This window comes from Artibeus jamaicensis, unplaced genomic scaffold (assembly GCF_021234435.1).
Source record: "Artibeus jamaicensis isolate MK-2021 breed Jamaican fruit bat unplaced genomic scaffold, CSHL_Jam_final contig_588, whole genome shotgun sequence".
Taxonomy (NCBI): Eukaryota; Metazoa; Chordata; class Mammalia; order Chiroptera; family Phyllostomidae; genus Artibeus; species Artibeus jamaicensis.
In genome coordinates, this window is record NW_026521895.1 from 3306920 (window position 1) to 3451098 (window position 144179).

A 144179-nucleotide genomic window follows, 5' to 3' on the forward strand; every position below is an offset into this window, starting at 1 on the left:
TATTTTTGGAATCTCAAATCCTGTGAAGTTACCTAATTGAGTTTATATAAATATGACATGTTTAGTAGCATAAACATTTATTTAGAAAATACACTTATTCATTATAAGTGTAATGTTTTTGGCTACATCTGATGTCTTTTAAAAAGGGGGGGGACAGGCTGACACAAACTATCAATTAGTACAACAGCTGGCATAGAGTAGGCATTGGAATATGTTTAGCAATTGAAAAACACTCAAAATGAGAACTTGAACACTGGACTGGTCTCTTCAAAGCAATCCAAATATTCTTAAACTACATGTAATACACATTCAAGCAATCCATTATTCAACACGTTCTTTCTTTTCTTTGTTGTTCAAGTATAGTTTTCTGTCTTTTACTCCCATCCCAACCCACCCCCAGTGCTCTCCACCTCCCTCCCATTTCTAGCCCCCTTATTTTTTGTCCATGTGTCCCTTATACTAGTTACTGTAAATCCCTCAACTTTCTTATGCTTTGTATTGCACTGCTTGAAGCATAAAACTTTGCATTGTATTTCTATAAGCATAACAATTAGTCTAATAGCTTACTGTAAAAGTAACAATGAAGCATGTAATAATGACTATATATAAAAGATTACATATTTATAAATAGTCTTATTCTAATAATTTTCTTATAATGATTGAATGCTAAAGGCAAAGTCACTGAAAAACTTATCTATTATCCTCTCCTTAGCATTCAGCGGTAAGTACAAAAGTTCCACTACCTTTAAAAAATTATAAAAAGTTTTGGTATAAAGAAGAGGCCAAAGTGATTTTTCAATTTAGTAATGGAATGAAGGCTTTTTACTTGATCCAAACAAGGAATGGCTTATTCACAATATGGGAATTAAATATGACAAAATATAACAACAGAAACTAATTTCTAATATTTTAAAGAATATTTACCTTAACTACTAAAATGATCAAGTATAATAGAAAATTGTATATAAGGCTTTCAGATGTTCTCACACCAATAAGTTTAAAAACTGTTTAGAAACAATTCATATAAAAATAACCAAAGACCATTAACAATAGATGCATAATAGGCAAATTTCTGGTTTTCCTTGGTATTGAAAGCAATAGAAAACAAACTTGAAATACATGGCATTTAGATGGAAATATTTAAGAAATACATACACATAATCATAAAAATCTATAGCATTATTCCTTTCTAACACAAACATCAGTAAGAATTGTGCACTGGTTATAACAATGAATGGGAAAAAAAATAATACCAACCATGTGACATAGTAACAGTGCAGTAAACAACTTACAGATTTCTCTGATATGCCCTGATTATACAGATTAATCTAAAAGACAAAAATCACACTAATGGACCATCCTTAAAACCAGAAAACATTTCTCAATATGAACATCTATGCTTCAGTTTAAACCATGAATATCCTAAATGATTATTTATACTACCTTTTCCCTAAGGCCACGTCTATGCATAAAGTGAAATGAGGAGTTGAAATACTGTTTTTAATCGTAGCCAAACCAATCTGGCTTCCTCCTCCCCACCCCTCCACACCTAAAAAGTGTATGAGTGCTCATCAGCTTAATTACCAATGTAAGGGAAATTAATTAAAACTACAAATAACCAGAAAATAGTTTAAATTAAAATTTTTGTTTGTAATGGTATAATGTCTTTTTAAATTTTATAAAATTAGGTAGGTTAAGAAATAATTTATCAACACATTTGAAATAAAAGCTATATGGCAAGATTGAGGTTTATATTAGATATTCACATTTTTGATAATAATAGGTCCTTTAATTACTTTCAGTAATCTAAATTTAATACAAGACAAAGAAGTGCCTCCTTTAATGTTCTTTAAAAATTGAAAGTGAAACTTTAATTGCTGGGTGTGTTAGTAAGTATAACAAAGAAAATTACACTAGGATTATGTTTTCGTTTTTCTTTGGTATTAGGAGATATATTATCAATACCACATCAAACCTATTATTTTTCTTTAAAAATATAGATAACTTAAGAATATTTATTGGGGAGAATGTGAATATGATAATGATAGCTGATATCTGCTCTGTATCAAAAAATGTGGTTATAATTAAGTAATTTATCTCTCATATGATATACATTGGTGGAAAACCCATTTATATGTGATAATAGATTTAGAGACATTAGACTTTTCCAATTCCTTCTTTTTCAAGAGAATATATAAATATAGAAACATGACTATGGGGACATGACTATGGAGACATAATCTTCAAAATGTTATTATATGATTTCCAGTTCCTTTTAGGTGACATTAATATATGTTAATGTTCTTTGACTTTTAGAAACAGTAATAAAGTTTAAAAAAAGGAAAGAATTTATAGAATATACTGAAATACATTAGTTAATTCTGCATCGTGAGATCAGAATGGGTTTTTCATTCTACTTGTATTTCTTTCTACTACATATTTCTACATTGCCTATATAATAACAGATACCTTTCAAGAGCAAAAGAGTTTACAGTAATGCAATGGTATGAGCTTGCTTATCATACATACAACCATTGCAATAATAAATAACTGTCAAATAGCCAAACCTACCACATAATAACCCACAGAGATCATTCACATATCTGAAACAATTAAGGATCAGACATGAAAAAAAAATCCTGTGATAAAGCCAAGGCTTTAAAGAAGACTTTTAAAAATATTTTCAACTATATTTTATCCACCTCAGAAGTGTTTTTAAGACTATGGAATGTACACAGATTGTAGAATATTTGTGCAGTTCTGCTTTTTAGGTAATACTTTCCATTAGGCTTAATCTAATTGCAGTGTGGGTCTATTTTAATACAAATCGGTAATCTAAAAAAATTTTGTTTTTTAAGTTTAGCAACCAATTTAGTCCCATCCTAGAAAAGGATACATGTAACACATATCCCAGAATATATGCTGTTGACTTATATAACAGGATTTATCAATTAGCTTTCCTATTTAATGCTTTAAAAGAAAACAATAATTTGAAAATTGCAGAAAGCTAGCAAAAAGTCATTGTAGCATCCTATTGCTAATTCAAATTTACAAAACAGTGAATACAAGTTTTTTTATATATATATATACCATGCTACTATACTTGAAGAAAGTCTGTACAGTCATTTAAAAAGTGATTACATTGAAGGTTATGAAGCATGCATACTAACAAAATAGAAAAATATCAACTTTGGTACAAAATTTTTTAGCTTAAATGGCCAAAATATTCCTTTATGTTCACATCAACAATTTTACTGAACTAAGAAGCCGACAAGTATGTTCAACAGTGATGATGGACAGATTTTTGAAATAAAAGTATTCATAGCAGCTTTTAAAGAAGTATCTCTTTTTCAAAACATCTTAATGTTCAATGTAATGAGAACTTTCTTCCTTTTCTAGTCGTAGAGTGTTTCTTATGGCAAAGTCCATTTTTTCTTGAAATTCTTTATATGTCTCGGTAATTGGAAGAGCTAAACAGTTATTACACTTGTTTCCAACAGGAAAATCTATATGAAGGCACTCAACTGAAGGAGTGGGCTTAAATCCTGCAGGTGGAATGGAATTGCAACCAGTTGCAAAAACAAGAATGTCTTCCATTGTTGTCGCAGATTTACCATCTGAAAGGTTTAACAAGAAGAGAAAAAAAAGAAAAATAAATTCAGTACATATTAAATACCATCATAGACTCTTCCCCAACTCAACTGGGAATGCTGAAAGCCAGAGACTGCCACATTTATATTGGGCAAACTAAGTCACTAAGTCAAATGTAGTAACAGGAAAACAGCACATTCAATAAATATTTATTTGAATCTCAAAGTAGAACTCACCAAATCACTTAGTTGAACTACCCATTTTATATTTGAATGCCTTCTCTAATATAAAATTACCATAGAGTTCAAGAGTTTCAGTGGGTAATGAAACTCCATCTTTTTGGAATATGATGCTAAAAACAATTTTAAACTTCTAGAGCATCACTATTTGATAAACTAGTTCAGCGATTTTTAAGCTTTTTCATCTCATTGCAACGCATAAACTAATCCATTATTAAAAGTTTGCAATACACCAAAAATACATATTTTTTGCCAATCTGACAAAAAATTAGGTATAATTTTGATTCATTCACGCTGGACAGCTATTGTTTTGGCTGTTACCATTTTTTAATTTGACAATCTAAGGGAAAAGAGGTCTGTGCCCCTGACTAAATAGTCAGGGACTGCATGTTTTAAGAACTCGTGCGCATACCCGTGTGCTTCTTTAGGCATACCAGTTAAAAAGTGCTGAGTTCAACAAATGCAGAGAAAAACTAAATGGTGCAAAACAATAAGAAAAAACAACTAGCTAAAAGAAGATTCAAATAAAAGTTAATTTTTTCCACTCTATTAAAGGTTTTCACATGACTAATGCTCAATGAAATATACCACTCACTATCATAGCCCTATCCAATGGATGAAGAATAATTCAATTTAATTTAAGTATGAAAAAGATGAAATAGACAATTAGCTTTTAGACTATTCTATGCAGTAGCAACCATTCACATATTTAAAATACCTAGGAAGAATGCCTTTTACCTCAAATTATACACAGGAAAACTTGACTCTGTAACCTCTCCTTGGCACTTTCAACGCAGTCATATAAACTTGTTTTTAAATGTTTTATAAATATGAAGTTAGCTAATGAAAAGTTCTTATTATCAAAAACAAAAACTCAAAGAAATAAACTAATATCCTGAAACAGACATTCTAAAACAGATGAAAATTAAACATCCACATACCCTCAACAGCCTGTAAGTAACTGTTCCAAAAGCCCAAAGCCTGTGCATCCGATAATGTGTGTACCGTAAAAAGGTCACTAAGGACTTTGGCTGTAAGTCTCTCAGGTTTATGACAAAAGATGCTATAAAATGCTTCCGGATAAGTCTGAATTTTCTCCAAAACACCAAGAGTTTTCAGACCCTGCTTAAAACTTAAGAGAAGAAAAGTAATGAGCAAACATTCACGCATGTGTTTGGTATTAATAAAGAATTAACATTTCTAGCTAATTTACCACCACATATATAGAGAAGTGAGGAAAAAGATAAATTATAGATATACTATATGTGCTATGATACTTTTAAATCAATAACAAGCAAACATTTTAATATAAAATGAAAATTTTATATGTCTACATTATCTGGCTGTATAGTTTTAAAATTAAGCTAACAATTTTTAAAAGAAGAAAAACGTAGACATCATTTTCCTCGTGAAGTATTTCATCAAAGCTATTTAGTATAAAAATGCAGCTGCCTAGAGACTGCAGATTACAAACTGTAGCTACATAAAAATTTAAAACTTATGTATGGCTAAAAATAAGGAAACAAAGTGGGAAAATATTTATAATATGCATGACAAAACTAATTTCTAAATACACACACACAAAAATCATTTTTCTAAAAGAACAATCCAATAGGAAATGTGCAGAATGTACAATTAATACAAGTAACAAATTACTTTTTAAAAATGTACATTCTCACTGGTAAGAAAAGCATGAAATTGGTATCAGACTGGCTAGGCCCTATCTGTGGCTCCGGACCTCCTATCACACAGGTACCCTGCCACCCCGATTCATCTCCCTCCCTGGCTCTTCCTCAAGAGTACATAAATGTGCTCATCTTTCCATCTTTGAATAAGGAAAAAAAATCCAGTTAATTCCACCTGTTTTCCTTCATTATAGCCTACCCGAAAGACATCTCTACATTCACTGTCTCCATTTCTTCATTTCCATCTACCTTTCCTCCACTTTTGTCTACATCTCAGGAAAAACTGCCCTATGTTTCTGAATGCTCTTCCTCTTTGGCACCAGTCTCCTAGTTTTCTTCTTTTTCTCTGACCATACCTTCTCAGTATCTTACAAAAAGCTTTTTTCTTTACTTTGCCTTAAATGTTGTTGTTTGTCCCTCATGGATCTGTAACAAAGCCAGTTTCTCTCATGACCGCATTTAGCAGGTATAGGCTCATCACTATAAAATCTATTCTCTCCTGCCCAGAAATATATCCAACTGAGTACTGGGTACCACTTATCCCAACCACTTTATTATATCCAAAAGACAGCTATTCCTTACTACCAAAATCTGACCCATAAGAAACAGTAGATGCTTCTGTTTCATCTATCAAATTACACAGCTAAATCTGAAAGTCAATCTTAACTTCTCTCTCTTCCATTCCTAATTACCAAGTCCTAAGAATTCCTTTTTCTGAAATTCCTTTTATATGTTATACAAGGTAAATAAATCTCCAAGTTCATCTTCCATCCTATAGCCACAGGTATGTGCCAGAAATAAACCCAATACTGTCGTTCATCCTGAGGTGCGTGCCCCCCCCCCAAAGATATTTCCACATCCTAGTCCCTGGGACAGGTGAATGTGGCATTATTAGGAGAAACAGTTTAAGCAGATATAATTAAGGATCTTGAGATCGTCCTGTCTAGATTATACGTTCTGGCCCTAAATCCAATGACAAGTATCTTTTATAAGAGACACACAGACATGAAAGTCCATGTGATACAGATTCAAAGAACTGGAGTTATACAACCATAAGCCCACAGAAGCTGGGAGTGGCAAAGAACAGACTGTCTTCCTAAATTCTCAGAAAGAGTGTAGCCCTGCCAGCACTGGGATTTGGACTTTAAGTCTCCACAACTCTGGGAGAATAAATTTCAGTTGTTTTAAGCCACTCGGTTTGTGATAATTTTTTTACAGCAGCCACAGAAAATCGATATACACGCTTGTCCATGAAACAAAGTCCAAACTCCTTACCATGGCTTCCAAGACCCTACAGAGTCCCGCCCTTGTGTTTCTTTCTTATTTTTAACATTCACCTGCCATTTACCTTTGAAGCAAATTTCAGCCAAACCTAAGTTCACCCTTAACATTTTTTTAAAATTAGGAAATATTTCAAGCTTACATAAAAATCCAAGGAGTAATAGAAAACCAAAAACTGTCAGTAGAATTTAAAAAATAATTAACATTTTATGTTTGCTCAGATTATTTTTATGAAACATAGTCTATTTACTCAACTAAATCCTGCCCCCTTATCACTTTCCCTTCTCTCCCTCTACAAAGGAAACTATTTGAAATTGATATTTGACTAATATCCTAAATTTTTTACTATAGTATGCATTTCATTTTCATTTCATTATATATGTATCTCCAAATAACAGCACTGCTCTGTTTTAAAACATCTATAAGTGATCAACACTGTATTAATTTCTTTGCAACTTGCATTTTGGAGTGTAATTTTTCACTTGTAACTATCACTATATTAGGAAACTATTTTGATAAGCTGTATTTTTGGCAACTGTACTGCATTTTAAAAATTATTTTTTTACTTGGTTTCAGAGAGGGAGAGGGAGAAAAGAAATCTCAATTTGCTGTTCCGCTTATTTATACATTTATTGGTTGGTTGCTTCATGTATGTGCCCTAACTGGAAGTTGAACCTGCAGCCTTGGAGTATCAGGAGGATCCTGTAATCAATCGAGCTACTTGGCCAGGACCAATTGTACTGCTTTTAAAAAATGTTTTTTGTGTGGCTCAGTGGATTGAGTGTTGGCCTGTGAACCAAAGGGTGGCTGATTCAATTCCCAGTTGGGACACATGCCTGGGCTGCAGGACAGGTCCCCAGTAGGGGAATGTAAGACACAACTACACATTGATCTTTCTCTCCCTCTCTTCCCCTCTCTCTAAAAATAAATAAAATTTTTAAAAATTAAAATAAGTTTTTATTTCTTCCGGCCAACTTTTGTATTTATTTTTTTTAATTCCAATTTACCTTCTATTTTAAGTCCCATGAAATCTTCTTTAAAAAGTTACCTCTTAAAATTTTAATAGGCATATTTAAAATATTAAGCAAATTGGTGTACAGCAGTTGCCCCTTATCCATAAGAGATATTTCCCAAGACCCCTAGTAGATGCCTGAAACTATGGATAGTAACAAACTCTAATATAGTATATTTTCTCCTGTACACACATAACCTTTCTCCTTAGTAATCAACTTCAACTCTGTGGGAAATGTGGCAGCACTGTCTTCAAGGGAAGACATAGCCTCTCCAGTAATCTTCATATTTTTTAGTCCAAACCTGTTCCTGAACCTGTGTAACCATCCCTTACTTGCAGTAAATGGCGAAGTGTCACTTGTTACAGGGATCCCTTGCTGAAGTCTTCATATAAGCTCAATGTGTCTGATGCAATGTGTTGCCATCATTCAGAATAAATTTTCTGTTCATGTCTTCCACCCACAATTCATTTCCTTTTCCATCTTAACTAAGCACTTTTTATACACTGTGGCTGTAACTTTTACCATTTGAAGTGTGACAGCAAAACTAGCATAAATTTCTTTTTCCTTCTTCACAATTTCACAGATAGAAGATCTGTTCTCACTGTAGATGTTAGCAATTTTAGCTGATTTTTAAAAAATTCCTTACTAAGGTTGAGAATGTTCAATTTTTCACATTAAGGAAGCACTTTATGGCTTCTCTTTGCCATTATTAAGTATCCAAATGGCCTGACTATAAGACTCTTAAATAGTATAATTTTCTTATGAATAGAATTACTTATATTATGACTACTACACAGAATAGCCTAATGCAATATAAATTTTGATGTGGTTATTTTAAAATTTGAAGTGCATCTCTTAATGAGATAGCTGTACACATGTGTATTTCCCCAAATAATTTATGTATCTAAAGATGGATTTTTCTGATTGCTAAGGCAGAATTCATTTATTTCTTCTTTTTTATTTTGTTTTCATAGATATGGCTAATCTAGATTTCAGAGAGGGCTTCTATATCTATATAACTGGTGTTTAAAATAAAAACTGAATGATAAATAGGATTTAGGCAGATCAACATGAAGAGGGCAAGAGAAAAACTGAAGAATAATCTCACCTGTGTAAAAGATAAGAAATCATATAGTAAAAACCAATCTTTTAAATATACATCTGAGCACATAAGAAAAGTCATATAAATGTAAGAAATAACAAGGAAACCAAAATTTTGCCAAATTCCCTAGCTGTCATATGAAATCAGAACCCTCAGTTTGCACAAACTTGGCTTTGGCATCCTGCAGGGACCCCTAACTGAAGCAAAGAAATTAACAAAGTAATTGGTTTTAGGATTCAAAGCTCTTGTAAGTACAGTGCCAGGCAAAAGCAAATAATATAGCAGCTGTGTTGAGAAATCTCTATAGCCTGGGTCAAATGGGAAGGCTAAAGACACATTGCTAAAGAAGAGGGTTTCCCAATAGAAGACAACATGAAAACACCCATTTATATCCAAGGAAGTACTGAGGATAGCAGTAGAAAAACAAATGGAATGAGATAAAGTATTAGCACAGTAATTTTATTAAAGCTAAAGCAACGGAAAAAAATGAATCAAATAACACTTCTGTGTTGAAAAATGATTACAGACTTCATTTCTGTATAATGGAATAGACACACATCTATTCTTTCTGCTAAGTACAGTAAAAACCCTGGACATTATATATAAAACAAACAGAAGAAGACTGAAAAGTGGGGAGATGATGGCAGACCAGGCGGGTATCTCAGAACCCAAGGAACACCACAGCAGAACAAAGAGGAAATCTACACATTTTTACATGAAGTAAAACTAAGAGTTTGTCACCAGCAGACCTAAAATAATGTCTATAGGAATTTTTTGAAACAGAAAGCAAATTATTAAAGGCATATTCTTAGAATATTAGGAACAAAGAAATAAATAAAACTAAAAGCATGTATGTTTCCTTCCCTTGTTTTCTAAACTATGTTTGATAAGTCAAAAATTATAGCATTTTATAATGTGTTTTACAATGTATGTGGAAGAAATATTTAGGAAATTACATTATAAACAGGAAAAGGCAAAAAGACTTAGACGTGAATCTTACAAAATGTTGACACCAGTAGACTGTTATCTTTTTAAAAACACCGTACAAAGATATACACTCAACAGCATTATGATAAAAATGGTATTAAAAAATTTAACCCAGCCCTGGCTGGCGTAGCTCAGTGGATTGAGCACGGGCCTGCGAACCAGAGTATCGCGGTTCGATTCCCGGTCAGGGCACATGCCTGGGTTGCAGGCCAGTTCCCGGCAGGGAACGCATGAGAGGCAACCACACATTGATGTTTCTCTCCCACTCTTTCTCCTTCCCTTCCCCTCTCTCGAAAAATAAATAAAGAAAATATTAAAAAAAAATTTTAACCCACAGGAAGACATGAAAGTAGAAACCAAAATGATCATGGAAATGAAAACTATTAAAGGAGCTATATAACAGTGTTATTTTAAATTGCAGTATTAAAAGTATATTGGGAATTATATGAAGCTTATAATGTCATATTTAATTTGTAAGAGTGCTAGGAAACATCCCCAATGTACATCTATAGGAAACTGGTAGAAAACAAAACAAAATATACAGTAATATACCCAAAGAACAGAGTTCCGCAGAGCTCTAACACAGAATGAGGATTATGCCTGTTCACTACCATGGAGTGACCTCCAGAATATATTGGCAAGTAAAACATGAGCAGAAAAAAAAGGGGGTGGATGGCATCTCATCTAATAAGATACATGAGGATATGTATACTCATATATTTATTTGCTATTACTGAAAAAAAAGGAAGGATAAACATTAAAAGCCACTGAAATGACTACTTCATAAAGGTATGGAAGGTAGATATGATAAAGATGAAACCTATACTTCTTTGACTACAATTTGTACCACAGAGCTGAGTTCTTTCAACACACTTTCACTAAGACCTGACATTGGAACTACCCAAATATTTTACATAACTTTTTTGAAAAATCAAATTTTAACCGAAACCACTAAAAATAAAAAATAAATGAAAGAAGTATACTCAACTAGTAGTGTAACAACACAGAAAAGAACTATTACAAATGACTTTAGAACACAGTAATTTGACAGTAACAGCTTAGAACAAAACAAAACAAAAATTTAACCTATTTTTAATCATTTGTTACTGGTAATAAGGCTGGTATTGTTATTCTAAGACTATTATTTATAAAATGTGAAATAAGTCAAGTGAGTAATTATTTCATATTCTAATTCTTCAGTGCCTTTGACAACTGGGATTCTCAACATGGGACAAAGAAAAAGTTAAACATCTGTAGTAGTGAATTGGAAGTATCAGTATAAACTCATGAGATATTTTATTTAAAAAAAAAAAAACAAAAAACACCTGCATTTGCTATTTTTGGTCCACTGAAAGGGCCTAGAAACAATGACCAACCTGGCAAAAATGATCATCCTTGGCATCAAAACTGTAGTTTTAATCTATCATTTCCCATTCAAAGAAACAAAGGTCCTTTAAGTCAGAATGACAAAATGAGACTGAAACACATTATTGTACAATACAGCAAGATAGCTATTAAGACCATTAAGGGTCAACATTAAAAAAAACAACAACACCTCAAAGAAACATACAAAGGCTTATACTGGACAAAAATGAGACAATTTTAACTCCAGTAAAGATAGTAACTGTAACAGTTTCAACACAAATATATTTAAATCTATGGATTAATGATACTGAAAAAAAAAAAAAAAAACCTGATCAGTTTTGAGATAATATGATGTCTGATAACAGCTTGAGAATAATACTGGAGTTGATAACAAGAGTATGACAGATGAACAAGACTGGCCATAGGTTAGTTGATAATTGTTAAGATAATGGTATTACATAGTATACCATTCTGCCTACTTTCATGTTTTATTTTTTTATTATTTTAAAAAAGTATGATGACATACATAAGTTTTCAAGTTTCTTTAAAGTGTTACTGGAACAAAAAGTTAGAGGACCAGTGTTCTAAGTTAAAAAGCAAGAATCACATTGACCTTGTTAATCAAAGAACACTCAGTACCTTTATTACTCAGCAGACTACAGTGCTCAATACAGGCTGTAGTTATTAAATGAGTAGAGATGAACCAGTTAGCTTACATGGTTAAGAATTTAAAAAATTTTTTTACTTATAAAAATAATTATAAATTGAGACAAGGATTACTTTTCTTATATAAGCACCATACATTTATGTAAGTTTAGAATGGTCAGAACAGTAATCATCCTTAACAGATTAATTTTAAAGCATTATTTTAAAATAACATTGAATTTTTTAAATCAAATATATATTGCATTTTAAGACAGTTAATGTAATTTGAGAGAATCTTTCACATATAAATAACTTACCTTTCGAAAGGTGCTTGCACTCTCTTAATTACATGGTAAGCAAGTATGTCTTTTGCCAGCAAGTATTTATCACTTAATGAAGTTATAAGTCTTAGACATCCAATAAACTCTAGGTAATTATAGCACTCATTCATAACTGAGTTTAAGTCCGCTATATTTGTTGCAGTATTTATCTGTAATGAAGAAGAAAATATACCCAGTTTCCCCTTTCACTTATAAATGTTATTTACATTTCAAGTGACACATTGAATAATTCAAGTGACAATTCTTGAGTATAACAAAGTGGAGTGAAAGTATATCAATTAATTATTTTTTAGAATAAATATCTGACAATTTAATAAACATGGTATATTTTTGCCTTCAAGAAACGTTGAATATAATGCCACTTTAATAAAGGCAATCACTTGTATAGAAGGCAATAACTGACATAAAACAGTTACATAGCACTAGGGATGTAAGAGAGATAACCTGAGATTTCACAAAAGAGAAAGAATTACCAGCTGACTTAGATGAATACAATCAAGAGTTTTTCAGTGAATAGCATAAACAAAGAAATACTTGACCATTTATGTCCCAGACACTTTCATGTAGATTAGCTCTTGAACAAAGTTACAGAGAAAAAAAGAAAAAAATAGGAAGCAGTCAATATTCTACTAAATGGAAAATTTCCTACTATTTCTTCTTTCCACATTACTCTTCTCCCAAGATTTACATGCTTCACTCGTTCATTTCATATCTCTGTGGAAGTCTCCAAAGGTTTTCCTAACTACCTGGTTCAAAATAGTACCTTCACACTTTGAGGGTATATATTGCCTCATCTTCTCAAACCCACCACCCAGAGTTTTAGCTGGGCACACAGCCAAACTTTCCTTGCAGCCAGATGCAGCTATATGTAACTAAGGGTATCCAATGGCATGAGAGTAGAAAACGTGTCACACATCACTGTACTCCCACTTTCTCCCTTAAGAGCAAGTTTCAGCCATGTAGATGCAGACATCGTCCTAAGTGAATATATACATGAGAGGACAGAATTCAATTCCCTGGATGACTAGGTGTATCATAACTCTACCTCAGAAATAGGAGTCATTTATGTAAAAACCAGGTAGCATTGTGTTTTGTGGGCCATATGATATTTGCCACAACTACTCAACTCTGCCACTGCAGTGGGAAACCAGTCATCGACATATAACAAATGGGTGTGTTGTGTTTCAATAAAACTTTATTTACAAAAAGTCAGCAGGCCAACTTGACTTACAGCCATAGTTTGCCAACACCTACCCCTAAAATCTAGACAACAGATTTTAGAGAAAAATAAATACCCACCATTGTTTTTGAGACACTGGTTTTCTTTTGGAATTCTTTGTTTTAGCAGGTTAGCCTAAGCTCTAACTTATTATACCCCAGCATTATCTAACTCCTTTCTCACAGTCTTTTTTATTTTTATAACATATTTTACTAAATAATAGTATAGTTGACCCTCAAACTGCACAGGTGTGAGCTGTAAGGGCTCACTTATGTGCAGATTTTTTTTCAGTAAAACTGTCTCTCTGCATCCATGGGTTTGCATCAGTAAATGCGGTGGGCTGACTGTATGCATTGTTCTTTGTCATTTTATATAAGATTTTGGCATCTGCAGAGGCAGGGAGGGAGGGAGTCCTAAAACCAATCCCCAGCAGATACCGGGGGACAGTTATAATTTTGGAGGAATAAAAAATTATATGTGGATTTTCTGACTGTGTGGTATTAGGTTCCCTTAACCCCCATGTTTTTCAAGGTCAACTATGTATTACATATTTATTTGATTATCTTCTGTTTTCCCTCTAAAAGGTAAATTTCAAAAAGGCAGGGACTTAGGTTCACTACTCTATATTCAGTGATAAAGCAGTCCTGGGTATGTAGTATTTGTTGACTAAATAAACATTTAATAAGAACAGTCTAGGAGCTCAAAGATACAGGTCTGGGAATCATTCAGAAAGGTTATGGGTGAGCAGAAGCTTTCAAATACTATAGAATGAGGACTGTTAAGACAATCCCCCCAAAATAGGTAAGTTTCAGGGACAGGAAGAAGCATTTAAAAAGACAGAAGAATTAAGAAGTAGAAGGGAGTGCAATATTAAAGAAAACAGTAAGGAGGAATTTGAAGACAGTGGTGATTGCAGAAGTGGGAGAAGATAAGGGAATCAGAAAAAAAAAAAAAGGCAAGACATTTAAATGTGAAGATCTGGATCCCTGGATTATGAACTAGCTAATAACTTGGGACAGTGATAGAGGGATCAGAGGAAGAAGTTATGAAATCCACAGGAAAGACGAAGTGAGGATAAGGTCAGATTTAACAAAATTAAGTCCAACTTCATTGCCCAAGTCACACAGCCTACAGTTTCTAATTATTTCAATCTAAACTCTGACTTGTAAGCATTTGTTTTTAACCAGTAAACTATACTGCTTTATTAATTGAGACAATGAATGGATAGAGTAGGCTTAAGTAAGAAAGAGGTTAAGGGAAAAAAAATTGAATAGCTTTTATTACCTCAATTAGCTTCCAAATCAGTAACATGTAACCAATTATACTTATATAGCATCATGATAACTAAATTGAATTTGTATATGTAACATGTGCAATACAGGGTTCAAAAAATGTCAGTGTTTTTAGTTGGGAACAGTGAGTCTCCCCACTTGTTTCCATATTGAAAAAAAATTCATCCTGGTCTTTCTGTCAACCTAGCACCTATATTTCCCTGTAGGAGGAAGTAGAAGTTTTCTGACTGGTAAAATCGCTCTCTTCAGATCCACTGCCTGCCTCCAGAAAGCATACTTTCATCTACTCTATAGCATGCAACAAGGAACCTGCCTTCCATCGTCTCTGAAAGGGGAGATAAATCCATCTTGTTCCGAGAAATGTTAGCAAGCCATTCTGAGTACAGATTGAAGTCACATTATCCAATTGGTTTTATCAAAATTAAACCAGGCATTTTAATCCCTATCTGTCTTACCTTTACATGTATCTTAACTTGTTGTGAACTCTGCTGGTAAATAAGAATACTGACAGCCCTTAACTACTCTGAAGTATTATTATTCTATTGTAGATGCATTACTTATATTCAAATATACTTAGAATGTAGTCTACATTTTATTTATTTTTAAGATTTTATCTTAGAGAGAAGGGATGGGAGGCAGAAAGTGAAGGAGAAAAACATCAATGTGAGAAACATTGATCGGGTGCCTCTTGTACACAACCCCGATCAGGACTGAACCTGCAACCTAGGCATGTGCTGCTATCTTTCACTTTCAGGATGACACCCAACCAATCGAGCCACACCATTCAGGACAAATGTAGACTAAATTTTAGTAAACATGCATAATCCTTACCCTAATTATAATCTGTGCCACATCAAAGTCCGAAACATCATCCAAAATTGGTAAGGTATTTTCTGGTCCATAAACAAGGCAGTTAAACAAAGTTTTAGAAAAGAAACCAGGTGAAGGACCACCATGAACCAAAGAAATGGCAAGCATTTTGCCAGCTTCATAGTAAAGATTCTCTGTCAGAGCTGTAGATAAATAAACATTAAATATACTTCTTTAATTGTTATAAGATAACCATCATATATAATGAACACATAATAAAAATTTTTTAAATCTAAGCATTAGATAAATGAAAATTCACAGAAGCTATGACATGTATATTTTAGATACTTAACAAAATAAACAAAAAATATTTTTTCTGAATATAAAGTAACAACATATAGTACTAAAAATACACAGAAACTCTTAAAAAATCGCCTAAATTCCCACCACTATAATAACCACTGTACATACTTTGGCATATTTGTGTCCTGTGTTTATATGAATATATACATAATTTGACTTAATTTACTATAAATTTTTTATATTATTCAAAATGATCGAATTTACAGTTAAAGAGTGCATGAAGACTAAGTTATAAATGTGCAGCAATATAAACCATCCCTTTAATTATTGGTACCCTCACTGAGTACCATTATATAATCAACATCTATTTACATATTCTTGTTTATGTATCTTTGATTATTTGATTAGGATAAATTAGGATACAGTATTAGTGGTTCAAAGGATATGAATGTTTTTAAAGTTGTTGCTATATAGTGCTAAATTATCTTCCAAAATGATACAAATTTAATCCCAATGCTATATGCTATCTTACCATATCATAGCTTTCAACATTTTTCGATTGTTATTTAAAATATTTTAGCTACTTGAAGTCAAAAGGATATCACATTTTCTTTTATTGTTTCTAAAAATTGTTCAAAGCAACTTTTTAGTAATCAACAATACTTGAAATAATTATAAAATTTCTCAACAATAACTTTATAAGCTATGTATTAGTCACATTTTACAGCAGAAGAAACTAAGATCCAGAGAGGCTATGTAATTACCATAATCTAAGGATATAAAGCTACTTAAGTGATGTGTATAAAATGAATTCAGATTTTGTGCCTTAAATTCATGTACTCTCCACTGAACCACAACTGCCTTGACTTAACACTACTGATTACTTAGAAGTTTTCTTTTTTTAAAGGGAGTTTAGAATTAAACTATGTGTACTATATATAGTACAAATGACTCTTGGTGGTTTCTGAATTATTTCAGTGACGCTTCAGGCAACGGTGAAGAAGTTCTAGTAAATATACAGGAAGAAATTCAAATGTAATGAAATAAGTCTTCCCACTTTCAAATTTCCTATTACAGCAAAAGTGGTATAGAAGCTCCTAAAAAAGAATGCTAGAATTAACAAGTGTTTTGAGATGCCTGTTTTAATCACATTAACTTCTCACTAGATGTAAAGACAGAATATTACATACATAATAAATTGCACAAAGAAAATTCTTGAAAGCAAAAGTACATTTAAAAATCTGTTACATGTGGCCCTGGCTGGTGTGGCTCAGTGGATTAGGTGCCGGCCTGTGAACCAAAGGGTCACTGGTTCAATACCCAGTCGGGGCACATGCCTGAGTTGTGGGCTAGGTTTCCAGTAAGTGCATGTAAGAGGCAACCACAAACTGATGTTTCTCTCCTTCTCTTTCTCCCTGCCTTCCCCTCTTTTTAAAAATAAATAAATAAAATCTTTTAAAAATCTGTTACATGTGGATCAGAAAATTGTTATAAAAATGCTAGGTTGTGAAGAAACATGCCAGCTGTGAATCCCAAGGATCTGAACAGAAGGGCTTAGACAATCATCCATCCCATTTGGCCACTCTATTCAAATAAAAGTAGAGCAAGTATAAATACATTTTTAAGAAGTTACAGTTAATTACGCAATCACTTCAGATAGGATACTGCTATAAAGAAATTAAGAACATTCTTAAAAACAATGCTTTACTCCAAAATTTGCTTTTAAAAATATCACTCTCCCCCCCTTTCTGTGATTCCATCAGTATTTTATTAACAAAGGAAAGTATACATTCCAACCAGCTATCAATTCATGCACTATCAATTCTAACCAACTGTCTCTTTCTTCACACAAGTGTAGTCAGTTTAATTCAATAAGAAATAATTACCTTGAGAATTTAGGGACAAGTTCTTTGACAAGGACCCTTCAAACAATGGTGAGTTCTCAAGATGGTGCATTAAAAGACTTAGAAATTCTTGCTTTGATCCAGAATGCTCAATTCCAAAATTATCATTCTCATTAACATAAACTACTTCAATTGTGTATAAAGGATTAAACTTCTGATTTCTGAATCCATTTAAGGCACTATTCCAGATGTCGGCTTTGTTGACATAGAATCTTTTAGTTTTTTTACAAATTTGAAACCCTAACTCTGTTATTATTGTTGAAATGTCTCTTCTAAATTTGTTGCCTTGCCTGTAAAACACGAGTTTAAACACAGAAATAAGGTCTCTAAAATACTTTATGTGACAGTTATACATCAAATTTTTAAAAATAATAATAAAAAAGAAGTTCTTTTCCAACTCCCACCCAAAAGCAGACAACGGCTGCCACTGGAACCCAAAACAGTTATTTGATAACCTTAGTTCAAACTTCTTGATTCTCTCTCCCTAATCTTCTACCAAATTAAAATCAACTAATGTCATAAATGATTTGAGAATGTTGATAGATAATTATTTCAAATTTGATCAGTTTAGTAGAGTCAGAAGCTCAAACTGTCACCTTCATAGCCAATGGCTACAAATTACACTTAAATGTATCTTATTTCATGTTCACTAGATCCTTTAATAATAGAGCAAATGTAGTCTCTGCTTACTATACAAGATAACTATAGTTTTAAGAAATTATATTTTAATCATAAAATAGAACTAATATTATAAGCAGAATGCACAGCCCTTTACGTTAGTACTTTTTAGACTATACCAGTAATTCTCAAAGTGTGATCCCAGATCAGCCACAGTGGCAAAAGCATCTGGAAACTTGTTAGAAATGCAAATTCTTAAGCCCCACAGCAGATAAATGGAATCAGAACCTCTCTGAGCATGAGGCCCCACCACCAGCCTTAATAAGACTTCCTGGTGACTATACAGACTAACTCAATTGCTCCCTACTTCAGTTGCTCCATCTGTACCTGGAATTAATGTACTCAAACTGATCCTGTTTGGGGCAATATCATCTTTGGATTATCTTTCCACATCAAGTATAAATTTTTCCCCTCCTAAGATACTATAATGCCCCACTGTGGGCCAGGTTTTATTTTTTCTTTCTTCTAATTCCAGTTTGGTCCTAGGAAGAGGTTAGTGTAGCTTCCACCTAATTGGCTGCCATCTTGGATCCTCCTGTTTTTTCCTTCACACAACCCCCTTTTCATTAATCCAGGTTGAGCAAAACCAAAATCTTTTGGTAGATAATCCTTCAGAAATATACCTTTTTGTAGCAACTCAATTCCTTGCTCCTGCCAGAATGGGAATACTAATGTTATTCTAGAATATGATGAAATATTAGAGCAGAAGCATGGAATCAAACTTCCCTGCTATAGTATCTTTAGAAACTTAAATATTAAAATTATTTAAAATAATGTAAACATCTTTTTGACACTAATATAGAAAAATATTTATAACAAAATTTCAGTTAATATAGTGGTACCTTAAAACAGCAATTCTTCACTTTTTGAATAGTATTCCACTTCTAACTGCAAATCTAGTTATCAAATATTTTCACAGAAATCCTCTTGTCCTGCTCTGGCCAGTGTGGCTCAGTTAGTTAGAGCATTATCACATAAACTCGGAGTATCAAACTCATTTTCACTAGGGGCCACACCAGCCCTGCAGTTGCCTTCAAAGGGCTGAAATAATTTTAGGACTGTATAAATGTAACTAATCCTTAACTGTTAAGGAGTTGAAATTACATTTGGCCATTCAAAGGCAATCATGAGGCTGATGTGGCCCCCAGCGAAAATGAGTTTGACACCTTGCCATAAACTAAAAAGCCGCAGGTTTGGTTCCAGTCAGGGCACACGCACAGATTGTGGATTCAGTCCTGGTCAGGGTATGAATAAGGCAACCCACCTATGATGTTTCTCTCCCTGTCTTTCTCCTTCCTTTCTCCTCTCTCTAGAATCAAAGAGCATGTCCTTGGGTGAGGTCTCATGTCCTTCTAAGCTTTAACTTGGTACTATTTTTAACAACTAAGTATTTCTTCATGGTTAGCTACTAATGTTACTTTTGTAGATATTTCTCCTATTGGCTACAACAAGGCTCTATAAACTTATTTTATAAGCCACATATACTTATAGTCCTAATTTTAGCTGAACAGATACCTGACACAGTATAAAGATGCAATTGTCTTATTTATATGGTTAAAAATGATTTTGGAAGTTATTCATTTTGCTGTCTTATGAAAACAGCATTAATAGAATAATACTTGTAAGTATGCCTTAAACTTCCTACACAGCTGCCATTAGACCTGAATTGATAGTAAATGCATTAAATAACAAAATAAAAAAAATTAACCCTCTCTATTAAACAATTCCTTCCTTTTTAACAAAGTAACACAATACCATGTTATTTTAATTTCAGGTATTACTCTATAACCAAATGACAGTTTGAGCACATTTTCCGGATGTGTTCCTAAGCTATCCTGAAAAACTCTATGATGAAAATATATTTTACATCATGACTCAATATAGAATACTAAAATTACCTATATACACGCTTTTATTTACAATGCAATATAATACTTTATATTCCTGTTTCACTTTTTTAAAAATGCTGGTTGCATGATTTCATGATCAAATGTTGGGTCCTGCTGTTTGAAAAACACTCTTCCAGACTACTGTGAAGACCAGCTAATATTCTAAGTGTATACAGCCATTTCCTATTTAATTTTCTCAGAGTTTTATATTTTTCTCTAATTCAAAATACACACCTCAGCAGATCTTTATGCTGGGCTCCAGGTGACTGTCTGGGTAATTTAGGTGATGATTCTTCCAACAAACAATCATTTATTCCAACATTGTTAGTGTTGGGTAATGTATGTTTTTTGGCTTTTTGGAAACCCCCTGCAGATTTAAAACCCAATGTGAGCATAACAGAAATATAAGTAGAAACTTTTTAATAATATACATTTGAATAAGAACATCTTTATTCAAAAATTACAAAATAATTACCTGAATTGTAGAGAATACCTCTACATTCCAAACATTCCCAATTTTGTTCCCATGATCGTAGTGAGGAACAGGCTAAATGTGTTCCACTAGAACCACAACACTGACAGCGCTTTATTTCCCATTTGCTAAAAAGATAAAGAGAAGCAGATGTTGATGTTTTGGTGATAACTTAGTCATATTCCAACCACCCACATTGCCACAGGTCTCACTGTCCACCTCACATACACAACCAACCCAAAGGAAGCCAAGTACATTATCTGCTTTGATATATTGCATTATTTTTCCTCAGCATTTTTTCTACTTCATTATTTATGTTTAAATCTCCTTCTCTAAATGTTCTTTTACATATAAACATATATGTGAACACACACATACACAAAGAATATCATGTGAGAAAGAATATGATTAAAGAAGAAAAAAATTTTTCTTTTATATTTGGAGAGGACTATGCTCATAGAGAAATTGCTATGCCAGTGTATCTGATATGGAAGAAGCATTCAGCAAGTATATTACTTTGGCTACATTATTATCTTTCCCATTGAAGATGAGGCATTATTTCCTATAAAAAGCTTGCTCACACATCTCAGGTACTGTGCAGCTTAACAGGACCCAGCCTCACTACCTGGTCCATCTTTGTATTCCCACTCAGCTGCCCCCACCCCATGCTGTGTGATGTGTGCCGGTACATACTCACATTTTCTGTATGGGTGGGGGTGGGATTGTTGGGCCTTGTCTTTGTCTGGTTATGAGTACACTCTCTCTCTATAAAATGGATACATCCCTGAGTGTGTAGGTGAAGGAGATATTTGGATACTCTCCCTCTGGTAAATGTGGGCAAAATTCCCTTTGTGTGAATATGGGTATGTAGCTGTATGTGTCTTGTGTGACCCAGTGACCCCTTCCCCAGATAGTTCTGCCAACTAAGGGTGAAAAGAAAGATGACACCTAACACGAGTGCTTATTATATACCCAGCCCAGTTCTCACTCTTCACATGAAAAGTTTAATCCTCACATTTTAGAAGGTAGGGAAACCAGTTATCTCCTTAAAGAAACCAAGGCATAAAGGAAGAAATAACTTGTTCAATCAAGTTTATCCTGCTAGCAAGTCTCAGAGGGAGACTTTCAACCCAGTTCACTTGCTGCCAGACCCATGCTGCTAACCATTAAACCAAGCTGCTTTCTAGCAAAACTGCCTTCCTGTCACTAGGATGAGGGGGAGAGATTACAAAGAAAGCACTTAGATAGCAGTTATCGTGTGTCCCAGGAGAACGGGCAAGGAATAGTGATCTCAAGTAGCTGCCAGAAAAAAATGGAGTTGGTACCTACTGATGGGTCAGTGGTTTATAGAAAATATTTATACATATATATAAAAGATTATTTATTATTATATATAATATATAAGCATATATTATATATAAATAAAATCAGTTAAATAAAACAGCCTAAAAAGAATTTAGAAAATATTAGTATTAATAAATGCATTACTTCTTAGAACTCTAAAGTGCTTTTATTATTTGTGTTACCTCATCTGTGCCTCAGCACAACCCTTGAGAAAGGTAATGTTACTGAACATTCAGAGACACCATATTAAGTTATATAAATGCACATTACTCAACATCTTCAAAGATCTCTCTGTCCCTATAGAATTTTTAGTCTAACAACAAAGACAAATTTAAATAATGCAATTATATTATAATAAGCATAGTGAAGGGAAAACCCAGCCCAGAATGGGAAATTAGGAGTGCTAACAGCTGCTTAGGAGAAACTTCCAAAGCTACTTAGACCTCAGCTGAGTCTTTGCAGGTAAGCCCCACTTTCCATGAGGAGCAAGGCTGCTAATATCCTGCTCTGTACCCTAAGTTTCACCTTGCCGTGTTCAAATACTTTGTATAAAAAATAAAAATATAATGAAATTCCCTACATAAGTTTCTACAAAACTGGCTTTGTTACTTTTTACTCTGCCTCTTAGAAAAGAGATTGCTGACTTCTAGTATCCAACACAGTATAGTACACACAGAAGGCACAAAATGATTGCTGATTAAGATCAGAGCCAATATCTAACAACATAACAAAAGAGTAATAAATAAATTTCAAATGCAACACACTTTGTATAGTGATCAAAAAGAAATACTGCTAGATTAATCTACTTAAATTAACCTCTAGAATAGGGCCATCCAATACAAGGACAATGCAAATCATATATGTCATTTAAATCTTTCTAGTAACCATACTTAAAAGGTGAAAGAAACAGGTGAAGTGACTTTGTTACCAAAATATTATCATTTTGTTCAACACATAATCAATATAAAATTATTAAGGTATTTTCCATTCTTTTTTCTTACTGTTATAGGCTCTCCAAAATACACCCAGTACCTCGCAATAGGACTGTGTTTGGAGATAGGGCCTTTAAAGAGCTATGAGGTCATGTAGACCCTAATCCAGTATGACTAGACAGACAGAGAAGCACAATCATGCAAATATAAAGCTAAAAGAGAGAAATGTGCAAGCAATGGACAGGGTTCAGAAGAAGTCAAATCTGTGGATACCTTTATCTTGGTCTTCTAGCCTCTAGGATTGGGAGAAAACAAATTTCTATTGTTTAAGCAACCCAGTTCGTGGCATTTTGTTATGGCAGCCCTAGCAAACTAAGATACACACTAAGTCTTCAGTGTTCAATAAAACCACATGTGCCTAGTGGCTCTATATAGGACCAGTGCAGCACTAGAAAATAGAGCTTCAGGAAAATGTACCAAGGAAATGAGTTGCAATTATGCTGCATGCAATAATCTTTCTGTAAACAGATGTAAATATACATTTAATCAATATACCTCATCTCGCTAAAACTTCAAACATCCTAAAAGCAAACACATTTTACTAACTATAATTTTGCTTACTGCTGAAGGTTTCAATAAGAACACTAATTAAGCAGAAGTGAACTTGCCGATATACCTATTAGGTACATTATAGTCTCTCCCTTCCTTGCAACGACATCTTCGTACATCACAATGCTCATAGTGCTGCAGAAGCTCTTGATAAGCATTTTCCTCTAACTCCCAAGACGCATCTCTGTAAGTGAAGTAACATATTAAATATACTTTGACCTACGATGTTACATAAAAGGATTAATAATGAACCTAAAAATAAAAACTTTTTGCATACTTAGGAACGAGGATAAACTTGTTCTTTTTAGAATTAATCATTCTCTTCAAGATATAAATCCATTAGTGTCATTTTATCCTACACTTAATTAGTCTCAGTGAATTTTCAAATGCTAAATGAAAAATTAAGCAGAAATGTTCCTAAATGTACATTTTTAACATTTTACTGCCATTTTTTAAATTTCAAGTTTACTAACATTATTTCTGGATTCTTCATATTTAAGTATTAAGAAAATTCTTCTCAGACATTTTATTTATTTATTTTTTATTGTTGACACGACTACGAGATCTCCTACTTTCCTCCCCTCTGCCTACCTCCACCCTGCCCTCACCCCCCTCCCCTGGCCTTCACCGCATTATTGGCATTATTGTCTGTGTCCATGGGCTATGCAAATGTGTTCTCCGACTAATCGCTTCACCTTCTTCTATCCAGCTCCTGCCCCACTGCTCTGAGATCTGTCAGTCTCTTCTCATACATTTAAAATCGTACCTTAATTCTCTTAACTAATACATACCATTTTGAAGCTTACAGTATTTGTGTATAAATCAATTAATACTAATCAACTAACAACTAAGGTGTTTATTAAGAGACTATAAATCAACTATCGAGACATTTAAGTCACAGTCCCTGCTCTTAAGAACTAGAAATCTGGGGAGAAGGAGGCAGTGGCAGGAGTGGCTTTACATTTCCCCGTTTGAAATGTCTGCTTGTCCATCATCACATAATCAGACATAAATGGCTATTTCCAGTTATTAAATTCTACATTTAAAATACCTTTTGTCAAAGGGCTATGTTACTTACTTTTCAGGAATATGAATTCCCATTTTCAACATCTCTTTCTGAAACATGTCACTATTATTGCATATTGTGCACCTAAAGAAAAACACTCCTGCATTTATTGCTTGAACCTATAGTAAAAAACAGAAAATATTTTTGTTCATGATAAAACCTATCATGAACTTTATAGCTAACAGAATGTGCTATTTTTCACTTAATATATTATGAAATTTTATTTTGTGTGTCAATGGTTTTCAACACTGATATCGCACTGCTAAGTTATCCCACTGCTAAAATTTGGAGTCTTTTTTCCCAGTGGTCAAAACAATTAAGCTAATGAATTGACTGTTCTTAGCTTTACTATATATCCACCCATATATTCTTCTCAAACCTTTGGTGTCTAATATAATTTATGTTCCTAAATACTATGTTGCCCACACCTCTATAACTAAAATAGTAAAAATCTTGAGTTACTTCACCTAGAAAAGATGTTTAAGTGTTACATAAAAAGCACCCTTGAAAAAAGTGGTACTTAAAAGCACCACTCTATTTCTAACTCAATCTGTTAAGTTTTCTTCCTAAGAGTGGAGAAGTATAAAACCCATTCTCACTCTTTAGCAAATCCCAGGACAGAAGCAGCAGGCAGAAGGCATGCAGGAGGAAAAAGAAAACTATGACCCTAACAAAAAAAGTAGCCAATATTTAGGAAAATAAAAATAGTAGCACACATTCATTTAACAAATATTTAACCCCTTCTATATAGGTGCCAAACACTATGCTATGTACCAAAAAATAGAAATATAAAATGACTTGGATTTTACTTCCAAAAAGAAAAAGTTTTAAGTATATACTTGGGAGAGGAAGAAGTACCTCAGTCTATATACGAGTGTGACAAAAATGTCACAGGGATGGTAAAATCAAAGCTAATTTTGGAAGAAGATACAGGGGTCTGTCAGGAAAATGGGACAGAAGACATTACAAAAGTGGAAAATTGCATATATTAAGTCTCAGTGGTGACAGAAAGTACATGTGATTAGAAAACTAGTTAACAGTATACTTAGGAATTACATGCTGGCCATACTGAACTAAGTAATGAGGCTAAACAGTAAATCAAAGCCAGCAGTGTGAAGAAATCATAGGAAATAAGGCATGCAAGAGAAATCTAGTTAAAGAAATAAAAAGTGCCTGAAGTTAATCCACATAGAAGGCGGAGAACAGCAACAACATAGGATGCCCAAAAATATATATTAGGAAGACCTGACAGAATTAGGAATGCTTTGTGCTTGGTGAAGAAAGAAGTGAATGAAGAGGAATCCAGGTTCAAACAAGTAGCAAGTGTCTCTCTCTCTCTCTCTCTCTCTCTCTCTCTCTCTCTCACACACACACACACACACACACACACACACCCCCACCCACCCACCCACCCATGTGGTGAGAAAGTAACAAGTTACTGAAATCTTTGAACCAAAGGGTCTGCAAGCAATTGTAACAGATACCAAGGTCTTAGTAAACATAAATATAATTTGAGAAAGTGTCTAGTGTGGAGGAAAAGAAAACCACAGAACATATGGAAGGTATCAACAAGACCAGAGCAATGATGGAGAAATCCAAACAAATCAAGAATAGTGACAATTCTATACATACCCAGAGTGAAAAGTTTCCATCATTTTTTTGTTAACCTATAATCTCTTCTCAAACAATCCCAATGTACCATTTGTAGTGATAAAAACAATGAAATCTGCTTAACCACATATAAACTGTACCCTCTGGATCCTTTTACAAACACTTTTTTGTAAGAATTGATAGAATCTCTAATGTTGACCCAACAAAACAGTGTCTCCATCCTGCCACTTTTCACTGAATAGTCCTAAATATAAATGTTAAAGCTCATACAAAATAACTAAAAGTAATCAGTTAAGCTTTACTACTTTGACTACTGTTAGTACTTTGAAGAATATTGAAATATAACAGGGTTTACAGTATCTCCTAACTTTAAAAAATACTTTTGTGGATCATCTGTAATCAGTAGTAATGTTTTGTTTTAGTAAACAACAATAAAAGACAATCTTTAAAAATCAGTATTAAACTTAAGTAAATGATTTGTTATTTGGCATTCTATTAATTGTAACTGTCTAACAGCTGGCACTTTCATACATGTATACTACATATTTGATGTTATTAATAACCAGTATCTTTAATTTTCAAATATCTTCTGAATAAAATAATATTAAATTGTTTAATGTCAGGTTTTATGTTACTTCATTTACTTGAAAACTTGTCATCAGGTTTGATGTACAAGAAAAAATGCCTTTAACATTTAAATATCTTAGCTTACAGTTAAATGGTCATTTCACTTATCTTGATTTTTCTAAGCTTAAATATGTAAATAACTTGGGAATTAAAATCTGCTTTTTATTCATTGTGAAATACAAACAAAATCCTCAAGTAAGTATACATTAAAAGTAGTATCTAAAGTATTAAAATATTGTACACTTCTAAAGGATAAATTTTATAGGTAAAATATGCTTCAATAAAGCTGTTTTTACAAGTTACATGTAGTGTTAGCTAAAATACACATTAACTCTTTCCAATTTTAAATTCAAATCAGCAAGCTACAAATTTTATATCAGAAAACATTTATAAAACATCTTACCTGTACACAGTCTCTATGAAACCAAGCATTCTTACAACAAGGACTTCGTAATATATTATAAGTTGGAGTAGGCTCAATAAATTCCAAACAAATGGTGCATGGAACAGAGTCTCTATAATTATTAGGTGTAATTATTTGAACAGGCCGATGGGTCCAACAAAATGATCTAAAAATGTAAATTATTTAAAAGCAACATCTAATAAATTACACAGCACAACCAGGCTAGCATTACAACTCACATTATAAGAGAAAAATTATTCACATCTCTCTAATAACTAGTGTACATTAGACTAGAACCTTAGTACTATAAATCAGTTTCAAAACCTATGACCACGGTGAATTGAACTTTCCAAATACAAACCTTTTGTGGTAAGACTTACCTCACAGAATTTCAATAACTAATATTATGTTGAGGATCCCATGTAATATTTATTGTTAGCAACAGAACATACACATCATTTTATTTAACATGGTACAAAATTAAAGGAACTTAAAATTTAAATATTAAATCATTTAACAAGTAAAATGCAAATAACTTATTCCTAACCCACTAAATTTATTTGCATTTGTATTATCGAAACTGTAGTTTTTGTACATAGTAAAAATTTATTAACTTGGTCAAGAATACAAAGACTAAAAGAAATACAACACTCATGATACCCAATTATCAAAATCCGTAAAATTTTGATGTTTAAAGCTGCATTCAGGAAACAATATTTTCAGGAGCATCCAGGGCATGATATTCATTTTTTGGACCCCACCGAATTTCTACACCTTCAATTTACTCAAAGAGAAATAAATATACTCTGTGAAAGAAAACTGTACAATTTTATCTGAAGAATAATATAAAAATCTAGAATTACACAAGGTGCAAATTTTCATAGTCTTTGAATACACATCGACAGTTCCATATTTTATTCCAGAGCTGAAAGCTGAAGGTATAAATAAGCCCATTTCAGACAGGGCGATTCTTAAGACTGAAGATATAAATGACTCCATATATATTCCCTCTCTATGTATTTACACACTATATACATAAAGTGTATAAATTCAGTGCAGCTTCGAAAAAAAATTTTAACAAAAAATTTTACCATCGGAATACCCATATCCCTTATGCACTTTTCTTTAAACATTATCTCTCATATTCAACAGTTAACTTACGCAAAATTTCCAGTGAATTGAAAAATACATTCCCTCTGAAGTCCACACGGGAAATGGTAACTTCGTTTACATCGAGGTGCAACACATCCAATTGAAGCACCATTTTTCTTGCAAACACAGCATTTCTAAAAGAAAATAAGGAAATAGGGGTCATAACATAGAAAATTTGAGCATAATGATATGACTTAGATATAAATGAATATTCCTTTTGTGGAGTCTGAAAATTATTTTCATCATACAACAGCTGTGATGATGGTGTATTAAAGAGATTTCCTGAGAAAACTGTTCTACCCAGAAACAACCTGAAGACACTAAAGATTTACTCATACAACAATTTCTGATATAGGGAACATTTGTAACCTAACATGTGAATGAGAAAGAGAAGCTTCTTTTCCTTCCTACTTGCAAAAACAAACAGAAAGGTTTATAAACATAATGGCTATACATGAAAATCTCATTCAAATCTCAATAGAAAATACATAATATTCACTAAGGAGAACAGTAAAAGAATACTAAAAACCAATCTGTAGAAAAATTGGCTAGGATTACTTTATCCTAACCAAATGAAAAAGTGTTAGATACTTATAGTAAATTAGTGAGCCCTAAAAAGACATGTTCAAGTCTTAACTCCTGGTACCAGTATGAATGATACCTTATTCGGAAATAGGGTGTTTATAAATATAAATGTGATCTCAAGATGAGATTATCCTGGATTTAGAGTGCTTTCTAAATCAAATGACTGGTGTCTTTGGAAGTGAAAGGAGAGGGAGATTTAAGGCAGAGATGCACAGAGGACCAGGCCACATGAAGATGGAAGTACAGACTTAAGTTATGCTGCCACAAAAGGAGGAATGGAAAGGTTGTCAGCAGCCACCAAAATTTTAGAGAGAAGTATGGAATGGATTTTCCCTCAGAGCTTCCAAGAAGAATCAGTTCTTCTGACAGCATGATTTGGAACTTCTGGTCTCCAGAATTGTGAGAATAAATTTCTGTTTTAAGCAACCTAGTCTGTGATAATTATTATGACACTCTAGGAAAGAAACAATACCATTGCCAATAACTGGAATACAAAAGTAGTATACAATCAGAAAGACTATTTGATGAGTCAATCATTACTAAAGTACACAGCAGTACCTAAAACACCTTGGAATCCTTGAGATGACCATTATAATTGTCACTGATGAAGAGATTCTACAGTGCTAATGCTAATCCCTCAAGCACCACCAAGTCATAACTGAATACTTTGCCAGCTGGATGCCTTCCCAGTAAAATGATATACAGAATTCTAGTTTAAGGCCACAAATGGAAACACATCTTCAGGATCAGGATATTTTCAAAGGTTCACAATACAGTATGCTCAAGAGAGAATTCATATGTTTTAAGAAAACAGGTATTTCCAAATTGTAAGGGGACTTGTAGAGGCCATCTTTCATGAGTTCACTATCATCAGGAGGTTGAGGAACTTTGAAACTAACATTCACATGTGGCCCCAAGATAAATGCCACCAATAAACTTTCCCAAGGTTTTCCCTTATGTTCTAGAGCCTCTATTTTATCATGAAGTCCTTTGCATCCTCAACATCTTAAAAAATAATTGCCTCCATTTCTTTGCCTCACCTAAAATAGGGAACACACAGAACATTATTTTAATTATCTGTTGCAGATTGTAGGCCCCTACTCTAGCTTCATATTTAATCTTCTCATTCTCTTTCATCATTTCTACTCAGACCACACAGAAACCTACAGCCCTTTCCTTGTGCATAATCTAGTAGCTATCACATAGAAGACTCACAAATTACAATTAATAAATGAGGAATTAAAAGTTTAGAATACTTATCTTGGAGAAAGCACTGAACACAAGCAGGCAATGTCACAGAAGGGCCACAAGACTTGTGGAGATCATAAATAATTGGTCTACATAGTTGTGTAATTTTTACCTCAAACAATCATTCCAAACCAGAAACTGAGGTATAAGAATGAAAAGTGAATGGCTGGATTGACTCAGGTTTGAAGAACAGCAGGGTGGAAGTACATATGTTCATAATTCTGATGGCGAGTGAGTAAAATGGCCCTAGCTGGGTGGCTCAGTTGGTTAGAGTGCCATGCTCATACACCAAGTTGTGGGTTTGATCCTCAGTCAGGGCACAAAGAATCAACAAATAAATAGCAGGATACAAAGTCAATATTCAGAAATCAAAGGCATTTTTGTAAACCAACAATGAAACATCAGAAGAAGAAATAAGGAAAAAAATCCCACTTGATATAGCAACAAGAAAAATAAAATACCTAGAAATAAACCTAACTAAGGAGGTGAAAGATCTGTATACAGAAAACTACACAAAACTGAAGAAAGAAATTAATGAAGAGACAGACAAATGGAAATATATACCATGTTCATGGATAGGAAAAATGAACATCATCAAAATATCCATACAACCCAAAGCAATTTATAGATTAAATGCAATACCTATTAAAGTACCAGTGGCATATTTCACAGATATAGAACAAACACTTCAAAAATTTATGTGGAACCATATGACCCCAAATAGCTGCAGCAATTTTGAGAAAGAAGAACAAAGTAGGAGCAATCACAATACCTGATATCAAACTGCATTACAATGCCACTGTAATCAAAACAGCCTGGTACTAGCATAAAAACAGGCACATAGACCAATGGAACAGAACTGAGAGCCCAGAAATAAACCCTAGTCTCTATGGTCAATTAATATTTGACAAAGGGGGCAGCAGCATAAAATGGAGCGAAAATAGCCTCTTTAGCAAATGGTGTTGGGAGAGCTAGACAGCTACATGCAAAAAAATGAAACTTGACCACCAACTTACACCATACACAGAAAAAAAAATTCAAGGTGGATAAAAGATTTAAATATAAGTTGTGACACCATTAAATTCATAGAAGAGAACATAGAAAAATCTCAGATATCTTATATAGCAATATTTTAACTGATTATGTCCCCTAGAGACATAAGGAAAGAATAAACAAATGGGATCTCATCAAAATTAAAAGCTTCTGCATGGCTAAAGAAAACAGCATTAAATGAAAAAAGAACCAACCATATGGGAAAACCTATTTGCCAATAATACCTCAGACAAAAGTTTGATCTCCAAAATATATCAAGAACTCACATGACTCCACTCTAAGAAGACAAGCAACCCAATTAAAAAATGGGCAAAGAATTTAAACACACTTCTCCAAGGAGGACATACAGAGGATCCAGAGACACATGAAAAGATGCTCAATATCGCTAGCTATCAGAGAGATGCAAATTAAAACCACAATGAGATACCACTTCACACCGGTCAGAATGGCCACCATAAACAAAGCAACAAACAACGAGTGCTGGTGAGGGTGTGGAGAAAAGGGAACCCTAGTGCACTGTTGGTGGGATTGCAGACTTGTACAACCACTATGAAAAACAGTATGAAATTTCCTCAGAAAACTAAAAATGGAACTGCCTTTTGACCTAGCAATTCCACTGCTAGGATTATATCCTAAGAACCCTGAAACACCAATCCAAAAGAACCTATGTACCCCAATGTTCATAGCAGCACAATTTACAATAGCCAAGCGCTGGAAGTAACCTAGGTGTCCACCAATAGATGAATGGGTCAAAAAGACTATGGTAGATTTACACAATGGAATTCCATGCAACAGAAAGAAAGAAGGAGCTCCTACCCTTTGCCACAACAGGGCTGGAACTGGAGAGCATTATGTTAAAAGCCAGGCGGTGAAAGACAAATACCACAGAATCTCACCTTTAACAGGAACCTAATTAACAAAACAAATAAGCAAGCAAAATATAACCAAAGACACTGAAATTGAGAATGGGCTGAGAGTGACCAGAGGGGACAGGGGAGAGAGTTACAGGGGAAAAGGGTGAAGGGTTTGCAGGAAGAATTATAAAGGACACTGTACAATAACAAGAGAAGGTGGAAACAGGGGAGGCTGGTGGGAAGGGTTGGGGTGCTGGGGAAAAGTGGAGGGGAAAGGCAGAAAACTGTACTTGAACAACAAAAAATGTTAAAAAAAATCAACCAATAAATGCATAAATAAGTGGACCAACAAATTGATCTCTCTCTCTCTCTCAAATAAATAAATAAAATTTTAAATTACGAGTGGGTAAAACTATGGGTTAGTTGGACTAAGATAAGGAAGTAAAATCAACATTGTCACATATATTATCCGGGGGCAGTTGAACTCCCTGTTATTTGCAAGAATACAAATGTTCTAAAATTCACCGTATTTGACAAAAGTAAGCACTGGAACATAAAATCAAAGTCTTACAAATTTCTAGTGGAGAAACAGATGAGTAAGACTTTCCTTCTATTGACAATATTTATGGTATTTACTGTAATGAGTAAAATAATTTACTTACCAGTTTGGAAGCTCTATTCACTTCTTTCCTTATATCTTCTACTAGAAAACCATAAACTCCTTCTTCTTCTTTACCTCTCTGCCAAATTCCACTTGACATCAACTATGAATATATTCTCAGTTAGAAAATAAACTCTAAAAAACTAGTTTGGAATAAATATATATCTAATATTTTAATAAAAGTAAACATAAATTTTAAGCATCTCCTAACTTTGTTATTTTTCATGATCAAAGTAAGAAGCTACTCACATTGTTTTATTTGAAAGACATTGTATATTAATAGTTCATATAACCAAGTTATATGAACTTGGCACATTTACAGGGAAACCTATTATAATTAACAAATGTTCACTTTTTTTTTAGATTTTATTTATTTATCTTTAGAGAGGAAGGGAAGGAGAGAAGGAGAGAAACATCAATGTGTGGTTGCCTCTCATGAGTCCTCTGCTGGGAACTAGCCTGCAACCCAGGCATGTGCCCTGACTGGGAATCGAACCCCGATCCTGTGGTTCACAGGCCCGTGCTCAACCCACTGAGCTATGCCAGCCAGGGCAACAAATGTTCACATTTAAAAAATCTGATTTAAGTATATTAAAGGAGCATGAAACAAGAAAAAGCATGGGACTGTGAATAAGAAACCCTGGCTTGCAAACCAGGCTCCGTGTCCAACCTTCTGGACCCCTAGGCAAGTAATTTAATGTCTGACTTTAAACCTAAAAATAAAAAAACACGGCTAGATTGCATTCTCTTAAGTCTCTTTCAGCTCTAATATTTGTTGCCATTGGTAATATTACTATACTTTTCTGTTCACAATGAAATAGAATATTGCCTAGGGTCAGTATCTTTTTGAATATATTAAATAATTCAAAAATATATTAAATAATTTTAAAACACTTCAAGTATGTGATTAAAGAGGCTTATTTCAATCAGTATAATATATCCTAAAGAAAAATAAGTGATATACATTACTTAAAAATTAACTATGAAAAAAACCACCCTAACAAATAAGGTAGTTCTCCTAATTCTACCACATAATAAGTGAAATAGCCCCAGCTGGTGTGGCTCATCACACCAGTTGCTTGGTCATCATCTCACAAACTGAAAGGTCACCAGTTTGATTCCCAGTGGGTTGCAGGTTTGGTCCTTTGGGGCATGGACAGAAGGCAACCAATTGATATTTCTCTCTCACATTGATGTTTCTCACTCTCTCTTTTTCCCTTCATTCATCTCTCTCTAAAATCAAAACTAAAATAATTTTTAATATAACTGAGATAAACTCTTAGAAAAATGAAATAAGTTTTCTTGTGTGATGCAAAATAACCCCAACTTACAAATACACCTTGAATGCCAACTTCATGTTCCCTGAAGTATTGCTACAATTACATTCTTAGACCATCTAAGAGTCTATTTAACTGACACATAAAACTGTAGTCTCAGAGAGACACCAAGGAATAAGTTAGATGTTTTCTCAAGGAAGCATCTAAAGAGTTTTAGCAATGGACACTGTGGTGGGTACAAAAATATGTCCATAAATTTGTTGATACTCCTTTTTTTACGATTTGGGACCTGATCCCTTCCCCTTAAGGGTGGGCTAGACTTAAAGACTTCGCTTTTAATAATTAGCATAAAACAAAAGTGACAGTGGTATGTGACTGTGAAGACTTGGTCATATGATCCCATATTGGTGTATCCAGTTATCCCTCTCTTTCTTTTTTATCAGTTGCTCTGGGAGATGCCAAAGTCTATGCTATGGACAACACAACAGAGGTACCCAGAAAATAAGAACTTAAGACACAAATTCAGTGAGAGGAGAAGTTGGTAGAGGGAAGGGGAAACAAATTAAAAACTAATTTTCAGTATGAAATCACTTTTTTTTTCTTTTGAGTTACCCACCATAAATTAACCTATTTCCCTTTCTACAAATATGTATTGCCTTTAGTCAGAACCCTTCTTTCCAGAGTCTCTGTGAAATAAAATGCTTTTCTTCTACTCCCTCAACCCACAAACAAGTCTTTTATGAGATTTATCACTAGCAACAATGAAAACAAGAAAGTGGTAAAAAGAATAACTTTAGAGACCAAACCATTTTTTTCAGTTAGGCCCTAAAGAGTTAGACCAAAATAAATAGGTAATAATGACAGGTCTTTATATGTGCCAAGTAATTTCAGAATCTTAGAATCTGACAAATGACAATCTTATTTTTATATATAGGCAAAATGAGATCTAGGGAAGTTAAATGATTATCAGATAACAGTCATCAACGTCTAATTCTCTTCTTTAAAACAATATCAAATTTCTGAGATTTAATTATAAATTATACTCACCAAACAATAGTAATGCACAGTGAGATTCCATTTCTCATTAGTTTTCTTTTCTCCATACTTATTAGGACAGTCATCATTTTTTCGGCAGAAAACACAAACTAACAGTGAAAAAGTAAATAGTTATGAAAATATTTTTTAAATTCAAAATAAAATCTATGAAATTAGTTCTTTCCTCAAATGATGTGTTCAATTCTTTCTGTGTGAGCAGATCACATTATATTGTTATCAGTAACTTAAAATTTCCAACACTTACACCTAAAATAACATGACTTCATATTTTATTCATTAATTTATAATGTGAATTTAATGATTAGCGTGTAGTTAAAATGGCAACTTGCAGAGTAACATCACTGAAAACAATGGATTAGGAGTTTTTAAAACTCTATTAAAGCAACAAACTGAAAAACCATCAGAACAAATTTTTCGGAAACTTTGAAATCTAACTAGAAAACTTACAACAATTAGGATGCTTAACAAAGAAACAAGTCGCTATAGAAACAAGTTGCTTTGACGAGAGCTTCATAGCATTTTAACTTACCTACCTAGTCCCCCCCACCCCGCCTCCCTGCCAATCTCCAACTAGGCAATGGCCTTAGGTATGATGGTTCATGTTCCTGGTGTGGACTGTCCAAGAGGAGGTAACATGGACTTCGTTCTCAAAGAAATGTGACCATTTTGACCTGTGTGGTGGCTGAGGTATGTGCTCAGTTGCTTGCCCTTGTTTTGCCTGCATCAGAACTTGGTCAGGGCTAGAGTCTGACCATCTGACAAAAGCATTAAAGACAAATATACCAGCTGCAGCAGCTTGAAGCAAAGGCTAACAGAGGGCAAGCAGGTGACAGAGTAAAAGCAGACTGGTGGTTCCCAGTGGCTGAGGGCAGGGGAAATGAGAAGTGACTACCTAATGGGTACAGAGTTTCCTTTGATGATTATGAAAACATTTTGGAACTCGTTGTACAACTAGTTGTAACTAAATATACTAAATGTCACCAAATTATACACTTCAAAATAGATAAAATAGTAAATTTTATATTATGTGCTTTTTACCATAATAGTAATAATTTTAGAAAGAAGTTTGAGAAGCTCAGCTCTAAACCAGAGCTGTTTTAAAGTATGGCGATCTGCTCATTCATGCTCTCCTGTGCATTGTTTCTGGCTCCTGAGGTAGTCTGGACAGAAATTGGTCCCAGAAGGGCCATACTGAACCTTCCTTATGACTAGTTTATGCCTTATTGGACTTCATCACTATCCAAGCCACATGCAGAAGAGCCTTATACACACCAAGTTTGCTGATGGAAGTATGCAAATAATGCTTCATAGCCATGAACTACTACTATAGTCAATAACACAGAGGAATTTCATAAACCTAAGGATGAGTGAAAGACTTAAGGTCAGATAATTAGTCTTGGGGAGGAGCAACAATAACAAGGACAACTTCTGGGTGCTGTTGCTATTCCACTTATTGTTCTGGATGGTGGTTATGCAGGATGATACTAATTATTACCCTGAGAAGTTTGTGATTTATTTTGGGAGCAAAGAGTTTTCATTGACTAATGAAAACTTCTGACTTGGCAGTGATGTGACGAAAGATGTGTTCAGAGAAGATAATTCTGGAAATAAAAAGCCTAGGCATTGTGTTCAAGAAAGGTGAAAGTGCCCACAGGAATCTAGAGCAACCGAGACAAAAGAGACCCACGAATGGCCAAAAAAGAAAGGAAGAAGATGGTGAATCTTAAGATGGTGCTGCTGCCAAGCCTTATTATCAATGTGTCTTGACAATAACAGCCTTATCCAAATTTCCAAGTACCTCACTTGAAAAGGTCTCAAAATAAAGCAAAATTGTTCTGTGACACTATTGGAAGTAAGAGTGACCAAAATCTTGCTATGTCCATACGAGGTCCTGTAATCTTTCATATGTATGACTGGATAAAATATGAGCTAAAGTTAATAACTATATCATTACACTACATTTCTCAAATGTATATGCAATGTTTTTTTTTAATATAATGAGATACCAGACACCTATCAGCAATGATGGGTGGAAAAAAATTGAGAATTTCATATTCTCAGTGAGCTACATATAGGTCACCAGACTACAAGCAATTCAGAGAAGCTCCAAAACCCAACATCTATATTTCCATCATCACATATACTTAAACCACTGTGATGATGCTGTCATTCTCCTTTGTCAGACTGAGGCAAGATGGCACACTCTATATAAAGCAATAAGCCTCCAACATCCCTGTTCACATCCCTTTAAAACAATGATTAAGTATCTTTTTTATAGTCCCCAGTGAATTTGAGAATTGCTTTCAGCAAGAACTCTTAATGAGAGCTGCAGGTTCTTCAGGTGGCCCATGTCAGGAACACAAACTGACACTGCATATAGTGAGCAGCAGAGCATCCACAGAGCCTCCCAGGTGCATTTCCCCAAGGCTGAAAGGATCCATCTGTACCAGCTTAAAATCCTGCCTCTCTTACTCACCAATTAGCATGTCCCTCAACCACATCAATTCCTTTCCTATGAAGTCAGATTAATATTATACACAAGTCAACAGCACTCTGAGAAATGTTCAGCTCTTTTCTTTACCTCTGAATACAGATCCCAGTCAACGTAGACTACAAACAGAACAGGAAATATAACCAACTATAAGCAATATGTAAATTAGCACTAGCCCTTAATTACTGGGCCACACAGATGCGCACTGACATTTCTGGCTTCTATGAGCAGGACCAGAGAAGAATTGGGGGGAAGACGGTGTGATGGGAAGAAACAGGCACTGCCCAAGCATGAGGTGTCCTCCCTTTCCTCTCTTCTCTTTGTCTGGCTCCTCCACAGGCTTTCAACTTTCAAGATGAATTCTCCCAAGATCACCTTAACCCAAATGTCTCACACTGCTCCTTGAATTCATAGCAACTCTAAGAGCAAAATCCTCCTCCATGATTTTCTTATAGTGCTGCTTCATTTATTGTGCATGTATGACTTTCACTACCATAAGGTCAAGAATGTGTAAGATCTTTAGGTCACCATCTACATTTCTTCCAATGCACAGTACTGGGAACGTACCAGGTTTTTAATAAATATTAGTGAGATGAATAAAACCTTAATAATAATAATAATATTAAAAAGGCAATTGTAGAGTCAGGGAGGTGTGAGTTAAGACTCAGCTCTACACTCTCACTGTAACCTTGGACAGGTCACATAAACAAACACTTTATGGCTCTGTTTCCTCTTAAAAATGAGGACAACACTACCTACCTCAAACTGTGTCTTAATGAGATTGAGATAATATATAGTAATATAATTTAAAGGGTATGGCACAAAAACAGAAACGAGTAAATGTCAGTATTATAACTATCAACCTTTCCTATCCTGCAATGTTTATGTGCACAGAAAATTTCTAATAACATACTAATAAAACAATGAGAAAATCACTAGCTGAAGAGAAAAGACTGAGGATCTCAAGGTGGAAGATCAGCACAAGATGAAGGAGCCTGAACCTCTAAATGACTGCGTGGAACAGACACTCCCTATCTGTCTCATCTCCCCTAACTAATCCACACTGGACTGTAACATGAACACATAAACTTTTATTGTGTTAAACTATTAAAACTTCAGGGTTTACCTATGACAGCAGCTTGCCTTATTTATTTTAACTAATCAAGAATAGATGTTATGTGCAGTCAGGGCACATGCCTGGGATTCAGGCCAGTTCCCCACAGAGGACGCATGAGAGGCAACCATACATTGATATTTCTCTCCCATTCTTTCTCCTTCCCTTCCCCTCTCTCGAAAATAAATAAATAAAATATTAAAAAAAAAAGAATAGATGTTATGTGTTACAAAGGTGCTATATATTTGTTAACAGGCTAGTCACAAAATAGTCCCAGAACTGGACAAACCTCCATGAGCTAAAATTTAATACTCCCCGTTATTTACCATCCTCACTCAAGTTTAATGAAATAAGCCATAAATGAAAGCCCTTTCCTCCAACCTTCTGAGTTCAGCTCCCCTGCCTTCCCCATATAAAATAATTGACCACATTAACTCCAGCAAATTGCCCTTTGTTTATTGGATATCTTACACCAGCAGCTCCCACTTTAATGTCTTCATCACCAGTGCCTATACTTTTATGTAAGTGCGCATCAAGAGAAAGAGGAATACAAGGAATTAGCTTAGGCTACAGAAGAGAAGTCCTCATGATGTATGCTTGAATGAACCTGAATATGAACCTGAACTGCTATAGACAGTGAGCCTCTGGCTTTCCATGTGTTCCCCTCTGCCCTTCACCCAATATGAAGACCATGAATGCAGGACAGACTAGGTTTCAGGCACTCATTTGATAAGTAGATTACTTTTGTTTTTATTTGTGCTTTCACTTTTTCCTACATCTTAATGTTTAAAATTCAATAAAATTGTTCTGACTTGATTATACTTAAGGTCACCTTCTACACTAGCAAATGATACTGGCTGCATGATAACAATGAAATAAACACATTCACACATATATTTATACATACAAAACTGAGTCAATCTTAGCAAAAATATTAAGTAAATAACAGAATGGGCAGTATTTGCATTTGACAAAGACATAAGATAGTCCATGAATTATTAAGTTTCAGAACTGTTAGCACAGTTGATAGGAGTCTGTAGGTAAAGCTGGGAAAGCAGAGGGAGGTTTAAGAACACAAATTTCCTTATCTAACATGATGTAGAGTCAACAGATGATCTCTATAAGTGATATGCAAAGTATAGAGTTTTAAGTGTAATACTTTGAGAGGGAATAAAAATAAATCTTAAAAAGGGTAGATTAGAGGAGAAGCAGTGGCAGAAGAGTATAAAGTAACAGTTTAAATTTCTCATTTTCTATGGTAGCAAATCAATAAATAGTTTCAATTCAATATATAAATGAAAACAACTACAAACAAAGGTCTGTATCTATTTGAGACTATTGTGATCATTCAGAGGTAATGTTTCTTATTTGTGTTCAACTTCCATGTATTGTTTAAATCATTCTCACCAGCATTTTCTTTTGTAAGAAAAATTATTTACTAAATAAAAATACCATTTTACTCAGATACAAACTACACCTGATAAGTACATATAGATAATACAAATATGGTAAATTATCTTCTTATAGCAGATTTTTGTTGAAATGAATACACACAACATTGTACTTTAGTATACAGATATATGAAGTAAGCATGAATCTGGGGATTCATTTCTATTAAGTGAGCAGAATTCTAAAGAGCTTTATTATAATGAAAAAGTAAGAGTAAAATATCTGAATATTTTAAATTATATTTGAAATATTTTAAATACAGTTACTTACCAAGAGTCTGAGAGTCACCAGGTTTATTTTCATTCATTTTACTAGGAAACATAAGAACATATAATACAGTCATCTTAATTTTAAAAGTCTCAAATTATTCATCTTAAATTTAGTCAATGCATGTTTTCAAATGTTGCATATCATTTTTTACTCTAGTATATGACTTCCTCACTTTTATACAATAAGACCAACAGTTTCCAATAAGGGTCGTAATGTCTGTGGACACTGTTAAAACTGGAGGAAATGAGTCCTAGGCAGGTAGTTTAGTTGGTTAGAGCCAAGGTTGTGGGTTCCATCCCTGGTCAGGGCACATACAAGAATCAACCAATTAATGCATAAATAAGTGGAACAATAAATCAATGTTTCTCTCTTCCTTCCTCTCTAAAATTAACAAATAATTTTTTAATTGGAAGGAATGTTTATTAGTTGTCAAAAGATTAAGATGACTACTTGTATTTAGTGTTAAGAGGCCAGAGTTTTAAGATATCCTGCAATGTACCTACCCAACAGACCTAGACAATAAAGAAGAGTCTAGTCAGGGGTGTCAAACTCATTTTTACTGGGGGCCACATCAGCCTCGTGGCTGCCTTCAAAGGGCCGAATGTAATTTTAGGACTGAATGTAACTACCTCTTAACAGTTAAGCAGGAGCTCGCCGCTGTCACCAGGTAGAAACAAGGTGTCAGGCCGAATAAAACAAGGTGGAAGGGCTGGATTCGGCCTGAAGGCCTTGTCCTTGCCAACTGTTGTCTATCTAGTTGAGCAATTTTCAACCTTTTCAACTCATGTTGAAAAGGTACACATAAACCAATGACTAAAATTCTGTGGCACACCCCAAAAATATATTTTTCCGATCTAAAAAAATAGGATTAATTTTTATTCATTCATCCTACACAGCTATTGTTGTGTTGGCTCTTATTTTTTATTTGACAATTTAAGGAAGAGGTTAGTGCCCCTGACTAAAACTGGTTAGGTATCACACATTTTAAAAATTCTTTCAGCGCACTGGTGCACCACAGCATGCTAGCTGAAGATCTCTGGTCTAGACTTTAGAATTTCCAGTTATACATTCAAGTAGATGAAACAAACAAATAAAACACAACTATTTACAATTACATCAACCTAGAACTTAAGCCCATTTTGCAGACAAAATGACTATTTCCAAACGATAACTCCTATGTAAAGTCAAGGAAATTTCTATTTTATTTTTGTTCATAGCTTTACCAAGACTTGTTCACTGGGAAAAAAACCCACCATAACCAATAGTAATGGCATTCATATTTGAGTAGTCTATACAACCATCATTCATCAGAGTATATCTGTGGCTATCTTATTTGCAGGGATTCTATATAGAATTGCAGCATGACTGCCATATCATATTCTAACGTTAGTACAGTGTTCAACCATTTACATACTGAAGACACCGATCTGCCTGTCTCCTCACTCCTCACTAGTTAATAGAATTATTAATATTTATTACTGAGATATAATTTTTCTGTCTCTAGTGCTAAAAGATCAAATAGAGAAAAAGCAATAGTATCAAATTTCACTTTTTGAAGGATATATGAACAGCCTACTTGAAATGTTATGAGATATATGTTATGAGGTATACATATGTGTTGGCTCTTGGAATTTAAGTTGAAAAGAACAGACATAATGATGCTACTAGGTACCGTAATTAAAATTTGCTTTTACAGCTGCAAAACCAATGCTCAGAGAGATCACAGAGCTTGGAAGTGACAACAGATTAATCTATAACTGAATGACTGTGCCACTTCACATGAAAATAATAAAAGAGCATAATAAATAATAACAGTATTATCACATGAAGGACAAAAAGGCCACAAAGATTACTATCAAATTTTGTCAATGCTTTCTTTTTCTTATAATTTAAAATATATATTTCACACTGATTTTTAAAAATGTTTGAATTTAAAATTGTTTTCCTCATATATCACTTTGGTGTTTTCATAAAAAGTCATAATCTAAGTCTTTTGAATCATTCTGACTCCAAGCTTCAATATATTCAGGCTCTTCCTTACAAAATCATCTGTGCCATCAAGATTGATATTTAAAGAATACATAAAACAACAAAAGTGTCCTGCATGAAGCTGGTTTTGAAATTAAGTGGGTGTAGCCTACCTTTCCCATCCCCATAACCATTATGTAGTGTTAAAGGATACTCCTTAGTATTTCCTGGATGTTTTTTTCTTTTTTAGAGGCATTTATTATACTCCATACAGGCATTTGACAACATTTATGATGTGTATACATACTCGTACAATTGCCTCGCCAAAATTGGATGAGGATCATGATATGTTTTTTTAAGTTTTATTATTAAATATATTAAGGTAACATCAGTTAATAAGATTATGTGTTTCAAGTACTATGTTGGCCAAAAAGTTCATGTGCTTTTTTTCCTCCATAATATGGCTTTAGTAGTGCTTCATTATCTTTAACTTCATTTGAAACAGTTTTGTTAGATTGTTTTGTGACAGCTGTCATAGAAATGTATATTTAAGAAAAAACTTAGTAAGAATCAGTGATTTTTTGTGTAGCCTTTTTAACACTGAAGATGAAAGAAAATGAGCAAAATTTTCAGCATATTATGCTTTACTAGTTCAAGAAAGGTAAAAACTCAACTGAAACACAAAGACTTCTGGAGTGTATGTAGAAGGTGCTGTGACTGATCAAATGAGCCAGAAGTGGTTGTGAAGCTTCCTGCTGGAAATTACTTGTGCTTCACAGTAGAGTAGACCAGTTGAAGTTGATAGCAATCAAATTGAGACATTAACTGAGAACATTATACCACACAGGAGAGAGCCAACATACTCAAAATATACAATCAATAAAATTATTGGTGAAAATAAAAAATATGTATCTTATGTTACAGAAAAAAACTAAATGGACTTTTTGGCCAACCCAATATATAATTCTTTAATACATTATCTATATATTGCATTGTCTGTTCACCACTCTAAGTCACCACATCCTTCTTTCACCCCTCTGTCATTATATACGGGGGTGCAGCAAAAGTAGGTTTACAATTGTATGTGAAACACTGTATTCTTGCATTATTATTTATTAATTATTGTATTGTTTTTCATACAAACAACTGTAAATCTAATTTGGCCACATCCTGTTGCTGCCTTTTCTGCCTCCTCCCAAAGAGCTTGTTTTTTAAACATGCTAAAAAGGGTGAAAGAGTATCAATCTTAAAAATGATGAAATACCATTAAGAGGGAGATAAAAATGCCTTTTTTATAATTCAACATCTGATAATAATTTAGCATATCATAAACCCATTCATATCTAAGAATTTACTACAGAAAATTCCATATACACATGATACCAGTACTTTAATTAGAGTAAACAGAAAATTTTTAACTTATAAATAATGTTTAGCCAGTTCCCAACAACAGGTTTATATTTGGTAGTTAATATCTCTATCTCCTAATTCCTTAACAGCTCATCTCTGTGGGTGAATTGCATCCATCTATTGTTTACTTTTAGATTTACTGCAACTTAGTATAATGATTTAGATCCACAATACAGGTAACTTCAATAAAGATATTTAAAAATCTCTCAATGGCATTAATGCAAACATTAATCACATATTACTTCACATTATACTTATTTCAATTTTGTTAATTCCTCAACTATACTGCTAAATTCCCTGAGGGTAACATCCCCATATAACTCAGCACCGTGGTAATAAGTATTTGCTGAATGTGATTGACAATCATAATACAGATATTGGTATGAGTAGGCAAGATTCTAAACTAAATTTTCATAGTAAAGAAATCATTACATCTTCTGCTATTCTTCCTCTTCCCACCGCAAGAACCCAAGGCATCTCTCTTAGAAGACAATGTGATTAAGCCCTATCTAGATTTTTATAATTACATAGGCAACTATGTTACTTTCAGAAAGGTACCTGAAGATTCTTGTTAATTATCAACCTTAGAACTCTGTACTAAAAATGTGCTTTCTCATATTTACAGATAAATATAAAAGAAAAAACCTGAACATCAATCTCACATGATACACAACAAAAGTAGCTCAACAGGATGTAGAAGACCATGCTGAAAGCCTCCAAATATCACTGGCCACAGCTAATCATAAGAATGATCTCCAGCTCTTTCTAAACAGGAATGGAAAAGGTTTTTCTATGTATGCCAATATCTAATAAGCACTGTATATGGCTTTTCAGTTATTAATACACACTATTACACCAATGGCACAAGTCTAAAAATAAGTCATCACTTTTCTAGTGATCTGATTTTCAACATAGGTGCAAAATCAATTCAATGGGAAAAAGAAGTTTTTTCAACAAATGTTGCTGAAAAACTGGATAGTCTCATGGAAAACAAGTGAACCTGGGTCCACACTTCACACCATACATAAAAATTAATTTCAAGTGGGTCATAAACCTAACTGTAAAAATTAAAACTACAAAAATTTTAAAAGAAAAAGTAATACAGCCCTGATCAGTGTGGTTCCATTGGTTGGACATTGTCCCACAAAGTGAGAGGTTGCCAGTTCAATTCCCAGTTGGGGTATGTGCCTGGGTTGCTGGTTCGGTAATTATTCGAAGTGCAAGGAAGAGGTGACTGACCAATGTTTCTCTCTTGCATCGCTGTTTATCTCCCTCACTTTCTCCCCCTTCCCCCTGTCTCTAAAAATAAATAAAGTCTTGGGGAAAAATAACACATCATATATACTTCATCAAAATAAAACCTTCTACTCATCAAAAGTTACCATTAAGAAAGTGAACATGCATGCCATAGACTCAGAGAAAATATCGGAGAAAGATGTCTGACAAAGACTTGTACTCGAAAAACAAAGAACTCCTACAACTCAATAATATAAAATAATCTAATCAAGAGATGGTCAAAAGATATGAACAGATACTTCATGTAGGAAGACATGCATGGCCAATAAACACATGAAAAGATATTCAACATCTTTGGTAATCAGAATAATAAAATTAAAGATACTATGAAAGATCACTTGATACCCACAAAAATGGCTAAGATTAAAAAGACTACCAACAACAAACACTGGAAAGGACATGAAGTAACTGAGGAACGCCAATAAATTGTTGATGGGACTATAAAATGGAACAATTATTTTGAAAATTTTGGAAGTTTCTTAAAAGTTAAATATACACCCATGCACCTAACCCTTGCTTCACAACCAGGTATTTATCCAAGAAAAATAAAAACATGTGTAGACAGGAAACTTTATACAAGAATATTCATTAGCAGCCTTCTTCACTACATTCCAAAACTGGAAACCCATAAAATCATCAACAAGAAAATAGATATAAATTGCAGTATATTGATAAAATGCAATACTACTTAGCAGTGAAATATAAAAAGTGCTGCAAGATGCAACAACGAGTTGACTCTCCCAGATATGCTGAGTGAAAGAAGCAACATACTACTATTCAGATCCAGGTTATTCCACTCACATAAAGTTCTAAGACAGACAAAACCAACCCATCGTGGAAAAACATCAAAACAATGCTTGTCTCTCAGGTGGGCAAATGACTGAAAAGCAATAAAAGGAAAATTTCTGAAATATCCTAGTTTTGCTTGAAGGATATAAGCAAGCAAATTTCCAGCAGAGATACCAGAGCTACAAATTAGAGTTTTCTAAACCCAATATTCTTTGTCTCTCTTAATTTTGTAGTTTTCAAGGAAACAACACTACAGGTCCACTTTGTAGTCAAGACCTAATAACTGACCCCTTTACACAGAGCCCTGGCTTTGCCTTTATCCTATACAAATGCTACTTCATTTAAATTTCACCTAAATGACACCAAATTGGATTTACCAAAATCCTGTAAGAAATCTGTTTTACTCTTTGGTGGGAAGCCCTGTGGTTCTTCTGGTCTGCAATGTCTCTCCATGCACAATGAGTTAATCTCAAATTAGAAGTTCTCAGGGGTGGAAATGGGAGGGAGGTGGGGAGCACGGGGGGGGGGGGGGCTGGGATGGGAGAAATAGACAAAAAACTGTACTCGAAAAATAACTAAATAAAAGTAAAAAAAAAGTTCTAAAGACATCATATAATTCATACTTTTGACTAGTTCTTTTTAGCTTTCTTTCTAATCCCTGGTGCCTGAAATAAAATCCGTTTCTAAATCCCAATTGATTACAATTTTATTTTAAACAACCATCTCCAAAACAAAACTACATCCAAAAAAGGACTATTCACATATTTTTGTTGGATTTGTATCATCTGTTTTCCTTCCAGTACATGAATTTTAAGATGCCCGAAATAGTACAAGGAAAACAATGTTATTTAAGTATATATCTCAATAACTGCCCAAGAATTAACAACAGATTTGGCATTTGAAATAATATCACTGTTTTCCCCCTGAAAAAATCATGAACAATTTAATGAAGCAATCTAGAAAGACACTGTTCCAGAGGTATTCTTGTAACAGTGATTGAAGTAAACATAATATACCAATCAGGTGTTAATTATAGAATAATAGCCTGTGCTAACAAACTCAAAGATGATTCATGTATTAAATGTTTCTGAGTACTTTATAGACATCAGCAGTTGCAGCTCCTGCTTAACCCAGGAATAACCTGGACCACAAGAAATTGGGTGAGCATCAGTGACTCATATCAGAACCAGCAGAAACGCTGCCTGCACATCCTATTCCCAGATAAGAGTGGTGAAACTGTGGATGGAGCAATCAAAGTACATGATGATGCACACAGGGGATAATACTGAAACCACCCAGGGGCAGAGTTGAGAAACTACTGATCGCCAAAAAATTCCTTAGCTCCCCTCCTCACACAGTTCCCCTATATAAACTAGCTGGGATGCCTAAGATGCTAAGATGAGCTTTGAGATGAGAGTGCCCCGTCTTCCAGGTTGCAAGCACCTGAATAAAACCACTTTCCTTTGCATTAGGCACCTGCCTCTGAAGTGACTGCTTCTGAAACAGTGGGCAGCTGGAGCTGCATTGTTATATCCTGAGTCTCTTCTGCTGCTTACTTCCACTTCGTCAGTTAGTGATATTCAAAGTTTGAATCTCCTCCCTTCAACAGATGAAGCCTGATTTCCCTTTCCTTGTTTGTGGTTGTGCTCATCAACTTGTTTCCACCAAAAGGCCTGGCAGAAATGACAATGTATAACTCATAAAAGGCATCGTGACATTCCCTTGGGTCACTTGCACTGGAAGAAGCTATTTACCATGTAATAAGGACTTATCAGATGCTCTCTAAAAGGTTAGTTGGCAAAGAACTGATATAAACACCCACAGTCCTGTGAGAAAGGTTTTAGAATTAATCCTTCAGCCCCAACCTAGCCTTCAAGATTGCAAATGGGCTGACATCTGAGAGCAACTTCCCAAAAAACCATAAGCCAGAATCACAATACTAGGCTGCTCCCAAATTTTGAACCACAGAATTGCCAGATAATATTTACTGTGTCAAGCCACACCATACTTTGGGAAGTATGACCATCCGACCATACTTTGGGGGCAGGAGATGAAGCAGGGGCAGCATCTGCTGCCAGAGACAAGCCTTGCCTCCTCAGTGGCTCACATTCCAGAGGTCGCTCACAGCCTTAGACATGGGAGACAGTTTACAGTTCCTGAAACCAGGCAGGGCGGTCCCCACACTCAACAATCTAGGAAGAGAAGGTAATTGCTTCAGCACGATAAAGATCATCAGTAAAAACCCACAACTAATATCATACTCAGTGGTAAAAGACTCAAAGTTTTCCATATAAAATCTGGAGCAAAACAACAACATCCACTCTCACCACTTGAATTCAACATTGTACCAAAAGTTCTAGCTAGCACAATTAAGAAATAAAAGGCATCCAAATTGAAAGCAAGAATAGTTCTATTTGCAGAACACATGATAGTTTGTGTAACACAGACTAATGAATTTGCAATTAAAAAAAAAACCTGTTAGAGCTTCTGAGATGTCAGCAACATGGCACACATTGAGGCTGAGCCCAGGGTCAGGGGCAGAGAAGAAGAGCAAAGGGTAGCAGCATTCTACAACCTGCTATCACTGGAGAGAGGAAATCTGTAGTCATGGGGAATGCCCACCCTATCTTCCTGTGGCCCACTTCCAGTAGTAAAATCCTCACTTAGAAGATCGTGAAAAGGCGGAAAAAACTTTCCAGCCTAAGTGGTCTGTCCTCTTGCAGTTAAACACACTAAAAATAAAAAAGCTACAGATGTGAAAACCTGCCCCCACCACGGACACCTCCCCAACCCATCCAGGTTGAGCATGGTATTGGCAGGTGGGTCAAGTCAGAACAGCTCTGTGGGTGCTTCTAGTTACAGGAACGCAGCGAAGGGAAGACTCAAGTCAGGAGACTCATAGCTCACCACTTCCACCACGGAGGTGGTGCTTTGACACTGAGGCAAGCAGGTCACAACAGAGGAGCCCACCTCCTTGAGAAATATGGGGCATTTCTACTGCAGAGGTGACTGCCCCCCAGAGATCATGGAAACCCCAGTGGTACAAATAAGAGAAAATAAAAATTTGCACTTCAGCACCACCTACTGGAAAACAACAATAAAAAAAGACCTCTAGTTATCAACCTGCTCTAAATACTGAAGAGTCAAATACTTTTAAAAATATGTATTTCATTCCTACAAATGCCTGAACAGAAATTAATCCATCAATCACAATTAATAACCAAAGGAAGAAGGGAGTTCAGACAGAAAAGAAAAAAACTCCAGAAAATAAACTTAAAGACATGAGAAACTGTGATTCGAATTGGAGAGTATTCAAGATTGCAGTTCTGAAAAAACTCAGTGAGATAGAATAAAACTCGAAAAATCAACTTAATAAGCTCTGGAAAAGAAATCAATGAGGAAAAGGAGTATTTCACCAAAGACTTTGAAACTAAAAAAAAAAAAAAAAATACATAAAACAAAATCTGGAGCTGAAGAATTCTAAGTAAATGAGATAAATGAACTATTAAGCTTAGAAAATAGAGCAGACCAGGTAGAAGAAAGAATTAGTGATAAAGAAGATAAAAATCTAGAAATGACTCAGATAAAAGAAAGAATTGAGAGTAAAAAAAAAAGAAAGAACCGTATGAGAAATGACTCCATAAGAAAGAGCAGTATTAGAATAATGGGTACATCAGAAGGAGAAGGGCACAGAGAGCTCATTTAAACATATAATAAGAACTTCCCAAACCTATGGAAAAAACAGGATCTTTAAGAAGCTAACAGAACACTTAATTGTTTCAACCCAAAAAAACCTCCTCCAAGGAACATTTTATTAAAACTGGCAAAAATTAACGACAAAGAATTCTCAAGGCAGCCAAGGAAAAGAAGATGGTAATATATAAAGGAAACTGGGTTGGCCAAAAAATCCACTTGGTTTTTTCCTGTAAAATAAAAGACAGATTTTTCATCTTCAAAAACATTATTGATTTGGATATTTTGAGTATGTTGGCTATCTCCCATATGATAGAGTGTTGACTGTTGATCAATTAATGTCTTGATTTGATTGCTATCAACTTCAATTGGTCTTTTACCTGACAGCGGAGCACTGTCCAGTGAGAAAGCTCTAGCACACAGCTTCGCAAACCACTTTTGACATGTCTGATCAGTCACAGAACCTTCTCCATACACTGTGCAAATCTTATTTGTGTGTTTCAGGTGCATTTTTATCTTTCTTGAAATAATAAAGCACAATATGCTGAAAATGTTGTATTTTCTTCAATCTTCATATTAAAACGGCTACACAAAAATTCACTGATTTTGATACATTTTTTATCTTTTAAAAGATTTTATTTATCTCTTTTTAGACAGAGGGGAAGGGAGAAATAGAGGGAGAGAAACATCAATGTGTGGTTGCCTCTCACGTGCCCCCTACTGGAAACTTGGCCTGCAACACAGGCATGGGCCCTGACTGGGAATCAAACCGGTAACCTTTTGGTTCACAGGCTGGTGCTCAATCCACAGAGCCACACCAGCCAGGGCTGGTAAATTTGTAAAAAATGTACACTAATATGACACCTGCCACAACATAACCTAACAAAATTGTTTCAAATGAAGATAAAGACAACTAAGCACTACTAGAGCCATATTATGGAAACAAACAAACTTTCTGGCCAATGGAATAAAGTAAGTACATAATACAAGAATATATTCTGTGTTTCATGTACTCACCACTGTAAACCTACTTTTGCACACCCCTGTATATGCACCCAACCTGGGAGCACAAAAATATATAAAGCAAGTACTAACAGAACTACAGGAAGAAAATGACAAAAATACTATACTAAGGGATCTAAATACCTTACACAGCAATGCTTAGATTGTCCAAACACAAAATCAGTAAGGACATATTGGTCTTATATTACAGAGTAGAATGAATGGACATAATCGATATTTAGAGTTTTTTATTCCAGAACATCAGAATATACTTTCTTCTCCAGTTCTCACAGAACATTCAAATATAGACCATATGTTGGGGCACAAAACAAGCCTCTACAAATTTAAGAAGATTGAAATCATATTCCCTGACCACAATGCTTTGAAACTGGAAATCATATACAAAAAGAAACCTGTAGAAATCATAAATATATGGAGGTTAAACAACATGCCACCAAACAACAATTCAAGTCAAAGAAGAAATAAAAGAGACAAAAAGATACATAAAGATAAATGACAATGACAACACAATGTAAAAAAATTGGGGGGATGCAGCAAAAGTGGTAATAAAAGGGAAGTTTACAGCATTAAAGGCCTAACTCAAGAGATAAGAAAAATCTCAAATAAACAACTTAACTTTTCATCTTAAAGAAATAGGAAACAAAAATGAGGCCAAGTCAGTAGAAGTAAGGAAATAAAAATTACAGCAGAATTAAACAAAAGACAGAACACAAAAACAGAAAAATGCAACAAAGAGCTAATTCTTGGGGGAGAAAAACAAGAAAACTGACAAACCTCTGGCTAGACTCATTAAGGAAAAGAGAGAAAAAACTCAAAATCAGAAACAAAAAAGAAGTTACAACACCAAAGAAATACAAATGACTATATAAGAATACTATGACAGACTATATGCCAAATTCAGTAACCTAGCAGAAATGGACCTTTTGCAACAGCATAGATGGACCTGGAGAGTATTATGCTAATTGAAGTCAGTCAGAGAAATACTAGCACCATATGATTTCATTCACATGTGGAATTTACTGAACAAACTGAACTAACAAGCAATATAGTGACAGAGAGTAGGCTGACAGCTATTGGGGGTAGGGGTGGAGGGATTAAACAAAAAAAAAAAAGGGAGAGAACACTCATGGACACCGACAACAGTGTGGTGACTGCTGGGTGGCAGTAGGGGTGACTATCAAGGGAAGTGGAGAGGGTATGGGAGGATAAATAGTAATGGACAGAAACTTGACTTGGTGTGGTAAACACACAATACAGTGTACAGATGACATGTTGTATTGTGCACCTGAAACCTGTATAATTTTGTTAACCAGTGTCACCCCAATAAACTCAAAGAAGGAGGGGAAAGGACAGGTTCTTAAATTTATAATCTTCATAGGCTTATTCATGAAGAATTGGAAGAGATTTACTGTTGATCAGATATACTGACCAAGAGTAAGGGATATACTGATCAACAGTGAGGAAATTGAAAGAGTCATCAAAAAACTCCTACAAGTAAAAATCCAGGTGGCTTCATTAGTGAATTCTACCAAACATTCAAAGAAGATTTAATACCCAACTTTCTCAAACTCTTCCCAAAACTTAAGGCAGTGGCAATGCTTCCTAATTCATTCTGTGAGGCCAATACTACCCTGGACCAAAACCGGGCAAGGAAACACACACACAAAATTACATATCAATAAGTGATGCATATAGATGCAAAAAGCCTAAATAAAATACTAATAAATTGAATACAACAACACATTAAAAAGACACAAAAATGGGTCAACATAGAACAAATGGATCGATGTAATACACCAGATTAACAAAATAAAGGATAAAAATCCTATGACTTAATCAAGAGATCCAAAAAAATCATCTGACAAGATAAAACATGCATTTATGATGAAAACACAATAAAATGGGTACAGAAGGAAAGTAACTCAACATAATAAAGGCCTATTTTGACACACCTTCAGCTAATAAGACTCAGTGGTGAAAAACTGAAAGCTTTTCCTTTAAGATTAGGAACATGACAACAATGCCCACCCTCACCACTGTTATTTAATACAGTATTGGAAATCCTGGCTAGAGTAGAGTAATCAGGCAAAAGAAAGAAAAGGCATCCATATTGAGAATTAAGAAGTAAAACTGTCACTTTCTACAGATGACATGATTCTATATATAGAAAACCGTAAAGACTCCACTAAAAAACTATTAGAAACAATAACATACAGTTGAAGACAATCAATGCAGAAAATTCATTGCATTCCTATGCACTGACCGTGCAATAGGAGAGGAAGAAATGAAGAAAAACAATTCCACTTGCAATTACAACAAAAAGAATACCTAGGAATAAATTTAACAGAGAATGTAAACATGGTATACACTGAAAACTACAAGACATTGTTGAAATAAATTGAAGACATAAAGAAATGGAAAGATATTCTGTGTTTATGGATTGGAAGGATCAATATAATTAAAATAGCCACATTACCTTAAGCAATATAGAGGTTTAATGCAATCCCCAAAGGCACAATCCCAGAGGCATTGTTCAAAGAAATAGACCCCCCAAAATCATCAAATTTGTGTGGAACTACAAAGACTCTGAATAGCTAAAGCAATCCTGAGGGGGGAAAAATCTAGGGATATCACACTCCGACTTCAAATTATACTCCAAAGCTACAATAATCTAAATAATACAATATTGGTCAAAAATAGACACGGAACAATGGAACGTAATTGAGAACCTAGAAATGAAGTCACATGTATATGGGTAAATAATTTTTAACAAATGAGACAAAAATATACAATGGAAAAAAGAAAGCCTCTACAATTAATGGTGCTGGAAAAATTGGAAAGCCACATGCAATAGTATGAATCTAGACTGTTATTTGACACCATACATGAAAATTAACTCAAAATGGATCAAAGATCTAAATATAAGACCTGAAACAATTACATATATAGAAGAAAACACCTTTACTAAACTTATGTACCTTGGTTCCAGAGGATTTTATGAATTTGACCCCAAAGGCAAGGAAAGTAAAAGCCAAAATAAATGTGCCCATTTGAACTAAAAAGTTTCTGCACAGCAAAAGAAACCATCAACGAAACAAAACAGCAACCAACCAAATGGGAGAAGAATTTGCAAACAGTACCTCCAAGAAGGGGATATCCAAAATATAGTATAAACAACTCACATAACTCAACAACACGTAAAAAACACTCCAATTAAAATACCAGCAGAAGACGTGAGCACTTTCCCCAAGAAGACAAATGGCCAACGAATATGTGAAATTATGCTCAACTTTACTAGTTTTAAGAGAAGTGCAAATCAAAACCATAATGAGATACCATCTCATACCTGTAGGAATGGCTATTATCAAGAAAATAAGAAATAATAAATGTTAGCGAGGACATGGAGAAAAAAGAAACTCTTGTACACTACTGGAAGAAATGTAAATTTGTACACCAGTATGGAAAATAATATGGAGGTTCTTCAAAAAATTAGGAACAGAGCTACCATATGACCAAGCAACCCCTCTTCTGGGTATCTACCTGAAAATTTTGAAAATGCTTATTCATAAATATATGTATTCCTATGTTCACTGCAGCATTATCTACAGTGGCCAAGACATGGAAACAACCTAAGTGTTGTTGGAGGGATGAATGGATCAAGAAGAGATGGCAATACATATATACAATAGATACTACTCAGCCATAAGAAAGGATAAAAGCCCTGGCTGGTGTGGCTCAGTTGGTTGGAGCGACATACCAAAAACTGAAAGGTCGTGGGTTCAACTCCTACTCAGGGCACAAACTTGGGTTGGCATGTTCAATCCCCAGTCAAAGCATGTACAAGAAGGCAACTGATCAATGTTTCTCTCTCTCTGCCTCCATCCCTTCTTCTCTCTCCAAAAAGCTATGAAAAAAATGTCCTCAGGTGAGGATTAAAAGAAGAAAGAAAAAGGATGAAATACTGCCATTTGTGAAAACATGGATGGATCTTGAGAGTATCATGCTAAGCAAAATAAGTCAGAAAGAAAAGGACAAGAACCATATGATTTCACTGCTATATGCTATGTAAAACAAAAAGCAAGGGTACAAACAAACTCATAGATACAGACAACAGAAGGGTAGTTACCAGAGGGGTAGTGAAGGGGAGGATGAAAAGAGTAAAGGGGGTCAAATATATGGTGACAGAGAGACTAGACTTTGAGTGATGAGCGCAATGCAGTACACAGATGATGTATTATAAAAATTCATACTTGAAACATATAATGTTATTAACCAATGTCAATCCAATAAATTTAATTTAAAAACTGTTAGATCTAAAAAATTCAGCAATATGGCAGGATCAACACACAAAAACCATTAGATTTTTATACAATGTCAAAGAACAATTCATAGAGATACTAAGAAATCAATTCCATTCATAATAGCATGAAAAAGAACAAACTATTTAGGGACAAAATACAACCAAAGAGTGGAAGAGTTGTCCAATGAAAACCACTGAACATTGCTAGAACAAACTAAAAAAACCCCCAAAATATGGAAAGATACTCTTGAAATTCATACTTGAAATACTTAATACTGTTAAGAGGGCAATAGTCCCCAAAGCAGTCTACAGATCTGATACAATGCCTATCAAAATCCAATGCCCATTTTTTGTAGAAATGGAAAACCTAACCCTGAAGTTAGGTTATAAGGAATTGCAAAGGATGCTAAATTATCCAAAACAATACAAAATAGAAAAAGTTAAAGTACTCATGCTTTCCAATCTGAAAACTTACTACAAAACTATAGTAATCAAAATATGGCAGAAGTGACATAGATATAAACATATAGATCAATAGAAAAGAAGAGTTAAAAAATAAACCCATACTTCTATGATCAATTAATTTTTTACCAGGGTGCCAAGATCACTGAATGGGGAAATAATAGTCTCCAACAAATGGTGCTGGGACAACCAGGTAGCCAAATGCAAAGGAATAAAGTAGGACCCTTACCTTGTTCTATATACAAAAATTAGCTCAAAATGGGTAAAAACATAGTAAGAGCCAAAACTATAAAAAAATTTAGAGGAAAACATAGGGTTATGTGAATCTTCATGACCCTGGGCATAGCAATGGTTTCTTATACAGGATCCAGCAGAAGTAATGCTTGAGTGTGGCTGGTAGGGTAATAATGTGGGTGTACTAATTTATAGCTTTAATTTGAACATTTCATCAAAAATGTCATATGGTATGCTTGAATGTAATATTATGATGTTATAGAATTACATGTTTATGATTTTGTAATAAAAAAGGGGAGCCATTTGTGCCAGACCCTGTATATGACACCCAAATCATAATCAAAAGAAACAGAAAGAAAAACAAATAAATTGATCTATAAATCAAGGGAGTGAAAATATAATCCACAAATATGGGAAAAAATATTAGGAAATCATATACCTGATAAGGATCTAGGATTCAGAATATATAAGAAATTCTTACATCTCAAAAACAAAAACCCTAATTTAGAAACAGACAAGGGCCTGTCTAGACATTTCTCCAAAAAAAAATTTAAATGGTCAAAGAGCACACACCAAAAATTGCTCGATGTTATTAGTCATTAAGGACATACAAATGAAAACCACAATGAGTACCACTTGATACCCACTATGACTATAAATTTTGTTTAAAAAGGGAAATAACAAGTGTTGACAAAGATATAGAAAACTGGAGCCCTCATACATTGTTAACAGAAATATAAAATGGTGCAGCTACTGTGGAAAACAGCTTGGCAATTGCTGAAGACATTCAACACAGAATTACTATACCACCCAGCAATTACACTAAATACTTAGCCAAAAGAATTAAGACAGGTGTTCAAACAAACTTGTACACAGATGTTCATAACAGACCTATTCACAATAGCTAAAAACAAAAACAAAAACAAAAACCAGCCCTGGCTGGTGTAGCTCAGTGGATTGAGCGCGGGCCTGCGAACCATGCAATCGCGGTTCGATTCCCAGTCAGGGCACATGCCTGGGTTGCAGGCCAGTTCCCAGCAGGGGACTCACGAGAGGCAACCATACATTGATGTTTCTCTCCTTCTCTCCTTCCCTTTCTCTCTAAAAACAAACAAACAAACAAGCAAACAAACAAAAAAACCCAGAAGCAACTCATTCATCCATCAACTAATAAGTTCATAAAATGCGGTATATACACACAATGGAATATTACTCAGCTATGAAAATGAATGAAGTACTGATATATGCCACAACATAGATGAACCTCAAAAACATGCTAAGTAGTTTCAAAGATAGTGGCGAGGTAGGTGGGAGCAGAGCCCAATTCCCCCTGAGCATAGGTTGAATCACCTAGCTGATTTTCTGAGGAACAGAGCGAACAGCTAACAGAATCCCAGCTCAAATGAAGTTTAGAGGCCAAAACTATAGAGGACATTGAAAAACAGGCAGTAAGGAGATTGCGTTGGGAAGGTCCCTGTGACCTGTAGGGGGACCAAGGCTGCTGGGGCACCTGGCCTGGCACCTGCCACAGGATCCCTGGAGGAAAGTAAGATCAGCAGTTCCCTCCCCTACCAAACTGAGAGGGCAGAGCGGCAGGCACCAGGAGAGACCTGGATGCCTAAGTGGCTGAGGGGAATAAAGATGAAGTGGGAGATACACACAGGGAGTGTTCACCCACTGGGACTGTGGATGCCGGCTAGGCTATTACCAGAGAAACTAGGGAGCCAGGTAACACATGGAAAAGAGAGAAGAGCTGGGCCATGTCTGACCCTGACCCAGATAGCCTCTTCTGGTTAGAAAGTTGAGCTGGATGAAAAGCTGGGAGATTGTTAAGAACGGCAGGCTTAAAGAAGAGGATTTTACTTGAATGGAAGAAAGAAAGAAAAGAAAGAAGAGAAAGAAAAGAGAAGAGAAGAGAAGAGAAGAGAAGAGAAGAGAAGAGAAGAGAAGAGAAGAGAAGAGAAGAGAAGAGAAAAGAAAAGAAAAGAAAAGAAAAGAAAAGAAAAGAAAGCTCTCAGTTGCTGTTTAAGGAACTCTCGAGCAGTGGTGGCTCTTGCCATGATTGCCCCGTGGTGCGGCTGGCTTGTGCCATGGCTGGCTTGCAAAGAGGAAGGAGGACGTAACAACCCACAAGGGCTGTTCAGAGGACAGCAGCAGGGCTTAGGGAATTAGCAGTCCCTAGAAACATTGAACTCAGTGGGGGAGCTGAACTACCCCAAAGAGACTGTGAGGGTGCATAGCACCTAGACCAGCAAAGGGGGAGAAGGCTGTATGTGAGTTACCTCTAATTAGTGCACTTCACGGACCACACAACTGGTGGATTAAAAGTGTCACCCTGGTGCAGATGGACACTTGGGGCTCTGCAGTGCAAGGAGGACTTAGGCTGGAGGCTGGGCAAACAGGGAAGGTTGTGGCCCAGACCTGGCCCCATCCTCCCAAAACCAAAGGGAGGGAAAAAAGCAAAGCCCAACCGCCCTCAGCCTGCAGCACCCAGGAAGACCAGCAGAACTTGCCTGGAGGGTTTAAAGTCAGCAGGAGGCTTTTTTTCCCCTCAAGTGAGACGGTAAAACATAGAACTGTGAAAGGTCCAGAGACAGACCCAAAGAGGGAACACAGGGCTAACCCCAACAACTGAGGCAAATTTTACTTTGCTATTCCAGAGAACTTGCATGTTAATGTTTATTTGTATCATTATTATTTTCTCATTGTTTTACGTCTTTTATTTTATTAGTATTTTTTTATTTCTCTTCTCTCTGTTTAGTTTCCTTTGTTTAATTGCATTGCATTGACTGGTTTTCCTTGTTCTCTCTTTCATACTGTATTTTAACTTTCCTTCTTCAACTTCACTCATGTACATATATACTAGTCTTGGTCGTGTACTTCCTGTTTTTGTTATTCAGATCATCTATTTTTTGTTATATTATCATTGTTTCGGTATTATTGTAAATAATTGTTCCATATAATTGTAAATACTACACAGCACCCCTCCCTGATCTTAGTCCATTTCACTATCTTCTGGAGCTTTATTACTGTTGTGGTTAACTCTATTCTCTCACATACTATGCCTATTTTCTATCCTTTACTCTCACTATATCTCATAATCTGACCTCCCACAAGAGCTCTGTATTCTGAATTAATCACACAATCCTGCCCCTGTCTAACAAAAGTCTTATCTAGTTTTCACCTTTTATAAAAAGTGGCTAGTTGGATGAAATGTCACAGTTAATGCTATACTTATCCAAAGGACCTCCTATCTATTCTCTACATGTTGGTACTTCAAATCCCACAGAACATTCTCCCACTGTCTTAATCCATTTTTGCCTTCCCCCTGCAGCTGATCACATATAAGATTAGGTGGGAGCTGTGAACACCAATATACATGCTGGAAGAGAGAACCCACCAACAAAGGAACCACCCACCAACAGGTTAAAAACCCAAGTACAACAAGAGAGCCCACACAAACAAAAGAAAGAGCAACCCTAGAGCATCCAGACAAGGAGATCAAAAAGAGACCACACCACTGAATCCCATACTTCCTACCAGAGAAGTTCACCTTACAAAGACAGCTAGCAAGGTGGAACATCAGGAAGCACAGAAACAAACAAAGAGTCACCTAAAATGGGGAGACAAAAAAGGAACATGGAATCAAAAGGAATGGAAGACTCCCCACTACAAGAGCTAAATGAAATGGAGGTAAGCAAACTATCAGATATAGATTTCAAAATAATGGTTATAAGGATGCTCAAGGAATTCACAGACAACCATAAGGAACTGAGTGAGAACTATAACAGTATGAAAAAATAAATAGAAACCATAAACAAAAACCAGGAAGAAATGAAAAATACAATTCCTGAAATAAAAAACACACTACAAAAAATTACAAGCAGGCTGGATGATGCAGAGGATCAAATTAGTGAGCTGTAAGGCAAGTGGAAAGAAATATCCAGGTAGAGCTGCTACATGAAAAAAGACTAAAAAAATATGAAGACAGCTTAAGGGAACTCCAAGATAATATGAAACACAACAACATTCGAATCATAGGAATACCAGAAGGGGAAGAAAAGGAACAAGAAACAGAAACCCTGTTTGAAAAAATAATGACAGAAAACTTTCCAAACCTGGAAGGGAAAACAATGCAAGTGTAGGAGGCCTGAAACAATGTCAGCGATGGGTGCAGCCCTGTGCTGGAAAGGGCGGGTTCCCCAGGGCAATCAGGCCTAAGAAAGAATGCATAAAATCCTGTGACACCTGCTTTGCTAATACCTTCAATTTAAATGATAAGGGTCCAAGCCTGAAATGAGTTTGTTTCCCAAAGCTTTGTAGCCCTTTAGCTATCTGGCCCTGACTCAAAATAGGCCCTCAGGGTTCTCAAAATGTTATCTATTTGATCATTACTGCCTGACAATGATTGATGGGCCTAATCTGAGAATGTGGGTCTTTGGAACTGCTAGTTCCTTACTGATTATAATGACACACTTGCAAATTATTTTTCCCAGGGTTTTGTGACAGACCAGCAAATACCAAGCTTTGTGGGATCTACAGCGCTCTAACTAAAAACAAGGAGGGAAATATAGGAGACCTTTTTGCATGGCATGGGCCCAGATAGGACCCACACCCATGGATAGGTTCTCCTGAGGGGAATCAGGCCTGCATTGGACCTAGACTGCTATGAGACATGCTTTTGCTAAAACTGCCTCACCCCGACTTGTGGCGGCAAAGGTTTACTGCAAGTCTTTAAAGTAACTTCCTAAAGTCTGTGCTAAACCTCCCCAGTATGGAGTGTAACCAGTTCAACCACTTTTCCCTTTGCATTTGCAAATATCCTTCTGTGATGTGATTAGCAGCATCCTCTCCTTTGTTATCTGTAAAAGGTAACCACCTAAAGCGAACCTGTACACAGTAAATAAGGACCATCATGTAATGTGCCCAGAAAAGCAATAAAAGCTTGTCAAGGCAAGGGCCGTGGCTTTTTTTCCCCTTGAGAGAAGCCACGCCATCCCTTTCCTTCCACAGGACTCAGTAATTCGTGTGAATTTGTCATGTCTCATCCACAACGTGGCAGATTACAGGAGCCAGGGTCCATCCACATCAAGAAAGAGCAAGCTCCTACCCTTTGCAACAGCTAGGATGGATTGGGAGAGCATTATGCTAAGTGAAATAAGCCAGGCAGTGAAGGACAAATAGCATATGATCTTACCTATAAGTGGAACCTAATCAACAAAACAAAGAAAAAAGCAAAATATAACTAGATACAGTGAAATTAAAAACATACTGACAGTAACCACAGTGGAGGTGGGACAGGATAAAGGGGGGAAAAAGTGGAAGGATTTCAGGAACATATATAAAGGATACATGGACAACACCAGAAGCGGGTAGGATCAACAGTGGAAGGTGTGGATGGCTGGGGTGGGGGGAAGTGGTAGGGGAAAATGGAGACAACTGTACTTGAACAACAATAAAGTAGGGCCCTGGCTGGTGTAGCTCAGTGGATTGAGCATGGGCCTGTGAACCAGAGTATCACGTTTCCATTCCCAGTCAGGGCACATGCCTGGGTTGCAGGCCAGTTCCCAGCAGGGGGTGCACAAGAGGCAACCATACATTGGTATTTCTCTCCCTCTCTCCTTCCCTTCCTCTCTAAAGATAAATAAATATTTTTTAAAAAGTAAAATAAACATGACTGTTTAAAGCGGGGGGAAAAAGAACATAAGTGAAACAGAGCAGATATAAAAGCTTACATATTGTAAAAATCCATTTATATGAAATATCCAGAATAGGTAAATCCACTGAGACCAAAAGCAGATTTGTGGTTTCTAGGAATGGAAATGGGGAATGTGGAGTGACTGCCTAATTGATAACAGTTTTCCTTTTCAGGAGATGAAAAGTTTTGGAACTAGATAGAAGTAATGATTGCACAACACTGTAAGTGTAAAATGTCACTGAATTGTACACTGTGAAATAGTTAATTTTATAAATGTAAATTTTTCTTCAATAAAATGTTAAATGTACACATAAAATATGATGTAACCAAGAGAAATAAAGATATATGTCCATTGTACACAATGTCCAACTTTGGTAATAGCCAAAAACTATAAACAAACTGAATGTTCATGAACACACAAATAAAACAAAAAATGGAATACTCATAAAATGGAATACATTTAACTAACACTCTTTGAACTGTACCCCTAAAGTGGGTGAATATTATTCTAAACAAATTATATTGCCAGGCAGGTGTTTAAAAGTTCACCTTCTTGAACAATGAAGATGTCTGTTTAAATTAAAAGGAAAAGCAGCATGTAAGAATCTTGTAAGTCACTACTCCATCCTAACAAGGGCTGAAAAGGCTCAATAATGAATTAACACTGCTTGAATCTGTAAGAGAGAGGTAGAAACAGGGCATACCATTTCCCCCAAGACTGAAGAGACAGTGAATACTGGGAGTCACAGACCACCTCGAGAAAGACTTACCAGCTAAAACAGCTGTGGGATCCAGTGCTGGGTTAGGAAAACCAGAACTGTAATTGATTCATTGCTGAAGGCTCAGTGCAAACAACTTTGAGATTTAAACGCTCCAGGGGGGTTCAGTCATGAGGCCCTCTCACAATATTGTGAGATTTATCACCAGGAACTTGAAAAGGATCCCACATAAATAACAGAGAAGAATTTCCTTGTGAATTTAGCAGGAGGGGAAAAGAAACCATTTTGAAATATAACAATGCACTCTGTCCTTCATAACAAGGTGCACCCACAGGAACACTAGTTAACCAGACAGAGCCTGAACTGCTCCCATATTATCAGAGCCTAAATGGCCTTGGGCAAAGGAAATACCCAACTCTAGTCCACTCTAACCATCCTGACCCACACAATGGAGGAGAAAAAAACAGAAATATTTCTAAAGTTCACAGTCCAGAAGCCTAGCCTCACAAAAAGACTGAAACCCAGTCACTGACTGGGCTACGGAACACTTCTGTACTCCCCCATACCTTACCACCACATTATTAACAGCCTACTTACAGCAATTCCTTTTACTCAGTACATCATGTTGGCTATCAAGAAAAACTTACAAGGCAAAACTAATGGCAAAAAGCACAATTTAAAAAGAGCAAACATCAGAACTAGATATGGCAGGGATGGTGGAATTCTATAAAACAAGAAATAGGAAACCACTCTGATTACTATGCTAATGGCTCTAATGGAAAAAAGTAGCAAGTATACAAGAATAGATGGGCAATATAAGCAGAGTTGGAAATCCTACAAAAGCACCAAAAGTAAATGCTAGAAAGCTCAAAAACACTGACAGAAATGAAGAATGCATTTGATGGAGCTACTAGTTCCATCAAATTACTAGTTCCATTCCAATTAATAGTTTACTACTAATAAACTGGGCAAAGTGCTACTGAGTTTGAAGATATCTTAATAGAAACTTTAAAAAACTGAAAAGACTGAAAAAGTAAAATCAGAACATTAAGCACTGTGGGAGAACTACAGAAGGTGGAATACAAGTATTTTGGAAATGCCAGAAAGAAATGAACAGAAGAAATATTTCAAGCAATAATAAATTGATTTTAGACACCAAACCGCATATCCAGGAAGTTCAGAGAACAGCAAGCAAGATAAAGGTCCCCAAACTACACCTAGGAATATAATTTCAAATTATGAAAAATCAAACATAAAAATAAAAATCCCACAAGAAGCTGGGGGATGGGGAGCCAGGGGAAACACAGAGGAACAGAGGTAGGAACTACATACAACTTCGCAGAAAACACTGCAAGAAACAAGAGAGTGAGTGAAATATTTAGTGCTAAGAGAGAAAAAAAAACAACCTAGAACTCTGTATCTTGTGAAATTATCCTTCAAAAGTGAAGAAGAAATACCTTTTCAGATGAAAATTGAGGAAACTTGTTGCCACTAGACCTGCCTTACAAGAAATGTTACAAGAAGTTCTTGAAAAAGAAGGAAAATAATATGTCAGAAATTCAGATCCACATAAAGGAAGACCATCACATAAGGAATAAGTGAAGATAAAATAAGAACTTTTATTTTTCTTATTCAAACTGATCTACCAGAAAACAATTTGTTAAAAAGAACAATAGCAAAAATAAATTTTATTATTTACTAGTTGTGAATGCATACTGCATTCTAGGGCAACCACTAAAAAAAGTCCCCCCCCAAAAAAAGTATAACTGATACCCTAAGAGAAAAAATAAATCATATGAATTGCTCAATTAAAATCACTAAAAGGCATCCCTGAACAGTGTGGCTCAGTTGGTTGGGCATCCTCCCATAAAGCAAAAGGTTGCTAGTTCAATTCTCAGTAAGGGCACATGCCTAGGCTGTGGGTTCAGTCCCCAGTTGGGGCATGTACAAGAGGCAACCAAGAGATATTTCTCTTTCACATTGATGTTTGTCTCCCTCTCTTCCCCCCTCTAAAAAATTTAAAATTAAAATTAAAAAAATCAGGAAAGGCAGACAAAATTACAACAAAACAACAGGGCAACAAGTGGAAAATGGCAGCAAATATGGTAGATATAATTCCAACTACATCAATTGTCACTTTGATGAAAATGGTCTAATGTACCAATTAAAAGACTGATTTATCAGAGTAGATAAAAAATAGAAACTGTATGTTACCGATGAGAAACTACTTTAAATATAAATTTACATTTAAAAGTAAACAGGTAGAGAAAAACATACCATGCTAATACTAATCTAAAGAAAGCAGAAAAAGCGGTATTAATTTCAGACAGAACAGACTTCAAAGTAAGAAAACTTATCTGAAATAAGGGCATTATATAATGATAAGGGGGTCAATGCTCCAAGAAGGCATAACAATACTTAAGGTGTATGTGCCTAACAAGAGTGTGTTACGTTATGAGAGGCAAAAACTGGAAGAACTGCAAACAGAAACAAATAAATCACAGTTAGAAACTTTAACAATTCTCCATCAGAAATAGATAAATCCATTGCACTGAAAGCTATGCAAAGTGAAATAAAGGAAAATGTACAGGGAACCAACGGTGAAGGGAAGGAAACCAGGGCTGAAGTCAACAGTTTGGAGCAGAAGGAAGAAACAAACATTCAACTAGAACAGAATGTATAAACAAGAATTCAAAAAAATTAGGAGAGGCTCAGGAACCTCCAGGACATCTTTAAATGTTCCAACATCCGAATTATAGGGGTACCAGAAGGGGAAGAGGAGCAGCAACAAGTGGAAAACTTATATGAACTAATAATGAAGGAGAACTTCCCTAATCTGGCAAAGGAAATAGACTGCCAGGAAGTCCAGGAAGCTCAGAGAGTCCCAAAGAAGCTGGACCCAAGGCACATCATAATTACATTACCTAATATTAAAATGAAGGGGAGAATTCTAGAAGAAGCAAGAGGTAAGGGGACAGTCACCTACAAAGGAGTTCCCATCAGACTGTCAGCTGATTTCTCAAAAGACACCTTACAGGCAAGAAGGGACTAGAAAGTATTCCAAGTCATGAAAGGCAAGGAGCTCCATCCAAGATTACTCTATCCAGCAAAAGTTTCATTTAGAATGGAAGGGCAGATGAAGTCAAGTTAAAGGAGCTCATCATCACTAAGCCATTATATGAAATATTAAAAGGACTTATCTAAGAAAAAGAATATGAAAAATATGAACAGTAAAATGACAACAAACTCACAACTATTAACAATTGGACTTAAAGAAACCTGAAAACTAATTAAGCAAACAATTAGAACAGAAACAGAATCACAGAAATGAAGATTATATGGAGAGTTATAAGTTATATAGATATTGTAAGTGGGGAACAGGATAGGGGAGAATGGGAGAAAAGGTATAGGGAATAAGAATCATAAATGGTAGGTACAAAATAGATATGGGGAGGTTAAGAATATAGTATGGGAAATGGAGAAGCCAAAGAACTGACATGTACAACCTACAGACATGAAAAGGTGGGGAAAAACTGGTGGGAGTAAGGGTACAGGGCAGAGGGGAACAAAGGGGATAAAAAAAATGGGACAACTATAATAGCATAATCAATAAAATATACTTTAAAAAAGATGTAAAAACAAGAAATTAATAAATCCAACAGGCAAATAATCATTAACGATGTAGTTGAATTCATCATCAACTAACTGGATATAATAGACTACTGCATCCAACAACAGGAGAATATACATTTTTCTCAAACTTACATGTAATATTCACCTTGACAGACCACATTTTGGGCCATAAAACAAACCTCACCAAATTTAAAAGAATAGAAATCATATAATGTCTATTCTTAGTCTACAAGGGAATTAAACTAGAAATCAATAACAGAAAGGTGGCTAGAAAATCCCCAAATGCATGAATATTAAACTTTTAAATAACACAAAGGCCAAAGAAGAAATCTCAAGAGAAAATACATGGCATTTTGAACTAAATGAGAATTAAAACACAACATATCAAAATTTGGGGGCTGCCATGAAAGCAGTGCTCAGAGGGAAACGTAGAGCACTGAATGCATATATTTAAAAAGATCCAACTATAGTATATTCTGGAAAAGGCAAAACAATGGAGACAGTAAAAAGATCAGTGCTTGTAGGAGAGGCATGAATAGGTGGAGCACAGAGGAATTTAGACCAGTAAAAATACTCTGTATGATGCCTTAATGATGGATACAAATCATTACCAGTACATATGTGGTCAAACCCCATGAATGCATAACACCGAGAGTGAACCATAATTTAAACTATGGATTTTGAGTGATTATCATGTGTCAATGTATGTTCATCAAGGGTAAGAAATGTACCACTCTAGTGCAAGATACTAATGAGTGAGTGCATATGTGGGGGTAGTATACATGGGAAATCTCTACTACCCTCTCAATTTCCTTGTGAACCTAGCATTACTCTTAAAAATAGTCTTAACTTAAAAAGGAAAAGTAGTCTTAACAACAGAAAAGGAAAAATATTAAAGTTATAAGTTCATATTGACTTACTTTATAACTAGTCCTCAGGAAACATGTTCCCCGCCCTCTTCTTCTGTATATTGGCTCCCTATGCTCACTGTTCATGTGTCTTCCTGATTCCATTGTCTTCTTAGCACATAAAAATTTTGTAGCTTGGTTGCCAATAGTCTTTTTATATCCCAATTCCAAATTCAAAAGAAATAATGTGAATGATATGGCCCACATCAGATATTCAGCTTTGATGTAAATACTTGTACTACTTAGGCTGAAAGTGGTATGTGGAACGGAAGCATCCTTAGACCAATCCCTACCCACTGGTCCTTAGAATGATTTCCCTACACGTTGGGCAGGCTTTTAAAGAAAAGTTTGTAGGTGAGGTCAGGTAACAGTCTTAACTATTAAAACTAAAAAAAAAACAAACAAACAAAAAAAAAAACCTAAAAAAAAAAAAGGCAAATCTGTTTTTCAATTCCTCAATATTTTCTTAACTTAGAATTGATGCAAAAATGAACATTCATATACAAATGAGGCTAATTTTCTAGTATAAAGTTAATTTTTAAATTATGTTTAAAACATGTATTATTCCTATAATTAAAAGAAAACTACACTAGAAGGAAATTAAACACAAAAAATAATTTTTTAACTTACTAAATTCTTTGTTGCCTCAATTTCTTCATCTTAATATGGAGATAAAATAGCTGTAAGGAGTAGTGTGAACATATGTATAAAGGATTTGGAGTTACATGAATGTTAGCGAATATTGCTCTTCATTTTTCCCCACTTGAAATGGTTTCTGAGCCAATAATTTCAATACTTATTTTTTCATATTTGTAAAATTTATAAACTATATATGACTAAAATCTCTCTACTAAACTACACAGAATTATATTCTCTCAGCATTAACAAGACACAATGTTTACTTGTTAAAATAACAAGCACTCTGAACATAAACAGTTTCAGAGTATAAGGCCCCACTGTTCTGCATCAAGAATTTGCAGATATTAGGATAAAGAAGACAAGAGCTCCCAGTCTAGGGTTATAATGTTTACAACTAAATGGCACAGTGGAAGCACTACTCCAGGGAAATCTATGAAGCTATTTGAAACTCACTGGGTAAAATTTTAAGGGGAAACAAAAATAGTCAGTGGCTAAGTCTGCATAAAGATGATGGAGAATAGATTTGAGGAAATGCAGTATGGATAAACATCACGGTTGGAAGAGGGTGGTGAAATATTATGAAGATGATGTTTGGAAAGAAAGGTTGGAACCAGATCGAGAAGGGCTTTGTAAAAAACAGCCAAGGAATTTTAATTTTATATGTAGGCAATGGGAAATCAACAGAAATTTTTATGAAGCAACATTTAAGGAGGAGAGGCTGCAGAAAGGGGCAGGGAGCATTACTTAAAAAAAAGGCATAAACTTTCTAATTAAATCTAGTTTCTAACTCTAGTTCAAATACTTGTATGAAAACAAATTACTGAACCTCTCTTAGCCTCAGTTTTATGTGAAAGTAGGACATATCAAGCTTATTTGTGAAGACTGAGATAAAGTATAATGTGGTTTGTACAATGCTTAGTAACTCGACAGGAGTATGTTATCATTTACTATGTGCCACACACTATTCTAAGATGTATGTATTGACTCATTGATTCTCACAATAATCCTACAGGGCAAGTATTATTTCCCCTCATTATACACTTGAGGGAATTAAAGCAAAAAATGTAAAATAGCTTTCTTTGGGTCACACAGCTACCAAGTGGTAGAGATGGAACTGGTTCCAGTTTCATGCCCTTAACTAATATATTATAAAGTCTCTTTAGCAAAGACCAAGTCAGTGTTTTTGAACACTGGCCAAATCTTTTCATTTTCTAGTTAAATTCAGAATTAATAAACACAGATTCCTCAACCCCATCCTCCAGACCTACCTTGCCTGATATTTGAAGTGCAGGAATCAGTACTTAACAAACCCTTCATGGTAATGTATACAAAATAAAACATGAAACTCAATGACTTAGGTAGATAGATCAAAAACTCAAAAGAAAAGAGGCCAAGTAAGGAAAAGCGACAGTAAATTGTAGACACCTATCTTTAAAAAATGTACCATTTGCCGGTGGCTTACACAAAATAAGCAGAATAGCTAGCTGCCTGTAGTCCCTAGGGAAGTGTAGCTAATGTGTTGCTACAGCCTCACACAAAATGTTTCAATTTCAATGATCATAAATAGTGAATATTTAAATCAATCCCCCCCCCTTAATAACAAACAGAAATTCATCAGCAGGAATGGGAGAGTGGGAGCAGCCAACATTGGATGAAGGAATGTCTATTCTGAATATTACTAAGTCCTACTTTCAAAGAGCTATATATACACTTATATAGTATCATTTCCTAGTGTTATAATCTTTAAAGAACCAAAAATACGTGTTTCTATAAAGCAAGGCAAAATTAGTCTGACAGTTTTCATAAAGTGAGATATAAAATTTCTATGCATTTCAAGTACTCATTTATAATTTATATTTAGGGCACACATTTAAAGTATTCCAAAAGGCACGACTTTGCTATCGGGTTAGATAGATTTTGAAATTTTAGACACTTCATCGTTAAAAATAAATAAACAAAAACACACACAACCCCCCCCCCCCAAAGAAATCCCATACTGTTAATATGAGGAGAGTATTTCCAAAATGACTCCACAATTACTCAGTCAATGAATAAAGGGAGTGAGAAGCAGATCTGTGGAACCTTATCGCTATTGTTAGCAAACTGAGACCCTTGTGAATCACCTCTACTATTATAAAGTTTAAAGGGGCAAGAGTCTCAGCTTTTTGCGGGACATGAAAAACGTCAGGCATGAAAGAAAAATATCCGGGTTTTAAATACAAAGGATACTCAGATTTCAGTTTAAATCCCCACTAGGCATTTCAAAGACTGTCACTTCCCTGAGGTCCAGCATAATAAAGGCTACTGCGGGCACTCCTCTCAGGAGGAACTCAAAGCTACACAGAGCACCTCTTCACTCCAAATCTGTCCCCAACCTTCCATTTTAAATAAAGGCAGATTCTCCGACCTGTGGTAACGCTTTAGCAATTAAATATAACGACCGTGGGAGCTTCAGGATTCAACTCGAATGGCGGAAGTGCTAAACTGGGATTGCCAGAACAAGGCTTAATCTCGGGGCTGTGGGGTCTCCAGATCCTCAACACCCTCAGAACTGACTTGCGCACGCCAACCGTCAGGAGCGCTGGCCCGGGAAACGCTCCGCAGCGCCCTGACTGCTTAAAGTCCCCACACCCGGTCCCACCACCCGACAAACCTCAAGGCTGTCCGAGGCGTCCGCTACACTCTTCCGACTCCCGAACCCGTATCCCACGAGACAGTCCGGCTTCTCTCCCTGGAACGCTCTGTTTCTTCTGGCTCCCCTGCCACTCATCAAAGCGCGGGGAAGAAGTTCCCGAATGGCCGTGTCAATTTTCAGTTCTCGCGCTGCAACAACCGCGACATCCCCAACCAACGGCCTGCGAGATTCAAAATCTCCACTTCCGCCCGTAACCCGGAAGAAGAGCTCAACCCCACCCCTGAGGGCTGAACTGGGGCGACGCGGGAATCGGGAAGGTCTGGGCGCACCGCACGTTTAATACTTCGTGGTACTACTGTGCAGGCTGTGTCCACGTCGCGTTAATTTCCTTTGTCTCGCTCCCTATTTTGATCCGTAGTGAAGTCGGAGCTCGGGGTTGGTGTTTCTGTCCGGTAACTCTTGGGAGGGCCCTATTGTTTCTGAAAAGGACAGAGCTGTTTGGAAGTTTCAGTAATTCAAGGAATGGATAGAAAGCAGTAGCGGAGCCTAGATGTTTTTATTCCTCCCCTTACCCTGGCTAAACGACAGCAACAGCACAGAGTAAAAAACAGACGCTCCCCAAATTTAGTAATGGGTTTCTCTGGGCCTCCTTAGTCCTGTCCCAGCAGAGACAGGACTTTTACCCCTTTCCATTCCCGTTTGAGGAAGATAAAAAATAAAGTGCAGTTCTGCCAAAAATTTAAAATAAGTTGTAGGAGCAGTACTGGTCTTCAATAAAATATTTGAGGATGAGTGTTAAAAAGCGACAAATCTTGGTTTTTTTTTTTTCCTTCTGATGAGAGATTTTACAAGTTGCCCGTGAGATTCTTGGGAAACAGCGTTATTTTCTTTTCCCAAGGACTGCGCGATACATTCTTTATCCAAACATCTCAAGCTTCTGAAGGAATATGTGTAAGAACTTTAAGAAAGGTCTGAACATGTTCGTAGGTTAAAGAAAAAACGAAATACTAAAGAACTAATCTCAGCGTTGGTGCCAGTTCATCCTTATGTCTAATGAGCATTGATTTACTTATACTGCTCAGTTCAAACCAAGTCATGATAGAACACTTTCTACCTCCATCAAAACTGCAATTTGAAGGATTAATGAGATATCCGGGAATTTGTTTTACAGATAATCTGACACAAGGTTTTAGAAAACTATTAATGCTGTACTATTTTTAACGGTGGAAAATAGGATAATCTGAATGTCTATCAATAAAGAAATGATTAAATAAGTTTTGACACTGCAGACACTAAAAATCAAGAAAAAGAGTATAGGTAGTCCAATGAAAAACGTTGAGCTTTAGGAAGACTATATACAATATAGTTCTTTTCAAGTCTGTGTCTGTGTATGGCACACACGTTTCTGGATGGATACATAAACTTGTAAGGAGTTATCCCTGGGAGTCAGATTGGTAAATGAGAATGGGAAGAGACTTTTTACCTTTTACATTATACCCAGTTGAATTTTTCAAATAATAAATCTGTTCTACTCTTGTAATTTAATTGTTTTTTAAAGAAGATTGTTAAAAATGCAATATGTTCAAGATACAGAGTTGGATTAAATAAATGCATAATGTTTGAATATATGTTCACTCATTCTGTCATGGACTCATTCAACAACTAGACAGTGATGGTATGGCCACACATTTTGTCATTCATGGTGTTACTGACATTATTTAATGCCCCACATTTTAAATATATTGTCCAAGTTTCTTGAAGGCAGAAACTGTCATATATTTTTCTATGTCTTTCATAATTCTTGTCATCTGCCCATTATTAAGTTTCATTCTTCACAAAAATTAAATTTGCAAGTTAACCTGTGTGCGTAAGTTAAATATACTCAAACTGCCCTTGAAAAGTCACCAAAACAATACTAAAATACTATATGTATAGTATATATTTAATTTATAATTCTTCTAGAATTTATTTTGGCATACGGTGTGCAAGGTGGAGACCTAACTTTGTATCTTCCATATAGATATCCAGTTATTGCCATTTCTTATTGATTTATAAATGAACTACCTTTTTCCTATTAAACTGAAATGCTACCTTTATAATATACTAATGTACAGGGTCCAGCACAAATAATGCTCCTTTTTTATTACCAAGTTATAAGTATGTAATTTTGTAACATAACAATAGCACACTCAAGCGCATCATATGACATTTTAGGTGAAATATTCAAGTTAAAATTATAAATTATTATACCCATATTATTTACCAGCCACATTCAAGCAGGCCATACTTCTGCCAGGTACTGTACTGTAAATCCACTTTTGCCCCAACCAATATAATGACTTTTTTATTACAACTATATAGGCAAGTTTAAACAAAATATTCCTACTGTGAGTTTTCTTTAGTCAGTACTTCTTTGGTACCCTTAATGAATTCTTTGATCTCTTCCACCAAAATGTTGGCAAAGTTATCAGCCAGCAGCCCTGCCATCAGTCAGACCAATAGATTAATGTCTCAATAGCAGGGAAGAATCCCTTAAAGTCACTGACATATTTTTTCCCATATGACTAGCTGGGTTTGACTGTGTAAATTGCTCAGGGCTGGTGTTTATTAAGTAGAATATCAGGTTATTTATACTACTTACACTGTCATTGCTTTTTTTCCCCTGGAGTGACTTGAGTATAGGCGAATTTGAATACAACCAGTATTCAAGTAATGCTACATTTCATGAACAAAGAAAATTAATACCCACTGACTAAATCAAGGAGCCTATATAAATATAAACTTAAGAACTTTCAAAAATATATTTACTAGAGGACATATTTAAATCTAACAAATCTAGTCATGAGATTGGACTTTCTAATAGCTAATATGTTTTTTAATTAAGTGAAATACATTGCTGAGTATCACACTCAATAAAAGCTGGAAAAACTGAAGAAAAAAGACAAAAAATGCTATTTAATTTTTGATAACCCCTAGTAATCTGAACTAGCAGAGAACTAAATCCATAGAAAATTTGAATCATAGCTAATGTAACCTCTCATCCCTGCTTTCCTCTTCCTATTCAGTCCATATGCAGGAGAGAACAAACTGAAACCACTCTTAGAACCAATGGTCATCAACTCACACGCAAGAGACAATACAAAGTGCTTTGGTGGACAAGTTCCTAGAATCTACTTTGAAAGGTCCTTATCACAACCCATATGATTGACAATAACAATAAAATGCCTTAAAATGTTTTTTAAAAGTATAATTGAAGAATGGAAGTGATTTCAATCATTTTCAATGTGACCATTAAGATTTTTAGAAAAAGATTATCAGAGCTGGGAGGAGATAATTTGCCTTATAAGCAAGACTTACCACAAAGCTAATGTGATCAAAGAGTAGTAGTGAAAATAAATTAGCTTAAAAAGATAAATATAGAGAGAATCCATAAAAATTCAACTATACATAGAATATTAATATATTATACAGGTGATATTTCAGTTTAATAGGAAAAGATGTTTCATTGCTAAATTAATAAGAGATGTTAATAACTGGTTATCTATATGGAACATAAAAGTTAGATCTCTATCTTGCACCATATGCCAAAATAAATTCTAGAAGGATTATAGATTAAATGTAAATGAATATAACAAAAATGTACCAGGAGAAATATTAGAAAAATAGCTGTGACTTTAGTTTAGAAGGCTTCTTAAAAAAGGAAGAAAATTTAGAATGCACAAAATAAAAGATGAATATGCCACCCCCAAATAGGCCACTTTAGCATAAACATTATTTTGAATTGAAGGCAATTGAGAAAAAAAGTAGACACAGGAAGAACCCTCCGCCCTTCCCCTACCTAACTAAAAGCAAGGCATATATTACAATTTGTGGTACCCTCCTCTTCTCTCCTGTACCAGGAGGTAGAGAACTTTCCTTACCACCAGAGATAGACATGGCACCAAGGAATCTGCATAAAAAATCTTACTAAATAACTTTATCTACCATTAATTTCCTCCATATATGTGTTTACCTTCCCACAATTTACTGCTCCTAAAAGCCCTAACCTCTTTTCCTTTGTCTAGTCACTTCACAATTTATTGCCCTTTGTTAAAATGGTATGTAAGCTCCTGATCCTAACTGTTTCTTTGGGTTTTCACTTCTTTTCTGTGGACTCCTGTTCATGTAAAATTAAAAAGAAAATGTTTATGCCTTTTTTCCTGTTAATCGTCTTTTGTCAGTTTAATTTGCAGGATTCCAAGTACTAAAATAAGAGGCTAGAGGAAAATCTTTTTCTCTCTTACAAATACATACGACTACACTAAATTTTAAAGTATTTATTTGGTAAGTTTCACCATAAAACATTGAAATAGGAATGAGAGACTGTGAAGAAATATTTATAATAATAGGATACAGGGTTAACAACTGTACTGTAAAAAATTTTTATATTTTGATTTTTTTTATCCACACCCGAGGACATGCTTACTGATTTTAGAAAGAAGGGAAGGGAGGGACAGAGAGAGGGAGAGAAACATCCTACATGCCCTGACTAGGATGGAATCTGAAACCTAGCAGTGTCCCCTGACCAGGAATCAGGACAAGGCTCCAACCAACTGAGGTACACTGTCCAGGGCTATAATTTTATTTTTTCAAAAAATTTAAAAAATGTACAAAAGAAATAAATAAGTAATTCATTAAATAGAAAATGAGAAAGGACAAATAAAAATATTCATTTCAATATCACACTACCAAAAACTAATTTTCCTTTCTTGGATTGGCAAATATTAAAATAATTATAACATCCAATACTGGTAGAGTTTTGTGGTAAAATACACATTGTCATCTGTTGGAGCATGCAGTGCTACAACTCTTTTGGAAAGTAACTTTTTAACCAAATCTCAACTTTGGAATTGTCCTATAGAAATAAACATGTTAGTGGACTTCCAGCCAAGATGGAGGTGTAGGTAGATACACTGTACCTCCTCACACAACCAAAAGAAGGACAACAACAATTTAAAAACAAAAACAAAAAAACAATCAGAACTTACAGAAAAATGAACTGTATGGAAGTCTAAAAACCAAGGAGTTAAAAAAGAAACATTCATCCAGACCAGAAGGAGGGGCAGAGACAGGCAGCGGGACGGAGAGAACTCACGGCAAGGCAGTGGCTGGAGGACCAGGGTGGTCAAGGCAGTGGCTGGTGGACTGGGCTGTCCCACATTTGCTTGTGGACAAACGGAGAGGAGCAACTGAGGACCAGGACAGACCAAGCAACACAGGGTTCCAGTGCAGGAAAATAAAGCCTCAATACCTCTGAGTGAAAAAACCTGTGGGGTTTGAGGAGGTGGGAGAAACTCCCAGGTTCACAGGAGAGTTCATTAGAGAGACCCACAGGGTCCTAGAATGTACACAAAACCACCCACCCAGGAATCAGCACCAGAAGGGCCCAATTTCCTTGTGGCTAGCAGAGGAAGTGACTAAATCCTGGCTGAGAGCTAAGAAAGTGGCACTGTTCCCTCTTGGACCCCTCTCCCACATACAGCTCCAAAACTCAGCAACGTGGCTTGCCCTACCCTGTTGAATACTTAAGGCTCCGCTCCTTACTGTGTAACAGGGGCATGGAGACAAACATTGTCCAGAAAAACTACAACTAAGCAATGAAGAGATAGCCAATCTACCAGATGCAGAATTCAAAACACTGGTAATCAGGATGCTCAGAGAAATAGTTGAGAATGGTTGCAAAATGGAGGAAAAAGTAAAGGGTATGAAAAGTGAAATAAAGAAAAATGTACAGGGAACCAACAGTGAAGGGAAGGAAACTAGAACTCAAATCAACAGTTAGGAGCAGAAGGAAGAAATAAACATTCAATCAGAACAGAATGAAGAGACAAAAACTCAAAAAAGTGAGAGGCTTAGGAACCCCTGGGACAACTTTAAACATTCCAACATCCAAAACACAGGGGTGCCATAAGGAGAAGGGGAAGAGCAAGAATTTGAAAAGTAATTGGAAAACATAATGAAAGAGAACTTCCTCAATGTGACCCAGAAAATAGACTTCCAGGAAGTCCAGGACGCTCAGAGAGTCCCAAAGAAAGTGGACCCCAGGAGGAACACACCAAGGCACATCATAATTACATTACCTAACATTAAAAATAAGGAGAGAATCCTAGAAGCAGCAAGAGAAAAGGAGAGTTACCTACAAAGGAGTCCCATCAGACTATTAGCTGATTTCTCAAAAGAAACCTTACAGGCAAAGGGGGCTGGAAAGAAGTATCTGAAGTCAAGAAAGGCAAGGAGCTCCATTCTAGATCACTCTATCCAGCAAAGCTTTCATTTAGAATGGAAGGGCAGATAAAGTGTTTCTCAGATAAGGTGAAGTTAAAGGAGTTCATCATCACCAAGTCCTTATTATATGAAGTGTTAAAAGCACTTATCTAAGAAAAAGAAGAAGCCCAAAAATATGAACAGTAAAATGACAACAAAGTCACAACTATCAACAACTGAACCTAAAAAATGCAAAACAAAAACTAAGCAAACAACTAGAACAGGAACAGAATCACAGATATGGAGATCTCATGGAGAGTTATCAGTGGGGAGTGGGAGGGGGAGAATGGCGGAGAAGGCACAGGGAATCGGAAGCATAATCGGTAGGTACAAAATAAATAAGGGGAGGTTAAGAATAGTATAGGAAATGGAGAAGCCAAAGAACTTATATGTCTATGTACGGACCCATGGACATGAACTAATTTGGGGGAATGGAGGTGGGGGTTTTGTGCAGGATGGAGGAGAATAAAGGGGTAAGATGGGACAACTGTATTAGCATAATCAATAAAATATATTTAAAAAGAAATAAACATGTTAGTGCATTTTGAAGCACTCCTAATTAAAAACAGCTGCCTATCAAGAGGAAGCTGATTGATCAAGTTGGGGCACTTCTGTACTATTAAACTTCACAAACCTGTGTTTCTTTGCTCCCTAAACTGATGCCTCTAAAGTTAGAGTGATTGAACCCCACAAAACACACAAATGAAAATTATTTACAGAAATAACAACATTCTCTTATACGGTAATGCTGATAAACCTAGCCCTGCAGCATGACACTCATTATTACACTAGCATTTTCCTAGAAGGAGTACACACTGTTGAACTAAATTGTCACTTACAACAACTCATTCCTCTCCTCGGTCAGCCATGTTGAATTTCTGGTAACCCCTTCCACCTCTCTGAGTCAGATTTTTTGATCCTCATCTCCTACCCACACTTGAAGCAAACACTTGACCAATACTTTCGGCAGATCCTTGTCTGTTCTTCTTATAACCAGACAGGTCCCTGAATGTCTATTCACCCTGAGAATAAATTTGTTTTTGTATGTTTGCTTTTAAAACTCTTCTTATCAATCCTTATCAATATTCTGCCTGGTATCCTGGTTCACCTCACCTATATGCTCCCCCGACTAGTGACCATCCTTGAGAAACTTCTTATTACACTGTTTCTTGCTACTTAGAAACCTAGCAGAGTCACACAATGAAAAGTGTACTTCTAGAAGGGACCATTCAAAAAGTCTAGTTGAAGGTTGAGTCAGATTCTTCTAATAGGATACCTACCCTAGAGACAGAGCATGAGTGTATGTGTGTGGCGGGGGGAGGATGAGGGAGGAGGCTGGTACTGCTGGTAGATGGAGAAGTGTCACTTTTATGATTCTCAGTATTGCCTTCACATTTCTTTATTCAACATCTTTTAGCATCATTATAGGTGTAACTCTAATGTCAACTTACTGACTTATAAAAAAGCTACTTCTTTTGGAGATTATGCTAGAGGATTATGGTAGATTATGCTAGACACTAATACATTTATAAGTGGAATTTTCATTGTGTACACTAAAATGTTGCCTGACCGGTCCTTTTATATCAATTTTTGAACTTAAATCAAAATACATTTTAGGAGAAATGGTTGTTGTTTGGTACCAAAGAGAATTTTTTCTCAATGTCTCATTTGCATGAATTTTAAAATCTAAACTATTAATCCAACTGTTGATCAGTGTTATTTTTTATTGTTTTTTTCCAAGTCAAATGCATTACCTCCTGGCAGCAGGAAACATCCAAAACAGCAACTTCAGTTTTCTTGTTTCAGGGTTGTTTGTAAAACAAGCAGGTTTAGTAACAGAAGTGATTTGGAATGATACCATTCCTGTTGGGTAACTGCAGGATTTGAGCAAGAAGTACCCAAAATTTGCTTGTAGCCAGTATAAGACACAATGTTGTAATATACCATTTTTTGTACCATAAGACGCACCTATGATTTAGAGGAGGAAAATGGGCAAAAAAATTTTGAAGCAAAACGTGGTAAAATATTTAATAACATAAATAACATAATATTTCACCAATGCAAATGTAAACAGAACTCAACAGCGATATTAACAACCATTATTCCTCCAAATTTGATGGGGTGGGGGAGTGCATTTTATAGTCTGAAAAATATGGTAGGTCAAAGTTATGATATGTTTATGTTAACATTCCTCTTCTCCAGGTTGGTGTTTCAAACAAATGCTTGTCTTGTTTGCTTTTCTTAATTACTATCTTTTGGCATGAAGTGTTTACAAAGAAATCAGAGCCTCTTTCTGGTTAAGAGTAACTCCAAATGCAGGGACACACATTGGTGATGCCACAATAATAAGTCAAGTAATGAACAACATGATCGAATTGAATCTTAAAATTTTTTTGCATACAATTTCTGGCAATCAAAACTGTTTTCAGTTTATTTTGTGTACTTTAATTTTTAAAAATTCCTCCCAGAATACTCAAGGAAAATGGCTCCTCAAATGAGTTGCTAAGCAATTTAGTTATAATAAGCCAATTCTCACCTGCATGCCTTCATGGGAGTGAAATAAAATGTCAAATTCTCATAAATGTCCAAGACAAAGAATTACCATTTCAGAAGTAGGCACCTGCTTCAAGCTTAGCTTAAACCTTTATGGCTGTTTTTAAAGGAAAATTCTTCAAAGACACCAAATAGTGTAATATTAAGGATCTAGACTTTAAAAAACAGCATGGTACTGGCATTAGAGCAGATATATAGATCAGTGTTGTAGAAAAAGAGAGCCTGGAATTAAATCCTCACTTACATGATCAGTTAATCTATGGCAAAGGAGACAAGGATATACAATGGGGTAAAGACAGTTTCTTCAGTAAGTGATGTTGGGAAAACTGGACAGATACATGCAAAAAATTAAGCTAAACCATCTTCTTTATTTCAAGAGTACACTTACGAAAGATGAGGACAGTGAAACAAGGAAGGGTTTAGGATAAAAGAAGCCACTGGAGAGAGCCTATGCAGGTCTGCTTTGGCTCGCTGGAAAGTCAGAGAAAAGGGGGCCTTGGAAAGGCTCCCTTTCCAAGGTTCAGGGGGCAAGGTTCCCAGGACGAGCTGGCATGTTGTTTTCCTGGTTGCAAGTCTTGTAGAAATCCTTATAGTTTTGCAGATGCTCGCCTGGGAAGAAAGAAAGGCATGCTCCCAGGAGAAAGAGCACTAAACTAGATCACCTTCTTACACCATATACAAAAATAAATTCAAAATGGATTAAAGAATTAAATGTAAGACTTGAAATCATAAAACTCCTAGAAGAAAACATAGGCAATAAACTCTTTGACATTGATCTTAGCCATTTTTTTCATTGGGGAAGGGCAACAGAAGAAAAAAATAAAGGGGACTACATTAAAATAAACAGTTTTTGTACAGAGACTGTCAACAAAAACAAAAGGACAACCTACTGAATGGGAGAAGATATTCATATCCCATAAAAAGTTAATATCCAAAAATATGTGAAGAGCTCATACAACTTAACATCAAAAACACAATCCAATTAAGATGGTAGTGGAGTAGGTGGATGTACCTTCTCCCAGGACCAAACTGGAAATGCAACTAAACTGGGGAACAATCACTCTGAATAACCAACTAGAGACTAGCTGAAGAGAAGTCCATGATCAAGGATTTGCAGAAGAAGCCATGTTGAGACTGGTAGGAAGTTCAGAGATGCAAAAAGGGGCTGACCCTGCTCTCATGGGTAGTGGCTGAGGTGCTGGAGAGATATTTCAGCTGTGGGAAGTTTCCCCTGAAAGGAGCAAAGCCTAAGCCCTAGGCTGGATTCCCTAGTTCAGAACATGAGAGCCAGGAAGAGGTGCCCACACAGAATCCAGCTGTGAAAAGCAGCAGGGTTTCTGTTCACCAAGGAGAGGTGGAGTCCACCGGAGATACAGACACCCTCTTAAAGGGCAATGAAATGGCAATAAATCCATATATATCAATAATCACTTTACATGTAAATGGTTTACAATGCTCCAATCAAAAGATATAAGGAAGCTAGATGTATTCAATAAAGTAAGACCTATATATATGTTGTCTACAAAAGACGCACCTCAGAATGAAAGATACACAGAGACTAAAATAAAGACATAGGAAAAGAGATTTCATGAAAATGGAAATGCAACAAAAAGCTGGGTTATCAATACTTATAATTGACAAAACAGACTTTAAAACAAATGCTTATAGTAAGAGACAAAGAAGGACACACCATAATTATAAAAGGAGCGATCCTTTTATATCCAGCAAGAGGATGTAACTCTGGTAAATATTTATGCATCTAACATAGGAGCACCTAAGTATGTAATGCAAACCTTTATACATGAAGGGAGAGACTGGTGGTAATACAGTCATAGTAGGAGATTATAACACCCCATTGACATCAAAGGATAGATCTTCCTGACCAAAAAACAACAAGAAAAGTGTGGCCTTACCTGAAACACTAGATCACATAGATTTAATTGATATCTTCAGAGCAATTCATCTCAAAACAACAAAATATACATTCTTTTTGGGCACACATGGAACAATTTCCTAGGATGGACCACATATTAGGACACAAAACAAGTCCTAATAAATTTAAAAAGGTCAAAATCATATTAAGCATCTTCTCTGACCATAATGGTATGAAACTAGAAATCAACCACAGGAAAGAAGCTGGAAAAGAAACCCAAAATCATGGAGGCCAAATAACATGTTACTAAACAATAAATGGGTTAACAAACCCCAAAACTATGGGACACAGTGAAAGCAGTCCTAAGAAGGAAACTCAACATTATAGGCCTACTTCAGGAATTAAGAAATAATTCAGATAAACAATCTACCTTTATACTTTAAAAAGAATTGAAAAAACAACAAAGCCCAAACTGAGTAGAAGGAAGGAAATAATAAAGATCAGAGCAGAAATAAATGAAATAGAGTCTAAGAAAAAACAAAACAAAAGATCAATAAAACCAAGAGCAGATTCTCTAAAAAGATAAACAAGACTGACAAACCTTTAACCAGGAGAGACAGACAGAGAGAGAGAGAGAGAGAGAGAGACAACCCAATAAATACAATAAGAATTCAAAGAGGAGAAGTAACAACTGACTCCCCCAAATGCAAAGGATTATAAGAAAATATGAACAAATCTATGCCAACAAACTGAACAATCTGAAAGAAATGGATAAATTCTTAGAAACACACAATTTTCCAAAACTGAATTAGGAAGTCAGAGAATTTGAATAGACAGATACAAGTGGTGAAATTAAAGTAGTAATTAAAAACTCCCAACAAATAAAAGTCCTAGACTGGATGGCTTCACAGGTGAATTTTACCAGACATTTTAAGAACTAACATTATTCTTCTTAAACTATTCCAAAAAATTCAGTAGGAGGGAAAACTTCCAAGTTCATTTTACAAGGCCAACATTAACCTAATTCCAAAACCACATAAAGACACTACAAAGAAAAAATCATAGGCTAGTATCACTGATGAACATGGATGGTAAAATCATCAATAAAATATTAGCAAACTGTATCCAGCAGTATATTAAAAAGATACAACGTGATCAAGTGGGATTTATTTTGGCAATGCAAAAGTTGGTACAAGATCTGCAAAGCAATAAATGTGATACACCACATAAACAAAGTGAGGGATAAAAACCACATGATCATATTAATAGAGGCAGAAAAAGCATTCGATAAAATCCAGCACCATTTATGATAAAAACTCTTAGCAAAGTGGTAAGAAAGGGAACATACCTCAATGTAATAAAAACCATATATGACAAACCCACAGCCAACATCATCCTCAATGGACCAAAACTAAAGGCATTTCCCTTAAGATTGGGTACAAGATAGGGATGTTTTCTTTTACCACTCTTATTCAACATAGTACTAGAAGTTCTAGCCACAGCAATTAGACAAGAAGAAGTAAAAAGCATCCAAATTGGAAGGGAGGAAGTAAAACTGCCATTATTCGCAGACAACATGATATTATACATAGTCAGCTCTAGAGACTCCACCAAAAAGCTACTATATCTAATAAATAAATTCAGCAAAGGATCAGGACACAAAACTAATATTCAGAATTTAGTGGCAGTTCTATCAGAACAATCAGAAATAAAAATTAAGAAAAAAATCCCATTTACTATTGCAGCAACAAAAATAGGTACCAAGGAATAAATTTAACCAAGTAGGTAACAGAACTGTACTTGGAAAACTATAGGATATTAAAAAAAGAAATAGCAATAATACCAATAAGTGGAAGAATATACTATGTTCACGGATTGGAAGAATTAACATCTTTAAAATGCACATACTACCCAAAGCAATCTAAACATTTAAGACAATTCTTATTAAAATACAAATGGCATATCTCACAGATCTAGAACAAATATTCCAAAAATTTATATGGAACCCAAAAAGACCCTAAATAGCCTCAGCAATCTTGAGAAAGATAAACAAAGTTGGAGGGATCACAACACCTGATATTAAACTATACTACAAGGTCATTGTACTCAAAACAGCATAAGAACAGACATACAGACCAATGGAACAGAGCAGAGAGGCCAAAAATAAACCCACACCTACATGGTCAATTAATATTTGACAGAAGATGCAAGAGCATACAATGGAGTAAAGACAATATCTTCAATAAATGGTGTTGGGAAATTGGACAGATACCTACAAAAAATTAAACTAGACCACCAATTTACACCATACGCAAGAGAAGAGTAAATTCAAAATGGATAAAAGACTTAAATGTAAGTTACAAAATCAAAACATTCTAGAAGAAAACATTGGCAATAAAATCTCAGACATCTCTCATTGCAATATTTTTGCTGATATGTCTCCTGGGGTAAAGGAAATAAATAAAACAATAAACAAATGGGACTACCTCAAACTAAAAAGCTCCTGTACAGCAAAATAAATGATAAAAAAGTAAAAAGGGGTCCCACTGTATGGGAGAACATATTCAACAATGATACATCTGATAAAGGGTGAATTTCCAAAATACATAAAAAACTTACACAACTCAACACCAAGAAGACAAACAATCCAATTAAGAAATGGGCAAAGGACCTGAAGAGATATTTCTCCAAAAAGGACATGCAGATGGTCAATAGACATATGAAAGAATGTTTAATGTCACTAATCATCAGAGATGCAAATTAAAACCACAATGAGGTATCACCTCACACCTGCCAGAATAGCTACCATCAATAAATCAACAAAGAAGTGCAGGTGAGGATGTGGAGGAAAGGGAACCCTAGTGCACTGTTGGTGGGAATGCAGACTGGTGTACCCACTATGAAAAATAGTATGAAGATTCCTTATAAAATTCAAAATAGAGCTACCATACAACCCAGTAATTCCACTTCTGGGTGTTTATCCAAATAAAATGAAAACATTGATTTGAAAATATATATGCACCCCCATGTTCATTGTAGCATTACTAGTAATAGCCAAGATATGTAAGCAACTGAGATGTCCATCAATAGATGAATGTATATATATATATATATATATACCACATCTTCTTTATCTGTCTGCTGCTGAGTAGTACACATGCACACGTACACAATGGAATGTTATTCAGCAATAAAAAATACAAAACCTTGCCATTTATATAAACCTAGAAGTTACGAGCCTAGAGGCTAAGTGAATTAAGTCAGACAGAGAAAGATAACTACTATATGACTTCACTTACATGTGGAATGTAAACAAACAAAAGTAATAAGTAAATAAAACATAAACAGACCCACACATTTAGAGAACAAGCTGATGGTTGCCAAAAGTGAGGGAGATGGAGGGATGGGTGAGAAAAAAAAGGAAAACTCTTTCATCTTCTTAACTTATGTAAATGATTTATTTTTTAAAAAGTCTGGAATTTAAGAGTGTTGAAGATGGCAGTGAGGTAGGTGGGAGTGGAGCCCAGTTCTTCCTGTGCCAGCTGGAACACCTAGCCAATCTTCTAAGGAACAGAGTGAACAGCCAGTGGAATCCCAGTTTATATGAAGTTTGGAGGCCAAAAATTGTAGAGGACATTGGAAAAAAGACAGTGAGATAATTGCGCTGGGATGGTAAGGTCCCTGGGGTAGGTGCAGGGTCCCTGGCCACTGTGGCCCCCCAGCACCGTGCCTGCCACAGGATGGGGGAGGAGAGTTAGATCACCAGCTCCCTTCCCTACCAGAGCAAGGCAGGCGGCCTGGCACCAGGAGGAACCTGGATCCTGGAAATCGCTGGGGGGAATAGAGAGGAAGTGGGAGACACACAGACGACAGGGGACTCAAGACTTGCAAAATTTTAGCTTAAGGTAAAAAGTTGTAAGTCTAGCAAGAATGTCTACATCGAAGCTTTTGTTTCAGAAACTACAGATAAGGCCTGTTCTGGCTCCTGGGAAAACAGTCAACATCCTGCTAAAGATTACCGCCTGGGGACAACTGGAGGCATCTGGACTTTTGTGTTCCAGGGAGAGACAGATGACTACTGCCCCTGGGAACAGCTAACTGCCCAGGACAGGAATGTTGCAGCTGCCATCACAAAATCCTCCCTGAATCTCAAAGCCTTCACCTCACCTTGTTCCCTGGTATAAAAAGTCTGGCCTAGAAAGAGAAGGCAAGATGGTATGTTAAGGTATGAACCCACCATCTTCTCAGATTGCCAGCCATTTGAGTAAAGTGCCCATAAAGATTCAATCACTGTCATTGCTTATTGGGTTTGATAGTGACAGGCAGCCTGAACTCCGGTGTCTTTTCTGGTTACATATTTTGGCAACTCTGTTCCGGGACAGACTTTGGGACTCTGGGAAGTCAGGATGTTTGTCCCATTGGCTGCCTGAGCTGAGAGGCCTGGGGGGTTTGGATTCAGAGAATCCCAAGCAGCTGCCAAGTGACTTCACTTGGGGATTCTTCCCCCTTGTTCCCAGCACTTCTCCTTGTTTATCACATTTGATTGAATCGTTGCTCTTTCTGGTTCAGTTTAAAATCCTGGGTCATTACCTAGGTCATCGGGTAAGGAACCTTTCTGGGTTACAGAGCTCTGTTTGTTTTGGGTACCCTCTGTTTGGAGCTCCTTCTGGTAGAATGGGGGAAAAGCCTCCATTCCACGAAACTGCCCTTCGGGGCCAGTTTCTTATGAGCACATATCTAGAGGGTATGTTGTTTTGTCGTAGTCCTGCTCTGTGTGTGACCTGTATAATTTAGACTCAGGAGAGTGCTGGTCACTGAATGGATCTTTAAATTACTGTATTATACTGTAACTAGAGTTGTTTTTTCAAAAATCATGGAAGTGGGACAAAATGCCTTATCTAGAAGTTTTTTTTGTTGTTTTTAGTTTACATGATAGAGATGCAGAGTTATAAAAAAACGACAGAAAGAAAATAAGTTAATGACTCAGAGAAAAGAGAATTTGCATGTGAAAGATAGAAGCTCAGAGGAGAGGGGCCAGGAAGACCTAGATATTATGACCACTGCAAGCTGGTCAGAGTTCCCGCAGCCCCAGGGGATCCACTCCTATGAGTGAGATGGGGAAAGTACACCTGCACTGGCATTGCTGTCTCGAATTGGTCAAGGGGCCAAATTTGGTGGAGGAAAAGCCCCAACCAATAACCCTTTCTGGAGACTTTCAGTGGGAGTAGGACCAGAGGGCCAGCTGGATATTATTGGGCACATACTCTGTTTTCTACATTGGATCCATTAAAATGGAAAAGCTCAAACCCTTCTTATGGACATGATCCTGGTAAAATGACTGATTTGTTTGCGCCAGTTTTTGCCACTCATTATCTCAATTGGGCAGACATATAAGTCTTACTGAATTCTTTGCTTCAACAAGGGGGATGAGCAGAGGCTGGTGTTGGATAAGGCAAATGAAGAGACTCGGAGGTTGCACAAAGAAAATCCACATGGGCTCTGGGCCCTCCCAGGGCAATACCTCTGACCGAGCCCAACGAGGACCCTAATGGGGATGGCCTTCCTCTCTTAGAGCATCGTAAGAGATGCCTCCTTGAGGGAATGGGAAAGACGTCCCTGAGCAGGAAAGTCTGAGTATGGTGCAGACCACGAAACAAAAGTCCACAGAGGACCCCTCCCAACACCAGGAAACAGTTAAGGGGATTCCTGGGGATGGCAAGTGACTACTGCATTTAAATTTCAAACTTTAGGCTCACTGCTAAACTACTGTACGAGTCTCTGAAGGGACAACAATACAGCCCTTTAGAATGGACAAAAGAATGCACTTAGGCTTTTGAGTCCCTGCAGGCACATCTGGCTTCAGCACCAGCCTTCGGGCTTTCAAACCTACTGAAGCCCTTTCAATGATACGTGTGCAAGAGACAGGGCATTGCCCTAGGATTCCTCACCCAAACACTTAGTGACATTTGCAGTCCATCGCATAATTGTCAAGGAAAGTAGATCATGTTGTCCAGGGGTGGCCAGCCTGCTTGAGAGTGGCAGCTACCTGCAAGCCCTTGCAGGAAGCTGAAAAAGTTTTCCTTGGGGCACCCTATCACCTTTTGTGCACCTCATCGAGTGCTGAGCTTGCTGGAGCAAAAAAGAATATATGGCTCACTGCTGGAAGAAGGGACAGGCACCAAGCCATTCTTCTTGACAATCCCAATGTGTCCCTCACCACTGTAAGTTAAACCCTCCCTCTCTTCTCCCGGAGCCTGACTCAGCTATGCTAATATATGACTGTGCTGAAATAACTGACGAAGTGTATTCTAGCAGAACTGATTTACAGGACCATCCTTTAGAAGAAGTGGACTGGACTGTCTATACAGACAGAAGCAGTTATATGGACAAAGGAAGCAGAAAGGCTGGGTATGCAGTTGTGGGTCTTGAAGGAGTAGTGGAGGTCAAGGCCTTGCTGCCAGGAACCTCTGCTAGAAAGCTGAACTGATTGCATTGACGAGGGTACTGGAATTGTTTCATGGAAAGAGAGGGAATGTGTGTATCGACTCAAGGTAAGCTTTCCTGATTTTGCATGCACATGGTTTCATCTGGGAAGAAAAAGAACTGTTAACCTCCAAATAAAAAGGAGATTAAGCTTACAGCAGAAACTTAAAAATTATAGAGGCTGTTCAGGTACTTTTACAGATGGCAGTTATGCACTGCCTGGGGCATCAAAAAGAGGACAATGAAGTGTCTGAAGGAAGCAGTCTGGCTGAATGGGCAGCAACAGAGGCTGCTAAAGGAACGTTTATAATTCCTTTGGTACCTGTTCTGGACTTGTTACAATTTGACCCTGAATATTAGACTGCAAGCTTAGAGAAAGCTAAGGGATGGGGTTTTAATGAAGGTCCTGATAGTGGGTAGAAAAAGAATAAGAAATGAGCTATACTGTTTTCGTGAACATTTAGTGAAGCCAGTCATGAAGTATTTGCATAAGGCCACCCACTGTGGAAGAGACTCATTAACCACCTATGTCAAACTGGCTCGCAGGTCCTGGAACTTCTAAAGGCATTAGAAAAGTAATTGCTAGTTGTGCTGTGTGCCAGAAGAACAACCCCAAGACAGATCTTCATCGAAGGAGAGAAAGAAAGAAATACCAAGGCCAGTGGCCACTTGAGAACTGGCAAATAGACTTTACTCATATGCCAAGGGTTTGAGAGTGGAAATATTCGTTAGTCTTTGTTGAAACTTTTTTTTTCTGAATGAATAGAAGCTTATCCTACTAGAACAAGGAAATCCTTGGAGGCAGTGAAAGCTTTACTGAAGGAAATAATTCCTCACTTTGGCCTCCCTGACAGCATCCAGATTGATAAGGGACCTGCTTTTGTTTCAGAAATTACACAGGAGGTTAGTAAATTTTAGGAATCAAGTGGAGACTCCATATGGCATGGAGACCTCAGGCTTCTGGTAGGTAGAGAAGATGAATCACACCTTGAAGAAAAATCTAGCAAAGCTGTGTCAAGAAACTCCTCTCCATTGGGGTCAAGCTTTGCCTATTGCCCTGCTCAGGATAAGGGTGACTCTTTGAAATGGGATTCACTTGAGTCCTTATGAAATTGTATGCAGGTGGTCCTTTCAGGTCATAATTGGGGTGGGAGATATTTCTATAGAACAAAACTGAAGGTAAAGAAATATGTACAACATTTAAGTCAGACCTTAGCTGTGATGAATGACCTTGCCTGTATTACAGACTTCTCTCCCACAGGTTTGCTGCATTCCTTTGAGCCTGCAGACAAGGTTCTACTCAAGATTTGGGTGACAGCATCTCCAAAAAGCCAACTAGGAGGAAAGCGGGCTGGACCTTGGGACATACTCCTCACCACCCCCACCATGGTGAAACTGGTGGAAATATAACCTTGGACTCATCGCACCAGAATAAAGAAAGCACTGGAGGAAGATCTGAAAGTCATCTTTGAAAAGCAATGACTTATGTTCTTTTCTTTACCTTTTGTTTAACCCCTTGTTATGGACAACTTATTCCATTCCAACAAGATGAAAATATTTGGGTATATTTACCAAAAATTGTTCTGAATATTTCTGACTTTTGCTTTGCAGGAGGAACTTATGTTGAACAAACTTATGTTGAACAAACTTCATGTCTTATAGGTGTCTGTACTCTTTTGGAAAGCCTTAGAAATTATACAGTGTTTAAGTATATCAAAAAGAAAATGACCTACTCTGATATTTGTCATTGAGGATCGTGGTGACTAAAAGGACAGGGAAATGTTTTCCTTAAAGGTCACTAATGTACCCCAGCTAGAGAGTGTGCAACTTTTGTCAACTGTATTAAAACTGTCTTGTGCTCTCAGCAGGTGTGAAAATGAATTGCCCCACCATCACTGATGTATCTTGTGCTTATACTCATGTTAAACTGCCAACAGGATGGTTTCTGATATGTGGAATGTCTATTCCTATGTTCCAGCAAACAGCTCTGGGGGTCCATGCTCTCTGGGAGGACTGACAGTATTTATGCCTCAGAAGCCCCACTTGACCCACCTTCAACGGGATCTCTCCCTTACACCCAATTGTATCAGTGACTTATACCTTTTTAGCCCTCCTAATATGTGTCTTTAACTATATTTGTAATGCCAACCATGGTAACTCATTTCAATGTAGAAATAAGCAGATTAGCCTATGCTGTGGCAAAAGCTTTGAATGCCACCTTGCAAGCCATCAGTGCCATTAGTCAAGAATGAGGACAAGTCAGAGAAGCAGTACTAGAAAGTCATGCAGCTATAGACTCCCTTCTTTTAAGGCATAATCATGGATGTGAAGAATTTAAAGGACTCTGCTGTTTTAACTTAACTGATAGTTCATAGCTCACAGAGCATAAAGTAAAGCAACTAAATAACATAGTGTCCAATATTAAAAAAACAGGAAAAGGGATTCTTTGGTATTGACTTGTGTAAACTAACCTCCTGTATACCTCCTGTAAACTGCCTAGTATACCTGGTCTTTGAGGGACATTTATTGTTTTTACCCCTGTCATTTTCTTTAGTATCATAGCTTATTGTTGCATACAATGTGCCTCCTTATATAGGGCTGCAATTAAGTGTATTCCTAAGCTTCCCACCAGATAGTCCAATGCTAAGTTCTGATCTCACAGAAATGAGATGTTTTAATTCTAACTGTGGGGAATGATAGGGAACTCAAGACTTGCAAAATTTTAGCTTAAGGTAAAAAGTTGTAAGTCTAGCAAGAATGTGTATGTTAAAGCTTTTGTTTCAGAAACTACAGATACGGCTTGTCCTGGCTCCTGGGAAAACAGCTGACACTGGGGTACTGCTAAAGATTACTGCCTGGGGACAACTGGAGGCATCTGGACCTTTGTGTTCCAGGGAGAGACAGATGACCACCCCCCTGGCAGTTAGCTAACTGCCATTCCAGCACATTCCAGGACAGGAATGTTGCAGCTTCTATCACCTAATCCTCCCTGAATCTCCAAGCTCTCACCTCGCCTCGTTCCCTGGTATAAAAAGTCTGGCCTAGAAAGAGAAGGCAAGATGGTACGTTAAGGTATGAACCCACTATCTTCTCAGATCTCTGGCCATCTGAATAAAACGTCCATAAAGATTCAATCGCTGACATTGCTTATTGGGTTTGGTAGTGACAGGCAGCCTGAATGCTGGTGCCTTTTCCAGTTACACAGAGGCAGTATACATCCGCTCGGACTGTGGTGGCAGGCACCAGAGAAATTGAGTGCTGGGTGACATCTGGAAAAGGGAGGAGTTGGGCTGTATTGAACCCTGACTTGGATAGTCTCTGGACTGTTTGGGAAGTTGGGCTGTGTGAAAAGCTGTGTTCTTGTTAAGAACCCTGGGCAGCTCAAACAGTGGCTGGCTTGCCCTGAGGGTTATTTGAGCTGCATCCGGAGACTGAGTAGTGAAGTGAAACCACGCTCCTGAGCTTGTCTCGCACTGTGTACCCAGAGGCTGAGTGCTTGAGTGGAACAGCGCACCCAGGTCCTGACTCGTGCTGTGCGCCCAGATACTGGGTGGCTGACTGGGGCCTGGCAACTCACAGTGGACCTGGGCCAGAGGCTGGGCAACTGTGCATATTGTGGTCCAGACCTGATCCTCATTCTTTAAAAACCATAGAAAGGGAGAAAAATGAAGACCAGCCCCCATCTTCCTGCGGCATCTAGGAAGACCAGCAGAACTCGCTGAACAGGTTTAAAGTCAGGAGAAGGCTCATTTCCCCCCCTTTTTTTCCTTACCCCAAGTGAGTCAATAAGACTTGGAGTTATGAAGGGTCCAGAGACAGATCCAAAGGGGGAGCATGGGGCTAACCCCCAAAATTGAGAAACTGGGACAAAAGTCACTTTACTATCCCATAGAGCTGGCATTTTATTTATTGTTCGTGTGTATTATTATTATTTCATTATTTTTAGCATTTTAATTTTATTAGCATTTTTTAATTTATCTCCCTTATGTTCAGTTTTCCTCATTTTATTTCTCTGTTTAATTGCATTGTTTGACTGGTTTTCTTTATTCTCTCTTTATTGTATTTTAGTTTTCCTTCTTTCACTTCGCCTTTGATCAGGTACTTTCTATTCTGGTAATCCAAATGAGATATTTCTTGTCACATCATTGTTGTTCCAATACTATTGTAAATAATTGTTGTTCCATACAATTGTACATACTACACAGTAACCCTCCCTGATCTTAGCCCACTTCACTTTATTTCTGAGCATTATTATTGTTGTGGTTAACTCTATTCTCTCTCACTCTACACCTACTGTCTATCCTTTACTCTCACTATATCTCATCATCTGACCTTGCACAAATGCTCTGTTTTCTGGATTCAGATCCCATTCACCCTCCCTTGTAACAAGAGTCTTATCTCTTTCACCTTTTATAAAAAGTGGCTAGTTGGGTGAAATATCACATGCTATACGTATCCAAAGAATCTCCTATCTCTTCTCTACTTGCTGGTACTTTAAATACTATAAAATACTCTCCCACTGTCTTAATCCATTTTGCATACCCCCTGCCACTGATCATGTACAAGAATAGGTGGAAGCTGTGAATGTCAGTATACCTGTTGGAGGAGAGAAACTACCAACAAAGGAACCATTAAAGGTAAAAACCCATGGACAACAAGAGAGCCCACACAACCAGAAGAAAGGACAAACCTAAAGCATCCAGACCAGAAGATCAAAGAGACCACACCACTGAACCCCATATAATTTCTACTATAGAAGTTTACCCTATAAAGACAGCTAACAAAGCAATACATCAGAAAGCACAGAAACAAACAAAAAAGTCACCTAAAATTACAAAGCCACTGTAATCAAAACAGCCTGGTAATAGCATAAGAACAGACACCTGGACCAATGGAACAGAATAGGGAACCCAGTAATAAACCCAAGTCTCTATGGTCAATTAATATTTGATAAAGGGGGCAGCAACATAAAATGGAGCAAAAATAGCCTCTTCAGTAAACGATGTTGGGAGATCTAGACAGCTACATGCAAAAAAAATGAAACTGGAGCACCCACTTACACCATACACAAAAATAAATTCAAGGTGTATAAAAGACTTAAATATAAATCATGACACCATAACAGTCATTCAGGAGAACATAGGCAGGAAAATCTCAGATATTCCATGTAGCAATATTTTCACTGATATGTTCCCTACAGCAAGGGACACAAAGGAAAGAATAAATAAATGGGATCTCATCAAAATAAAAAGCTTCTGCATGGTTAAAGAGAGCAGCATTAAAATGAAAACAGAACCAATTGAATGGGAAAACATATTTGCCAATGATACCTTAGACAAGGGTTTGATCTCCAAAATACATAAATAACTCACATAACTCCACTCTAAGAAAGCAAGCTACCCAATGAAAAAATGGGCAAAGTACTTGAACAGACACTTCTTTCAGGGAGGACATACAGAGGGTCCTGAGACATATGAAAAAATGCTCTGTATTGCTAGCCATCAGAGATGCAAATTAAAACCACAATGAGATACCACTTCACACCGGTGAGAATGGCCATCATAAATAAAGCAACAAACAACAAGTATTGGAGAAGTTGTGGAGAAAAGGTAACTCTAGTGCACTGTTGGTGGGATTGCAGACTGGTGCAACCACTATGGATAACAGTATGGAATTTCCTCAGAAAACTAAAAATGGAACTGCCTTTTGACCCAGCAATTCCAGTGCTTGGATTATATTCTAAGAACCCTGAAATACCAATCCAAAAAAACCTATGTACCCCAATGTTCATAGCAGCACAATTTATAATAGCCAAGTGCTGGAAAAAACCTAAGTGCCCACCAGTAAATGAGTGGATCAAAAAACTTTGGTACATTTACGTAATGGAATTCTATGCAGCAGAAAGAAAGAAAGAGCTCCTACTCTTTGTAACAAGAAAAATGGAACTAGAAAGCATTATGCTAATTAAGACAGGTAGTGAGGGACAAATACCATATGATCTCACCTTTAACTGGCACTTAATCAACAAAACGAACAACCAAGCAAAATATAACCAAAGACATTGAAATTGGGAACAAGCTGACAGTAAGCAGAGGGAGAAAGGAGGGGATAATTGTGGGGGCAACTTTTTCTGCAAGTCCCCCCATCTGTCATGGATGAAAGTAAATGAGACTGAGACACAATCTGCTTGGGGAGAAGAGGTGGCCAATCCCTCAAAAGGGAAGAACCATGAGCAGTGGCCAGTTTCTCAGGGGAAAAAGGTGTTGAGCCCCTTCCTCCAAGGGCTCTTACTGGGTTGTAATACACAGGAATACAGGGAGGCAAGGATCAAACAGTAGATAACATTTCAAAGAAATCTGAGGGCTTAGTCTGCCTCTGTGTCTGTCAGAAAGAGAGTCTTTCAGAAACTCTGGGAGACATACTCATTTCCCCTGGGACCTTATTATATGAATGAAAGCACTCTTAGCAGAGCAGATTTCACAGATTTATCAGGAATTCTTTGTGATGCTAGATTTTTACCACCCCTGGGACACACTCTGGGAAGGCAAGGAGCTGCACCCCTCCTCATCAGGTATTCAGGCTTAAGGGGATTAGAGCCAGGAAGCACTTCTCCCAGAGGACTTGGGGACTTGAGCTATGTCACAGAGCCCGGGGACAAGGGTCCATTGCTCCCTCTTTGTTGCAGTCCCCCGAGTCCTTCCATGATGGCCTCCCAAGTGATCAAGTCTGGCTTAGGTTGCTCCCCACTGTGAAGGGTCTTACCTGTCATTGACTTCTGACCAAGCTTTGGGGGCAGAAAGGAAAGTGAGGCAGCATTTGCTATCAGAGACTGTAGGGGACTGGTTTGTTTTGGCCTGGCAAATGTGACTCAGCTCTGTATGGAAAACCTACAGAAGCGAAGTGGTGGGCAGGAGCCAGATCTTCAAACCGAGTTTTCCCGTGGGAATCAGGCCTAGAAAATGCTTACAGACTGTTATAGCTTGCTCTTGCTAAAACTCCCTCACCCTGGTCTAAAGCAACAAATGTATATTGTTTATCCTCAAGGTAACTTCCAAAGCCTGTGTGAGCTCTCCCAAGGACAGAGCTAATCAGCTCATTGCCATCCCGCTTTGCATGTTATTTTTATTTCCTTGACTGTGCCTAGAATGTAGACAATAATATTCTATGTAATAGATAATAAATCTTTCTATGATGTAAGACCCCAGAAAAACAGTAAAAACCTGTCTAGGCAAGGGTCAGGCAGGGCACTCCCCTCTTGAAGGAGTGGCCAAGGTATCCATAGGCACTCTCCCGTTGAGAGAGTAGTCATGCCTGTTCCCCTTTTCTCCACAGGATTGTCCTCGTCTGTGCATTAATTCTCATCGTAAGCCACAAGAGGCAGACTCTACTAGATAGGGTCTGCTACGAGAGACAAGCTTTGTTTCCTGTGGCTCGCATTCCAGAGGTCACTTGCTCATCCTTAGCTTCAGGGGGAAGAGTTACAATTCCTGAAACCAGGCAGAGCGGTCCACAACAGATACTAGGGGAAAAGGGTGAAGGGTTTAGAGGAACAACTATAAAAGACACATGGACAATAACAAGTGGGGGTGGAAACAGGGGAGGGAGGTGAGGAAAGCTGGACTGGTGGGGAGGGGTGGGAGTGAAGGTAGAAAACTGCTTGAACAACAATAAAAATCAAAAGTATTTTTTTAAAAAAGTCTGGAGTTTAGATTTAGACCAGTTGAAATTTAAACACTAGCACTGTTACTTACCAGCCATATGTGAAGAACCCAACCCTCTGAGCATCACTACTGGTTTATAAAATGTAAATCATAATAACTGCCTCACAGGTTTCCTGCGAACTTTAAATGAGAGGACATTTGTAATGGTAATTATGATTAGGCAAAATGAAAAGACATACAGTCAGCATCTCTTTCCTCCTCCTCTCAGTGGCATGTGACATTCCATGTCCAGTTCCTTTTTCTTTTTTACTATTTTTATTTGTTTATTTTTTAAGTTGATTCTAGAGAGAGGGGAAGGGAGGGATAGAGGGAGAGAAACATCTATGTGAAAGAGAAACATTGATCATGAATTAGTTGCCTCTTTTACAAGCCCTCACTGGGGACTGAACTTGAAACCCAGGCTGTGCCCTGACCCAGAGTTGAACTGGTGACCTTTCGGTTTGCAGGTTGCTGCTCAACCAACTGAGCCACACCAATCAGGACCATGTCCAGTTCCTTTAGGTTGGTGGCCCACTTAGAGGGACTATTCTCCCGGGTGCATCATAGCCTCTTTCTCTTTTCCTCTTCCCCTCAGAGCCTATGATAAATTCCTTAGTGACTTTCTATCTACTTTCTATGTTAGCAGCTAATCTGAAAAATTTATCAGACGTAGCTCACATTTTTTTTGGTATTTGTGCACTAATAGATACTAATCTCCAGTGGGTGGACAGGGATTGTAATAGGTAATCAGACTTCCTATAAATGATATTAACTAACAAAAGACATATAATTGGGAAAGAGAAAAGGAACTATCATTTAGTTAATACTTTCTGTAGTCCAAACACTATGCTAAAAACTGTACAAAAGTTGATTTACTTAATTCTGACTAATGAAATAGGTGATGAAAGTAGGATTGAATGAGATTAAGTAATTTGTTCAAGCTTAGAGTGGGCAGACCTTGTATTTGAACTCCAGCTAATTTGCATACAAAATCTATTTTTATCACAATATTTTAATTCACACACCCCGTGAGAGATGTGAAACCCAACATTAGCCTGAAGAAGTCAGCTGACAGTTTAGTTTGTCTTTTATGGGAAATCTGTTTAGGATGTTAATTTGATATCATGTAGCTTTACGTAGAATTTTCATTAATATCAGTACAGAGATTTTAGTAGTAGGTTTGATGTCGAATTAGATCAGCAATTTTAAAAGTCTGGTTCATGAGGTCGAACCATTTACAAATACTACTAAGATTTTTGCTTTTTTCCACTTGCATTCTCTCACAAGTGTATAATAGAATTTTCTGGAGGATATATGAGGAGTGATAATGCAGCAGAGTGAATGGAGACACAGACACAAGGACCTACTTGTGTTTTTAGTCATACATTAAAGAGATTTGCATAAATGTAAAACAATGCCATGCCACTCACTAAAATATTTTTGTTTTGGAAAATAAAAATGTTTATGTTAACACGTAATTGGTTTGTTATTGTTATTTTAAAATGAATTAATTATCCATTTTTAAATTATCTTAGTTTAAATTTGCAATGAAGTAAATGTCAATAAAACATAAACAAAAAGTTTTTTTAAAGCCTCCAGCTTTTAAAAAAAATCCTCACCCAATGATATGTTTTTAAATTTTTTTTTTAAGCGAGAATGGAAGAGAGGGAGGGAGGGAGGGAGGGAGGGAGGGAGGGAGATGAAACCCACAACCTCTGGGTGTACGGGATGATGCTCCAACCAACTAAGCCACCTGACCAGCTTTTAAAAGCATAAAGAAATCTGAGATGTTTGAAAGCTACAGAATTAGATTCTAAAGAGTGACTTCTAGGCTTTTGATTTTGAAGGGCCAGTAAACCCGAGCAAAAAAGAAAAAAAAAGAAAGAGTCCTCCCAACCTTTTGAAGACCAACCACTCTTTACTTTGCCAAGTGTATTAGTTTCCTAGGGCTGTGTTTCAGAAAGTAACTAGTGAAGCAGAGTAGCTTTTGAACAGAAATTTATTATCTCATAGTTCTGGTGGCAAGAAGTCTGAGATCAAGGTGCTGGCAGGATTGGTTTCTCCTGAGGGCTGTGAGGAAGAATCTCTTCTGTGATTCTCCCCTGTGTCTGGTGGCAATATTTGGTGTTCCTTCATCTTCAAATGGCATTTTCCCTGTGTGTATGTGTGTGTTCAAGTCCAAATGTCCCATTTTTATAGGGACACCTGCTATGGTGAATTTGGCCCAATCTAATGACCTGACCTTATTTTGACTACCTTTGTAAAAATCCTTGTTCCAAAGAACGTCGCATTCCGAGGTATGGAAAGTCAAGACTCCAAAATATCTTTTTTGGGGGGGCACACCGTTCAACACAACACCAAGTAAGAAGATTTAATAATAATAAAAAAACTTTTTTCATCATTATCAGATGAATCTGTTCACAAAAGATGAGATATTTCACCACAAAATAAGAAAGAAAGAAACTGATTAAAAAGAACATACTTTGATATGCTTATCTTTTAGGAAAAAATCAATATGGTGAAATCACATTTTGCAAGGGAATTCGTTTTTAAATTTATCACAGAGGGCTAAGCATAGTAAACATTATCCTAAAAATTTCCCATTGATTCCCGTGTATAGTAATTTAAGTGGACAAATGAATAACGTATAGAGTAGTGAACTCCCCACATTCCTGAACCTATTGTAGGCACCAGAGATTCAGTGATGAATAGGCAAGGAAAGGCCTTTGCTCTCATGGAATGTACATAATAGTGGAAGGGAGAGTCTATGATCAAGCTGTTGAAAGACTCCCACCAAATATTGCCAAACAACTTGTTCATAAGACAGAATTGCATTTATTCTTACTATGGTAAGAAAGAGCAGAACCTCGATTGATTCTTCATTCTATCTCTAAGGGAAAGATAAAGAAGTTCTGGAGTTTGGGTTAAGGGACGTTGTTCAGTGAAGGTGGTAAGAATTGGTTGGGATTGGGTAAGAACTGTGATATAACAGTTTAAGATTGGTGGACAAAGCAAGGTGAAGATTTTGGAGCAAGAATTTCAAAGAGATTTGAAGAGTTAGTAGTTATTTGAGGTTATCTAGTGAAAATTTGAAGAGTGTGATTTCATTTTAATGGATATTTCTTGTCCTGGAACAAAAATGAAGTCATTTGTAATACTTATCTTTCTGGACTAGAAACTCCTGAAATTGTAAAATCAAACTGAAGAAGACAGTGGAAAAGTTATTAGTGAAGAGAGCAAAATAATAAACTCATATTAATGAAGACAGTAAGCTGGGCACAATTGTTTCCTGTTCTCAATATTTCCCCCAAGGTAATTTTTGGTCCATACTGAAAGAGAGGCTGTTCACATCTGGAGACATATCAGTTCACACCTTCCACTCTATTTGCATTGTCATGGTTGCGAATCAGGTTTGCAGGTGTGGTTTTGATTTTTCAGTCTTCATAAATATATGGGTTCCCTGTTATTGTCGATGGTGTTCTTTTTGCTTGTTTTAGTTCTGTTATTCACGGAGTCATTTAATGGTATACTTACCATGCAGCATCATTTAACACACTGGAGGCTGCACATATGAACACTACATCAAAGATAAAAGCCAAGAGAAGTATCATGATTAGAGTTTGAAGTCTATTTCTCATGAGAAATCAGGAATTGAAGACTTTTGGTCAAAATGGCAGAATAGCAAGCTTTTAGAACAGTGTAATTTAAAAAAACATAATACCAAATTTCATCCAAGAGAATAGATTTCATTCCCAATGTGAAGATACCACAGATTTGTTTGTTTGCTTCCTTGATCATTTTAGTAGTATTAGAGCTTCCAGAGGTAGCTGCAGGCATATAAGCACAATGTTCTTACCAGCATGTGTTTCCCCTTGAGAAGCCAATAGGATATGTGCGAGGCTCTACTCTGAAGCCACATAGATATTTGTGGACTGCCTGTCCAATTTTATGGACCTTCCGGGCAAGGAGTTGAATAGTCCAGATGGCATTGTCTAACGGACACTTCTGCCATTCTCTAACCCATAGCATGTAAAATTCTCCTAACTGTCTCTGACTTTTGTAAAACATATATTCAAGACAATTGAATAGAAAAGGAAGCAGTTCAGAGTCCCCTTTGAATAGATGGGGTTTGGATCTCAAATCAAGCTCCAGTTTTTCTGCTCTTTAATTAAGTTACCCATAAATTTCTTTTTCCAAGAGGGGACACTGATGTCTAAAAAAAATCCCAATTGATGTCTAGCATTATTTTACCAAGGTAAGATCCCTGCCAAAATTATAGGCAGTAGCCAGTAGGCTTTTGTATTACAAACTCAGTACCAGGCATTGAAGGACACTTGATGTATTTTCTTCTAAAATACCCCTCGGGAGTTGTCAAATAGTGTGGTAACATTTTGGCATTACTCATGGTCTGGCACCAGTCAATGCTGTTTGAAGTACTGAGATGTACTTCAAACATAGATCAGATAGATCTAAAGCAAAAAAGAGGTAGTGTGTCTTATTTGTAACATCTGTGGTAGTGAGACAGTCTCCAAATAAACACAATCTGCTCCCAGAGCTCTTTGAAGTTCTCTGTGAAAATAATTGGTTACCAAAGCTAGTTTTCATTAAGTCACCTCAATTATTATTTCAGCAAAGATAGAAAACACCATCTCTATCATAAAGGTAATGTAATAGGGGATTTTAGTTTAATAGCTCTCTGGCCTGCCACCTAAATATTCACCTCATGATTGAGTCCAGTTACACAAGAAACCAACTAATTCATTATAAGAAACTGATGCCAAGAAAAGCTGAGTGTTCCCCAAAGGAAAATGTACACAACACCAAAAGTCAGTCAGATTGCATGTTTTAGTCAACTCATGAGTAGGTTGCAGTTGGGTGCTGGATTTATACCAAGTGACTAAAAGTACAAAAACTAATGTTAAGAACAGAGCTTTAAAAATAAATAAAAGGCATTTATATAGGAAAGGAAAATATAAAACTTTGCAGTTGACATGACTGCTTGTATAAAATCCTGAAGGAATCTACAAATAAACAACTCGAGGTAATATGTACATTTAACAAGGTTTTGGGATATAAGGTCAATATACAGGAACAAACTGCATTTTTATATACTAGAAATAAAAAATTAGTCGTTGCAATTTTTAAAAAAGATTTTATTTATTTTTAGAGAGAGGGGAAGGGAAGGAGAAAGAGAAAAAAAAAGAAACATCAATGTGTGAGAGATACACTGATCAGTTTCCTCTCACACACCCGCAACTGGAGACCTGGGCCACAACCCAGGCATGTGCCCTGACTAGGAGTCTAACTGGCAACCTTTTGGTTCTCAGGCTGGCACTCAGTCCATTCAGCCACACCAGCCAGGGCTAGTCATTGCAATTTATAAGATCAGTAATAATTTCTTATATTCAACACCAAAGCACAAGTGATAAGAAAAAAATTTGATAAATCGAACCTCATCATTAATGAAGACTATGCTAAGTGAAATAAAGAAAAATGTACAGGGAACCAATAGTGATGGGAAGAAAACTGGGACTCAGATCAATGGAGTGGACCAGAAGGAAGAAACAACTGAACAGAAAAGAATGAAGAAACAAGAATTCCAAAAAATGGGGAGAGGGTTAGGAACCTTCAGGACATTTTTAAAAGTTCCAACATCCGAATCAGAGGGACCAGAAGGAGAAGAGGAAGAGCAACAAATTGAAAGCTTATTCAAACAAATAAATAATGGAGAACTTCCCCAATCTGGCAAAAGAAATAGACTTCGAGGAAGTCCAGGAAGCTCAGAGAGTGCCAAAGAAATTAGACCCAAGGAAGAATACACCAAGGCATATTATAATTACATTAGCCAAGATTAAAGATAAGGAGAGAATCTTAGAAGCAGCCAGAGAAAAGGAGACAGTTACCCACAAAGGAGTTCTCATAAGACTGTCAGCTGATTTCTCAAAAGACACCTTGCAGGCAAGAAAGGGCTGGAAGGAAGTATTCCAAGTCATGAAAGGCAAGGACCTATATACAAGACTGCTCTGACGAGCAAAGCTTTCATTTAGAATGGAAGGACAAATGAAGTGCTTCTCAGATAAGGTCAAGTTAAAGGATTTCATCATCACCAAGCCCTTATTATATGAAATGTTAAAGGGATTTATCTAAGAAAAAGAAAATAAAAAATATAAACAGTAAAAATGACAGCAAACTTACAATTATTAACAACCACACCTAAAACAAAAACAAAAGCAAACTAAGCAAACAACTAGAACAGGAATAGAATCACAGAAATGGAGATCACATGGAGGGTATCAGCAGGGGAGTTGGAGGGGGAGAGAGGGTGAAAAGGTACAGAAAATAAGTAGCATAAATGGTAGGTACAAAATAGACAGGAGGAGGTTAAGAATAATATAGGAAATGTTGAAGCCAAAGAACTTGCATATATGACCCATGGACACGAACTAAAAGAGGGAAATGTGGGTGCAAGAGGGTGTGCAGGGTGGAGGGGAATAAAGGGAAAAATGGAACAACTGTAATAGCATAATCAATAAAATATATTTAAAAATTAACAAAAAATTTTCACTTCAAAGAATACCATTAAGAAATATACAAGATATAGCCATAGGCTAGAAGAAAATATTTGCAAATCATAAATTTGATAAGGGACTTGTATCCAGAATATATTAATAATTTATAACAACAACAAAAACAGACCAATTAAAAGATGGTTAAAAGATTCGAATGGACAGTTCTCCAAAGATACACAAGTGGTCAATAAGTGCATGAAAGCATGTTCTACATCACAGGTGGCAAACACAAGGCCCGCGGGCCGAATCTAGCCCTCTACCTTGTTTTATCCAACCTTGAACCTTCTTTCTACCCAAGGGCAGCGCTGAGCTCCTTGCCCCTGGTTAAGGAGTAGTTACATTGATACAGTCCTAAAATTACATTTGGCCCTTTGAAGGCAACCACAAGGCTGATGTGGCCCCTGGTGAAAATGAGTTTGATACCCCTGCGCTACCTCATTTAGCCGTAGGAAAACATCAATTAAAACCACAAAATAAATATACCACTAGAGTAGTAATAATCAAAATAAAAAAAAAACAAAAAAAAGGCAAATGGTAAAGATGTGGAAAAATCCTAACACTCATGCATTGCTAGTGCAGCCTCTTGGAAAACAATGTGACAGCTTCTTCCAGTATAACCACAAGACATAACAATTCTGTTTCTAGAAGTTTCCATAAAAGAAATGAGATTGTATTCTCACATTAGAGACCTGTACACAAATGTTCATAGCAGTGTTATTCATAATAGACAACAAGTGCAACCAAATGCCTATCAACTGGTAAATGGATAAACAAAATTTAGTATATCCACACACACAAAAATGCCGTTTAACAATGAAAATGAATGAAGTTCATTCATTCATTTTACAACATACATGTTACAACATGAATGAATCTCAGAAACAAGAAAGAAATAAGATACAAAGGGACACATATTATATGATTTCATTTATATGAAATGTCGAGACTAGGCCATTGTGTACAGACAGAGAGTGGTTAGTGGTTGTCTAGGGTTTTCAGGAGGAAATAAGAATTGACTGCGAATGGGCACAAGGTTTCTTTTTTGGAGTATTCAAAATATTCTAAAATTAGATTATGGTGATTTTTTGTACAAATCTATAAATATAATTGCCATTTGCATTGTAGATTTAACATGGGTGAATTTTATGGTATGTGAATTATATTTCAGTAAAGCTATGTAAAAATATGTATAACTTTTATCTTTTTGGATAAGAGTTTCCTAGAAAAATAAATCATTTCAACGAAGATGGAGGAATAATAAAGTTTTCTTAGTGGAAACAGAAGAACAGTGAGGTCATTTACATAGACAGTAACTTGTGCTGTATGTGGTTTCAATTTTCAAAACCAATAGATATTTTTAAAACCATAAACACATCAGATCAATGAAAGAATTAAAATATATAGAGTGCGAATAGGTGGCTATCCTACAATAGATTAAGCATTACTTTTATGCAGTGATATTAAACCAGAGATATGAATGATAAAGAGGAGCCAGCTGTGGGACTATGATGGGGATGGATGGAAGAATGGGAAGAGCATTTCAGCAAAGGATTAGTGCTAATTGTGGAGGAATGCTCTTTGTTAGTATTTTTTCTAAGACCTTGAATTAACTCTTCAATAACCACCCATCTCTGTTCTCAGAAATCAGAACAATGCATTTCTCTACTATGTCAGTGCTCAGCATAATCTTGAATTTATCAGTCTTTCTTTTTTAAATACTAAAAAAGCATCCGTATTAAGCTATATTCACATATCGTAAAACACACCCATGTTACGGGTACAATGTAATGGTAGTTAATATATTTACAGATTTGCATAAGAGTCACCACAACTCATCTGCAAAAAGTGACCATCTTACTTCCTCATTTGCACTTTGGGTGCCATTTATTTCTTCCTCTTGCCTGATTGTTTTGTCTGGAGCTTCCAGGCCCATGCTGAATAACAGAGGTAAGAGTGAGAATCCTTGTTTGTTAGAATGGCTATTATCAACAATAAAAAAATAAGTGTTGAAGAGGATGTGGAGAAAAAAGAATCCTCATACACTGCTGGTGGGAATGGAAACCAGTATAGCCACTATGGAAACAGTATGGAGGTTTCAAGAATAAAGCTACCATGACTCAGCAATCCCTCTTCTGGGTGCCTGCTTGAAAAATTTGAAAACATTTATTTATAAGGATCTATGTACCTCTATGTCTATTGCAGCATTATGAGGTAGCCAAGACACGAAAACAACCCAAGTGTCCTTTGGAGGTATGATTGGATAAAGAAGATGTGGTACATGTATACAATGGGATATTACTCAGCATTGACAAAAGATAGACTATTATGACAACATGAATGGATCTTGAGATCCATGCCAAATGAGTATCAAAGTCAGATAGAAAAAGAGAAAAAAATATATGATTTCAGTCATATGTGGGATATAAAACAGGAAGCAACAAAAAAGAATCAACCAAATGAGCAAAAAACCAACAAGAACTTATTGATACACACAATAGTATGATGGTTACTAGAAGCAAAAAAAGGGTGGGGAGATGTTCAAGAAGGTAAAGAGGGTTACATATACAGTGATGGAAGGAGAATAAACTGTGGGTGATGAGCACACAATACAATATACACATGATATATTATAATATTGTATACTTGAAAGTTATATAATTTTATTAACCAATGTCACCCCCCAAATTTTAATTTAAAAAGCAATAAAATATTAGGGTACTGAAAAGATAACACATAATGAGTACCAAAACGAAGACAAGAGACTAAAATAGTTGCAGGTATATTTGGTCCCTTCCAAGGCCCCTTGCTACCATCTCAAACCTATTTCTGTCCTAAGACTTTATTGAGGATCCAAATGAATGCACTGTGTGAACATTCTCCTCTTATTAACAGAACCCTAGTAAGCTCCTTTGTCTATTGGAGGATGGGAATCCTTCATCTCCTAGAGTATCTCAGGGTGTAGCAGAATAGGAGGGAAATCCCTGGCGGTGTAAGAGGGAGTCAAAATAGTGGGAAAACCTCCTCTGATTCTAATTCACTTAGTAAATATTTATACCAGACCCTCTAGACTCTGACCGTGCTGTGACTTTATGACAGTGAAATTTTAGGTGAAAAATGCACTGTAAGGAATTATGATTTGGTATATTTTGCAATAAATATTAATAAAACTTATTGTTTATAATATTCAGGAATAAACGTTTCACTATACTTCCTTCTATTCAAGTCAATTAATGTCAATAGCCCTTGTCAGTGTTTTTTACACTGAAATTAAGCTTTTTAAAAACTATTAAAGATTGAACTAAGTAAATTCCTTACTTCCTCATTTGCCTTTTGAAAATAGTGAAGTCAGCAGGAGGGAAGTCCTTGCCAGCCATTATTCAGGTTTCCTCCTGCTATCCTTCTCTTGCCTCCAATCAACTCTTGCTAACTCTTGCTGTAATATTTTGTTTGCAGAGAGGAAGCGTAAATAAAAATTTTCATTGTAGAAGAAATAATAGACTTACTCCAATAAAAATTCTGATTAGAAGCCAAATACTGCATGTGTTGTTTTCCCAGGCTCCTAATTTTAAATGAATTTTGAAAAGCATTTTTTCTAGACAGCTAATACATTAAATCTTCCATAAGAATGTAGAGTCCAATATAGGTCAGAAAAAGATTTCTTTATTTTTACCATACTGCCTCCATATATTTATTTATAAACATTATTAAATAACAACATTCAGCTAAATATTAGAGGGATATGAAGGTGTATAAAGTGTTGGCATTGCCTACAGGGAATGCCAGGCTCCTCTCCCTCATCTTCATTCCTTGTTTGTTTTTCTTGAGCTTTAATTTCTATGATATTTTTCTCTCCGCATTATGGAGCAAATGAGATAAGAATTGTATAGAATTTGCTTAGAATCAACTGCTGGAGAGACAGAAAAGGAGCTTGTTTGTTCTCAAACTCCTGTCCTCCCATTCATCACAAGTTCTTTTAAATGTGCCAGAATGACTGAACAGGCTCCCCAAAGCATCCCACATGGCGACAAAAGTCTGGTAGAAAGCACAAGAGGGTTGCTGCAGCTCAGGTGAGGTGCTGAAGGCTGTGCCTTCCCATAGTTTGTTGTGACAATTGCTCTGGAACCGAAAAGAGAGCTGAGGGGATGTTAGAGGAGACTTAAAGGATGTCCAACACGGCCTAAAGGTTCTGGGCCCAATTCAAAGATGTGTGTATGTGGAAGGTTCCTCAACTACCAAGCAACTCTCAGACACCAGCTGGGTATCCTACAATTCAACTCAATTTACTTAAAGTAAGTATCAGATTCCAGAGGTTAAGGGTTCAGTTCCATAAGACTTCAGTTCCCCTCTCCAACTTCAGATGCCAGTTGAAAGTCCAGGTTGTTACCTGTACATAATTCTGACTGACCAGCTATATAAATCAGAGGCTCAGAACTGAGAAAACCCATTTATTCACAGGATTACCAGTTTATTATAAAAACATATAACCCAGGAACAGCCAAATGCAAAAGCAACATAGGACAAAGTATGGGAAAAGGCCTCAGGGCTTTCATGCCCATTCTAGATGCACCATTCTTCCCGAATGTCCATGTGTTTACACACCTGAAAACTCTCTTTTCCCTGACTGGTGAGGCTCAGTTAGTTGGGCATTGTACTGCAAAGCAAAACACCGCCAGTTCGATTTGATTCATGTCCAGGCCAAATGTAATTTTAGGACTCTATAAATGTAACTACTCCTTAACTAGGGGCAAGGAGCTCCACATTTGGCCCTTTGAAAGCAACCTCAAGGCTGATGTGGCCCCCAATGAGTTTGACACCCTTACTTAGTGAGCCCTGCCCATCTCAAATGAGGACTTCGAGTTTGGAGCAAAAGCCTCATGTTAACAAAGGGTATACATTTGTCTGGCATTGTCTTCTCTACATATACATCCCTGGGGAGTCTGGCAAGGATGTGTAACCATGGCATAATGGGAGTGGGGTTTTGGGGGTCTGGACTCTTACGATCTTTTAATCTCATTCAGCCTTATAGGGGTGACTGCATGAAGCCATGGCCCTTGGTATCATACAGCACAAGTGATTCTGAAATATTATTGTCCACTGAAATGTGTAATAATTGTGGGATAAATAAATAAATAAAATGTTACAACCTTCTACCTTGAAAAGTCTACTGGCATCACAAGAACATTTATTAAATGTATAAAGCTATGATTTTGGTATGATTGAAAAGAAATATCAAAGCTCGAAACCTAATTATTAATGTTCATGACTGGGTTTTCTGTAAATCTGTTGGCAATGTAATAAAAAATACACAAATTATACATTCTATAATAAATAAATAGTAAAATATAATAAATAAACATTTATATTTTTATCATTTTATTTTATAAAATGAATTTCATTACCTTCATTTCAGAAATTCCATCTTTAATCAATTTAAAATACTCTAAAAGAATATTTCTTTAAATAATATCTAAACATTAACTATCAATTATAGTTCAATAAAGCTGGAAAAAAGATTTTAATTATTTAAAAATATATATTAACAGATTTATTGAGTTTAATTGACATACAATAAACTGTACATATTATATATACTTGTGATACCATCACCACAATCAAGAAATTAACAAAGCATGACCATATTCATCATCCCCAAAAGTTTCTTGTGATACATTTTATTTTATTTTATTATTTTAATTTTTAAATTACAGTTGGCATACATTATCATATTAGTTTCACGTGTATACCCCAGTGATTAGACATTATATAACTTACTAAGTGTACATCCTAGTAAATTTTGCACACATCTGATACCATACGTAGTTATCAGAATATTATTGATTGTATTCCCTGTGCTATACTGTACATTCCAGTGACTCTTCTGTAACAATCAATTTGTACTGCTTAATCCCTTCACCTTTTTCACCCATCCTCCCAGCCCCCTTTCCATCTGACAATTGTCAAAATGTTCTCTGTGGCCTGGCTGGTGTGTCTTAGTTGGTTGGAGCATAATCCTGTACACCAAGAGGTCATAGGCCTGATTCCTGGTCAGGGCACATCCCTAGGTTTAGGCTCAATCCCTGATTGGGTCATATACAAGAGGCCAAGGATCAATGTTTTTATCTCTCTCCCTTCCTCTCTCTCTCATGTGTGCATGTGTGTGTGTGTTTCTAAATTACTTCAGAAAATGCTGAAGTAATTTATCTCAACAAATTAGTTTTATATGAATCTAAAAAGCAAAATAAATGAACAAGCCGAACAGAAACAGACTCACAGGTAAAGAGAACATCATGATTTGGTGGTGACGAGCTCCTTCAGCTTTGTCTTGTCTGGAAAACTATCTGTTCTTTGAATCTGAATGATAACTTTGCTGGGTAGAGCGATCTTGGTTGTAGGTCCTTGCTTTTCATCACTCTGAATATTTCTTGCCACTCCTTTCTGGTCTGGAGAGTTTCTCTTGGGATATCAGCTGACAGTCTTACAGGAGCTTCATTATAGGTAAATAACTGCATTTCTCTCGCTGCTTTTAAGATTCTCTCTTTGTCTTTAACCTTTTATATTTTAATTATGATATGTCTTGGTGTGGGCCTCCTTGGGTTCATCTAATTTGGGACTCTTTGCACTTGCATGTCTATTTCCTTCACCAGGTTAGGAAAGTTTTCTGTCATCATTTTTCAAATAGGTTTTCAATTCCTTGCTCTCTCTCTTTTTCTTCTGGCACCCCCATGATGCAAATGTTGGTACTCTTGAAGTTATCCCAGAGGCTCCTTACACAATTCCCATTCTTTTGGATTCTTTTTTCTTTTTGCTGTCCTGATAGGGTGTTTTTTGCTTCCTTATATTTCAAATCACTGGTTTGCTTCTTGACGTCATCTACTTTATAGTCGATTTCCTGTAAATCATTCTGCATTTCAGTTAGTGTATCCTTTATTTTTGGCTGGTCCTTTTTTATGCTGTTGATGTTCTTACTAAGTTCCTTGAGCATTCTTATAACCAGTGTTTTAACTTCTACATATAGTAGATTGATTGTTTCCATTTCGTTTCATTTTTTTTCCCTGGACTTTTGTTCTGTTATTTCATTTGGGACATTTTTCCTTGTCTCCTTATAAGCTGTCCCCCTGTGTTTGTTTCTATGTATTAGTAGAGCTGTTATATATGTATTAGGTAGTCCCAGGCATGGCAGAATGTCCTAATGTAGTAAGTGTCCTGTAGGCTCCAGAGGCACAGTCTCCTTGATCTCCCAAGTTGGAAACTCAAGTTGCGCCCCCTGTATGGGCTATGTACACCCTCCTGTTGTAGTTAAGCTTTAATTGCTGTTGGCACATCAATGGGAGGGATTTACCCCCAAGCAAATCAGTTGTAAGGACTCATTGCAACAACAGATCACCAAGGTCAAGTGACCATGAAGGATCTGCTATAGGGGCCCACCCCACAGAGTAGGACTTACTTCAGTGGAGTTCTGGTTTCCAATGATTCTACCCCTTGATTGTGTTGCTTGTGGAGGTGGTTTGGTGATGATTCTTCCACGTGGTCTGAAGTTATCCCCTGAGTACACTGGGCCTGGGACCTCCTGGGAGGTGCAGGCCTAGTTCAGCCACCACCTATGTTCTGTCTGAGGCCACCTATCAGGAGCTATACAGTGATCTGCAGATGGCTGCTATTTGTGCTGTTGTTGGAGGTGCCCAGGTGAGGCCAAGGTGTGAACCAAGACTGGTTGCTGCTGACACCAGGCCTGAAGTCACTTAGCAAGAGGTATGGGGTATGCTGAAGCCAGATGCCACTTGTTCTTTCTTTTGGGAAAATCTTTTTCCCAAAGAGATTTTGGGAAAATATGAAGCATAAGCCATGACAGGCCATTTATTAAGCCTCTAGACACAGCCTGGGTAGGCCTAAGCGCTGGGTGGGGCAAGGTCTTTGGGAATCACCAGGGTAGAGCAAACAGTGTAAGCCAGGTTGTGGAATCTTAGATATGGTGCACACATTCTGGCTCTGTGCAGTGGGGGTGGGGCTCATTAGAGGAACAATGTTCTCTGCCAACACTTTGGTCTGGGAGAAAGCTGCTCCCACCCAAGCTTTCATCTTGATGCCGGACAATTCAGTTCCTCCCAGTATGTCTCTAGTGCCTTTCCAGCTGCTGCCCCATGCTGGAGCTCAGAGGGAGTGAGCCCAGGTAAATCCATGCATAGGCCATTTAAGAGGAACTGCCTGAGACTTCTGAAGCCCTCTATCTCTGTTAGCCTCATTCCTTGAGGATTTTACAGGCAGAAGTTAGGGGGAATTCTCTTCTTGGAATGGGAACCTGGTGATGAGGGCCTGGTATGGGGCTGGGACCCCTTCACTCCTCAGGGGGGCCCTCTGCAGCTGAGATAGTCTTCTCAGTTTTTATCCACAATTTTTACCCACATGAGTGTGGGACCAACTTGTTCTGTGTCTCCACCCCTCCTACAAATACCAATGTGGCTTTTTCTTTCATTCCCTAGTTGTAGGACTTCCATTCAGCCAGATTTCAGGCAGCTCTGAACGATTGTTGTTCTGTAGTTTAGCTTTAATTTTAATGTGGTTGTAAGAGGAGGTGAGTTCCATGTTTACCTATGCTACCATCTTTACTGGAAGTCTCCTCTGATATTGTTTTGTAGTCTCTCTCTTATGTTCCTCCTTGTTCCACTGCCCGACCCTATCTCAAAGCAACCACTGATCTGCTTCTTATTACTGCAGATTTTTTTTACAATTTTGATAATTTTATATGAATGAAATCAGAGCATGTATTTTTTTATGTGTAGTTTCTTTCACTGAGCATAATTATATGGAGATACATTTATTTTTATTTGTTTATTTGCATATTCTGCTATATGGACATAAAATTTGCTTATCCTACTAATAGGCATTTGAATTGTCTTTAGTTTTGGGCTATTACAAATACAGCTGCTATATATTTATGTGCAAGTCCCAAGTATGGACATAAGATTTCATTTCTCTAGGATACATATACAGGTTATTGTTGGTGTATTAACTTTTGCAAAATTGTTGTATCCTTTCATACCTTTTACATTCTATCAGCAATATATGAGCGTTCTAGTTCACCCGTATTCTTACCAACATTTAATACGATCAATCTTTTTAATATTAGCTATTTTAATGGATAGGTAGTAAGAAAAGTTCCAGATACTTCAGTCTTATAAAATTTTAGTCATTCTAAGAGGTGTATAGTGGCATCTCATTTTGGTTTTAAACTGTACTTTTCTAGTAATTAATAATATTGAGAATCTTTCCATGTATGTACTCTCTTTGATGAAGTGTATGCTCAAATCTTTCACCCATTTTTATTGAGTTGTTTATTTTCTTTTTACTGAGTTTTGAGAGTTCTTTATGCATTCTGGACTTAAGATGTTTATCAGATATACACTTTTAATATGTTTTATCCCAGCCTATAGTTTGCCTTTTAATTCTCTTGGCAGTGTCTTTTGAAAAGCAGAATTTAAAATTCTGATGATGTCCACTTCATAATTTTTTAAAAATAAATTGTGCTTTTGGTGTTGTATCAAAGTAATCTTTGTTTAACTTAAGACTGCTAACATTTTTAATAGAAATTTAATACTTTCAGGTTTTACATTTTTTCCAAAATTTATACTTAGTTTTATACATGGTGAAAATATGAACTAAAGTTTTTTTTTGCATATGGATATCCAATTGTTACACAATTTGTTGAAAAGACTATTCTTTCTCTACAGAACTGTCTTTGCATCTTTGTAAAAAAAATCAGTTTTTTATACATACGTGGATCTAATTCTGGGCTATCTATTCTCTTTACTGATCTATTTGTTTATCTTGATGTCAATGCTATACTTTCTTGATTTTTGTAGCTTTATAACAACTTTTGAAATCATGTAGTGTTGGTCCTCCAACTTTGTTCTTCCTTCACTAAATTGTTTTGGCTGTTCTTGATCTTTTCGTTTCTACTTGATTTTTAGACTAAGCTCTGAATATGTATACAAAGTCTGTTAGAATTTTGTTTGGGATTGCATTGAATCTATGAACCAAATTGGGAGAGGAGACATATTAATAATATTAGGTCTTCTGTTGATGAGCACAGAACACAGTATATTTCTCAATGTATTTAGGTTTCTGTTACTATGTCAAATAGTTTTATAGCTTTCAGTGTACAAATTTTGAAAATCTTTTGTCAGATTTTCACCTTCATATTTTATTTTCATGGCTTACTATAAATGGTATTGTTTTCATTTTAATTTCCATTTGTTTATTTCTAGTGTATAGAGATATAATTATTTTGTGTATCATTTTGTATACTGCAAACTTTACTAAATTCATTTATTAGTTGCAGTAGCTTTTTGTATACTTTCATTAATTTCATTACTTAAATGATCACATTCTATGTGAATAAGTACAGTTTCTATTCCTTTGTTTCTAATGAAATGCCTTTTATTTCTATTTATTGCCTAAGACACTATATCACACTTCCAGTATGATATTGAACAGATTTGATGAGTGTCCTATTCCTGAATTTGGAGGGAAAGCATTTTTTACTGAGAGTTTTTATCATGAATGGATGTTTGATTTTGCTAAATGCTTTTTCATAATCTCTTCATATAATGAAATGATTTTTAAAACATGTATTTAAAATGTTTATGGGGAATATTGTTCTATAGTTTTTGCTCTCATAATGTTGTTGTTAGGTTTTGGTGTCAGGGTAGTGTTGGCCTCTTATAGAATGATTTTGGAATATTCCCTTTTGAATTTTATGGAAGAGTTTTGAAAAATTGATATTAATTCTCCTATACATATATCTTAGAATTCACCATTGATGCTAATGGGCTTTGAATTTTATTTCTGGGGAGATTTTTATCCTCAAATTCAGTTTCTTTAATGAATATAGGATTATTTTGGGCTACCCATCTCTTCTGAAATAAGTTTTGGTAGTTTGTGTTTTTTAAGGAATTTGTCCATTTTCTCTAAATTGTCAAATTTATTTCTGTGTCATTTATAATATCTCTTTACAGATCTGTACTATCTTTGGTGATTTTACCTAAAATAACCCTGATATTGATAATATGTGTCTTTTCTCTTTTCAGCCCTGCTGGAGATCTATCAGTTTTATTAATCTTCTTAAAAAGCTATTTTTTGTTTTATTGATTTTCACTATTGTTTTTCTGTTTATTATTGCATTAATTTTAGCTCTTTTGTTATTTTCTTTGTGTTTCTTTAACCTCCTTTTATAGCTTCTTAGGGTAGAAACTGAGGCCATTCATGTGACATTTCTTCCTTTCTAAAGCAGTTGTTTAGTTTTATAAACTTTTCTCTTTGTACTGCTTTACGAATTTCCTACATAATTTAGTATGTTACATTTTCATTCAATTGAAAATATTTTCTATTTTTTAAGAGTGAGTTATTTAGAAAAATGCAACTTAATTTTCATGGGTTATTTAGAATTATGTATCAAATTTCCAAGTATTTGGAGGTTTTCTATAAATCTTTTTATTATTAATTTCCAATTAAATTCCTTTGAGGCCAGAGGATATGCATTGATTGACTTGCATCATTTAAAATTCATTGAGACTTGTGCCAGGGCCCAAGACATATCCTGGTAATTGTGTCATGTGTACATGTTAACAGTATGTATTCTGAAGTTTTTCTGGTAGTGTTTTAAATTTTCAATTAGGTCAAGCCAGTTGATTTTATTGTTCAAGTCTTCCATAGCTTTACTAATTTTCTGTCTACATTTTCTATAAATATTAAAACTAGGGTATGAAATCTCTGAATGTTATTGTGAATTTATTTCTCCTGCTATTCTATCAGTTTTTGCTTAATTTACTTTGAAATTCTATGAATAGTAGCACATGTTTATGATTGTCATGTCATCTTTGTGACTGACCCCTTTATATTTATGAAATGGCTTCTGCATCCCTTATAACCCTTGTTCTGAAGTCTGCTCTATATGGTATTAATATAGCCTCTATAGCTTTTGTTTCTTGTAAGCATGGTATATCTATTTCTTTCATTTTAACTTCTCCATAGAGACTACACAAGCCAGAAGTTAGTGGGACAACATCTTTAAACTATTCAAAGAAAAACAGCTTTTAAACCAGAGTTTTATACCACAAGAAAAAATTTTAAAAAGAAAAATAAAAGTATTTCAAAACTTCTTCAGACCTTCATTGCCAGACTTATACTATAAGAAATATTAAAGAAACGTCTTCAGACAGAAGGAACATATGCATGGTACCAGATGGAGATTTGGACCCATGCAAAGAGCTGAAGATTTCTGGAAATGGATGAGACAGTGTCAGTTGTGATCACAGCATTGTAAGTTATTCCCAGGAGTTGTCCATTACTTGTGCCTCCTCATCCTTTAACTATAGTATAAACTTTTAAATATATTTGAAAACATGATAGATGAAATAAATGAAAAAATTTCCCATTATATCCTCTGAAATATTGCCAATTGGCATTTCTGTCTGGAAAAGCACACCAGCTTTTTCAAGGTGTGCTTTTAAGTCCATGATATTTTTCATCTCATATATACATTTCTAGTCAATGCTTTCTATCAAAATCACACTATAAATCCTGTTTTTCTATAAACAGAAACATAAGTTGTATGGCCAACATCATTTACTAATATCCTGTTAGCAGTCAGAATGAGTATATGGGATCTTGACTGAACAAAATCCAATAATATACAGTTTGAAATGTTTGTTTTGGCTCTCCTTTTTACTAATATTCATTGATTCATCAATGATAATTACTGAGTGCCAGGTACTCAATAATTATCATTACTGAGGACAGAACAGTCATTATCAAGCCCTGAGGACAGAACAGTAAACGAAGTTCCTATTCTCATGAAGAATAGGAACTTCCCACATTCTAGTGAAGAAGACACAAAATAAGCAAGTAAACAAACCCATACCTAGTGTCAGATGATATAGCAAAGTGTGTGAAGAAAAACACAACTGAGCAAAGTAACAGAGAGGAGGAGGTCTTATTTTAAATGGAGAGATCATCAAAGTCTTCTCTGATAAAGTGATATTTAAGCAGAGATGAATAAATTAAAGAAAGGAGATCTTGAGACAGAAATGTGCTTGGCATGTTCTAAGCATAGGAAAGCTGTCAAGTGGGTGAAAAAGAGTAAATGAGACAGAGTTGGAGGAGACGAGGTAGCTGGGGGCCAGATTAGTAGACCTTTAGGCCAGAATGATTTGAATTTTATTCTTTCTGGGATGGAAAGCTACTGAAGAGCTTGGGGGCAGGAAAGGGACATTATCTGACTAATGTTTTAAACCTAGAACTTTGGCTCCTGTGTTGAGAGTAGACTACACGCGGGTCAAGAGAAGAAACAGGAAGACCTGTTATAAAACTAAATAATGTGGCATAGAAAAGCTTTAGATCAGCTTTATGCCAATGATAATCCAAGTGTAAATTTAAGGGGCAAATTAACCAACACTACTTCGGAGCTTTCTGCATTTGCAACTCCTTAAAATGGCCTCTGTGTTCATGTGGCAGTTTCTTGAGGAGCTTCACTTAGTGTTTGGGTTGCAGTTTATTTCAGTGTTGTTTCAGTTATCTATTGCTACTTAATAAATATCCCCGAAATTTAGTGGTTTAAAATCGGTCATTTTGGCAGGGCTCATCAGTTGAGCTCTCTGCTCCACTTGGCATCAGCTGAGAGGACTGGGATCATCAGGCAACTGGGTCACTCCCATCCAGCAGTTGATGCTGGCTGCCAGCTGAGTCCTTGGCTGTGGTTGTGGTCAGACCTTTCCATGCTGCTCCATGGCTTCCCTACTGCATGGTGGCTTTGTTCTAAGAGTCAGCATCCCAACAGTGGCTGGGTATGAGTGAGCCAGGTGGAAGCAATACGGCCATTTCTAATCTACCCTCAGAAGTTAGGCTGCATCTCTCCTGCTGCTATTCTTCATTAGAAGCAAGTCTGTAAGGCTGGCCCATATTTAAGAAGAGGAGAATTAGGTGCCGTAGAGACTTGATCAAAAGAATGTCAAATCCCACTATGAAGAGAAGTGAGTTTGCAGACTGGGTGGCCTTAGTATATCTCTTTAGCTCTTCAAAGGACAAACTTTCTTTGCTTGGCTTCAACAGGACAGAGTTTTGGGGAAAAAAACATGGGAAGCACAAGACTTAAAAAATATCAGAAACAAACATGATAATTTTTCCCCCAACAAACAGTTGAATGTTTACCATATTTTACCAACCAAAACAATACAGATCCATGAGGAGCTCACAGTCTAATGAAGAAGAAAAAACACGCAAACAGATCCTGAGGTCTTCAGTAGAAGGGTCCATGTCTCACTCATGTATTCTCAGTACTTAGTACTACTTCTGCAACACAGTAGACACTTAATAAATGTAAGCTAAGTTGAATATTCTATTGTGACAACTGTTAAATTGCATACAGATATTTAAGGAGGGAAAGACATACCATATGGGGGTCATGGATGGCCTGACAGAGGGTGTGGCATTTAAATTAGGTTCTGAATGTAAAGTCAGGGCACCAGAAGTAACATGTGCAAAGACATAAAAGCATGAAAAAGTCATACTTGATTAAGAGGACCCTGTCAAGTTCAGATAACTCCTCTGTGCCTAAATATATCCTTGACACAGAACAGGCACTCAAAATATATCTACTGAATAAATGAATGAAAAATGAGTATTGTCTGGTTGGCCTAGAAACGTAAGGCTTATCTGGGGTTGTAAACTTTTATGCCATGTGAACAATGTTGAAAGGTATCCTACATGTAGTGCGGACCTGGACGATGCTTCTACATAGAAAAATCTTGTAGTTAGAAGTGTGCTGAAGAGAGAGACCTCTTGCTACAAGAAGAATTAAGATGGGGAAATACTGAACCTGGTAGGCCAGACAAGTTTGGAGGTTACTGCAAGAGTAAAGAAAGGGAAGATAGGGAAGAGAGAGCAGACCAAAGAAGAGAGTTTCGATGGTGGAATTGGTAAGAGTACATAACTTGACTAAACCATGGGGAGTAGAAGTGAAGGAGAGAAGAATACTTTTTCATTCCTTAGCTGGGTGACTAAGATGATGACTATGCCTCCAAATAAAGCAGAAAATACAGGGTCAGGATGCATTTTGTATGTTTTGTTTTGTGTGGGTGTGTGATATTCTGTGTTCAGTTCTATGTGTTGTTGTATACTAGGCCCTCAAGTGGAAATTGAAGGAGAAATGGCCGGTTGACACTCACAGCTATGTGTGTGACCCCAGTTTTCTAGGGCCCATGGCCTGGGTCATAAAATAATATTCAAATGAAAGAGTTAAAGTGGGATCTCATCTAACTAGTTGGACCTCTAGCTTCCTATCATTTAAACTGTGTCCTAGTAAGTGGTATTAATTACCTACGTTTTCTGTCTTCTTGCATTTTCTCTATCTTCCTCTGCTACTACCAATGCCATGAATTGGCACCCTGGTTGAGCACTGATTCCTGAAGACAGCTCCTCCTTCTGTTTCATCTCTTATGGGGACCTCAGGGTCCCGTGACAATGCTGAGATGGCAATTCTGAAGTTTCTGGAGGTGGTCTGGCCCTCCATTCTAATCCAGGAGATACCACTGTGACAAAGGATGAAAAATACTCTCCTTGGCACTTGTGTGTGGCCATGGAGGTGATCCTCTCACATCTTTCTTTGAGAGAACCTGTTGTTGGATGCATGTGTGGGCATATTTTGGAATGAGGGCCTCCCTTCAAGGCCAGAAATGACAAGAAAATATAAATTCAAAAATTAACCCTAGGTGTTAAACCTCTGGGGCCATATGTCAATCCTCGGTGGCCTAAAGGGTTTGTTTTACTTGTCACCATATGTGGGGAATGGCAGACAAAGCTCAGGGCCTGAGTGAGATAAGATGTCGGAGACGGACTTCCTCGGAAAGCTGGGTCCCTTAAAGACAATGCCCTCAAGAAAAGGGTAAATTAGGTAAAACCCCTCAGCAGCAGAATAAGACAATAAGAACATTAATTTGTTACAGTCTTGGACTGTAGGTTAGGGAATTTTTAAACCACCCCCCTGGGTATTACTAACCACAAATTAGCCCTTAGATAGGTTTGGAGAAGGAATTCCTGCTATCAGTGTCCCCCTTGCCTCCGAATCCAAGGTGAGAGGTGTTTTTAAAGGTGGTTCCAAGGTTGGTAGTTCCCATAGGTCCTTTTTGGATATGAAATCAAATCTTTGTGAAGACGCTCACCTTAAATTCAGTCCTCAAATAAATTTCATATATAAAGTCCCAATGAGCATGAGTTTGCAATTTAAAAAAAGTCATAAAGCCCATAAACCACATGCCTTTCAAGAATAAAAGTCATATCCCTAAATGGGAACAAATGGAGGTGGTACATTCCCATACAAAGATTCACCACGATCGATAGTTTGACAACACATATAAATGAAATAAAAGGAAGAATTATAGCCAATTTTATCATAAAATAAGGTAAGCTTTCTTAAATATTTTAGTTCATAACAACTGAACACAGAGATAAGACCCTTACACTCTGGTTTTGTCAAAAGAAAGAACATGGATGGTAACAAGAAGCGATATAAATAATAAAATTAGTAAATCCTTCAATGCCTAGAAATATTTGGAAAATATGCCCCTTAGAAGTACTTATGCTCTCTAAATGATATTTTTAAATCATTTAATAAAACTTCAGCCCTGGCTGGTGTAGCTCAGTGGATTGAGCGCGGGCCTGCGAACCAGACAATTGCGGTTCGATTCCCAGTCAGGGCACATACTGGGGTTGCAGGCCAGTTCCCAGCAGGGGATGCATGAAAGGCAACCATACATTGATGTTTCTCTCCCTCTCTCCCTCCCTTCCCCTCTAAAGATAAATAAATAAATAAATCTTTTAAAAAAATAAATAAAACTTCATTTAAAAATTATTTTACATTATCAGAAGTTTTGATACTGATGTCTCTAAAAAAAATCTAATACCTCTAAGACTGGTGTAACTAATTAATAAAATACTCTTTGCAAACAAAATAAGTTCAGAAGAATTTATGCCACTATTACAATATCAAGATAAACATTTGCATCGAAGCAATCTGATTTCAGATGTTGTATCAGATAACAAGCTGAACATTTCCCACTGTATTTATAGACCTTCCAAGAGACTAAATTACGCATAATTTATTGGAACTTTGAGCTTGCCACTCATTATGTAGTGTTAGTAGCAAATACTGTGAGACACATAAAATATCAAAATAAATTATGGAAGGTGAGAGACTGTCTTTTAAAGCTAAGGACATCATTAGCTCTTTTTGTATTTTCTACCAAACAAGAATGAAAGCACTGTCCCTTAAATTACCAAGTATTTTTAAATAAAAATACTCTCATGATAAATTCTCCCTAGCTTCCCTACTACAAAAATGTTTGTTTCTCCACGTGAAATAAGCTTGAAGATCATGAAGCTTTTGTTTACATTTCTCTCTTTCATTTTGTGGGATCTATCTCTTTTTCCAGGTGACTTCTGCTATGGACTTCAGCTGAAAACAGCAATGCGGGCCTAGATTGCTTTATGAGCCTGTGGGTACTGAATAACATTAGGCCTTTTAAGCCACATCACTGCCAGCAGTTCTGGTTCAGAAAAATCACTGAGTCATTCTTTTCAGCTGGTGCAAATGTGGAACAATGGAGCTTCCTTAAGAAGATGGAAGGCCACGACTAAGAGTTTTAGAGGAGAAAACAACCTTTTGGCAGCCCTAGGCCATAGATATCCTGAGCTCTTGTTGGGGATAAAGAATCACAGAAAGAAGTGCAGGAGATAAGGACTTGGTGAATTGCCTGTTGTAAATGTAGGTGTTCTTTGTCCGTGAGAAGGCATGGAAGCTGTTTCCTGGAGGAAGACCACTGTCAATCAGACTTGGGTGTGAGGACTGCAGGCACAAAAGAGGTGGACAGAGGAAATTTGAGGTACTAATATATGGGATATTTGGGAGGGCTTCAGAAAAGACTTTGTAGGTGGAAGTACCCCAAAGGCAATTTCTAAATTTTGAAAGAAAACAAGAGTGTTTCAAATGCTCTCTGAGAGAGGAAGTGTGTATAAATGATAGACTCCCCATCTGCTCCCTCCTTCACAGTTGAGTCCATGTCTCCTGGGCTCCTTCTCTCAAGTGAAATTTAAGTTGACAGACAGGGGACTCAGGATAACTGGCATGGATTGACTAGCACCCCACTGAAGCTGAAACCAAGAAGCTTTTCTTTTCTTCTGTTTTCTTTGCTATAGGTCATGGCTGGTAAGACTCACTTGGGCCTAGATTTTATTATTTCCTGATTTGACTGCATTGCGTTTTCTTTTCTTTTCGTTAAAATATTTAACAAGTGATTGATGTCTACATTGTAAATTGTTGAATTAGTGGTCACATTTAGTCTGGAATTTAATTGCCTTGTAATTTTTTTTGTGGAGTGTGAGGTTTGCAATCATATTCTCTATGCACCGTGCTGCATTTAGCAAAGTGAACAAATGTTTGGAATCAGAGAAACTCAACTTTGTAGTTGCTGAAGGAGGTACATTATCCTGATGGAAGACTGGTGGGAGTCTGTTTTTAAGCACGGAAGCTTGTGTTCAGCCTGTCATTGTGCTAGCCAGTGTCTCCCAAACATGGGATGCTGTGCAGTGGTGTATCAGTGGGAGTTTTACATAAGAGAGTTCTTGGTGAAACAAGTTTGAGAAAAATCATTCTAAGCAGCCTTTCCCAAGCCTTCTTTTCCTGCAGGACTTCTCAGTTTTTAATCTGTTAATGTGCGTTGGTACATGTCGAGAGGGAATATATTGTACAATGCAATATGAGTACCTCCATGATGTCTTTGGTCATGGAATACTTTAATATAACATACCAATTTACATCTTTAGTTTCTTAGTAAAAGAGTTTGAGAAACATCAAGCTGTGAAGAGGGACTTGGGTACTTGTCCCCACTTAGTTCATACTTTGGGGTTTTGGAAAAAGCTTCATAGAATAAAGAATGCACATTTATCTGGTTTGGGCTCTGTGTCTATCCCTTGGGCTTTTCCCAAGGGAGCTAGGGAGGGTAAGGGTAGTTTGAACAAAGGAAGGGAAGCGAAAGGTAGAGTGCGGCTGTGGCAGGACAGGATACATGCATTCAGAGATCTTACATCCTGGCCAAATGCTTTTTGAGTTCCACCTTTGACACATCTTACTGAATCAGAGCTCTGGGTTGAAATCAAAGCTGCACTTCTAGCTATCAACAAGGTGACTATGGGAATGCTACTAAATCCCTTTACACTTCAATTTCCTCTTTGTAAAATTGGGGGAATATAATTAACTCATTATCATAAGAGTCGCTAATAACCTACTTGGCAAATAATAAGTACTCAATTTATTGAACAAATGACCTGATTTCCTGCCCAGCATATATAGTCTTCAACAAGTAGAAATTTTTTAAAGTATAGTTGGTATATTATATTATGTTTCAATATAATAATTTCACATTTATATACCTTACAATGTGATCACCACGCTAATTCTAGTACACATCTGTCACCATGCAAACTAATTACAACATTATTGAGCTTATTCCCCTTCACATTTCTTACCATGTCCCCTCACCCCACTCTCCTCTGGCAACCATCAGTTTGATCTGTTTCTCTGAGTCTATTTTTGCTTTTGTTTGTATACTCATTTTGATTTTTTTTTAAAGATTAACAAATGGAAACTTTTATGACTGCTACTATCTTTATGAGGTCTGATTCTGAAATATAAATGTAGTCAGGATGGACACCAATGTTGAGAAAGACACTTTCTAAGCTTAAATTTTATGCATGTTTATGGGTATTTTTTTGAAGGGATCACTTATATGGGTCTGTAAATTATCAGAGAACTACTTCTGGATTTAGAACACTTCATAAAGAAGTATTAAGTGTGCAAAGGAGGGAGGAACAAAGTACCACACACACCCCGGGCAGCAGGGGTTGCAGTATTGCTGGTGAGGGGGGAATATGTCGGCCTAAATATGGGCACTAAGTTATCTGCCCATATCCAACTCTCCCACACATCAGTGCCAGAGGAGTCTTCGAAAAGCTCAATATGTCCATTTGCTGTTCAAAATCTTTACTATTTGCCTATTAGAAGAGCAACAAACCCCATTGACAACCTGATAATAATTATGGATATTTTCCCCAGAGAATTGCATTTATGCTCATGCACAAAAAAACTACCCTATTTTAAGAAGTTTGGAAACACCACAAACCCATTATGAACTGTACATGGTCCATAGATGCCTCCATCATAGCATTTTAATCTTGACATCAAAACCCTCTACATTAATTTGTAACAACTTGTTCCTGCCCTCAACCCACTTGACCACACACAAAGACTCATTTTTGCAGGGAAAGGATTTATCCATTGTCTTCAAAAATGCCAGAGCCATTCGAATTCTTGTTTTCCAATTTCTTTGTTAACTGTAGCTCCTGGAATACTTTCTTCTGTCATCTCTGGTTAGGTAATTCCTACCACCTCTTTAAAGACTATTTTAATTCCATGTGTCCCTCGAGGCCGTTTTCAATCAGTGGTGACCATCCAAGACTGCGTCTCTTTCTGGGTTCTTGTAGTGTCTCCCTTTATCACTCATTTGATAATTAAAACACACTCTCCTTTGTTCACCTTTGATACATATATGTCAATCCTCCCTGACTAGATGGTAAACAAAAACTGTTTTATTTACCTTGGCACAAAGATGAAGTACTGTAGACAGTATTGCCACATTTCTTTAGACTAAATCTTTCAGAAACCTAACAAAGTTTAGCCTAATTTCTTACATAAATGAATATAAAAAATGACATTTTAAACAAATTGAAATGTTATTTCAGGATTTGGGAGAATTACAATAAATTACCACTAGATGGAGAAAGTGATTTTCTTAGTCTATGAGTGAATTTGAAGCTTTTCGTATGAAGAATTACAAATGCTTGTTTTGGCCTTAGATGGTTATCAGATTATTAATACCTTTTAGAAGACTAGTCTTCTTCGTAATTTTATGAAAAGTATTATCTATCTTCCTCACACCCAGACCCCCCAATAAAGGCAAAAAGTAAAAAATAAAGCAAACAGATATAACTCGTATGAAATGAAACCAACTAAATAAGTGATCGAAAATTTTACCTTTAGGCCCTGGAAGAAATTTCATATGATTTCATCACACATTAGCATACTTAATGTGTTTTTATAATGAGGTGAATGTGTTGATGTTTACAAGCCATTATAGACCAGTGTCTTTCAGAGTGACGTGCTGTTTGCCTGTATTTATCACTATTGTTACATGTTTATAACATGATAGCATTTTAAACATCAAACATGACAACTTGTGCTTTAATCGACTTTTGTTTTGAAAAGCCCTGTGTGTCCCTTCGAATGGGTAAAGTTCCAACTTAGAAAAGAATGAAATCTATAGAACTGTGAAAATCCCTTTCATTGCAGATATCATTGCAATTGGTTAGAAAGTGAAACCCTTTACCCTTCTTTGTTTCTTCCTTTTTTTGGGCAAATGTTGTTACTTTTCTATAACTCTAGCAGAAATGTTAAAATTATCATAAATGAGCTTTTGCGCATGCTGTTATTTCATCTTCTGTAAAGAATTTCAATCATATTCTTAATGTTTCTGTTTCCAGGCCAACTGTTTAATGTTCAGGGCTTTATTTCAGACTGCGGCTCAGACTATTCATTTATGCTAACAGTAGAGCCTGAACAATACTGTAAATTAAAGAAAATGTAATTTTAGGATTTGTCTTATAATTTACCATTTTCAAAAAGCCCTCTCTGGAGAAATTAATAGCTTTAATATTACTGGAATAATGAGGATCAAGTTTGAGGAAAATATAGCTTGAAAGTCTATTACTGAAAATGATGGAAATAGGCATTTTTGCATTGCTATCTGAGCAAATATAATACCATACCATTTATCTCAAATTATCCCAAAGAAAAAGAACAAGAAGCACTGAAAAAAACAAAGAGCAAAGATTTAAATGGATCTGTTATTCTCTTGCTTTCCCTCACCTGCTATTATTGTTATTATAAATATTAACAAAAATCAGCAAATAAAATTAGAGAGTAAAAACAGAAGGCTGGTATGGCCTTTGGGTCAACAAAGAACTTCTACTTAGCACATCAAAATATCTTAGGCCTATTATTTTGGGAAGGTATCCTCATATATAATTCAAAAGTTCATTTTCAAATTTATGTGCAAGGAAGTGTGTGATTTTTTTCCTAGTCAAGATAAGGAAACCGTATTGAGAATTTATCTAAATTCAGCTAATTACATTTGGTCAAGCATTATCCTTGGCATAATTATTCTCCAGATGTAAAATTTTGTACTTTTAATAAGCTGTGGCTGCCTGTGCCATTGGCTGCAAAAATAGAAATTTTAATAACTTCAGGTTACAGTGCTATCTATCACTAGACTTTATATTTAATGTTGCTCATCCCTGTCCAAATAAATGGTTGAATTTATGCAACAAATATCCAGAAGAGATACAACAGGAACAAACGACATGGAACAGTTCAGTAAGAATAACTTATGTCTTAGTTCAGCTTGGTAAACCATTCATTTGTGAATGGTAGATAGCTTCTTACAGCCATTCTTACGCATCCCTTATGGCACAGCCATCATTTGGACTGGGTAGTTTTACCACCACCCAATTAATTTTAAAATTGTATCACTAGAATTGAAACATCATCTTGATGCATTTATTTTTATGATCTTGGGGCTTTGATGTCACACTTACCACCTCTCCCCCCGCAAGGTTTTTTTTTTAATTGTTTATGCTATTACAGTCGTTTCATTTTTTTTCCCCTCTTCACTGCCCCTAGCCCCCGTCATTGACTCAGTCCACTCCCAACTTGTTGTGAGCAAGATTTTTCTTCTTTGTGGAGGCAAGGATCTGAAACAGAAAAGAAGCAGCAGAACTGTTACACCTCCTCTCATCAGTCTGGATGATTCACTAACATTGGTAGGCTGCATGCCCTGTATCAATACAATGACATAATCATTACCTGTAAGTTAAATCATTTCTCACACCCACTGCCAAAAATATAACAATAAAGCTATTCTTATAATTTTTCCTCTTCAAAGTAATTATATATAGTTGAGAAACTAAACTACATTCAAATTAATGTAACTTCAAACATTATCTTTCCCCTTATAAAAGTTTCTGCTCTTACCTTGCGTTTTGCTGAATTACAAAGAACTAGTAATGAAGAAGAGATAAAATAAATTTCTTAGTATTCAGCAAATATATTCAGAAAAAAAAAGGAAAGTGGTAGCATTTTCCATTGCTTAACAGGTCATAGGTACTTGGGAAGCACTCATTGAATCAATGTTAAATATATAAGTTTCTTTCACAATGATTTGAAAAGTGCCAAGGTTTCCAAGAATAAAAACGTGTTTAGTGGATCATTTTTCTATAATAAAAGCAAGCCTCAGTAAAGTTTCCACGAGTTAAGGGAAATGGGGATGACTTTCTGATATTGTAATGAGATTGCTTTGAAGACAGTACGCCTAAGTTCTGGGCAATTAAAGGGTTTAGTGATAGGAGAGGAAGCCATATCACCTTCAGGGGCGTGAGTTTGAATCCAACACAGGTCGTCACAGAAAGCTGATACCATTTGACAACTGCTTTGTAAAATGAGCTGGTCTCAGTCCGGTGGACAGATGTCCATATCACAAAATACCCTAATTGGCAGTCTCAGCAGAGGAGCCAAGAATCCAAAGGGCCTGCAGTCTGAACTCTCTTCTTGCTCTGTAGACGGGCAAACAGAGGTTCACTCATGAAGGAAGCTTAGAATTGGTGGTGGTGATCACATACATGTTTGATGGATAAACAGGGGGCTCTGTGTTTCTAAGCTGTCAGTCTAATTTTTTAATATACTCAAGTCCTTCTCACAAGGCCTTCCCAAGTTGATGGAAGTGTTCATTACTTTCTGCTGCAAATTAATGATTGCAAACTTCCCTGTTGTTAAAAAACAAACAGAGCTAGACACTATTTAAAGCAGTCAAAACAGATTTTATTCAGGAACTATTGCAACGGGAAAAAAAATAAACCTCAGTACAGAGCAGGGCTCGGTTCTACATACAGTGTGGGAAAGTGTGCATTTATAGCCAAGGAGCAGGGTGGAGGTCAGTGGACAGAAAATTGCTAAGAGGCAACATCAAGGGTAAGAGGAGATTCTGCCAAACCAACTGGATAGATTCCTTGATTAAGGCAGGCCAGGGTGATCACCTCTCACCTAGGGGACTGTGGGGGATGAAGAATTTGATCAGACATCGAGGGTGGAGGTCTTGCTAGACTGACTTAACAGGATTTTTGCTAAAATTGGGTGATATAAAGATAAATGAACTCTGGAGGTCAAGGCCTAGGTGAGGAGAGTTCAGAGGAGCCTGACTAAGGTTTGGTGAGAGTCTGTTTCAATACGCTGGTGCATTTCTCATATAATATATCTACTATTGTTAGATTTAATGACTATCACTATTTAGCTAATAATATTATATACGCCATGACAACTGGCAAATAAAATTCCATAGGTGCTTGAACTTAGAATGCAAATATTCTTAAGGCCTGGAAAATCAGACGGACTGAATTACTGAACATATTCTCTTAGAATTCATGACAGAGCAATAGGCTCAGTCAGGGTCTTTATCTTAATAATGAGAAATGCCTGCTCACTGATAGGATTTTAGCAGCTATGAGAATACCTACTATCTCCACGTGCCAAAAATTTCAGGCCTGACATGTGGTTTTTTTTTACCTTTGGTTTTGATTTTTTCGGGGAGAGTTCATTTCTCCAAACCAGGATCTGAAGAACAGGGCTAGCTCTGTAGCTGCTTCCTTGTCCCCCCCCCCCCCCCACAATTCCCCCGCCACACACAGAAGCTTCTGTCAGTCATTTAGAGTTCATTAATTGTTACCCGATAGTGCTATTGTCAAAGGAAGGGGGAAAACTGGGCAGTTTGTTACCTGGGTTTACTGGAGAGTAATTGTTTTTCCACAACTTTGCTGACATCAAAAACCTATTACAAAAATAAAACCTTCCTCAGAATGAAAATGGTTTGCTCACGATAAAGCATTCTCAGTAAATAATCGGGGCAGTACAATTTCTGGCTCTCAGTTTTCTTTGAAGCGTCGATGAGATGAGTAAGTACTGTTCAGGGCACTTCCTTGCCCTTTCTTTTCAAGCGTGCGTGTTCCTCCTCTGTTGGGGCAGGAAGGGCAGGCGCCCACCAGTGGCACGTGGGTAGTGGAGCAGAAATATGCTGGAAATGTACCAGCTAGAATCAGTCTGTGGAAGACCTCTTCCAGTCATCATGCATGGCGTAGTGTATGTCCGGGCTCTTACTGACTCCCATCAAAATAAAATTTTTATCCCATCAGGAATATGTTTGATAATGGAGCACAGACCATTATAAATGTAGGACTCATTTTTCTTTAGTAATAGAAATTGTATGACATAGGACTTGTTTTATGTTCCTGTTTGTAGGGCACAAACTTGTAGCACTGCCATTATTGTTTTCTATAGAGAATAATGAGAATCATTGTCATATGAGGAAAAATTCAAAGAACATGAAGCCAAAGGATGTGGGGGGGTGGGGAAGCAACCAGGGAGTTCATTCACAAAAGTATTATATTTTACTTCTGGTATTTTGGGTATATATAACATTCGTCAGCCCTTAAATTTTTTCAATTTGTTTTGATTGCTTTCATTAAAAATAAACATTTTCTCTCATATTTAATTTTGTACTATTTAGCTTTAGGCATCACCAAACCTGGATCTATCTTTGATATGCTGATCCTAAAATGAATAAAAATAATATTCTTTTTATGTTCCCACAATGCTGATCTAATATGCTTTAGGTTTAAATATCAGAAAACAATGTCTCTCTGTCTGTCTGTCTCCAATTTAAAAGGAAACAATTGATGAAAGTTAACTTTAAAAAATTGTGATTATTCTTCAAAAAGACATGTGTTTGGGTGAGGAAGGGAGCCTAAAAATAGGATGAATAGTAAGGAAGATGAGGAAAAGATGAAAGGCAGAAGAAAAATCAGAAAATAAAGGAAATAGCAGAGAAGAGGAAAAAAGGCAAGAGATTAAGAAAGGATGGATAAAATACCAACTAGCTTTATAAATTGTTATTGACAACTGACTTCCATAAATTACAATCACTCTAATTAGGATACATAGTGCAATGATTAATTTCCTGGGGTCTTATTTTTTTCTGAGTTTCATCCTCTGTGTTTTTACACCATACACACTCCCCTTTCACACAATCTGATACTCATTCATACTAAAGTGTTAGAGGTCAAGTGTGTTATTTAGGAATGTGGAATTACCATATTGGGTGAGATTTATGGTCCATCGACTGAGCATATTGTTTAAACAGGGCCTCCACAGTGTGGGAGGGAGTGTTTTTACACTGTGTTTAGTAGATTTGAAGCTGCTAGAAGTGTGCTTTATTTCAGTCTGCAGGGAAAACTAGACTGAGAGTCAATAAAGTTTTCTGTTTATCAAGGAACCTAACTAATTTGGGGCTGGCGAGTTAGTTCATTTACAGCTTATGTGAGCATATTGAATTTCCTGTAAGAAAAATTTCACCAAATGAAGCTGGAAAAATACAATTTTTACTAAAAATGTTACTAAAACAATTTTTACTAAAAATGTTTAATCTGTGATTAAAAATACTTAATGTATAACAACATTTCAAAAAACTGTAATTCATGACCTGATGAAATCTTAGTATCAAGGACCTCCTGATAGTTTATTTTTTCCCATTTTTATTGTGGCAACATGATCTCACCAGTCCCTTAAACTATAAACTTTGGAATCCTCTTAAATTTCTTTCCCTAGGATCCAATTGGTCACTAAGTCCTGCTATTTTTATTTTCTTACTTTTTCTGGAACTGTCTCCTCTGCAATTTCACGTTCCAATTCAAGTTCTCAATACCATTCACTTAGACTTTGCAATCGCTTCCTAATGGATCTTGTTGCTTTGGGACAAATCATCTAATCCAAGGGTTGGAAAACTGTATGGATCATGGGCCAAAACCTGTTTTAATGAGAATAAAATGTTACAGGAACTCAGCCATGCCTATTCATTTACCTGCTGTCTAGGGTTGAGTAGTTGTGACAGAATGCATGGCCCACAAAGCTCAAAGTATTTACTATCTCACCATTCATAAATAAAGTTTGCCAACCGCTGGTATAAAGCCATTATTCATGTTGCAGCCAGAGTGATATTTTTCAAAAACTCAAGTCTGACTATTACTCCTGCTTAAAATCATTCAACGACTTCCCAATATCCACATGATAAGATTCAGATACTTGTATACCAAATATAGTTCACAAGGTCATTCTTTTTTTTGGTCCCTGTATAATTTTCTAGCTCATCTGTTCTTTCTCCACTTGCTTGCTGTATTCTGATATGATAAAGTACTCGTAGTTCCCTGGATTTATGATGTTTTTCCCCAAGTTGTTAGTGCTGCAGGCAAACATAGTCATCTTTCAAGGTCATGCACAACTGTTGATCCTTAAGTAGACTTTCTAGATGCCTCCGATCAGAATTAAATATTTCCTGTGAATTTATCATTTTTAATGCTTATCACCAGTAGCACTCATTTTAATTTGTTATCATTTTTAATCACCTGTCTGTCTTGCCTGATAGACTATGAGCCTTTGGAGGACCTGGATGGTGTTTTCTTATTGTGTCCCTCGTGTCTTGCACACAGTACCTCATACATAATAAACACTGGTGAGCATTTGCTGAATAATTCAATTAAGAAACTTTAGGTGAATCATCCTTGAATAAACTTTAATGTGATTTATGAAAAAGTGAACTTCTTGCCACCAAGACTTAAAATACAACTGAATGCTTTTATGCCAAAATTTGCTGAGGACTATAAAGGAAAAACCACTTCTCTGTAAATTCCATTCTAGAAGAACAAAAATCAATTTCTTTTTTGGTGAAAACAGTATCCAACAACATTTAATAACATGGTCTTATTTTTATCTTGGTTTCATTGTTATGTATAAAGTGACACATTTTCCACATAAGTGATATGCAAGTTCTCCCTTTAACTACATTTGTTGACATTTTAAAAGACATCCTTAAAAAAAGTCACCTGTCTGTAGAACAATTTTATTAAGTAGTAATAGTTCAGCGAGCTGAGGGGAAGATCCGAGAGCGGCAGGAGAATGAAAAGGGGAAGCTGGCAAGCCCTCACCTGGCTCCGAAGCTGGTATGAGAGGCCAGGTTCCAGGCCTGACTCTGCTTGAAGCCAGCCTCTGGGGAATTCATTATTCCCCCTGCTGGTCTCTGTGTCTGGTGACAGCAGAGAGTGGGCAGAGTCAGTCCTTCTCTTGGGTCCAGTGTCTGGGTGGCCTGGACACTGAAAAAGACTCCCTCCTTCCTACCACTGCCAAGTGACTGACCCCTCATGTCTGGGATAGGACACAGACCTGTAGTTCCAAGAGTTGCTGCTAGAGGGCAGAAGCGGTCATCAACTGCTAAACCGAGAGGAGTCCCTGGAAAGAACCACAATTCCTGGTGCTTCACTGACTTGGGTTTGAACTCTCATTTCTCAATTTCCTAGACTGTCCCTTTTTAAAAAAATTATATTTTATTGATTATGCTATTATAGTTGTCCCAATTTTTTCTCCTTTGCTCCCTCCACCCAGCATCCCCCACTCCCTCAGGCAATCCCCACACCTTTGTTCATGTCTGTGGGTCATGTGTATAAGTTCTTTGGCTACTCCATCTTCTATACTGCACTTTACAGCTCCATGGCTATTATGTAACTACCTATTTGTACTTCTTAATATCCTGACCTCTTCACTCATTCCCCCACAACCCCCTCCCATCTGGCAACCATCAAAAAGATCTCCATTTCCATGATTCTGTTTCTGTTCTTCTTTGCTTAGTTTGTTTTTTAGATTCAGTTGTTGATAGATACATATTTATTATCATTTATTGTTCATTGTTTTGATCTTTTTTCTTAAGTTCCTTTAATATTTCATATAATAATGGTTTGGTGATGAACTTCTTTAGTTTTTCTTTTCTGGAGAGCTCTTTATCTGCCCTTCAATTCCAAATGATAGCTTTGCTGGGTAGAGTAATCTTGCCTGTAGGTCCCTGCTTTCCATGACTTTAAATATTTCTTGACAATCCTTTCTAGCCTACAAAGTTTCTTTTGAGAAATTAGCTGAAAGTCTTATGAGAACTCCCCTGTAGGTAACTAACTGATTTTCTCTTGATACTTTTAAGATTCTCTCCTTATCTTTAACCTTTGGCATTTTAATTATGATACGTGTTGGTGTAAACCTCTTTGCATCCATCTTGTTTGGGACTCTCTGTGCTTCCTGGACTTGTATAGTATTTCCTTCACCAAATTAGGAAGTTTTCTTGCATTATTTTTAAAGTAGATTTCCAATTTCTTGTTCTTTCCCTTCTCCTTCTGGCACTCCTATGATGTGAATGTTGGAATGCCTGAAGTTGTCCTGGAGGCACCTTACAATATCCTTGGGTTTTTTGGATTCTTTTTTCTACTTGTTTTGATTGGTTGCTTTTTGCTTTCTTATGTTCCAAATTACTGATTTGATTCTCATCTTTATTTACTCTATTTGTTTCCCTGTAAATTATCCTTTATTTCAGTTAGTGTATCTTTCATTTCTAAATGGTCTTTTTTTATGCTGTTGAGATCCTCACGAAGTTTGAGCATCATTCTAAACAGTGTTTTGAACTCTGCATCTGATAGATTGTTTATCTCCACTTGTTTAGTACTTATTCTAGAGTTTTGGTCTGTTCTTTCATTTGGGCCATGTTTCTTTGTATCCTCATTTTGCAAGTCTCCCTGTGTTTGTTTCTATGTATTAGGTAGAGCTGCTATGACTCCCTGTGTTGGTAGTGTGGCCTAACCTAATGTAGTAGGTGTCCTGTAGGGTCCAGTGGCACAGCCTTTCCTATCACCCAAGGTGGGTACTCCAGCTTCACCTTTTGTGTGGGCTGAGTACACCCTTTTCTTATAGTTGAACCTTGATTGCTGTTAGCAGGTCAGTGGGAAGGATTTATGCAGGCCAGTCACTGAAAGGACTGGCTGTGACCAATGACCACTGACCACCAACCCCTGTCCTCCATGGAGGATCAGCTGTGCAGGGGGAAGGGTGGTGGTGCTCTGATGTGATCTGTAGCTATTCACTGGGTGTACAGATTCTGGGGTTTTCTGTGTAATGAAGGACAAGGTCTGCCCCTACCTATATTCTGCCTAGGACCACCTTGCATAAGCTACAAAGGAATCTGCTGATGGCTGCTACTTGAGCTGGGCTTAGAAGTTCCCAGGTGAAGCCGAGCTCTGACCTAGGCTGGTTGCCGCTAGTACCAGTCCTGGTGCCACTTGGCCATAGGTACAGAGGCTAGGGGCTTACTGAGTCTGGCTGTTGCTTGTTTGAAAGAATTTAGGAAGTTGTGAAGCATAAGCCAAGACCAGCCTTTCATATGGAAAAGCTACTGTTAAAAGCTTGGGAGGGCCCATAAGTTAGGTAGGGCAGAGCCTCAGAGAGTCTCCAGGGTGGAGAAAACAGGGTTAGCCAGGTTGATGGAGTTTTCACATATGGCACCTGCCTACCAACTCTGTGGCTCCATGGTGGGAGGATTCAGAAAAGGAACAAATGGACTCTTCCCACTTTTCTATCTAGGAGAAAGCTGTCCTCCAATTCTCACCTCGATGCTTTCTCTGTATGCCATTGGTGCTTTTCAAGCTGCTACCCTGGTGCTGGAGCTCAGAGGGAGTGAGTCTGAGCAAGTCCGTGTAGATTCTTGAAGAAGAATTGCTTGGGACTCCATCAGTTTATTCCATTGACTCAGTCCCTGCTGGTTTTGCATCCAGAAGTTATGGGGACTCATCCTTCTGGCACTGGAACCTTGGGCTTGGGGGCCTTGCGTGGGGCTGGGACTCCTCACTCATGAGATATCCTTCCTGAATTTTTATCTACCACACATGTGTGTGGGACCTGACTGTTCAGTGACTCTACGTCTGAATGGATGTGGTTTCTTTAATTCCGTATTTGTCAGACTTCCATTTGACTTGATTTCTGATGGTCCTGAGTGATAGTTTTGTTGTAATTTTGATGTGGTTGTGTGAGGAGGCAAGCCGTGTTTATTAATGCCTCCTTCTTCAAAAATCGATTTTTTAAATTAGAGAAACATAGTTTTTAATGCTAAAAACAAGGAAATGGTTTTCATATGAACTGTGACTATAACTATACTATCTTGTATGTATTGGGAAAATTTGAATTCATTAAAAGGCTGAATTTGGCTTGATAGCATTAAATGACTTTTTTTTACCTTCTAAAATTGTTTATCAGGTTTTATAGACTGAGATGACTGCAGAGAATAATGTTAGAAATTGAGAGGCTGGATGTGTGACCTTCACAAAAGAAATGCAATTGTCAAATTAAAGGCCCTGAATTCAGAAAATGAACAGATGTAATGAATACACCTACCAGAGCATATAAAGCACATCACACTTTGTCCAGTATATGTATGATAAAATCAGTAGATATGCATAGATATAGGAAAATGGGATCTATAGTTATAAGAAAAAAGTAGTTGTTAAAATCTAGTCCCAGAATGATTCAGATGCTGCAATAAAAAAATTAGAGCTTCTATTATAAACACATACAAATTTAAGGTAATAAATGAATTAACAGATAGGAAATGTTAGCAGTGAACAAGAAGGTAAAAATAAGTAAATAAAATTATAGAACTGAAGAATACATAAACTTAATAAAAAATTAATTGAATGAGACTAAAATCAGATTAGAGATGGCAGAAAAAAGAGTTGGTAAACTTGAGGATAGAGCAATAGAAATTATTAATTTGAAGGTCATGGGGGAAAAGATTGAAAGAGAAAAAACAGCGCATCAGATACAAGAGGTCTAATGTATGTGTAATTGAAGTTCTAGAGGTGAGGAGAGATGATGAGGCATGAAACACTTTGAAGAGAAAATGATGAAAAACTTACAAACTTTAGAAAAACATAAACTTGTGAGTCAAGAAGAATACCCCCTCCACCCACAATATTGCAAAGAAAACCACAGTAAGGGACATCATAAAATCCAAAGGTAAAGAGAAAATCTTGAAATTAACCAGAGGAAAACAATATTTTATGTAGAGAAAAACAACAATAAGCACTCTTATTCCATCATCTCTGTAATAAATGAAGTCATTTGACGATGAAACATCTTAAAATCACTAAAAGATTAAAAAAAAAAACCTCCGCCAAGAATTCTAAGACTGAAGAAGCTTCATTACAAATGAAGGTAAAGACACTTTAAGATAAGCAAAAACTGAGAGAATTTGCTACTACAAAAAATGCTAAAAGGAGTTCTTTAGTTAAAGGAAATGACCGTAGTAATTTGTGTTGCAGATCACTCTGCCTGATTTCAGGAATTGTAACTCTACCCCCTGTGGCTAAGGATGAGTCAATGACCTTTGGAATGCAAGCTGCAGGAGACAAAGCTTGTCTCTGGTAGCAAATGCTGTCTCAGTTTCCTCTCTGCCCCCAAAGCATGGTCAGAAGTCCTTGATGGGTAAGACCCTTCACAGGAAGGGCAACCTAGGCCAGACTCGACCACTTGGGAGGCCATCATGGAAGGACTCAGTGGGGTGGCTGCAACAAAGAGCAATGGATCCTTCCCCACAGCTTTGACATAGCCCGAGTCCCCATGTCCTCTGGGAGAAGCGTTTCCTGGCTCTAATCCCCTTAAGCCTGAATACCTGTTGGGGAAGGGTGCAGCTCCTTGCTTTGCTAGAGCGTGTCCTGCGGAAAAATCTGGCATCACAAAGACTTCCTGAAAAACCTGTGAAATCTGCTTGCTAAGAGCACTTTCATTTATATGTGAAGGGTTCCAGCAGGAAACCCTAAAACTCTGTTCCTAATAGACTCTGACTCAGACTAAGCCCTCAGATTTCTTTGAAATGTTATCTACTGTTTGATCCTTGCCACCCTGTATTCCTGTGTATTACAACCCAATTAAAGCCCTTAGAGGAAGGGGCGCAATGCCTTTTTCCTCTGGGAAACTAGCCACTTCTCCTCCACAAGCAGATCACACCATGTCTCAGTCATGTTTACTCTCATCTGTGGCACACGGGGACTTTCGAGAAAAGTTGCCCTCATAAACTTGTATACACAGAAACATGAAAATCATTAGAAATAATAAATATTTAAGTAAATATATAAGGCTATATGTATCCTCCTTTTTAAAATAATGACATTAAAAGCAAAGATATAATATTGTTTTCTGTACTGATGCTTTTTGTAACACCAATAGCACAAAGGATGATGGGTAAATGGAACTATACTGTTGCAAGATTCCCACATTTTACATTAAACAATGCAACACTGATTCTAAGTAGAATGTGATAAGTTAAAGATGCATATCCCTAGATCAATCACTAGAATAAAGAGTTATAGCTGGAAAACGAATAGTGAGATGGTAGTTCTAAATCCAAGCAATAATAATTGTATTACATATGGTTGTATTTAGGTCAACTATTAAACATCAGTATTGGGCTGAATGCTCCAATTAAAAAGCAGAGATTGTCAGAGTGTTTAAAAAAAAGCAAGACCCAATTACAGTCAGCTTACAAGAAGAATACTCTTTTAAAGTGTGGTAAATAAGACAGAAATAAATTACAAGGAATGGATAAAAGAATATGTAACATGCAAACAATACGCATAAAATATATATTGGATAAAAATACTGATAGAAATAGTGTTTAGTGGAACCTGATACAACAATGAAATTTAAAATTACTAGTATGTGCAACATTATGAGGGAAAATATTGAGTGAAAAAAAAATTTTTAAGTAAAATTTTTATTGTGGAGTAGCATACATTTATTCAAGCACACAAAATGTGACAGCTCAATTAATTTTTACCAAGTGAACTCATAAGTGAAAAAATATTGAGTGAAAAGCCAGTCACACACAAAAATGCACAATCAAAGAATGGTTTTATTTAAGTTCAAAAAGACAAGACTAATATATGGGGTTTGTTGTGAGCATGGTGACTGCATTTGGGGAGGGGTGTGGGAGTAGGGGCTGGGTAAAGGCACAGGGGAACCTTTGAAAGGCTGAATAATATTCTTATTTCATGATCTGTTCATATGAATGTGTTTGTTTTGTGATAATTCATGGAACTGGACAGTTATGGATTGTATACTCTTCTATATGCATATTATACTTGAGTAAAAATGTTTACTTACAAAAATGGGCTAGAATCAGACTATGTAAATCTAGAAAGATGTTACACAGTTAGTGAGCCATGTCTCTAATAAAAGAATATCAGTGTCAAGTGTTAGAAATGTGCGAGAAATAGAGGCAGGAGGAACTGGGTGATTTGATCCGAGGGCTTTATTTGGTGCTGCCCTGAGAGGTGGGCTGAGTTGGGGTCACTTCATTAACTTCGGCACTGGGGGAAGGCAGAGATGGGGTTTTTAAAAGAAAAAGCTGGGGTTTGGGAGGGAATAAGGGAGGGGTTAGTCCCTTGTTCTTCCAGGAGGGCGCCTCAGGGTTCTAGGATGTGAGCCTGGACCATGGGTTAGGGAAAGGGCAGCTGTTCCCAGGTGCCGGAGGGTCAGTCTGACCACGGGCTATGGTGGCTCGCGCCAGTGTCTGTTGGCGCCAGGTGTCTGTTGGCGCCAGATATCTGTTGGCGCCAGATGTCTGTTGAGCAGGTGTCTGTTGGCGCCAGGTGTCTGTTGAGCCAGGTGTCCGTTGGCGCCAGGTGTCTGTTGCCCGCGGTGGGAGAGAGTTTCGAATAGGCCTCGGGCTACCAAGCGCGTTGGGATAATTGAGTCAGGAGCAGTCCAGCGGGTTGTAAACTGGCCTGAGTCATTAGCAGTCTGGCGGGTTGGGGAACTGGCCTGACCCTTTCACAAAGAAAGAATGTGTTTTAAGGTAAATATATAAAACCTATATTCAACTACAAAAATTATGTATTTGACAATCTCCATAGTTGGGAGCTTTGGATAGTTGTGGGTGACTGTATAAAATCTTTTATGAGTGTTTTTGAAGTTCATTAAAAAAGAAAGTACCATAAATAGGGAGATTATCAAGGCTATTTTATATATCTTGAATTTGTATTAATATTTTTATCACCATCCTTGCTCTTCAAGTTCTCCTTCCTTCTGTACTGTTTTACAAAATACTTGTAAATTTGTCTTGTTCTATTGCAGATACTCTGCACATTAAAAAGGAAAAGGAAATCTTACCTTTTGCGACATCATGGATGGTGCTGGAGAACATTATACTAAGCAAAGTTAAGCCAGTCAGAGAAAGGCAAGTACCATAGGATTTCACTTATATGTGGACTCTAGTGAACAAAATAAACTAAAAAGAAAAAGAAAAGAAACAGACTCATAGGGACGGTGAACAGACCAATAGCTGTCAGAGGGAAGGGTGTTGGGTACAGGGTGAAAAAGGTGAAGGAATTAAGTTAAAAAAAAAACAACAAAGAAAAAGACAGAAAAAATCCTAACCAAACTCATAGACACAGATAACAGTATGGTGATTCCCAGAAGGAGATGGGGGTGGGGGTGGGGGATGGGGGTGGGTAGAAGAGGGTCGAGGGAGGATAAATGGTGATGGAAGGAGACTTGACCTGGGGTGGTGAACACACGATACAAATACAAGTGCTGTATTATTGAATTGTACACCTGACACCCACATAATTTTATTAACCAGTGTCTCCCCATTACATTTTTATGTGCTTACTGCGTCTGTGACTCAGAACTGTTAAGTCCCACTTCTAAGGTTATGTTTTTGTTGTCAAAGACAGGCAGGTATTTGGATGTTTGAGATGGAGAAGTCTTTGGGTGCTCATTATTTAATTAACTCAACCTAGCTTGGCTCATATCCTTCAATCCTCCTCCCCAATATATAAGGTTACATGATGTTCAGCTTACCGATATCTTGCCAAACACATGGCTTCAGCTCCTCCTCCACCCTCAATTTCCTGGAGCTAACAGATGTAGGAATAAAATTTTAATTTCTGAGTTTACTTTCTTCCAACTTTAGCTATCTAAGATTCATTGCTAAATCATCTACTTGGCCGACTTCTTTGTTTTCCTTTTAAGTTTCAAATCCTTTTTTCCCGATACTTTCATCAGGAGTAACTCCAGTTTGAACACACATTGAAATATCTATGGTTTCTGGAAAGGTATACTGAAACAAACCAGATATTCTAAAATTCCACATAAAGGTTACTTGTGGTCAGCAGTGGAACCATATGTCACATTAAAAATGACTATCTCTGGCTTTTAGAATTCCAGTCTATTTTCTCACTTCTTACTATTGATTGTTTCCCATTGGTATGTCAATTACCTTTATAGTCAGAAAACAAAATACCTAAAATGTAGTCAGCTGCCAGTTGTGTGGTGGAACTGGCTCTTACGGACTCAGGGAAACAGCTCCTGTGTGTCTCTTCCCAGCTTTCTGCTCAGTGATCTCATGTTCGTAGCTTGAAACCAGCTGTGATGGGGGCATTTACACCATGAAAACTGGCAGTTTACAAATGAGAGCTTTAGTTTTAGAACATGCTTACCACTATAAATAGGCAACCAGTACCTCTACATGAGCTAAAAGAGTAGTCAGTTGACTCTGTAAACAACGAGGCAGTCCACAGACACAAGAGCTGGGACAGGGCAGCCTTTACACAGCACTCATTTTGGTAAAACCCAACCACAAGTGACCTTGGTCAAGGGCACTCCGGAAATGAAGACATTAAACTACTGGCTGGGCAGCAAATTCTCACATGGGAAGAGCAAATTAGCTCTCAATTATTTGGCTCACCAGAAAAAAAAAGCTTAATTATTTTATTCTTTACATACCCAATGTTTCAGCTTTACTGAAGGTTAAACCAGACAAGGTAAATTTATGTGTTAGGTGTGTATTTGTGATTTGGGTTATACTATATAAGTGTTGGGAATTACTAGAACAGGTGACAAAATCAATCACCTAAAATCTCCATCTTTGGTGACTTTTCAGATAATAAAATGCTGATTTTGGGGGGTTTGGTGTTATTTTTCCTGAAGGCAGAAGGAAAATTACATGGTATCTTCATGGTTTCCTTTAGACACTTGTGCCTACAAAAACTTATTTTGGTGGACACATTTTTATAAGAATTATTTCACTTAAAACTAATGGGAGAAATGCTATTTTCTTCTCAATCAGAGTTATGGGGTCTTACTATTGTGCTTTTCTCACCATGACAGTGCAGGGAAAAAGACGGCTGCTGAGGGTGCATTATTACTATTCACAGCAATATTTAAGGACAAAAATAGAAATGTTGATACTTAGCTTTAATGCACTAATCAAAGCATTTAAAAATTGCGTAAGTGGACCAATTTTAAATCTTCAGAATGCAAAAGACTTCTAACTCAATACCAAGCAAGAAATGTGCTAGAACTTAATGGTTAGAATGTTGTGTCTGAAAGCAATTTAACTTGGAGTTTGACTTGGTCAGATTAAACAAACATGTGGGAGGTAGTTTTTAATGTGGTGGCCACTGTTTGGAAATTAGAGAATATTAGGGAGACACAAAGTCTGGCTGTCAAGGAGATCAAAGACCAGTTGGAGAGGCTGCCATGTAAACAAGAAAACCAACGTGTTAAAAACCTACCAAACCCCAAAACACCAGATTCCTATTTTATGAAGTATACCTATTTTTGCTTAAGCTCTCAGAACCCTGAGGAAAAAAAAGAGAGACATGTTGTCTGACATTGTCATGTAATAATTACTACAACTCAGAAGTATATTTAAATACCATAATAACCAGTCAATTCAGGAAAAGCATCGAGTTATACTCTACAATAAAAAAGTTACTGAAATTGGTTGTTTTGTAAAATTCAAAGGAAACAATGTATAATAGGAAATATAGTCAGATGTATGGGGTCAGATGGGTACTGGACTTTTGGGGGTGATTACTTTGTAAGTTATATAAATGTCTAATTACTATGCTATATACCTGAAACTAATACAATATTGTATGTAAAATGTAATAAAAAATAAAAAATTATAAAAGCAGTGAATTGATTTATTTTACTAGTATGTCTGTTAGAGGATCTGCAAATTTCTCTTCTGACTGTGTATCAGCTGTTTGACAAAATGAGTAGAATGAAGCTCAGGATCCCGATGATACTGTGGTAGGGAAGAGAGCAAAGCAGACACACGTCCTGTGCAGGCAAAGGAAGAAGACGCAGCTGGTGGCTGAGAGAAGCACAGTGCATTTGAAATTACCTGGACGGGAGCAGTCATAGCTCACCTTTGCTTCCACATTATTTTAGAGTAGGGGATGTGAGATTATAGTGTCTTTTCTTAGTTGTTTTCTTTAGATAGGAGTTACTATATTCAAAATATTTTTCTAACTCTACTAAGACTTTTATGTAATTCATACAGTAATTAACATCATCTTAGTCTGCTAAGTAAGCGAGGGAATGAAGAAACCATTTTAAAAGGGAACCAGACACATGAAAGGAAAAATCGTTTTCATAAGAAAGCAAAGGATCATCTAAAAAATAATGGCCTGCACATGGTGTCAGGTTCTCTGATTTCTAAGGCCTTTCCCTCCGATTTGTACAGAAACCATCTTAGGCTGACAATTTAAAAAGGAAGTAAGGTCCTCTGCAATAAACCAGTTCTGCTTCTCTTGAAAAATGAGATATGGAAAACCAAATCAACAGACACTCTCAGATCTCACTTTAGATATTACTTTTATCTTCTACCCCAGCATCTTTTATTAAAGTGGGCAGGGAAAACTACCCCTCAATAGTTTCTGGGTTTCTCTTCCAATTTTTTCTGATCTATCCCTGACTGTAAAAACTAATAAGCAAAATGAACAATAGTTGTGTCCCAGAAAAGATGTCAAGAACCAGAACAGTCAACAGACCTGTCAGTCTTACCCTAAAAATCAGCGAATTGTTAAAAATTGAGAGAATAAACAGAAAATCCTTAGCCTGTAGTGGCGTGTTTTCCCCCATGGCAGAACACCAGCAACAACCAGGCCTAGCGTGAAATTACCTACTTACCACAAGAAAATATTGATATAACACCTGAGAAGTTTGGAGGGGTAGTATCTCTATAGCGTTTCACACTGAAGAAGGTATCAGTTTCAACATCTATTTCAGAAAGTCTTTTGGTGGCTTATTGTGTAGGTGTACTGTAGATGTAAAGACATAAATTAAGTTCTAAGTTCAATTAATTAGTTTTATAGAAAGAACTCAGAGTTATTTAAAAGGAAGGGGTTTTTGTGTGTGTGTGTTCAGTGCAGGTGATATTTATTAACAAGTAGGCTGTGTGCATAAAGAGTATGTTTGTATGCATGCAAAGTGGTATTTTATTGAAGAACGCAAGATAGGTTGTCATGGAGATTAAAAGCTTTGAAGTGCTACTCACTGGTGCTAGTTATGGTTGCTGGGCATCAGGGTATTAGGTTCTGGCACCCCGAATTTTTCATTGTTGTAAAAATAATTACACTTTTATCTTCACTGTAAGGGCTATTCAAGTAGGATAAATAAATATAGACACGTGAGCAAATCTAACTTAAAGGTAAATATAGCAACCCTATGACCCATCCCAGTGTAAAATTATGTACCATCAAAATCCCTGATTTTCATTGCAGGATTATTGAAGCTGTTTATAAGATGAAATTAGAAAATGCACAAAATCCACACTTACATTAAAAGGCAAAAGAGGAATGAAAGCTATTGACCATTAGTATGGTCACTGGTAAATACAAAGGTTTCCTTTAGAAGCAGAGGAAACAAATAGAAAGCTTAATATGTTTTGCTAGGATTTTCTTGAAATACTGTATTTATATGAGATTTCCAACCTCACTTTGAGCTCATTGTAAAGCACCAAGTGATTATTCTGGTGTTCTTTTCTCTTTGATGATTAGATGAAATGATCTTGACAAGCTTACTTTGGTGAGAAACTATGTATTCTCTGTATGAAGGGAGCACTTATGCCTGGCAGAATCAGGATGGACATTTTCCTAACCAATAAGTCAACAGAGAGAGTTACAAAATAGCAAACTACACAACAGAGGCATAAAACATTAAAATTTGCAGTAGTAAGTAGTGTGGTTTTCAAAACTGCCTCAAGTGATGATTAACTAGAATTATGTATATTTATATTTAAACCGACACCACAGAGTTCTTTTAAGTCTTGACAGATATGTGGAATGTTTAAATGTAGTAATTGCAGTTGCTAGACCTCCCGGGATTAACCTGTAGAGAGACAGTGACATCGAAGGCAGAGAAAAGTGCTGTGGGAAAACCAAAGATAAAGTAATTCCATGTGTGTTTTACATAACTTTTTGGAGAAAAGTTTGTTGTAACTAATGAATTGGTAATCTTCTGCAATAATCTACCATGTGAACAACTATGTAATTTATATAAATGTAGGTATATAATTGAGCTTCATAACATTGATTTTTAGGTGTCACAAGACAGCACAGTTCACAAAAAGTAAAACAGATTGAGAAGGAGAACAGTATTGATATGAATGGTAAAAACCTTGGATTTTTGTTTAAAGGTGGGCTCCTTATTCCTTTATCTCCCACTAATGGAGAGTTATGTAACCCAGGACTCAGTTCATTTTAGGAAATATTTGTTAAGTGCGTATATGCTTCAGGTACATATTATAGTGAATTTAATTGAAGTCAAGGAGTAAAATTATTAATAAATGGAGATAATGTTTCATTTAAGTTCTTTAAAAATAGGGTCACAGTGTTGCCATATCATCTGTAAATAGCAGACATATTAATCACAAAAAATGTCTGTTGTCTCAGGTGCATGGAACTTCTGGGGAAGTTCTTTGAGTTGATTTGTATGTAACCTAATCAAAGAGTCCACAATTTGAATTGCAGAACCAATTTTAATGCCGTTGACAAGATATAGATCTTTGTGCCCAAATATAAAGGGAACAGGTATCTGTAGACCACTGTCTGAGTGGATATTTATAGAATCTAAGCCTCTTTAGGCTTCTAAATATCACATTGTATCTCAAAAGCTTTAAAGCACTTTCAAATTTCGCAAATTTGCATTCGTAACATACCTGAAATAGTGCGATAATCTGTTTCACATTAAATAGATTGAGACGGACACTTAGGAGAGGTGCATGTTGCAGTTGTACACCAGAGAGAAGCCATTGGATTGAGAACCACAAGTTTTAATTACAAATGTGCTACTAGCCACTGAGTTGAAATGATTTGTTCATTGTACTGGTGGAATAGTTCTGGGCCACTGTGCAAAGGAAATTTCTAGTGCGGCTGTGGTCGCTGCCATGGAGAAAAAGGACATGTCTCCATCCAACAACCTGAGGTCTGGCTTTCCAGACTAGCCTGCTCCCAGAGTCCCTGGACTGGAGGCAGTCAAGTGGCTTCCTTCCTAAGGAGAGGGCTGTACTGTCTTCACTGGATTTACAGTTGAGTTGGGGGTAAGAGCAGCACTGAATGAGTTATTACAAGTGTGAGAAGATTTGCAGAAGTTAAGTCCAGGATGCAGTGAGAGTTTATTTCTGCTTGACAGCACTGGAGGTGGAGTATTCGATGGCTCTAAAATGACTCCAAAATGGCTTTATCTCTGATCTCCATATCTGTTCAGAGTTACGGTCCTACACTCCTAATTACACTTGCACTTTCCACCCAAATTGAATTTGCTCCTCTAGTTCAACATGTCTAAATCCAAATTCACCATCTCCCTATCCAAACACCTTTCTAAATTTCCTACTTACTTCAGTGGCCCTGTCATTTTTCTATCACTTAGTTCCGAGTTACCAGCAGACTTGAGGTCTATCTTTCACTTCTTTTGTCTTTCATATCTATTCTGTTGACATGTATTAAAGATTTCATTTTGATAATGTTTCTCCTGTTAATTTTTTTTGCAGGCATTGGTCCTTCAAGAAAATTAAAAATGGTCAGTCAATGAGTATTCATTTGTTTATTCAACAAATATTTCAGTATCTATTATAGACTATATTTTGTGCTGGGAATACAACTGCAAGCAAAACAGCCATAATCCTGCTTTCATGGAGTTTACAGGGTCATAGATGAAGCAGATATTAAGTGAATAACCTTACTGTTTACATATTATCTACAAAATACAAATGCTATGAAGGGAAAGTAGAGGGTGCCATATGAAAGGATGAAAAAGGTACCTGATACATTTTGGTGGAGGAGTCTTTTATGAGACCTAAGGGATGAGCAGGCAGGCATTAGGAATAGGAGTGGGGGAGAAGCATTCCAAGTAGTGAGCAGAGGTTCCATTTCTAGAGAGAGTATGGGGTCTTTGGAGCTGAAAAGGAAGGCAGAAGTCAGACTGTGCAGGGTATCACCATCTTTTTTAAGGAGTTCAGATTTCATTGTAAGTGAGGTGGGAAGCCACTGAAGTGTTTCGGTGAGTAGAGAGATAGATGTATTTTAGATACATACAGAAAGTACAATGAGCAGAATCTGTTGAAAGACTGTGTGTGAACAAGTAGAGAAGAAACTAGATTTCTGGCAAGGGTAATTGAGTAGACAGAAGCGCCATTTGGTGAGACAGAGAACCCAGGTTTGGAAGGCAGGATGGTGAGTTCATTTCTGGACGTGATAAATT

General features: G+C 36.5%; 1 protein-coding gene across 1 annotated transcript; it reads right to left on the reverse strand.

Annotated features, from left to right (window-relative positions):
- Positions 1-437: 437 nt before the first annotated feature.
- On the reverse strand, positions 438-70236 carry G2E3 (G2/M-phase specific E3 ubiquitin protein ligase). The gene is made up of 15 exons (XM_037161623.2): positions 70044-70236; positions 40619-40659; positions 35286-35383; positions 32963-33064; positions 28570-28694; positions 27409-27574; positions 24780-24886; positions 23769-23885; positions 20820-20944; positions 20579-20711; positions 17760-18067; positions 15592-15773; positions 12226-12398; positions 4772-4962; positions 438-3617 (listed from the first exon to the last, which is right to left on the reverse strand). The coding sequence occupies exons 2-15, from the start codon at positions 40653-40655 to the stop codon at positions 3361-3363; spliced, it is 2121 nt and encodes a 706-aa protein (XP_037017518.1). The 5' UTR covers positions 40656-40659; positions 70044-70236; the 3' UTR covers positions 438-3360.
- Positions 70237-144179: the final 73943 nt, after the last annotated feature.

Coding starts and splice junctions, on each gene's coding strand:
- G2E3 (XM_037161623.2), bottom strand. CDS start 40,655: ATGAATGAAAATAAACCTGGTGACTCTCAGACTCTTG. Junction 24,887..27,408: donor TTCATAGAGACTGTGTACAG/GTAAGATGTTTT, acceptor TTTTTACTATAG/GTTCAAGCAATAAATGCAGG. Junction 4,963..12,225: donor GTGCAAGCACCTTTCGAAAG/GTAAGTTATTTA, acceptor TCTTCTCTTAAG/TTTTAAGCAGGGTCTGAAAA.